Source organism: Hirundo rustica, chromosome 7 (genome assembly GCF_015227805.2).
Source record: "Hirundo rustica isolate bHirRus1 chromosome 7, bHirRus1.pri.v3, whole genome shotgun sequence".
NCBI lineage: Eukaryota > Metazoa > Chordata > Aves > Passeriformes > Hirundinidae > Hirundo > Hirundo rustica.
In genome coordinates, this window is record NC_053456.1 from 37,668,356 (window position 1) to 37,809,316 (window position 140,961).

The 140,961-nt window shown below is 48.3% G+C and overlaps 3 protein-coding genes and 1 long non-coding RNA gene across 8 annotated transcripts in view; 1 reads left to right on the forward strand and 3 right to left on the reverse strand.

The window, feature by feature from the left end:
• Positions 1-587: 587 nt before the first annotated feature.
• Positions 588-79,789, reverse strand: ABCA12 (ATP binding cassette subfamily A member 12). The gene is made up of 54 exons (XM_040070191.1): positions 79,721-79,789; positions 75,958-76,051; positions 64,067-64,214; positions 61,706-61,788; positions 60,563-60,672; positions 59,689-59,874; positions 58,674-58,852; positions 55,649-55,761; positions 54,468-54,564; positions 50,215-54,339; positions 49,488-49,603; positions 48,744-48,850; positions 47,059-47,312; positions 46,836-46,948; positions 46,318-46,442; positions 45,379-45,552; positions 44,308-44,472; positions 43,075-43,276; positions 42,348-42,487; positions 41,673-41,792; positions 40,477-40,567; positions 38,993-39,172; positions 37,448-37,754; positions 35,290-35,404; positions 33,642-33,971; positions 32,704-32,773; positions 32,467-32,601; positions 31,645-31,800; positions 30,729-30,906; positions 29,020-29,238; positions 28,179-28,375; positions 27,423-27,583; positions 26,462-26,686; positions 25,514-25,652; positions 23,976-24,228; positions 22,731-22,817; positions 21,849-21,942; positions 20,265-20,392; positions 19,338-19,425; positions 18,771-18,876; positions 15,361-15,415; positions 14,487-14,664; positions 12,010-12,125; positions 11,104-11,263; positions 9,596-9,864; positions 8,787-8,997; positions 7,147-7,256; positions 6,451-6,595; positions 6,188-6,322; positions 5,267-5,370; positions 4,933-5,025; positions 4,380-4,485; positions 3,619-3,756; positions 588-2,431 (listed from the first exon to the last, which is right to left on the reverse strand). The coding sequence occupies exons 1-54, from the start codon at positions 79,787-79,789 to the stop codon at positions 2,312-2,314; spliced, it is 11,919 nt and encodes a 3,972-aa protein (XP_039926125.1). The 3' UTR covers positions 588-2,311.
• A 16,815-nt stretch (positions 79,790-96,604) lies between these two features.
• Positions 96,605-102,961, reverse strand: LOC120755367 (uncharacterized). Of its 2 annotated transcripts, none has more exons than XR_005701744.2 (3): positions 102,852-102,961; positions 102,610-102,697; positions 96,605-97,513 (listed from the first exon to the last, which is right to left on the reverse strand). It is a non-coding gene; the product is annotated as an uncharacterized LOC120755367 (long non-coding RNA). The 2 variants fall into 2 exon arrangements; XR_009208054.1 differs by lacking the exon at positions 96,605-97,513 and adding an exon at positions 99,069-99,520.
• A 100-nt stretch (positions 102,962-103,061) lies between these two features.
• ATIC (5-aminoimidazole-4-carboxamide ribonucleotide formyltransferase/IMP cyclohydrolase) lies at positions 103,062-122,749 on the forward strand. Its single transcript, XM_040069856.1, has 16 exons — positions 103,062-103,173; positions 103,626-103,752; positions 104,866-104,942; positions 105,945-106,011; positions 108,300-108,388; positions 109,638-109,789; positions 109,906-110,062; positions 111,284-111,409; positions 111,513-111,620; positions 112,864-112,949; positions 114,159-114,248; positions 115,202-115,330; positions 116,183-116,275; positions 120,762-120,944; positions 121,828-121,983; positions 122,427-122,749. The coding sequence occupies exons 1-16, from the start codon at positions 103,152-103,154 to the stop codon at positions 122,544-122,546; spliced, it is 1,782 nt and encodes a 593-aa protein (XP_039925790.1). The 5' UTR covers positions 103,062-103,151; the 3' UTR covers positions 122,547-122,749.
• Positions 122,750-126,267: 3,518 nt separating this feature from the next.
• Positions 126,268-140,961, reverse strand: part of FN1 (fibronectin 1) — a 50,905-nt gene continuing 36,211 nt past the window's right edge. For 2 of the 4 annotated variants that reach the window (XM_040070202.2, XM_040070199.2), the window contains 16 exons: positions 140,560-140,715; positions 139,692-139,805; positions 137,778-138,047; positions 135,832-136,019; positions 134,701-134,788; positions 134,355-134,531; positions 134,033-134,122; positions 133,645-133,824; positions 133,004-133,093; positions 131,730-132,196; positions 131,087-131,225; positions 130,036-130,200; positions 128,850-128,975; positions 128,186-128,292; positions 127,475-127,585; positions 126,268-127,147 (listed from right to left, as the gene is read on the reverse strand). In XM_040070202.2, coding sequence (XP_039926136.1) covers positions 127,073-127,147; positions 127,475-127,585; positions 128,186-128,292; positions 128,850-128,975; positions 130,036-130,200; positions 131,087-131,225; positions 131,730-132,196; positions 133,004-133,093; positions 133,645-133,824; positions 134,033-134,122; positions 134,355-134,531; positions 134,701-134,788; positions 135,832-136,019; positions 137,778-138,047; positions 139,692-139,805; positions 140,560-140,715 — 2,543 coding nt within the window. In that variant the 3' untranslated portion in view covers positions 126,268-127,072. The remainder of the gene's footprint in view (positions 127,148-127,474; positions 127,586-128,185; positions 128,293-128,849; positions 128,976-130,035; positions 130,201-131,086; positions 131,226-131,729; positions 132,197-133,003; positions 133,094-133,644; positions 133,825-134,032; positions 134,123-134,354; positions 134,532-134,700; positions 134,789-135,831; positions 136,020-137,777; positions 138,048-139,691; positions 139,806-140,559; positions 140,716-140,961) is intronic. The other 2 variants (XM_040070203.2, XM_040070200.2) reach the window with 1 other exon arrangement.

The following is a 140,961-nucleotide window of genomic DNA, read 5'->3' on the forward strand; positions in this document are numbered from 1 at the left end:
ACGGCCGTGACACATTTCACATGGAGCAGATGTTTCTATTAATGCCAGAACTGGGTGGAAATTCAAAGGATGCTTTTTGCTTCTTTTTCTTCCCCCTCAAAACTCTGTTTAACACAATTAAATTGCAACTTTCTGAAGTATTCCAATGAATCACTTCCTTTTTTTTTTTTTTTTTTCTTGTTTGATTAGTAGGCTCCAAAGGGACAAAAGAATAGTTTTGTATCAGTCTCCCTCAATTACATGTAAAGTACATCTGGACAGAGTCTGAAGATCCATCTTTTGCTGGCAGTTGCAAAGCCACCAACGTAATAAAATAATGCTCTGATTGGTATTACAAGGCTGCATTTAAATCATTGGCATTCATGCTCCGAGTCCTTTGCAGGGAGCACAAGCCCTCCATTAGAGAAAAGCTTAATTTTATACTGTGATCTGTGTAAGATGTGCAATGAAAATTAGAAAAAAAGAGCTTTTGCAGAGCCAGAGACATAATAATAGAAGCTACAATGGATGTCTGGGCAGCTTTTTCAGTTACTTATAAACTGCAGGTGTCAAATGCATTCTGGAAAGAAGCTGAGTCCCAGTTTTAATTACAGTCAGCAGGTTGAGGCATAATTCAAAGCTTCATAGTACTTTCAATCCATAATAAAACTCCTCCTGCTATCAGTAAGAAGTTTACACCAAGACCAGGGAAAAGATGTCACCTCCTTGCAGCAGCTAAACCTTGAACTCCAGCATCCCACTGCATATCAAGGCTGCTTGGGATTTTACAAAGTACCTACTCTTAGCACAATTATCACGGCAAAGCTTGGCATCACATAGGAGCTGAACTAGTCAGACTCACCGTGAGGGTAACAAAGATATGCTGCTGCAGCTTTCATCAAAGGTTCCTTTGACTCAGATTAGTTTGGGGGAAGGAAAAAAAGAAAAAAAAAAAAAGGTAAAAGAAACCACCTGGCTGGAATTATGCGGGTGAAGCCAGGTAAGTTGTATGGGCCACCCCAGGCCTCCCAAGGTAAGGCTTTATCTGCAATCTGTTTTACCAGCAACTGCAAGTTTATTGAGCTCAGAGTTTAAGTTCATTTTGTGCTTGAAGGTACATCAATGCCCTGACCCAAACCAGAGTCCTTGGGGCCTTATGCTGATACAATATAATAAAGAATCGTATTAACTATGCTATGAATCATTCAGGGGGAAGAGAGCAGGATGTGTGTGGTGGTGTGCTGAACTCAGCTGCTGGGGGCTGCTCTCAGAAGTGGGCAGAGCACTCCCTTAAAGGCAGCAGGCAGAGTCTTTGAAGCAGGAGCTAATGATGCCTTATTATGTGGGAAAACGCAGCTCCAGAGTCAGGGGCAGCCAGCACGTGGGGTTGAGGAGGAAAATCACTGGAGAGGACACAGAGAGGCAAAGCTGCTGGAGATGGAGGCTTTAGGAGCAAGGGGAATGCTCCTTGCTTCTGCTGTGCTCAGGGAAATACAATCTTATGAAGAAAAGAGCTTCCTCCTGTCAGAGCATTCAGCCAAGAGAGCTGCCCTGTACCGCTGCTTGGCTATAGCAGAGCAGCCCTGAACTCCAGGCAGAAGCAGAAAGGGGCTCGTGGGGGAATCATCTTTCACTGGGGACCAAGAGCCAGGAACTGCCTGGGGCTGGAGGACTCACTCAAGGAATTACACACAGCTGGAATAAACTACAGGAAGAAACCAAAACCACCGGAAGCACTAACTGATAAAATAGTTATATTTGTGCTGACATAACCAGATAAGCTCTGTGTCATCACCAAAGATGGCCCCAGCAGTGGCCTTGGTGACTGTCAGTACGAAACACCGGCAGCCTCACAACCCCCCGAGAGGAGGGGCAAGGCCACCAGCCCCATGTCCGCTGTCAAACCTGAGCCACTTCCACTCAGTCACCCAGGAACTGTGCTGCTGAGCAGGGAGGGGAGCCTGGGCTTTCCTCTGTGGCCGTGGGGCTGCCTTGTGATCAAACACCCTGCACTGCCCACAGCTCCTCTGCTCCATCACGGCACGAGCAGCAGGTGATGCTGTCTAAATCCTCACAGCCATTGCAGTGATCGTAAAACAAGAACTGGGGGGGAGAGGGGGAAAGAACCTGCGGAAATCTGATTTGTAACCAAGTGCCAGTGTCAAACACCTACCACGCTCCTAGTGACGTTAATTAAGTGCACATCAGAAAACAAACTACTTTAAGAAAATGGGACTGCTTATCCCCATCACCCTAAAATCACTGAAAACAGGGTTGGAGGGGCTGTCAGGTCTTTTCCCCAGCTTCTATGATGCTGTGTGGGTGGATCCCTTCAATAGATGGAGCCGATGGTGCTGGCTTGGCTGCTCGTGTCAGAGCTGTCCAGCGCTGCGTCAGGACCCGCGTCCGCGCCGTCAGGATCTGCTTGGTCTTTAGCAAAGTTGATGAAAACCTGGAAGTTTAAAGGAAAACGCTCGGTATGTGGCAGCATAAATAATTTATGATGGGAATGAATATATAAAAGGCATGGCTGTTCATTTGACTGTGAGCCTGGAGATGGATTCATGCTGAATTTGAGAACTGCAAATGCTTCTGTGGGCTCATGTAAATAAATGGAGGTGCACTCCCGTACTGCAGAATCCACAGCGGGGATCCAAAGGCAGGCATCCCTGCATGGAACCTCCCTGTCCTGCAGCTCAGGTTCCCGAAGCAGCAGCGAGGCAACGCCCGTGCAGTGGTGCATTTCGATGGCACTGTCACACCGTGCCATTATCGCTTCAGAAACCCATCTGTCTCTGTGTAATTGACATCTGTGCACGCACAACCACGGAGTGTAGAGAGAGCTGTGTAAAATCCCACCTAACAGCCTTCCTTTCAACAGCAGCTAATGAATACAGAAAGGACTCTTACCACAACACTCCCTGCAAGCACATTTGCATATTCACAATTCCAGGCTGTCCTCCCACAGAACTGGAGCTGGGGCTTCCTGCGCTTTGCCTGCCTGTTTCTCTCACAGCCACTGGAACTCCACTCTCTCACAGTGAGAAACTCCACTCCCAGACTGCTGTGTCACAGTCCACAGCACTGCAGGGCTGCAGCTCTGTCCTCTCTCTGGGACAAACCTAACATGCTGATGCTCAACAGGGTGACTTCCTCTGGACAGTGCTCATGGCAATCCCTTCAGCTGATGTGCTCCCTACGAGATTCTGTTGCCACTGGGAATGTTCTTCCAAGAGAAAATGGAACGAACCCCAAAGCTAAGTTTGGAGTAACGCTAAATGAACTTCCAACCCCAAAAGTGAAATTAAGCGTATTTTCAGTACCGGTGGAAAGCCTAGCCCTGGACTTGAGGGTGATTCATAGTCCTGCCCTTCACCCACACCCACGAGGCTCCTGAAATCAGCAGTGACAGAGGGAAGAACAGATCCTTTATGCTCCAGGCAGCTTTCTGTGTGTTTCCCCAGCTCCAGCAGTGGTACCTGGAGGCAGCAGTGCTGATAAAGTACCCCCAGGAGGAATATAGATGGAAATCCCTTTCAAACCGTAGTCTATTGTGTGCAGCAGTCCATTATGTGTAACCATCAGTCTGCTCCCCTGTTAGCAGTTTTAAATGGATGGCCTCACATTTTAATTCCTTACCTCCTCCAACGTTGTCTGACTCACAGAGAAGTGCCTGATGTTGAAGGCTGCTTTGTTGCCTTCCAGGAGATCAAATATGTTGGCCACCCCTCCCGCAGAGACTGGGACATGGTACTCCACCATCTTGAAATGCCGATCCTGTGGGGACAGGGGTGGTGGGGGAGAGCCAGGAGCCAGCAGATCCAACAGCTGGACCTTGGCAGGATGAAGGGGCAGGGGCTGTGGTGTCTTCTGAACGTTACTGTCTGGTAGGGAGCGGTGTTTTCCCACTGGGAGTTCTTGTGGGGTTTGTCACCGGGGGAGCACAACTAAACTGCAAGGCTGGAAGCTCCAGGGTGGCCACAGCATTCTCCAGCTCCAGGTGTGCAGTTTTGATTCATGCAGAGATGGGGTTACAGACAATGGATGGGATTTGTGACTGAGAGATTTGCTCTGTTGTTACAATCACTCAGTTACTGGAAGTACCTCATTACCCACTGAACCTAAAGGGGGTTTCCACCCATTCCCGGCTTCAGTGGGAAGGGCATTCCCAGGGCAGAGGGTCACCTGCCTTACAGGGGCACTGCTGCTGTTTGGCTGATGTTACTTCAGCCCCCAGGGACTGGAGTGCTCCAGCCCTCGGACAATGTAGCTGAAAGCAGTGACAAGTGTGACTCTGAGAGCTCAGACCTGTGTGCACAAGATGTGCACCTTGCAAGGATCCTCTTGGTCAGTTTGACGGGATTTTTAAGGCCCCTGCTGAAAGCGTCGTCCCTGCTTACCTTCAGGCACGTGTTTGGGAAGTGAGACTTCATGAACTCTGTCAGCGTCTCAGTGCAAACTGTGCTGCTGTTTAAGTGCATCTTCACAGTGAATCCTCTTCCAAATCTAGGGGATAAAGAAAATCACAATTAACACTGTAGAAGAGAGAAAAACAGATGAAGAAACTCCTTTGGGAGTGCTGCACAGCCTCGTTGGGGAAATCTAATCCAGGCACGGTGCAGCTTGAATGGGGTCAGCGTTGTTAACCTGCAGTGAAACTTAGTAAGGAGCCAAGCTATTGTTATTACTAATAGAACCTAAGCTCAACCCTAATATGCATTTCTCACTTGCAGCAGTGAACAGATTACTTTGGGGGACACGTTCTGGGAAGAGAGGCTGTGAGGGAGTAGAAAGTGCATTAGTTAACGTAGAATTTCAGTGGTGTCTAAGGGACATGAACCAGGTAAAGTCATTGTTTTGATAAGACAGGTCTCATGTTATGAGCACTCAGAGCTGTAGGTCAGTAACTCACGAGGCTGCTCAGTAAAAGTGAAATAGGTTCATTTTACTGACCTGCTCTTGATGTGCTGCAAAGAGCCAATGCATTGGAAACTCCCGTTCACCATGATGGCCAGCCTGGTACAGAGGGCTTCACACTCCTCCATGCTGCAAAGCCAACCAAGAAACTCCAGTAACTCATTGAGAAGGTATAAAAACATGGTTAAGTACCTGGAGAACATCACTGATCTTCCCTAAAGTGTTGTGGGTCTCTGTGCCACAACGAACGCCCAAGCCTGTCACAGCTCGGTGCCCTGAAATGGTTCCAGGACCAGAGAGGAGTGTGAGGGATGGGTCTCTGCACACCTCTGCTGACCCCAAAAAGGGAGGCAGGGCAGCCCAGCCCTACCTGTGGGATGTGAGTATCACCGAGCATTTGTTCTGCACTTCCTCACTGATGATTTTCCAAAGGTGGCGTTTGGCGTTCGGGTCCATTCCAGAGCTCGGCTCGTCCTGTTGGGAAAGACAGGACTGAATGGAAATGTGCACTCCAAAAGTAAACAAGCCTGGGCTCAGGCAGCAATGAGAACAGAGGGAATTCCTCCCTCCTTCTATTTTTATTGAGATTGTTTTGTATTGGGATTTTTGATCAAAGCACCGAGAGCACTGGCAGGTGGTCAGAAGTAAAGGCAGCAGTGCTGGGCTTGACAGAAGCTGGGACAAGGGATATTTATGTCCACCAGGTATCCAGCTTAATGTTGGGAATCCTGCTCACAGAGCTCTGCACACATACAGTACACAGCAAGGGGGAAAACTGCACAAAAAGGTGTTTTAGCAATGGGGAAAGCCCGTGGAAGAACTAGAAATTCAGAGTGAAAGACAAGACAGGAAGCCAAACCTAGAAAAGCAGAAAACCTAGAAAATGACGTTCTAATCCTGAGGGAAGTGGCTACTCTGCTCTCCTACAGTTTTGGCGCCTTGGATGCTGCTTTTCTTGCAAGGCTGTGCAGGTTAAGTCGATAGAAATACAAAACAAGATAAAGCTGGGAAGTAGCAGAGTTTAACTGGCAAATATACGGTCTATTTTTGACCTCTGGAAGATGCTGCCAGAGAAACTGAAAGACTTGCCACTCTCTTACACCCTCAAAGAAACTGTGGGTGTTTGCTGGAACCTGAATTTTCCTGTGGTGGTTTCTGTTGCCAGGCCAAGCACGGGCACATGGGGAGTGTCCCTTAAGCTGTGACCGAGGAGGTTTTGTGAGACTGTCCAGGTTCTCCTGCCAGCCCAAGGACCTGCTCCTCTTCCCCCAACCAGACCCCCATTTCTCACCAGCAGCAGGATGGATGGATTGCCAATGAGAGCCAGAGCAGTTGACAATTTCCTGTTGGTGCCATAGCTGCACATAGAGGTGACTCTGTCCTTGTAGGCCATCAGGTTCAGCCGGTGGAGGAGCTGGAGTACAACCTAGGGAGCGAGAGTTCTGCTTCCACAACACGTCCAGGCCATGGATTACCACACATGCACCTACTGGAAGACTGATTTACAGGCTCCAAATGACAGAAATGCTGCGAGTCCAACCCCTTGTTACTCACTCCCTTGATGTCCCCCTCCGGGATGCCGTGCAGCCGAGCGTAGTAGTACATGTGCTCTTCCACGGTCAGCAGATCATCCAAGGCATCTTCTTGAGGACAATAGCCAAAGAGTGACCAGTGGGCCTCGCTGATGTCATTCAAGGACCTGTGGGAGGAGGTTGGCACATCACTGTGAGCACACTGAACTGCCATCGCACTTTGGAATTGAATGGGAGGGAGAAAACCCCTGTCTCCTACTCCCTACCCCCTTCCCCAACCCTTGAAGGAAAATCTGCAGAGCTCCAGCTTTCAGGTCTCCAGTTCTGCAGAGGCTGTGTTTCCAGTACGTAGCTCTCCAGCTACTGCCAGCACCTCAGGTGGCGCAGCTGCCACCAAGCCTACACCTCCTAAAGAAAGCTTTGAGGTGAGCCCTACTGGTCTCCAGGTCTGGCTTAGAAGTGGGATCACACTGCTGAGGATCTGAGCCTGATCCCATTTGCAATGGACTGAAGTGGAACAAACAAACACCTGAGCAGCCAAATGCAACCCCCTAGGAAGCAACCACGCCACCTTCAAAGGATGAATTCCCCGCCTTATTTATTTTTGCTCTTGTTTGAATGTTTTATTTCAGACTTTTACATTTCTTTTCTTTTGCCACCCAGCCTTAAAAACTGCTCTCAGGTTGATTTGCTACCCCAGAAATCATATCCTCCATACCCAGAATGATCCTGGACCCGCAGCCTTCCGCTGGACGCTCCGATGTCCCCTGTCAGCATCTTAAAGATTGTTGTCTTTCCAGCCCCGTTCACACCCAGCAAGCCAAAGCACTGGGAAAGGAAAGCCAAGATGTAAGCGTGCTGTATTTGGAATGCAGAAATATTGCTCCCAGATGGGTGCTCAGTGCACCTTGCCCCTCTTTCTCCGGCCCCTTGAGCAGGATGAATTCCCAGAGGAGCTAAGAGCATCCCAGTGTTCTAATGGGTTTGTTATGGTGCAATATAATCCAGCTTGTGTTAGGACGTTTTGTTTAACATGGCAAAGAACCACGGATGTGTCTCCAGTAGGAGACACTTTTCCTGTGAGGAATCTTTTTCTGATTCCTTTTCCTGCAAGGTGCATTTCTGCAGGAGCTCAGGCCAAACCCACGTGGACTCATTTGTGCAAAGCCTCCCCTTGGCAGAGACAGAGCTGCTCAAGGGAATGGGGTGAGTGAGGTTTGGGCTGGCACTGGTTAAAACCTCGATCAACACAAGGGTTTTGTCACACAGTGTCACCAAAGCACTGCCTTAATAAGATGAAGAACTGTCTCCCTGCAGTGTAGCTCCCGTATCTCATGGCAAAACCCACATTGTATTGCTCAGGCTGGAGACGGGCAGTCGTGTGTTGCATCAGCCATCACCATTGTACTGAAAATTACTGTTATTTTGCCATCATTAGCACAGAGCAGCTGATGTGAAAGTCCTTCTGTGCTGGGGATGCACAGCAATCCATGGCTCTTCCCCACCCTGATCTGTAGAGGAACAGGAGCTGTGCACAGCCTGCAGTGCAGGGCCACAGCTTTTGCTGACGGGTGGGGAACAGTGCCCAAAATCCCACCAGCATCATGTGAATTTTACTAAAAGTCAGAGAACTCAATGCCAGTCCTGGCTTAGAAAAAATCCTCTGCCATAAGGAGTAGCACAGTGTCCATGTGGGGATACTGTCCTCTCATCTCAGAGGGACCCAGGCAATTAAAATAAACCCGGTGCCAAGGATTAATTCCAAGCTTCCCCACAGGTCGGGTGCACAGCCTGAGAATCTGGTCTCCAGTTTCCTCTGGATCTCAGAGGTGCTCTGTGTACCCCTGTCTTTTCACTTCTCAGGGAGGCAACTGCACTGACATGACCACAGGACGTTTTTTTCTTTGGAGTTAATTTTAGACCCTGATTCATGAAACTGTGTGTTCAGCTGAAGTGATTTGTCTTCCCCTGATGGGGAAACACAAGCAGATAAGCCTGACTCACCATCTCCCACACAGTTCAGGTGAGTAATTTCAGCAGGACACGTTCTGCTGTCGCCGTCTTCATTTACCACCTCGTGATCCCCAGTGACCCCCCCGCCCCAAGACTGCATGATACAAACAGAGCATGCATATTTTGCTCTGAATAGAGCTCCATCAATTCCCAGCCACTTTGCCTCTTTCTAGGCCCTTCAAACTGTCATTTGATGCCCCAAATCTACCAGGAGCCTTTTGTCACTGCTGTAACCCCAAGAATCAATAAATGAGGCAAAGAAAGGAGGAGGCCAGAGCAGAACAAACCATTATGGAAGGTGACAGTGACACGGCAAGGTGCCCACAGCCTTCTCTCTTCACTCACCTCCCCAGCAGGGATCCCAAGGCTGATGTTTTTCACAGCTGTGATGCGTTTGTGAGGGAGGTGGTAGATCTTGGTGAGGTTCTGGAGCTGCACCACGTCGAAGTCAGCTTTGCCAGACTCCACCCGGCTCCTCTCTGCCTGGACATCGCCGTCCTCCACGGCTGCAGGTGGCAGAAGGGAGGCTTTGCCATGGACTCTGTCAAACAGGAACCTGGGCAGGGCAGAGAGGGAATTACCCTCCAGCAACAGCCACAGTGGGGACAGATCCCAGGGAGCCTCCTTGAGATCCCAGGGCATGCACACAACGCTCAGATACGCAGCTTCTATTCTCTCCCGACATTTGCTCCACCCAGTGTTCTCTTCCTGTCTGGCTTTTCCCACTGTTTTTCAGCAAATAATCTGGGCTGGAGCTGGTCCTGCCTTGTGGACACACTCCTAATGCAGGTGACAGGAATGTTCTCACTCCTCTCTGTGTGCACCCAGGGCAGAGGAGATGGGGAGAGGAGACAGAGGAGGCTCCCAGTGGAGTTACCGCCCTCACCAAGAGCTGAGCATCCACCCACCCAACGCCGAGGCCAGGGCTGCAGTGCCAGCCAGCACCGACGACCAGGGCACTCTGTAAACTGCACCTCCGCTAGATAAAACTCTAATTACCGGGACTTGGGCCAGACAAAACTTACTCCACGTTCCCAAACTGTCCTGGAAATTTATGGGCTTCATAATTGACACTGCTGGGGCGGGAGCCCAGGTTGAAACTGCGGAGCTGCGGCCGGGGCCGTTCCCAGCGCGAGGCTCCAGCTGTCACTTACTCCAGCACATTGTTCCAGACTCTCTGAACCATCCTGTCGTGAACCGTGAGACGAATGGCGAAGAACACGGTGCCCTGGATGAACATGGCCAGCAGCTTGGACGTGGTCTTGTCCAGCTCAAAGGTTTTGTCAGGATAGTCCACTCCATAGGCTTTTAAGAAGCCCAGCAGCGCCTGATCCTGTGACAGTTCAATCAAGCCATAGCCAAAGCAAAATTGTGGGAACAGAAGGAACACGTGCCTTAAATTTTCAGCAAGATCGTGCAAGCCCTGGAAAAAAACCAAAGAGCAGCACAGTCAGTCACTGCTTTTATCCACAGAATAAATTCATAGGTTTTACTGTGGGACTGAAGTGTAACAATTACACTGGGATTTGCCTGTGTCTCAGAGCTGAGATAAATTGAGAGCAAAGAGCTCTGCAGACAGCTCGTTTCACAGGCACAAGGTCATAAAAGTCAACAGGCAGCTTGGAGGTTGTGATCACCCAGAGTGAACAGCAGCCAGTTCCCAGGATGGTCCCTGCTGCTGCTCCAGCACCCAGAGCCCGCCCATGAGCCAGAGCTCAGTCCTGCCACTGTGCCCCCCTAATCTGTCCAGCACAGCCTGCTCCCCTGGAGCACTGCCCTGTCTGTTTTCCTTGGACAAACATCTCCACAAAACAAAAGATTTGGCTTTTCTAGACATAGAAGAGCTTTTCCAGCTAATTCGCAGCAGAGCTGCCCAGTGCAGTCTCACAGTAAGGAGCTCTGGTACATTTCTAGCAGAAGAAAGGATTAGTGCACAAAGCAAACTGGAGAGGCACTAAATTAGCATGGAAGGGAACTGACTCCCTGCCACTGGGGCACAGAGAGATGAAAGGTGATCATAATTGCATATCCCTAAAATCCAAGGGGTTGCTGAATAAACTCTGTCCAGACAGAGAGAAGAATCCAACCCAGCTATTGTCCTTTCCCCCCATAAAAATAGAAATCTAAGTGTAAGGTGTGCATTCTATCCCAGCCAGTCCCAGGGAGATCTCAGAGGGCTTTACTTTAGGGAATCATCACTGTCTCTGGGTTGTTTTTCATCCTCGCAGGGATGAAAATTACGGACTGAAATGACAGACAGCTGGTGCTGGGTTCGCTGCAGCACGTGCCAGACTCAGGGCAGTGACATGCAGCTGTCACTCCCCATAGCTCATTCTGTGAGAACTCAGGAACGGTTTGAAGTCCATCAAGCATCTCCAGCCACCTCCTGCCCTCCATCTTCCATCACCAGGGTGGTTCTAAAGAGAATCCTCATTTTTCTCCCCCACTTTTCACATTCTCCCTCTGTCACCATCACTTCCTTGTCTGCTGGGAGCGCAGATTTACAGACAAGCAAGATCCTCATGTGACTGTGTCCTGTCTGTAGGGAAGCCCGTGAGATCCTGGGACTGCGTCCAGCTGCTATGGACCCGATCAAAGGCACCAAGGCCACAAGAAGCCTCCAGCTGTGTCACCACAGGCTCAGGACTCGTGGGGCTCCTACCTGGTCCGTGGCCTTTTCCTGGGAGAGCAGGAACACAACCGAGTGAGTGATGATGGTGTTGATGCCGAAGAACAAGTTGACACAGACGTAAACGATGAAGGCCATGCCTGTTTCCTTGAAAAACCCAGCCAGCAGGTACATCCAAGAGAATGATGCATAGCTACAAATACCAACAGCGCAGAGAAAACCATGGTAACTCAAAGGCTACTTTGAAAACAAACCACTGAAGACATCAGACGACGCAGAATCGTTGGATGGCTTGAGTTGGAAGAGAGCTTAAAGCCCATCCAGTTGCACCCCCTGCCATGGGCAGGGACACCTGCCACTACATCAGGTTGCTCCGAGCCCTGTCCAAGCTGGCTTTGAACACTTCCAGAGTGGGAACACAACGGTTCTGTTCTGGCATGTAACTACATTTCCACATTACAGAGCTTAAAGAAAGGAAAAATGCCTTTGTGTCTGTCAGAATTTGGAGGAAAGGTTTATGATACATACTTTGAACATGGAACCCCACCTGAAAACAAACAGGCCAGGCCTGGAGGGTTCAAAGCCAGGAAGAGTTTGTCTAAGTTTTCCAGAATCGTGCTGCTGCTGTTTATTTTGCTCTCTGATATTAAAACGCTCTTGAACTTTGCAAGAGGTCAGCAAGCATTTGCTTACGGCTTGGGCTGTTGCTGAGACCTTGAATATTTCCATATCCTCACGTAGGGTTTGCTTTGAATAAAGCAGGAATGACAACAGTCCTTCACATCCCTGCTGCTGGAAGGAGCAACTTAAGTCATGTGAAGGGCACGCTGAAGAGAAAAGCACACGTATTCCCCCCCTGGATCTCAGACTGCTGCAGCCTGCAAGATCCAGTTCCTTACCCTGTGCAGTGATATTTAAATAACAAAGCTCCACACTTACCCAAACAGTAACAGCAGAAGAAATACTGCCACTAAGTTACTGTTGTTGCAGAAAGCTGGGATCTGGAAGGCTGAAATAACTCCTACGGAGAGTCCAATGGGGACCATAAAAAGTACCTGCAAAATGATATTAAAAAGATGTTACTAGGACAACAGTTCTGAAACACCTTCCTACAGCAATACAGAAGAAACAATGCCAGGACTGAATCTGGTCCTACAAATGCAGCTTGGTTTTTCTCAAGGGAAACCAAACACAGGTGGGCTCTCAGCTCCCCCCAGATGAATTCCCACAAAGCTTCTTCGAATAGGCAAAGCCTCAGCATTGAGGACTGTGGGCAGAAAGTACCTTAAAAAAGGTTGTGAATGAAAAATACCCCTCTGGGTTTTCTGCTAGCCTTGCAGTCAGACCACTTCATTGTGCCCTGTAAATCTAGTCTTTACAGTGTTGAGTCGAGCCAGAGACCTCCCAAACGTCTGCCTGGAAAGCTTCCTCTCTTCCCCAGCTTTGGGATTCAGCAGAATTTACTGCCAGGGACACACTGAGAAATATCAAGTTGCCGAGAGCTCTGGATTAGTTTCAGCCCGCTGAATACCGACTGTGCAGGGACTCTGGGGATTTTTCCTCAGGCTGATTTACAAATATGCAGTGCTGGAGAGAGGGCAGGCAGGCACAGGTCTGCTGCACCCTCCCTGCTGTGCTGCAGCTCGGGCTGCACTGCCGAGCCAGCCTGGGGCCACGCTGCCTTGGGATGATCCCCGCTCCTGCAGGGCAGGGATCCTTGTGCTGCTGCCTTGGCATCCTTTCTCCTGCAGGGCAGGGATCCTTGTGCTGCTGCCTTGGTGTGATCCCTCCTCCTGCAGGGCAGGGATCCTTGTGCTGCTGCCTTGGTGTGATCCCTCCTCCTGCAGGGCAGGGATCCTTGTGCTGCTACCTTGGTGTGATCCCTCCTCCTGCAGGGCAGGGATCCTTGTGCTGCTGCCTTTGTGTGATCCCTCCTCCTGCAGGGCAGGGATCCTTGTGCTGCTGCCTTTGTGTGATCCCTCCTCCTGCAGGGCAGGGATCCTTGTGCTGCTGCTTTGGGATGATCCCCGCTCCTGCAGGGCAGGGATCCTTGTGCTGCTGCCTTGGTGTGATCCCTTCTCCTGCAGGGCAGGGATCCTTGTGCTGCTGCCTTTGTGTGATCCCTCCTCCTGCAGGGCAGGGATCCTTGTGCTGCTGCCTTGGGATGATCCCTCCTCCTGCAGGGCAGGGATCCTTGTGCTGCTGCCTTGGGATGATCCCTCCTCCTGCAGGGCAGGGATCCTTGTGCTGCTGCTTTGGGATCCTTTCTCCTGCAGGGCAGGGATCCTTGTGCTGCTGCCTTGGCATCCTTTCTCCTGCAGGGCAGGGATCCTTGTGCTGCTACCTTGGCATCCTTTCTCCTGCAGGGCAGGGATCCTTGTGCTGCTGCCTTGGTGTGATCCCTCCTCCTGCAGGGCAGGGATCCTTGTGCTGCTGCCTGCACTCATCAGCCCCTCCTGCCAGGCACTTCTGGTTCACATTCCCCACGGGATCGCAGCCCTTAGTCCTCCCTGCACCACAGAGGTCAGCCAAATGCCCTTGAAGATTTCCTGTCTTCAGGAACAGATGGAATCCCTGGGATTTTAGGCACCTGCTAAATCTGTATCAACAGAACTTTGCGGGCTAGGTGGAGCTGGTCAGCCCAGCTGGCAGAGCCCAGGCTCAGGAGCTGATCTTAGCTGCACTGCCCATTCCCTGTGTGAGGGTCTGACACCCTGCACCACAGGGAATGCAGAAGACACAAAACACTTCAGCCCACAGACACTCCAAACATTTTTCCTCTTGGCCCAGCAATGCTTTCCACCAGTGCCATTAACCCCCTGCACCTGCACACCTGTGCCAGGGAATGCAGCACAGTGCTGGGAGCTCAGCAAGGTACATCAGTGCAGCACTGGGAAAAGGAACTGCTCAGGCCCTGCATTTGTAACTTTCCTTGGCTTAAAAACTTTATAACACAGACAGCACTCAAGCCAGAGATGGGTTTTTGCCCAGCAGGGTTGTGTCAGCCGTGGGATGCCTGCTGCTGTCCCAGCCAGGGCTCCCAGACTGGCTGTAGCCTCGAGCTCCAAAGCCTCACCCCAGATCTGTGGGTGGCAGCAGATCCAGCCCTGCAAGCTGTCAGAGGAGCAGCTGGCTGCAGGAATGGAGCTCAAGCTGCAGCCTGCTCCGTGCTGCTCCTGTATAAAAGTGCCGGGTGTTTTACACACGCTCCAGAGAGCAGGAATGCCTTTGCTGAGCAGAATCCAGTGCTGCAGTTCACGTTCCATCATCCCCAATGCCTTGGAGAACAATTACTACACGACACTCTTGGTAGCAATAAGAGGAAGTCTAGGCAACCAGCTTTAAATAAAGAACTTCTTTCCCCCCGTGCTGTGTAATGCTTCCCCTGGTACATTTAAGCGATGTGAATTATTCACCAGATCATAAACGAAGTTGGTCACCCAGTAGGTTGTCATCCCAATGCCTGAAATGTGCTGCAGCTGCTTGGCTTTGGTCTGGTGCTCTTTCACCATGTAGAGCACAAAGCTTGCTGTGGTGATGGAGTAGCCCACCAAAACAGACATGGACACTATGATGTCCAGTAAGCTGTTGAGCCTGGGAGAAAAGGGAGAAAGATGCATTTGGTGAGTGAATGAAATAGCAGATTTCCCTCCCTGTGAGCCTTGGCCAGAGCTCAGAAGCAGTAAGGCCCTGGTTCTGGGACAGCAGCTTTTATAATCCTGGAATGGTTTGGGGCTGGAAGGGACCTCAAAGCCCATCCCATTCCACCCCCTGCCATGGACAGGGACACCTTCCACTATCCCAGGCTGCTCCAAGCCCCATCCAATCTGGCCTTGGACACTGCCAGGGATCCAGGGCTCACCACCCTCACAGAGGAGAATTTCCTCCTTTCTTTGCTCCCTTTGCCATGATGCCCAGCAAAAGGGACTCACAGCACTGAGCTGTAGTGCTGGACCCCAGCAGGGAGTGGAAGGGCCAAAAGGAAAATCATGTTATTGCTGTTGTTGTAATTACTATTATTATGATGCCCAAGCACACAAATGTGTGAGGCTGTAACTGTGACCTCCAGATCTCCATGAGATCCTGCAAAAAAGGCCCCTCACAGGAATCCCCAGCTCTGGTGGCAAGTAGGACACCATTCAAGCAGAGAGGCAGTGAACACAAGCAGGAACAGTTTCATCACATAGAGAAAGATACCCAGTAATTTAGGGTGGGTTATGGTTTCCAATAAGTTGGTTTGCCCCTTTTAAAGCTAAAAAATTCAGGCATCAGCCAAATGAATCTTCTTACATTACTTGTTCTTGACTCTGTCCTCCAGGATATGGGTGAGCTGATAAGAAAATACCTATGGGGAAAAAAAAATAAATTTAAAATGTCTCCAAATTAAAGCTTCCTTCACCAGCTCCTAATATTGACAATAATATAGAAAATTGAGAGAGAAGAAAAGCAGATCAAAAGTGTGTTTCTGTTCTGTCATCTCTGTGTGATCTTGGGCAGAATTTTGAGCATTTTGTTTTTTCCCAGGAATTCACTTGGCAGCACAGCAGCTCTGAAATTCAATCCCTAGGCCTGGTTCCTCCATCTGTCTGGCTGCCTGCACCATTCCCTTCCCACTCCTCAAATCAGGCACGTGCCTGTGGGTCCCTGCATGCCAGCTGACATTCCTCCCCACTGACACCTTCCAAACTGAGGAATATGTTCAGTTTAGTGATCCCACCTCGTTCCATTTGTTCTTTTACCACCAGGAACAAATCCTTCCCTGCTGCCCTTCCTCACAACTGCTACCTGCCTGTGGTAAATGTCTTCCTCCATATGGGATCTGTGGAGGTGGGAGCAGAAACCCAGGTAAGCTACAGGACACTTCTGCCCCCCATGTGGCACTGAGTTAATTCTGAACTATTCTGTCTTAAGAAGCTAGAGAAAAAACAAACAAACAAACAAACAACCTTTTGCTCAAAGTTACTAGCAAAAATCTAATTACCACACTGGTAAGTCCCCTGTGATGTTAAAAAAAAAAAAAAAAAATCCATTAAAATGGGTTTGTATCAGGCCCAAACTGCAACTGAGAAATTCCCTGCTTATGTGCAGGTATCTTCAGATGTGGTTTTAGCACTCCTTCTCCAAGGAGAACACCCAGCCCAAAATACACTGGTGCTGCTCACCACAGTGCTGTTGCCATGTCTGGAGGCAATTTGTGCCCACAAAAGCAAAAGGAAGAACACAGAGGTGCTCTGGTGGGCCAGTTCCAACCTCCAGTGCAGGTCTCTGCCTCGGCCCCACCAGGATGACTCTAAGACTCCAGAGCTTGAGAAAGGGCTCCCATCTTTATGTGCCTAAAAATGAGGCTCTCAATTTGTACTCTGACACCTAAGTAAATGCCTCAGGGGGTGCTGGGCGACCTCCAGCTGCTCTTAAATCCAGACATTTTCTAGACCACGCCACCTGTGGAATTTAAACTCCTCACAGCCAGGTGCCAGGCCTTAGGAATGATGTGATTAAGAGCTATTCTGGGTAATTTTCCCTAGGAATGGGCAGTCTGACAGGGGGACCAGAAGGGAGGAGCCTCAGGGTTTAGCTGACCAAATGCCATACAGAGCAAGTGGATTTGAAAGGGAGGATTTAATCAGAAATTAATTTTGGAGAAAAAAACCCCAAAAAAACCAACCAAACCTCAGTCTTGTCATTAGTGAGAGAAATGGGATTAAACTCTTGGACTGCTGATAAAGCCATACAAGCAGCCAGGGAATGTTTCCCTTCTCCAAAAGGGAGAGAGAGAAAGATAGATACCGTCTGTCTAATCTGTTAATACTTCACTATAAAGCCATTTTCCTTTACTGGAGCTTAGGCTAGAAGTCAAAATTTCCATTTCAATGCTTCCTCCTTTTTTGTTAGCTGGGATTGAGAGGAGAGAAAGCACAATATACGTAAGTCAAAAGCTATTATGACTTGCTTAGTGACAGGGTAAAAAGCTTTTTATGTATCTTTTTAGAATACATACTCAGTCTAAGTCAAACCTCTGAAGCAGGACTGGCACCTCTTTCTGACTGCTGAAGTGACAACACCCTTTTATCTGGCCATTTCAATGGTTCTTAAACCGTCATTTATTTGTCACAACAACAACTCGAGGAGCTGCCAGGAGCGTGCCCCACGGAACGTGCCTCCTGTCGTATTTCAGCCTGCATTTACTCTGCCTCAGGGGAACCAGCCTCATCCATTCATTTCATTTCTGCCCTCCTCTGGCTTGGACCATTAGTGGGAAGCAGTGAATTGTCTGTCTGGTCGTTTGCTACTAAGCATTTCTTTCCAAAAACACATAAGCAGTGGGACAGATGGAACAAAACCTGCTGCTGTTTCCCCCAGAAAATTGCTCTTTTGCTGGTATAAAACTTTCCCTGTGAAAACTTTCAGGTTGCTCACAAGAGCTCGCTGCCTTTGCTCTTGCTACAGCACGTGTTGGGAATTCAGACACAGAGCACAACTGAGCCGCTCTGGGATGTTCCTGCTGCTGGAAGAGCCTGGCTGGGTGTTCCCTCTGGGCACCTCGGTGACGTGGGAGCCGAGGGCACACTGCAAACCCCAGAGGGGACAGCCAGGGCCTGTGGGAGGGGTGGCCAGGACAAGGCTCTGGTGTGAGCTGAGCTGCCTGCGAGGGAGCCTCGGTGCAGTGGTGTGGGATGGGAAGCAGCACACGCCGGGGCCGCTGTGACCAGCTCCTGCTGCTGCTGGAACTCAGGCTGTCACACTCAAAGCTACAGGCCAGGTGCCTGCTCCCATTAGAGCTCCGTTCAGACATGTCCTGTGAGCCAAGAGACGCTGCCAGCTGTGTCTGTGTCGCCAGGGACAGCAGCTAGGCCTGGCCAGGACACGGCTGCAAGGGCACAGCCTGTCCAAGGAAGTCAGCCAGGAGGGTGTTCCCACACACACTTGCTGCTCTTGGCAGAACAGAGCCCAGAAATCTCCCTGGAAGATTTCTCAACAGAAATCCCTCCCTTGTCTCTGCACCCTGGCCCTCTCTGGAGGCAGACACCCCTACAGACAGGTTTGTGCCCACACCGCTCTGCAAGGGGTTGAACTGCCAAGGGAAAGGCAGGGTGCCCTGGTTTACCAGCGGGAATTTGGGCTGCCGCGGTGTGTTATCCAGGAGAAGCTATGAGGAGCCCAAATGGGCCATCAGCACTCCCTGGATCTGTGTGTGTCAGTGTCAGAGGAAGAACACAGCTGAAAATGATGTTTCATTTCATCCCAGCCTCCCCGCTGTCACTCAAACCCAGACACACAGATGCAGACACAGCCTGGGCTGCTCTCAGCAGAAGGGTGACATTAAAATTTCCTAATCTAACCTACCCCTGGAGATGACCTAGAGGAGCTTTTCTCTGCATAACTAACGGGCACCAGCAAGAGACAGCCCTTCCAGTGCCACGTGAGAGGCGAGAAATCAAAGAGCAACCGCTGGCATTTCTCACATGAAGCCTCTCACGAAGGAGCTGGGGTCCTCCCTGTCCAGCTCCCCTCAGCCTCTGACTAAGACAAATCAACTTGGTGATTTATTCATGCTTTTCTATTCTGTTTTGAAAGGAATTGCAGAACAGTGAATAAAGAGGTGGCCTCATTGAAGTCAAGGTAAGTGTTGTTGAATTCAGCAGAACCTGGATACCCCTCCCAAGGGGAGAAGTTATCTGCTCATGTAAAGGGACACTTACCATATCTGGAAGTCTCATTTTTTGGCAAGTTGGCTCGAAGAATGAAGTTGTTCAAGCTGTTGAGGTAGGCTGGGAGGCTGTGATAACCCTCAGGATTGTACCACACCTGCACACAATTGAGAAATTGAAACAATTTGGGAGGTTTTCCTGACAACATGTTGCTTTGTCCTGCTTCACTTGCGCTAACTACCTCAGATTTCATCCCTGCTGCTTTACAGCATTTTCACTGAGCTGAGCCAGAGAAATGGGCATATCAGAATGCACCAGCCAGCCCTCGTTATGGTACATACATCCCCTCATGAGATAAAGGTGCTACTAATTGATCTTTTCACCTCTGTATAATAAAATTATGACAGCAGAAAAATTGGCTCCTGCTAGCAAGAGAAGTGAGACCAATAAAGAAGAATGGGGAGAGGAAAGAAAATGAACTGCAAGCCATCTTTGTCATGCCAAGCTGCAGATTTCAGGGGGTTTTGCTCTCCTTTTTTGGAATATCCACGAACTAGCCATCACTTCTCCCGAGTCCCACGCTTCCCATGGCAGGATGAGCAGGTGGAGGTTGGTTACCTTAGTCAGTGTTCTGTTGGGGGGCACGGGCCTGATGTCAAACTGCAGATCTGCTGTCAAAGGCAGCCCAAAGCTCCAGCCACCATACCTGAGTGAAAACCAGAGGGAAATGCATTGCTGCCCTCATCCATGCTCTGATCCCTTGGAGGGGCCGTGCCAACATGCCCACCCAGGCAATTCCAGCCTGACTTCAGAGAGCTTATCCTAGCGTGGGGACAAGCCACCTCTCCTGTGGGAGCCTTTCTTTGGGTGGGAAAAATCCCCAGAAGCTTGGCAACATTGTCACGAAGCTGCTGAAAGCCTCCATTGAAGGAAGACCCTGGAGCAGTGTGCCTGCCGCTCCGGGGGTGATGCTGCTTCCCACCCAGGAGATGAGCAGCTCAGTTTGTCAGTGCCACACGGACACATTTCCTGCCAGCCTTAGGGGCAGGTGACCTCTGCCCCGAGCCCAGGCTGGCAGAGCCCAGCCCCAGCTCCCAGAGCCCCATGGCACAGGGAAAGGCTCAGACTCTGCCCTCCCTGGAAGGGATGTGCTCCTTCAAGGGGAGAGCACACCGAGACTCTTCAGAGAATCAAACCTGGAGGAAAATCTCTCCCTGGGGCTCACTTCATGACAGGATGTGTCAGATTTTCTTCTTTTTAAAGATTTCTGTGTCAGACAAAGGCTTGTCTGCAGATCCAGCCCCAACATGCCGGGTGATTGACACGTTATCCCCGGGCTGTGATCTGCTATCATCAGGCAGAGCACTTGCATGAGCCTTTATCTTTTATCCACGATTGCAGCCCACTCCAGCTCCTTTCACCGGATTCTAAATCCCTACTGCACCTCCCCTCTTCAGGCAGAGGGGAGGTGACACGTGTGGGATGTGTGGGATGTCCTGCCTCGCTCCCAGCGCCGTTCAGAGCAGAGGGAGGGGAGTTTGTTACCGTTTCTGCAGGAAGTCCTTGGTGGTTGCCAGGATGTAGGTCTCCACGTTGTGTCCAGTCAGGTTGTAAAGTGTCCGTGTGGAGAAGGTCCTTCTGTGAGGGGGAGTGTAGTTCGTCTGTGGACATGTCTGAGGGGAGACCAACGAAGAAAAACTTCAGTGTTTCTGTTTTAACTAAAAACTACCACATTAGGACAAGATGGAGAGCCTGCCATGGCAGCATTCTGGTCCTGAGGCTCATTCCTGCCTCCTTCCCAAGCCAGGGTGCAGGGACACACAGCACATATCCCTGCACACTGTCCCCAGCACATTCAGGGACGTGCTTAACAACCTCTGCTTAAATCTACCCTTCAGTTCTACTGGCGTCAGTGGGACCTTGAAATGTGCTTCATGCCACGTAGGAAGATTTTGGCTGAATTAAGGCTGATCCTACTTAGCAGAGTGACTGCAGAGGGCAAAACAACTCACAGAGCAGAAAACTCCGTGGTGGCCTCAAACTCTCATCTTCCATTTCACAGCAGCCACGCTCAACATTTCTGCTTTACTGTCAGTCACCGGGAATGTTTTCCTGGGCTTTGGAGAAACCTTGAATTAGTCCTGAATATATAATTTAACATGCTGAGGGCCAAAGTCACATCAGAGTTTCATGAGGTTGAAGTGTCCTCCTAGACAGCATGTTGGCTGCTTCCTTCAGCTCATCCCTAACAAAAGCCCTGAACTCCCCCACCGTGCATCTGTTCATCTGAATATACAAAATAGTTTCCTCCATGCTGAGGAACACCTGCCTGTGCCTACTAAAGGTGAGAGTCAGCTTTGAACATTATCCCATGGAGAAATCATGCCAATACTTTTAATGATGTGAAATTAAGTGTATGTCCAGAAAACCGCACAAAGTAGCTGCATTTTAGAGAATGACTGGAAACGTTCAGCTAAGTACAACCTTTATGTTAAAAGGCATCACATCGTGCCATGAGTTTATGTGCTATGGAAAAAAAGCTGAGGACAGGTGAAGAGCACTGGAGGGAGGAGAGCTGAACCCCAAACTGAACTGGAAAACTGTAACACCCTTGGGGCAGAATCTGCCTTTTCCCCACGTGCACGCAGATCCCGGCAGCGCCCAGATCTGGCTCTGTAGGTACCACTGTAACGCAAACAGTTCATATTATTAATCATTACTATTTAGAACAAGGAGCAGATCTAGACTTTGCACAGAGTTAAATTCTGAAGAGCAAGCAGCAAAGGTAGCTGTGATTTTACATAGTGACAGTGCTTGTATAAGATGAAATCTTCCTCTTGAACACCTCTGTCAAAAGGGACAATCACAAAACACTCAAAAACACCATTAAACCTTTTCCCACCGTGGGGAGCAAGGCAGGGATGTCAGGGTGTGACTCTTCTGAGGATGCTGTTTCCTTCCCTGTCCCCAAACTGGTGCAGACAGTGGTTATCCAGTGTACAAATTCAACAAGGCCAGAGAGAGGCGTGAGTCCCCCTGAGCACCATGCCAGCCCATAAAACCACTCCCAACAAACAAAGCCTCCAATTATCCCCCAAGCCCCCTCACTTCTGGGATTATCCAAGTTACCTGGATGCCATCTGTGCAGTTGCAGGCAGAATACTTAGTTCTCTGGTTTCCACTGGTAATCCACTGGCCAAGCATGTCCTCTGTTAAACACTGCCTGAAAAGGAACACATTTTCCTCTGAGGCTCTCTGTGCTCAGGTGTGCAAACGAAGCTAATTGCTGTCATGTTTAATGACGGCAAGGCTGGCAGTTGAGCAGCTCCAGCAGGAAAGCAGAGCTTCTTGTCAGCTCTGGGTGGTTCAGGGAATCCCCAGCCTCCTGCTGCCTCCCGTGCCCCTTGGCAGAGAGCCCTCCCTGCTGCTCCCCACATTCAGCTATCAGATGGAATCCTGGCACCACTGCATTCCTACAGCAGACAGTGCAAGGAATTGGCACTCAGAGGCCAAAAGCACCTGAAACTAGCCCAGAACTAAGGGTTATTGTTGTGGCAATCCCTGGGCACTCCTGTGATGGGCTGTATTGCCTGGGCAGTCACTGCAAACACCCAGGGTAAATATTTGCCTGCACGAGCATTCAGGTCTGCCCAGGATTTTATCACCCTGAGAATTCACCTGCAAAGCCCAAAACGAACCAGCCCTCGTGGCACAGCTTGTAGACAGAGGTAACAAACGCTGTGCTGAGAACCCACAGTGTGGGCTGACGTTATAATTGGAATCACTGGGGCGGCAAGGAGCGCTTCCCAGAGAGGAGAATTGCTCGTTTTCATCCTGGCGTCCTGCCACCACCAAAGCTGCTTCCTTATCACTCCTAATAACACAGGAGTCCAGTGCATGAGAACTCTGTCCATGATCAGAGGTGGTTAGTGAGGTCTCATGGCCAATAGTGTCGTGCCAATTCTCTTGCAGGTTTGGAGTTTAAGTGGAAAGACCTCAAGAACTACTTACGAATTGCTTTCGTTCATGCACGTGTTATCCGTCCCAGGGAAAGCCAGCATCGAAGAAACTAAAGCGGCTGTGGTTTCATTGAAATTCCTAAGAATTAATGAAGAAAAACAGAAAAGAGGAAAAGGTTCAAAGAGCTTCCACAACCACTGTGCAGAGGAAAACTGTTTGCATGAAACGGGATTTAAGATGCTGAATAATTGAGTATTTGTGGAAGCAGCACTGAAGGACACGCGGTACGTGAGGACAGCCACGCAGGTTCAAAAGGAGCCCTCATCACCTCGGCTACTCCAGGGATTTGCTGCCTCCACATCCAAACAAGATACTTTTGGGCAGTCAAGATGCTCTTTAGGGGAAAAAGAATCTACTGCAATTTTCAGGCAGTGCTTGCAGCCCTGTCTCAATCAAGTCTCTCATCCGTGACATCCACTTGGTTTTGACCATTCGGGGAGATTGGTTCTGCCCCAGCTCTCCAGCAATGAACCACCAGGAGAAGCAGGGAACATTAGGAACAGAGAACCTGGACATGCAGCTCCGGCTCATTCCCCCATCCAGCAGGACTGAAATGGAATGGTATGAGGAATCCTGGGAAGAACAGCTAGAGCAGATGGCTTTAGAGCTAAATTTTATATTTCTGTCTTAGAGCTGAGAATTACTGGAGAAAGAAAGAAGTTCACAACATGAAAACCGAGCTATACCAATTCTAGTTGTTCTGGTAACAGGATTTTTAAGGAGAATGAAGTAATTCAGTGGTGACATCCTAATGACCCTGGAAAAGCACACGCTCTTCCAGTTGCCTGTGTGCCTTGGATCAGCAGGGCCTGGCCAGGAAAGCACGTCCTGTACTAACAGAGAGGGGGGCAATGCTCACAAGATAGCTAGAATTTGATCCCAGAATTGTAATGTTGGAGGCAACTGATGTGGATACCTCATTTCACACTGGGGGAGGAGCATATACGTATATATTAAGAAAATCCCTACGGCTGTTACAGGGCTGAAGGACTCCACTGGGAAACACCACGAACATTCCTCAGGCATTTCACAGTTAAATCCCACCGAGAGGTTGCTTTTCTGGAGCTTTCTGGTCTGAGCCAAGCCTTCTCCTCAGAGATCCCTCGTGAACGGGGTCTGTCTGTGCCGTCTGCACAACACAGCTGCGTGTGCTGTGTGCAGGACTCTGGCTGTGCTCAGAAATAGCCCAGAAGGGCTCACTCCAAACCCAGGGCGGTCGTGAGGAGCAGCACTCACCCAAAGAAGTCTGCCTGGTCGGCCGTGCCGTACAGCGAGGGGGACAGCAGCAGCTCGGGGTACTCGGTCTCCTTGGTCCTCAGAGTCCCCAGCCCCATGGCAGCCATCACGAAGAGCACGGGGAGGATGACCTGGGCGATGAAGCCGCGGACGTCGCGCCGGGTGTGGTGGAACCTCTTGATGAACAGGGCTGAGGTTCTCTTCAGCAGCAGCGGCAAACCCCGCAGGCTCTTGGACCTGATCAGGAGCTGGTCTGGGCACAAAGGACAAAGGCTCAGTGTCTGTGCAATGCAGGAAGTGACAGAGGGAGCACACTGGGAGGACATTTACAGATGGCAAATCCAAACCGCTAAGGTGGAACAAACACGGGAGCGGGCCTGGGACAGGACTCCAGTCATGAGCTCATGTAACACCAGTGCTTTGTTACATTTCAAACGTCTACGTGTAGTGACTTTCAGTGTGAGACCTTGCAAGATGAATGTCACATTCATTTCCAGATGCAATAAGTTATCTACATCCTACCTACCCGGCTGCAACTTACGGAGGAAACATTTTTCTTTTAGGTTTGCGAGCTGAAATTTTTCATAATTTAAAAAGCGGGTCCCCAGAAAAATAAATAACAAAATTAATCCTGAAATAAGAAAACAAGCAAAAGCCACCAGGCCTCTTGCTTGGACAGGTTTTGTGGTGTACTAAGAGCAGGGCCAAATCCTGTCCCAGCTCTTCTTCTTTATGAAATATTAACCTATATAATACACCATGAAGCAAACCCTTTTCAGCCTTTTTTTAGGGGTGAAACGAAACGCTTTCCTACACGAGTGACTGTTTACAGTAACATTTACAGTGCAGGTCAGCTTTGAAAAGTACAAAAATACCTCTGTGTTGTCCCGTGGTTGCCCCCCTAACTATAAATGGTGTAAGTACAAAACAATGTTTCTAACCCAAGAAAGCATGGCAGACAGGTATGTCTCATTTTTGGGTTGGGCCCAAAGGTCTCAAACCCCCAGGGATGGTGGTGTAGCTTGGTTCTCTTCTGAATTTATCCCACTGTCTGGTCCCTTGGGCTCCTTTACCAAACTGCAATGCCTGGGGCACAGCAAAAAGCAGCAAGGAGGACCCAGCTCTGAGCTGTGCTGCTGTTCCAACACACTAAGGGATTTCGATGAAGTTTCTTTCCAATTCTAATTATGGGGAGATAATCCTCTCCATCTATTATGGCAGTTACTTTCAGACCTACACATTTATTCTTTCACCCACATGCTGTATTTGATTAGATTAAAACCTGGATCAATTTACAGGAAGGCAGATGCAAACAAAACCCTTTCAGTAATTTATCCTGTGATCCAGACTATTCCAAAGCAGGGGATCTAAAAACACTGATAAGTGCTGTATTTCCAGTGATTTATAGGGTTTGTGATTCCTGGCTGGGTGAAATGTGGTTTTCAGCAAAGAAAGAAGACAGGGAGCTCAAATCAGTCCATCTGTCAGCATCTGCATCAGCAGTAAATCTGGAATAAACCCTGTAGGTGACTGAGTACCGTCTCTTTCTGTGAAGGTGTCTGTGCTCAGAGACATTTCGTCACCACCAGTGTGACCACTGACTCCAGGCAGCTGGTGGGGCAGCGCAGCATCCTCTTGCTGGTCCTTCACTAGCTCTTTTGTCAGGTTGAGGAACACCTATGGAGCAAGGAAATATGAAGGGATACTTGTCCAAATGACTCCATTTACCAAAACAATTACCAGAATCCACTCTGCTGCTTTGTAGCTGTAGTTGCTGCAGCAGTTATGTACAATAATCCCCCTTCTCTTCCCTTTGTGCTCCATGAGAGAAATTAACTTCATTTTCCGTATAAAATTGTTGTCCAGCCCCTTGTCATCTCCTGTCTTTGTTCTGCTGCAGCAATGAAAACTCAAACCTGTTTCCCTGGGATATTCACCCTCTAGCTCCTGACAATCCCACTGCCTCCACACTGGGAGTGCGCAGTCATGGCACAGGGGGGACATGATGTACAACTTATTCCCACTGCCTTAGGAAAACACCTTAAAGGAAAACAAAAAATTCTGAGCCAGGATGTAACAATCTCCCTCCCTCCCTCCCTCCCTCCCTCCCTCCCTCCCTTCTGCGAGACAAAGGTCATCACTGTTCATCATTTATTTTTTATTTCTGATGCAATTAAATGTGTTTGCTTGACCAGAGATTTCCCATGGGCAGAAAGGTGCCTGTGTTACTCTCTCCTCAGTCTACCTCCAGCACCTCGTTTTCTGGGTAAAACATCAAAAGGCTGCCAGCAAGGTGAGACAGTGCATTGGTATATGCATAGATTTATAGATGCATCTGCACACCCATGTGTGCTTAAGTGTAACTCCTTCCTCCCTGCCTGAAACCCTCACCTAATTCCTAGCATGCCCAGAGAGCAGAGCCACACAGTGCTGCAGAATTAACCTCCGTGACACTTCAGCAAATCCAGCAGCTCCTGAGCCCGTACCTCCTCCACAGTTGTGTTGGAAATCCCGTAGCAGCCCAAGTGGAGATCATTCAAGCTGCTGTCCAGGGCTCTGAGAAGGGCCTGGTAGGCCCCTGACACCGTGGACTTGAAGGGGGGAAGCACGTACACGAGCTCTCCACCAATATCCTCCTTGAGATAAGCCTCTGGGAGATAGGACTGGATCAAGGAGGTCACTGCTGTGGTGTCACATTCCTCTATCATGTTCTGAAAAAGGAGGAAAAAACTCTCTGGTCACTGAAAAGGTTGCAAGGTCAATGTTCCTCCTGCAGGACGAAGCCCAAGTCCTGTCCCCGGGTTTAACTGGTAAGTGATCTCAGTCCAATGTGTCAGGGTAAATGTCAAAAGCAGATCAAAGTGGGGTTTGGGCCCTGGAAAAAGGGACATGTGACACTCTCCCATCTTGGTCTATCCAAAACCTCACCAGGTTGGGCTGAATCAACCACTTTGCACAGCTAGAGGTTTGTAGCACAAGAGACAAAAAACAGCCTGGCCACCGGAGAGCTTAACGTGGCTGTCAGCACAAACTCACTCTTTTTGCCATGAAAATGGGGCTTGCTCATGGGTCTTTTTTCTTTTTCTCTGTCTCCAGTGCCAGCAGTCTGGAAGAGAGGCTGGTCTCTCGTGGTATCTGTGTGCTGGGGCTACCAACAGCACTGTAATAAATGCTAGCAAGAGCAGAGTTCCCTACTCTGCCCCAGGCCAGACACTATGGATGGGTTCTTTCCATCTGCTTTATTCCTCTGAACTCCAGAGTCCACATTCTGCATCCAGCCTTGCCTTTAACCTTCAGGGAGACCTTGTTCTTTCTCAGCAAAGCAGAACAATGACATTCCTGTTTTCAAAGAGATCACTCAGCTCCTGCCAATACATCCCTCAACCAGCCCTGAGGATTCCCTTGGAGACAGAGCTGCCAGGAGCTAGGAGCGGCTGAGACACAAACCTTCTTTTTGGTGAGTGTCAGGTGGTAGCCATCCCCAAAGGTTTCCTTGAGGTAGAAAGGTGAGCCACAACATTTGAGCCCTCCATGCTCTAGGAAGGCGATCCGGTCGCTCAGAACCTCTGCTTCGTCCAGGTGATGTGTGGAGAGAATGATGGTTCTGCCTGGAAAACACAATCACCACACAATAAACACCCGGTTTTTATGGCAAAACTGGATTTTAGAAGGGTTTGGGCTGTTTTCTTTCCTTTCTCAAAAACTTCTGTATTTCCCTACACAATGATATCATCAATATAATTGCAGGGGTTCCAGAGCTTTCCCCTTGTTCTGAATCAGTCCATGGCAAAAAGGTCCACATTGTTAAACCAATGCAAGGAATGTTTCTAAGCATTTTCCTTTATCACATTCTGGTCAGATCTGTCCTTATCTCAACACCGAAACGGGTGAATGAGGGGACATGGAGTATCAGGTGAAAATCAACTGCATTTTTTGGTAATCACTAGTGAAATTGGATGAAAGGCAACAAGAGAGATGAATTTTACAGTATTGTAAGCTGTGTTCTGTGGTGAAGTTATTTTTTAAATGACACTGTGAATTTACTGAAACCAGGATGCCTCCTCCAGAACTGCAAAATCCCAGTCTCCTAAAAATTTTTCTCTCTGGCCTCCAAAAGTCACAATTCAAAGCCACTGGTGCCATCTTTGTAAAGTGACACAAATCACCTTTGTCTCTGGGCAACACCTCCTCTGATCACAGTACCTTTCTTATTCTTGGAGATGATTTCCCAGATACTCCTCCGGGAGCAGGGATCCACCCCCGTGGTTGGTTCATCCAGGATCACCACCCTGGATCCCCCCAGCAGAGCGATAGCTATGGACAACTTCCTCTTCATCCCCCCGGACAGGGTGCCAGCCAGCTTGTGACGGTGGCTGTACAGCCCAGTCTCCTTCAAAGTCCTGGAAAACAGAGGGAAAACAACCCCCCAAAGTTGTCTTTCAAGCATCTTTTCCAAGCAGGGCATCTGAAAGTACCTGAAAAAGAACTGTAACTGCAAATGAAAAGCTGCTCAAGTATGGAGTGCTCTGCAGAGTGGTCATAGTGTAGAGTCACCCTGCAGCTCAGTCATCGGGATTTTAATTTAAAACATTTTTGAGGATGTTTTCAACGTTTTCATCTGACAAGTCAAGGTTAAAGGCTCAACCCCATCAACTGAGACACCAAGATCCAAACTCCCTGGGATGTTCTGGCTGCTTCATTTCTCCACAGAACCAATAAAGCCAACATCATCTTTCTGACTGGTTGATTAAATCTCTTCCCAGGGAAAACTGTACAGCAGCGAGGAGTAAACCCATAGGCCTATAAATTCATCTCCAAATAATTGCCACAGCAGACTGCAAACCCCCTGGAGGAGAGAGATTGTTTTCTTACAGCATAGGTATCAATATATTCCTCTAGTCAGAGCAAGGCACCATTTGAATTCTAAGCTGGAGCTGCAACAAGACCTCCAATCCATGATTTCGAGCACTGCAGGGGCACTGGCACCACCACACAACAACTCTGACAGTCCTCTCTCCCTTCTCCCACCCTGCTACTTTTATACCTCTTCACTTCTTGGTAGAGCTCTTGTTTGCTGCAGTGAGGGACTTTGATGTAGCCATAGAGCAGCAGGTGCTCCTTGGTGGTGAGGTAGTTGAAGAGCACGTTGTGCTGCATGCACACCCCCATGTTCTTCCTGATCACCTCCTGGTCAGTCCTGATGTCTTTGCCGTACACAAAGATCGTGCCTGAGGACGTGGGGAACAACCCAGTCAAAATAGATCTGAAGGAAAAGGAAATAGGAAGGGGAAGTTAGAGAAAGGAGGCAGCCATGGGTAATTTTTTTCATGTGGCCCATGTAGCTGTCAGCACTTCCAAGGTTTCCTTGTTCCCCCCTCGCACTCCTTCCAGCCAGACACCACTGCCCACCGTGTGTCCTGCTGTCCTGCTGCTCTGGCCAATTAACATCCATGGGCATCCTCAGCCCCCTCTGGGGGATTGCAAGGGCAAGCTCCACGCTCACCCTGGCTATTGCTCACCTCTGCTTTTCCCTGCTTCGGCCTCCCTCATCCTAAGTCAGACCACTGCACATCCCACACGCTCAGGAATGCCCTTGACTTCCAGTTAATTTCTGGGAATTCATATAATGCAGTCACTCTTTATTCTCTGAGGTTTGCCCGGAGTGTCCAGACAGCCTCGTACTGCAACCACAGCTGAGACTGAAAACCACCTCCTCGTCTGACTAATCACAGCAGAGCGCGGAAACCTGATTTCACTGCCATTATTCATGAGACATGGGAGAGGACCTCTGGATGAGGCACCTCACAGTGGGCAGCACTTTCATCTAGTTCAAGCAAATAATCACCCACCAAGCAAGAGCGGAGTCAAACTCCCTCTGCTCAGAGTAACTGCTTGCACGTTACAGCTCATTTTTGGTGCTGTCCTGCAGGGACTAAAGGGAGAAGACGCATCGCCGTCCATCCTTCACCTTCGCAGAGTTTTTCGCTCTCCTGGGACTTTTAACCATCATTAAAAAGCAGCAACTTGCGACCTTACTCAGGATTTGAAGCCTGTGCTAAGTTTCAGGAAGGTTTTATACTTTTCTGCATATCACCTTTGCTACACTTTGCAAACAGAATATGAGGCGAATTGATAATAAGCTGAGGTGAAGCACACATCTGTCTTAACTGGTTTTGGCTCTTCTGAGGCTCCTATTTATCAGCTTAACGTTGCTTTCAGAGATATGCACATATATATCAGTGGAGAAATCAAGTTCCACAGCTCTGTTTTAGTGCTGTTATCTAGCAAGTCAAATAATAATTTATAAACAGGCTGAAAGGCCAATGCATTAATCCCCTGCTATTCCAGCCCAGCCAACACATGACTGTACAGCTGAAGTGTGTCTTTATTAAGTCTCCTTGCTAGTACCACTTCAGCTCTGGGGTGTGCACGAGCTCCCCACAGCTTCCAGAACAACCTGACCCCAGGCCATGGAACAGAACACCCGAACAGCTGCTGTGCTGTGTATCCCAGGTATGCCACCAGATTTAAAAGCACGCTCCTAAGCAGAAAAGGACCTTTAGAAACCTAAAGAATTCTAACAGATGAAGGAACTCCTGAGGTCATCCATGGACAAGATGAAACTACACGAGGGATGTGGCCTAGTGAAGGACCTTCCTCAGCCTCCCACTGATGCACAGCCCCACTTGCCCTCTGGCTCACCCAACCACACCCCACAGGATAAAAAAAAGAGCTGCTTCAAAGGATACACACATGGTTGTAGTTTTTCCAGCTCCATTGTGTCCCAGCAGGGAAGTGATGTTCCCTTCATAAAAGTTGAGGCTGAGGTTGTCCACTGCAGCTTTGGATCCGTAAACCTTTGTTATGCCGTGGAGGGAGACTCCCAAGGTGAGGTCAGTGGGCTCCGGCTCCACGTGAGGGTGGGGAGCACCTTTGACACCAAAGAGAAGGGTCAGGGACAGTTACTGCAGGGCAGCAGGGGTTGTGCTACTTCTCTCATCTCAGAGAACACCAAAGAACAGCAAAGGCAGGTGCCTTTCAGCCAGCAATATTGAGAACATGTCACCAGATCTGTATCATTTTGAGCTCTCTGGGATTTTTCCTTTTAACTTCTGAAGCTTCTAATAACTCCTGACAACATGCATTAATCACTTCTGAAAAGGTCTCATATTTAGGCATTTCAGAGCACCTAACTTTATTTCTACTAAACAAGCACAGAAACTTAGAGGACATGAAGCAAAACTCCACAGTTATTTTCAGCAAGCTTTGATGTGTGATCTCAATTTTTTACAGGCTAAATATTCAGAGATAAGCAAAGAAGCACACTGCCCTTTGCCAAGTGGACACCTGTATTTGCTTGCCCCAAGAAAAGTGTATTTCTACACCTTTACCTTTCATGTCAGAGAGACTGGCACGGAAGGTAACTGCCCGACTACAGCACACACGAACATGAGTGTGAAAATCAGTGCTGACTCTCCACAACAAACAGGAAGAACAAACATAATTTAAGACCCAAATCTCCATTCATGTGAGTACCAGCTTTCAATCTTTCCCGTGCTTCAAAGTAACAATCGATGGTGTTCTCTGAATATGGTGCCCCCTTTACAAATTTGGCTTCCTTTACCCAAAATATAAATTATTATTGCTCCCCCACCTAGTATCCACATACATATCTTATTGGGGAGGGTGACTTCTTTCCTTAGCATCAGCTTGGAGAAGAACAGGCCTCTTTGTTTCTCGTTCCAGAAGGGCAGGTAGCTGTTGTACTCGATCCAGTAAGATGGAAGCAGCGGGAAGTACCAGGGAGCAGCCATGCCATATCTACCTGCAGGAACAGGAGGCTCCTTCAGGTATCTGTTCCTCAGCAATGCCAAAAAAGCATTTTGGTGCACTCAAAATAGCAAAAATTAGCTTCACAGAGATTTCTTGATATGCTCATGCACTACCAGGACTTGATGGAGACTTTTTCTGATTGGCACAAAGGAAGCACTCACTAATTTGTTATTCCGAGTAACTCCATAGCTGGAGGGCAGGAGAACTTTACATTTTCCACTGGGTGGATTTCCGTATGCCAGCGGACTGCTTCATTAGGTGGGGAAGTAAAGAAAAAGACAAATGTGCTGGCTCTTGCCCAGGGCAGGAATTACTTTCTGAAACCAAATGTTGTAAGTAACGCAGCTCAAAATCACTCAGCTGACAAATGCAGTCTAACACGCTCCACTCTCACCCACCAGGCTGCAATCACACCCTCCTGTGTCCTTGGCTTCAGCTCCTTCAGGAGAGCCACCTACCCACGTGACAGGCTGAGAAACACAAATTGTCCCTTGCTCTGCTCTCTCCCAGTGCCATTAATAGGCTCAGGCACCCACAAAGTCGCGCTCCCTTTGGTCTGGGACAGTGTGTGCACTGTCTCACTGCCTCAGCCAGCTCTGTGTTCACTGCTCTCCAAAAGAGATGCTCCAGCACCACCCTCAATGCTTTGCATGCTTACCTGGGAAAACATTCCTTATGTACCACCCCAGGATGAAGTAAATGAAGGAGTCTATCAGAATGAGCCAGCACATCCAGCCAAAGGAAGTGTTGTCTCCAATCATGGGGGACTTGTACATGTTGTCCCACTGCAGTCCTGCAGAGAGCAGTTGAGAAACACAATCAGAGCCCATCTCAGGCAGTGAAATATCACCCCCAGGAGAGCTCAAAGCCTGGCTTTTGTCTGCCACAAACTCACCTATGCCCTGTGCCTCGTAGCGAGCAATGTATTGACTCGCATAACTGAAGGCAGTTGGAGACAACAGGCTCTGGGGAAAACAAAAGCGAAAACAAGAAACACATGAATTAGTCTCAAAGAGAAGGCAGGTCAGTCAACCAGTCAGGTGCCTCACTGGGTTGAGTGAGCCCAAAAAGCCAGAGAAATGAGCGTTGGGTTTGTTCTTTCCCCAGCAGTCACAAGGAGCGCTGGACCAGGCCTGTGGTGGGAAGTGCTACCCGGTGACATGCTGAAATGTCTCCTCAGAGCTTGACTTTTGCTTCCACACCCAGGACACCACTTCCTCCCTCATACAGGCCTTTATTTTAGGCTTTTGAAATACAGCAGAGCTTGAGAATCACCTCATGGAACCACGTGGTTAATTCTTTTACCACTTGCATTAATAGATGTCATTTCCTGAATTCGGTGACTCAAAGAAAACGAGCCTGGCTTCTGGAACCTATCACCTACGTACTCTGGCGCTTGGCAAGAAACAAGGCTTGACATCTACTCCCCTGGGTAGGAATTTGAGACACAGGAAGCCAAAGGAGGCAGCAATGGGCAGAGCCAGCCCTGCTACCCAAACCCCTTGCTGAGACAGCCTGGTTTTTCAGAGTGGGTGAAAGCAGCCCATTTCCCTTGGCAATTCCAAAGGGGAAAGTACGCAGCTCAAACTACTGTGATTCAGCTGGCAGGTGGGAACTCACTAAAATTCCACAAGTAGTGCCCTCAGGCACAGGACACAGCTAATTCCAGCTGGCCACGGCCAGCTTTCCTGGCGTGCCTGTCAACACCCACGGACGGAATCGGGAAAGGCACCCAACCCCCGTGTGTTGGGATAGGAGGTGCAGGAAGGGCTGCAGCGTACTGAGGCCCCTGCCTCCACACAATGCCTGGAAATGTGGAGAAGCAGAGCTCACCAGGAGGCTCTTGACAGAGAAGCTCAAGTGGTTCTCGATGACGAGCAGCACGATGAAGGGGAAGAAGGTGAGGATGTACACGAGGCTGCCCACCAAGGCCGCGATGTTGGTGTTGTTGAAGAAAACACTGATGAAGTAGCTCATGGCGATGATGGACAGGCTGTAGTCCATCAGGTAGAGGAACAGGAGTGCCGTGTCTGTTTTGGGAAGGATCTCACCCACTTTCAGAACGACAATGAGGAAGGTGACAGTAATCAGGAGGAAGATGGCACACTCGATGAACCAGGCGATGAAATGGCTGCTGGCATTGACACCCATCATCTTCATGTACTGCAGAGAGGAAGGTAAAAATAACAATCACAAGTGGCATTCGAGAGAAATGAAGAGATCTTTCTGCTGATATTGGATGATTCCTTTTCCAGCTCCTGGACAGGGCCTGCAACCAGACCCTGTTTGTTCTCTGCAGGGACAAACCATGCGCTCCCACTGTAGGAATGCCCGAGGTTTGCAAAGCAGTCTTTTGGAAAACAACAGCCCAAACACGATCTGCAAGGATCAAGTGCCACAGCCCACAAGCTCCAAAGCAGCTTCTGGCCTTAGATTTGTAAGTTTTCTAAAGCCTTTTGGTTATTTTTAAAAATAATGATAGTTGATCTAGTGGCTTAAGCTTAAAAGCTCTCAAATGTCTGTGAAACCAGAGCTTTCTCACACAACCCCAAGACAACAAATAACAGCTAAATTACTATGGTTACAAGGAAGAGATATTCATTTATATCAGCTGACAATTCATTCCCCGAACTTGCATAAAACTGCAAATTGTATTGATAAATCCAGAAGAAACAACAGGTGCTGGTGTCTTCTTGTGGATTATTACACAGCTAAAAAGATTAGTGATGCCCTGGTCCTTGGAGACAGTGAAAATGGTTCCCTAAATTAGAGTAGGGGGCTGCCAGGGAGCACACATGGGGGTTCATTCATTTTCCACCTCATCACAGGTCAGTGTGTCCTTTCTTGCAAGTGTTTTTGGTGAATCAGTATTTGTTTCCATGGTGTTGGATCAAAAACAAATCTGCTCAAAGCTTTTCTTGCTTGCTGAAGCTTAGTTTGACAAAAGTTCTTTGCTGTTCATCTCTGTTGACAGTGATCACACTGAAAACCTGAATTAATTTAATAAATTCCTAATGTCTCAATGTCATTTCTTTTCCAACAGGCAACCTGAATGAAGAACTTCATTTCAGAGGAGCTGATGTAATATGTAGCACCTTCTGAAATATTAAGTATAATAACTTCAAGGATAGGAAATAAGTCACTTTTCATGTCTTTGTCCCCAGTAGGTATGACTCAAAGTCAATTTTTAGAGAGCTCTAAATCTTCAAAAACCCTGTAATTTTGTGAGGTGCCCATGTTTCCCTTGTTCAGCACTGCAAAGCAATATTCCCTACACTTGAAGGGCAAACACCCTGCATTTCCACAGCTTCGAGCTTGGTTGTAATGTCAGAATTCACACGCTGCAGGTCAAACAATAGGCATGTGGAATATTTTCCTTAATGCTTGTTTTGCTCCATTTAACATTGAACATCAGACACGCTAACCACAAATAAGGAAAATCTGTTTATAATTCTGCACGCCCCAGAAAGTTTCCCCGTACCTCATAAAGCCTCAGATCTTTCTCCTGAACGAGTGTTTTAACAAAATCAGCTATAAACAGCACCCAGGCAGCCATCAGAGCAAATGGAAGAGAGTAGGTCACACTGGTTAAGAACCTGTAAAAGGCAAAAGCAGGCTTTAGCTGAATACGAAATGTTCTGGGGATTAAGGCTTTATACAAGAATATATTTTTCAGAACAATGCTCTGGCACAGGAAAAGGCACGCTTATATTTCAAAATGTGGAGTAAAATTAATAGTTACCAAAAAAAAAAATACTCTTTTGCCATTGCACTGGATTTTCTATTCATCAGACTCCTGACTGCTCAGAATCTCTTGATTTATTTTTTTATTTAAGTTGCAGAGGGATTTCCTTGCTCAGCAGCACCACTGGCAGGAGCAGGAAGCGCCATGGGCAGTAGCATCTCCTGGCTCTCTGATGGGCTGCATTCCCTTTGGAAACATCCCAGCAATCAGCCATGATTCCCAGCTCTGTGCACAGATATAATGGCCAAATTTCATGGTCAGGCATACTTCCTGGTATTAAGGTTCATTAAGATACATTAATGATACAAATGTAAGTTGGAGTCTGGAAGTGGGTGCTTTCCTACAGATTGTCTGTCCTACCACCCCACAGGACAGGCAGACCCAGGGCACATTTCTGGGTTCCTCATTTTCATTAAAACTTCTCCCAGGGCCAAATGTGTCAAGAAAAAAAAAAAAACCAAAATGATGGCCAACAATAAATTTCTCCTTTTGCAACGGAAAGCAAGTTTTTATAGCAAGAGATCCCCTTCATTGCATCTGCAGGGCTTATGCTTTCCTCCTTAATTTCTAAACCTGGCTTAAAACCCATAATCAGTGTCATTCCTGGAATAATGTACAACAACAGTGAGAAACAAACATTACATTTGTTTTTCTTTTTTTTTTTTTACCTGCAAAGTTGAAAATTTCCTATAAACCAGCATTTTAGTAAATGCTCCCATGCAAATGAAACCTTATTTATAAAGAACCAGGAAAGGCTCTTAAAAATTCAGCACAGCCCAATAACACTTTTTGTGCACTGGTTTATATATGTATATATAAACCTTTTCTCTACAGGATGATAACTGTGCAACACCAATCCATAAGCAGGTATTTTGTGATGACTTCTGCTGGATGCAAATCCAGAGCCTGGAGGCATTTTAATAATTGAGCAAACACGTCCCTCTGACCCCGGGCTGGGGAGGGAAACACAAAGGGGAGTGCTTTTCCCAGCAGCTCAAGAACAAAGAGGAGCAGACAGCACTGGAGTCAGTGCTTCCAGCAGCCAGTTAATCACTGTACAAAACTCTCTCTCAGCAATAACCCAGGGATTTGCTGCAGAACTGGGTTTGGATGCTTCCTGCCTGTGTCCTGGCTGGCAAGTGACATGCTGCTGCCCTGAGGAGAGGTTGTAGGTCCCCAGCTCTCTTCAGTGACAGCTGATACAGGAGATTAACAGGTCTGCTGTGGCTCCTAAATGATATCTTATAGCTCCCAAAAAATCTTTTGGCCCATGGAGGTTTTTGCAGGTCCAGCCTATCCTTTTGCTCCAAGGGAGACCCTCAGTCAGGGCACAGTGACCTTCACATCTCCCAATACTTCTTGCTGAACATCCTCCCGTGCTCCCTGATGGACACTGAAATCCCTTCCCTGTGTGTTTTGCACTCGGTTTGGCCGCTGTAATGCTCATAAACCCAGGCACCCTTTTTTCCCCAATAAATCCATTTTCTAAGTTCTGCTGCATGGGCTGCATGTGAACATCTGTAGAACAAGCCAAGACTCAAATTTAAGTGTCACAAGACAGATTTAACCCAAGTTCTGCCAACTCTCCACCCCACTATGTGTAGCAAAACAGGGACAGGGAGTTTTACCTGCTGTAAGACCTACAAGTTACCACCACAACCCGGGTAAGAAGAGCACTGAAAACAAAAGATTAGGCAAACTAAACAAACCACCTTAGAGCCAAGAATTCCCTCTTTTGCTCAATCCCTTGAGAAAACACCCCAACTGAACACAATTAAATTACTTTTTTGCTACGTGAGCTCGGTATTAAGGGAACCAGCACAGCTGGTGAACTCCACCGGTCACGCAAGAGGAGTTGACCCAAAACACGAAAGCAGAAGCCACCCAAACTTACATATCCTTGTTGTAGCAGGGGTAGGGCATGGCCTGGACCTGAACAGCGATGTCCTCTGGTTTCTTGCCAGTCTGCAGTTGGATGATGGCCCTTTCGATGCTGTCCTGGATGTAGATGAAGGCCCGGCTGTAGATCTGGCTCTGGGAGGTGGAGTTGTGCGGGCCCACGGTCCAGATGCGCTCCCGGATCCTGTTGGTGGTTTGGGTTATCCTGCTGCTCATCCTGATGGTGTAGTTGAGCACGGGAGGGAGGGACAGGCCCCCACGGACGGGGTGCCCAGGGCTTGAAGGCAGCTTGAAAATGATACCTGGGGAAAAAAAGGGAAAAGTCTTTCCTTTGGAGTCGACAGCTCAGGAGCAGCACACGCAGATACAGAGCAACTCCTCGGTTTTACACGGCTTCCTCACAGAATTTCTACCCTGAACGTTTTTTTCCTGATTATTCCACATATAAAACACACGACAGAATGGAGGACAGAGAAGAAAACTGCCTCTGTGGGAAGGACAAATATTACCAGGGTTTGAAGTTCCAAGAGAAGCAGAAGTTTCTGTCTGCTCCTCAGTTATGAAGTATAAAACCAAACAGGTCACATGATTTATGAGCAACTCCTAATCCAGGGCCTTCTTTAAATATTAGGATACATTAATGATACAAAGTTCCTATTTCCTGCTCCCTCCACCCCTCTCTGCAGTGTGATCCCACAATCCATTCCCACAAACACAAAAAGTGTGACTGGGACGAGCCAGCACACGGTTATGGTGCTTGGCTGGAATAGCTTGAGTGATTTATGACCTTCTAATAAATTGAATTGTCTCATATTTGGACTTGAGGATCTTAAAGGTCTTTTCCAACCTGAATGATTCTGTGATACCTTTCTTGATTAAAGCACCTTTTCCCCTGGGAGCTTGAAAGAAAGTGGCCGCACAAAGATCACCTTGGGGCAGTGGGATTTCATTCAAACTGAGAATTAACCAAGAGAAATCACCAGCTGACCACAGACAGCGGAGGTGTAATGTCAGATTATTCCTTTTTTCTGACCTAGAGATGGGGCTCCTGGGAGGCGTTTTAAAGACTTTTACTCCATCTTCAGTCTCATGAGAAGGGTGGGACAGTACAGATGTTACAGTTCCCACCAGCAAAATCAGAAGCTAAACTATTTCTTAATTACAATCCACTACAAACGTTTCTTGACCTGTCAGCTTTTGCCACACAATGCTGCTAATGCCTTTTGAGCCAATCACCTAAATACGCCCCTCGTGGGTCCTACTACAATGCACTTTTCATCGTTCTATTTCTCCAAAAGATCTAGTCTATTTGCAAGGTCATCATCCGAAACTTGTTTCTAGTTTGATTTCTCTCTCAACAATGCCTGCCCAATTCCATATCCAGTGTGCAGGTCCCACACACACTTGCTCCAAACCGACTGCAGCGTGGTGAGAGCTGCGACCACAACAGTTGCCGGTGAAAAGCCAAATATTTGATGCTGCATTCCCACACTCTACCAGGTGAATTTAATTGACAGGGGGATTTGGGACTGTCACATACTTGCAAACAGCTCATTCTTCAGGAAGAGCTCCTTGGCCACAGCTTCCATCTCCTCCAAGTCCTGCACTGCCTGGACGCGGTTGAAGGAGACGCAGGAGGACACGTTCACGGCCAGGGCGGCCAAAGCGTTCAGCTGATCGACAATGTCAGCGTTGTTCTGCAATTCCAGCCGGATATCATCTAGGAAAAAACCCCACAAACAAACCCTGCAGCATCACTACGCCCAGCAGAAAATGCACTGCATCATCCCACTCCTTCACACGGGTGATGACACCAGAAAGGAGGAAGGAAAACAATCCCAAACCCTTCACACTAAACATGAAGTGTGAAATACATTTCTGCACCCAGCAATGCAATGAAGGCATGCTGTTGACCCAGTTTTTATGTTAATCATTTGTAATACGCTGATGAGTTTGCCTTTGGGAGGATGCCAGCGGTGGGATGTGACAGCCATCCCAAATGACAAGTCCCCACTGACCTGCTGAGGCTTTAGACCCGCACGTGGTGCTCACCGTTCCTTCCACACCCTCTGGTTTAGGATGGAACCACTCGCTCGGGGGAGGACGTGCCTTGTCCCAGCACACCAAGGCAGAGCTGTGCGTGCTGTGCCCATGTGGGGACTGCACCTGATGCTGCAGTTAATGAAGCTGCTGCTGTTTGCTGGCAGGTTTCAAAGGTGGCTGCACAATGCAAGGTAGCTAACATGGAACAGCTGCTGCAGGCACTGCAGCCTTATGGGGAGTTAAGGCAGGAGCTGCTGCTGATGAATAACACAGGGGTCATCACCAATTGGATGTAAATGACTGCAACAGACCATAATCACTCTTGGCTGCTGCTGGGCTCTGCTGGCACGGCCCAGGTTGATGGTGACGTGCCTGGCCACTCACTGCAAAGGCAGGTGGGGACGGCGATCCCCGGGCTGTGCACTCACGGGGATGCACCCACCACCACTGTTACTGGTGACTCTCAGAGTGCACAGCACCAGAGGTCACCTTGAAGGGCCTTGCAAGCCCACCAGAGAACACCAAACTGCAGCAGAGCATCCCCTGCATTGTTGGCTCTGGCTCCATCAGCCCGGGTACATTAATCTGACCCCTGGCCTCGCTGCTCCAGAGAACTTTTCATCTGAACCTCGCTGCCATGCAAGGGAGCTCTCCTCAGCACTTTGCAGCAGTCCCAGGTAGCTCATTTGAAGTCATAATTACAGCTAAACAGTGTCCTCCAGTGGCCACGCACTGTGGAAAAGCCTCCCATCCCTCCACCCCTTAACACCCAGGAGAAACATCTCCTCACACCAGCACTTTGCTCTCTAAGAGTCTTTTCCCTGGAAGATTTCTGGATCACAGCTGGGATTGCCTTGCCCTGGAGCCTCCAACACGGGCCAGAGAAGAGCAGACATGGGGATGGCTGCAGCTGGCTGACTCTGGAGCTCCCAGACCTGGAGTACAAGGAGGGAAGAGGGCGGCACATCTGGACACACTTACCCAGTTCATTTATCTGACTCAGGAGCTCAGCTGCGTCCAAATCCACCATCAGCTTGATAAAAACCTGCACGAAGGGATTCTGCAGGGCATTCTATCACCAAGCAGAGAAAGACAAAGCATCAGTTTAACCAAAAGCCTCCTGAGCTCACTCACTGTGTACTTCTAAACTACAACAGAGCCTTCACTCTCTACCAGGATGGGGAAATGCCAGAAATGAGAATGTCTCAGCTCCCTGGATGTCTCAGCTCTATGAGTCCAAGTCAGTGCTTCTCTGAGTCAAGAAAGGATGCCTGCTGAGTCTCCACCAGGCATTAGAGCCCCATCAATTAAAAAAAATTATAATTTTAGTTATTCTAGAAGTAAATTTCCCTTGTGTCTGTTTTAATTCCCGTGAACACAGCCAGTGCACAACATGTAGGCAACCAAAACTTAACTTGGAGATCAGCACAGGTTTTTTTTGTTTGGCTAGTGAATATTTCACTATTTCACCAATGACTGCAATCAGCAGAGAATATTTAACTTCACGTTTGCATATTCCACTCTGGATTTTCTCTTGGTGCCATGGAAATTAGAATTAATTCCAGCCCCTAAAATAAACTGCTAATGCTTTTGGGTTCCAGGGATCTCATTTTTGTAAGAAAAGGAGACAATTTTTACTACAGAGAATGGGAAACAAGTGTGTGTAACATTACAGTCTATTGATTTCTGTATCCAAGCAAGGCTAGGCTCCTTAGGAGGGTGAAAAAGAAATTTTATTTACTTTCACTAAGGTACAAAACATCTCCTGGCTCTTATGTGCGCACCCAGAACTACATGCTTATTATAGATACTGCTTCATTTTCTGAAAAAGTCATTTCTTGCCTGGTCTTGGCTGGCTGGATCACTCCATCAAGCAGAAAGTTAATTTACAAACTGAAGAGTGTTCCCTGCTCATCCCAGGCCTCCAGCAGGCCCCAGCATGGCCAGGGTCAGGGGGGATAGTTCATTTGAGAGAGAGAATTTGCAGGGAAAGGTGAGCCAGGAGCATCTCTATTAAGGGAATGGGCAGGCACAGAAACTGTGAAGTCCAGGACGTCCTGAGAGGGGTCCCCCCAGCTGACCTAAGACATCCTTGGAACCCCAGCTCACTTCAGTGAACAAATCCATCCTCCCAGTTCCCTCCTGGCAGGAAACAGAGGGGAGGCAGGCAGTCATACCTTGATCATTGGAACTGTCTGGTTTAACTTGGTCAGTGAATTCATGATGACAGGAGACTGGTCCAGCCACTCCTGGGACTTCAGGGCTAACTCAGCCATCTGCTCCAGGGTTGCATTCGACTGCAAAAGAAGCCCCCAGCATATAAGGATTCATTTATTCGTTACCTTACTGATTTTGACCAATAAATAAACCAATAAAACAGATGAGACCAAATTTGTTTTCCTTAGGCTTTTTCCTAGCATCCTCTCATTGTTTGGCAAAATGCCCCTTGACACACTGAATTTATGCAAGTACTTAAAAATATTATATTTAGAGCATGTCTTGAATATCTGCTCTCCTTCTACCATGGGTCTGCCCGAGAACGGGCACTGGTTACAGCATTTGTCCTGGGAGACACATCTCTCCTACTGCCTGAAAATATGAAACTTCAGAAATTGAAGGCCTCAAGTAATTGTCCTATAAATATTAGACCAACAGCAGCTTCTGGAGGGAAGATTCAATCAAAGACAAAAGACGACTCATAGGGCCAGCAAGGCAATTAGGAGAAAATAATTTGATTAATACTCCAAAGAGAGAGAAAGCAGCCCTCTGCTTCCCAGGGAAACAAGCCTGTGCTAGATAAATGACAGCCCTTTGGAGTGGCTATATCCTGATGTTCTGGAACACAGCCATACCTTTCCCATGATTGCTCGAGTTTCTGGGGTATCTGGTGTGAAAAGGATCTTCCCAAGCACCATTGGTTTTAAGAAAGACCAAATCAAAGCTCCGGTCGGGGTCTTGACCAGGTCCAGGTAAAAGGATAAGCAAAATGGGGCTGCAAGGGGAGAAAAACAAACAAATTGCACAGAGAACAACGAGACCAGACACAAGAAAGATACCGGTGTGTTTCTTCTCCCTCTGCCCAGTTTGTGGCTGTGGCCAGTGAATGACTTCAGGGCCCCCTTCACTGATTGATCTAATGCACCCTGACAAAAGCAGTCCACCCCCAAGATCTCCTGTTGCTGAACTCAGGACAACGAGAGTCTCGCTGATCGAGCCAATGTTATCTGCTTGAAGGTTAAACGGAGTCTTGTGAAGTCAGAGGAGCTAATAATGTCAGTACAGTCAGAAAAACTACACATCAAGAAGAAGTAGTGACCTGTCGAGCCCTGGGACCAGATCATCAACAAATGGGAGACAGTGCAGTGTCAAGCACTGCTCAGCTGCACAGGCAGTGCTCCCTTTGAACGTTTATGGAAATAAACCACCAATAATTAGGGCAGTGCAGATCTTCAGCTACCATAAATAATGAGCACTTACAGCCCTCAGAGACATATGGAGAACAGCTCAGCACTAGATCTGTCTGGAAATAGCAGAGTTCAGCTCTGAAACGTTTATGCCCTAGGGAAAAGCCAGACTTACTGGAATCCTGAGGAATCCCATATTTCCTCATCAACTGCTGGACATGGACATCCTCTGCATGAGAACTGTTGCTTACAGGGTCTCCAAAGTCTGGAAGCAAAGACTCAAAAAACAGGGGTGTGATCTCCTGGTTGCAGAGGACTTTTGACATGGATTTAAAAGTGCCATGCGTTATCCCGAAGTTGTTTGGTTTAAATAACGTCTGCAGAAAAGACAAAACACAAATAAATCCTGCAGGCTGAAAGCACCCCACTCGGAGAGAAATAACAGAATGGGAAGGAAAGGACAGAACATTTTTCCACAGCTTTCTTATGAGAAGCTTGTCTTTATAAAAATAGGAACTTTCCACAGAAACCAAGCATTTTTTGATTATGACAGAGGTGGCACACGTATTTACAGGTATGACAGCCCATGTGGGAAGTGCCTACAATGTGTGCAGAGAAATTCCCTGTAATGTGTGCCTGGTGCCATTCACACACCTGGGTTACAACACAGATTTGTCACATGGATGTGCACATCACTGTCCCCATCTAGTCCACGGCTGCACGTGGCTCTGCAACGTGCAGGCAGAATGAGAGCCAGGAAGGATTCCTGTCACTTGTGCTCTCCTGGACTATGGATCAGAGATGGATTGGACACCGTGCTGGATGAAGGCAGTGCACCCTGGAGTTACTGCAGCTGTCAGAGCAGTAATGGGTTTGTACCGAATGTCTGGGGCAGTCTCGAGGCTTTCGGTGTGATCTAATGCACACTAAAGCTGAGGCAGTTTTTCTCTGCTGACTTTGGTGGATTTGCCTTTAGTGGCAAGTTCTCCAGCTGTTTTCACCAGCTGATGCTTCCAGTATTTTGCTGGAAGTCCTCCCTCCTTCAAGACAGGCTTGCTCCAAGTGTTTCTCCCACAGCATGTGTTCCCCACTCATGAGCACGGGATGGTCCCACTGCTCCAAACCAAAACTCTCCCAGGAACTCAACACAGAAGGACAGAATGGTTTGGGTTGGAAGGGACCATAAAGCTCATCTTATTCCCATGGGCAGGGACACCTTCCAGAAGCCCCAGCCAGCCTGGCCATGACCACTTCCAGAGATAAGTTTGATAGAGCATTTTCTCAGAACACCGTTGCTTTGAAACAGAATCCATGGTTTAATGCACCTAATGGCATTCAGGGTAGGAAATTACAGTGGAAATAATTTCAGGTGTATTTTGCCTCAAAAGCACATGCAGACTACACATACCTTAGTCAGTGGCATTTTCCTGGATTGTCGGAACTTTTTCAGGGAATGAATAGCTTGTAGCAATGGATCAATGCCAGATTCAACCTGGTGCCTGAAATACTTCATTTTTGTCAGAAGGCCTAACATCTTGTCCATGGGTTTCTGAAGTTCCTTGGGGAAAAACATCTGCAAGAGGCAGGGAGGAAATCAATTATGATGAGCAGGAATCTGTGTGCACAGGCATGCACACGCCCATAATAGATTAACTCAAACATAAGCACTGTGGGATTTTCAAAACTGTCTGAAGGCTTTACAGAGGGGGTGCCCCATGGGAAATGAATGGGATCTGTACTCCTAAATCCCCAAGCACTTTTGCAAGCCATTCCCCTGAACATTACATAATCCAACAGTGTGTTTCCAAACACCTACAGTTGGGAAATACGTGTCACGTACTGGCTGGGCTATGATCAAATCTCTCATTTCACACAGCACAGGTGTCAAACTCTGCGAGTGACTTTTGACCTCAGCCCAAATTCATTTGCATTGTAATTTAACAGCTTTTTTTTCCCGGGGTCACTCCTGTATTTTTAAATACATGTTCACTATTCACTTCTCGGTGAATGTTTTCTTAGATGCTGTTCCTAGAGTTGGGGGGGGGGAGGGGGGGGTGTGAAATTTGAATCATTTAATAACTTTGTAGTTCCAAATAGATAGAGAAAAGATATTTTACAGGACTTTTCCCAGGGCTTCCCTTTCAAGAAATCAAAAAAAATCAGCTCTGTGCCTTCTTTTTGGGTCAGCTGGGAGTGTTCAAGAGGTTGTGACAGCACATAAAGGATACTAGCAGATAGGGAGGCATTTAGAGTAGGTCCAGTGCCTTTAAATGAGGTTTTCTGCTTTACACCAGCTGGGATTCTCATTTATATCCACTCTGTCACAGCATGGATATGCAATAAAAAGTGCCGCGTGAGCAAAGCCTCATGTTGGCTTGTGTAAGTCAGTGTAGCTTCTGGCCACTGCGATGATATTTTATAACCTTCCAGCCACGGCGTGCATCAAAGACTGAAGAAACCACTCCAAAAATGCACTAACCTTGTATAAGAAATTGTAAACGTCCAAGTGTCTCAGCAGGGTGACCCCAAGGAGGTAGGTCCTGCGAGTCCTCTCTGGCAGAGGGAGGCTGCACAGCTCCTGCAGCACCGCTTGCAGCTGCGGGTCAGCGGGATGGGCGCTGCAGGACTCCAGCTGCAGCACCTGAGAGATGAGCTGGGTGTGCACAAAGGGAAAGGAGGATTGTCAGGGGTGCACCGCACGCTCCAGCACGCGTGGATGAATCTGGCCTGGCTGTCGTTCCTTCCACGGTGCCGTATTTCAATATTTCAACCGCCCAAGAACCAGAAAATGCCTGCCCATTACCCCTGCTCCCAGGGACAAACCCTAAGGACTGTGCTTTACTACCCAGCTTGCACAGTAGCAGAGGTTTTTGTGGCTTCAATTTTTCACTGACTGATGCATGTGAGGTTTGGAAAAGAGCACACTCTTGGGGGCCCAAGATGGCTGGGAAGAGGAAAAGCTCTGGAGCTCTGCTTTCAGGAGCAGGAGGCTGAGGAAGGAGAGCTCATCTCCCGCTCTGGGAGGGTGTTTTTGGACTCTGAGTGCTCTCACACCTTGTGGTTACAAATGTACTTTTCCACCTGGACTGGGACACTTCTCATAGCCCAGGACCTGACTGAAGACCCTGCTCAGCCCCCGTCAGTGTGTCCCAGAGAGCTGTGCCCTGCTCTGGATCAGAGCCATCCCTCTCCTGGCAGTGCCAGCTGCTGGGCCAGCTCCTGGTGACAGCCAAAGGGACCGGTGGCTGGGCTGACCGCAGTGATGCTCCTACTGCATTCCTGGTGGCTATTCCAATCCTCTGCTGTCTATCCCTGTGGGGTCATCTGTGCTTAGCTGCATTCAATAACAAATTATAGCTTTAATGGTCTGAGCAGTAGAAAGCAACAAGATCTCCCAAAAGGATAACAGCAAACTTACCTGACTGCTGTTTTCTGGGGAAGATACTTCCAGAAGAGCATCAATGCTGGCTGTGGACATTCTTGTTGCATTTCTGAGGTCCTCTTTGAGCTGGTCCACATTTTTAAACACATCTCTTAACTTTTCTGGAATGAACAGTCAAAGAAGAATTGATGGAACAGCTTTCTCCAGACACACAGCAAATCTCAAGCCCACAGAGAAGACCTATGTGAAGTATGGAAGTGTGGTACCTCACTGCTGATAAGGAAAAAAAAAAACCAACCAAAACAACTTGGGACATACAGTCATTACTTCCTATGTTTTGCAGTCTGGTTTGTGGGCTGAAGTTATCATGTCTCAGGAGAGAAAAGTTTGCTCAGATGGAAAGACTTGGTGCTTTCTTTTTAAACAAATGGTGCATGGTTATTTCAGTAATGCCACCTCTGACTGGCAGCTAGGCAATTCTTGGGATTTACAGCAGAAAGTGTGGGACCAGTGGTGATGTTCACCAACATTGTAAAGAAAATACTGAAGAGTACCTTGCTTGCTGGAGTCTGTTAAACCCTCAGTGATGTTCAACATGGAATTCAAAGTAGCCATATACTGAGGAATCTCTTGAAAGAAAGCAATTTCTGGTACATTTTCTTGAAGCCTGTATTGGAAAAACAAAACAACAAACAAAACTGAGAATATAAAGAGAAGGCAAGAAGTCATTTCATAAACAGAATACTAAAACAGTCTAGCTCAGAGGGAGAGCCTCACCACTTCAGCTGTGCCTGGATGTCAGTGGCATCCCCAATGAGTACATTCTGGAGCTCCTGGGAGATCCTCCTGTGACTGAGGACGTCGGTCACAAGTTGGCTGCTCAGCTCAGCAGCACGAAGGAGCTGCTCCTGAGACTGGCCTCGCTGACACAGCTCCCCAAAGGGAACCTCAGGGAGCTGGCAGAGCTGCTGGATGGACTGAAAGCTCTCAGAGTCACACAGAAGAGCTGTCAGATCCTGGAGGCGAGAGATCTTCAAAGGACGTTTTGAAAAAAGGAAGACAAATCCACAAACACCAGTTAGATGACAGAATTATAAAAGGCAAGCTTTAAAGCATCTAGCTGTCCCTTTCTGTCTCCCCTTAGGACTAAGATTTTAATATATATATATATATATTTAGTTCATCCAAAAGGTCCCCAATAGAACAGCTTGTGACAATCATCGTGTGAGCTTCTGGCAGACCTGGCTAGACCTAATAAACCTTGCAAACCTTAACATTTCCCCTGCTCAACACACTTCGACAGCAATACTCCATTGGAGTTGCCTGTTTACTAATTAATCTTCTCAGAGACCAAATAAATCCACCTTGCACAACAGGTTTAGCCTTTCAGATACCACCTGGTCATCTACTGCAGCACAGGAAAGAGACTTGGCCAGAAGTCAGAGCTTCCTCATCTGCCAACCCGTGTAAAATTATAGTCCTTTGCTGTTACGGGCTTCCCTCTTGTCTGACATCATTATTTACATTATCAGCTCTTATGGGAAGAATTATTTTCAGGTTTATGCCTTTAAGTACCTGTCACACTGAGGCTCATCATATTATTGCTACAGATGTATTACACAGCAACAACATTGCATTTTTTTTAAAGGACTTTTAACCGCTATTTCTCATAGGCAGCAATAGACTAAAGTGCATGCATGCTATTAGGGCAGTCGTGAATGCATGGGCTAAGAAGGATTTTATTCAAATGAGGCATTGCCAAACCCAAAGCTGGTGAGAGAACTCCATGAATCAATACTGGTGCTTAATCTCAGAAGCCATTCTGGTGTTGTGAGACATCTGGGGCCAGAGGAGCGTGTGGGGACTTGACTCCAGCCACGCTGGTGTTGGTGCAGCTCCTTAGGCACAGCAGTAACCCAGTTAGTCATGCTTCTAAGTGCCAATTAGGAGTGCACAATTCCATGGATTTTCAGTAGGGCAGAGGCACCTAATCCCTATCTGTGCCTTCGAGAACTCTTCCCTACCTCCTCCTCGAGTGAAGCTGACGCAACCCAGAACGATCTCAGCTCTGCACGAGGCTTCAGTAAGTCTCAATATACTGAACTTTAAAACTAGTGGCGCACTGAGGAAAATGCTGCCACTGGCCATCTCTGCAGTGCTCATCCTTCTGGGATGGATGGTGGAAAACAGAGTCGTCCTATCCAGCACATGGGAGGACAGGAACACCTCTACCTTCCCTGAAAAACGGGTAGGGACTCTCTGTAGGGCCAGATAAAAGAACAACCAGTTCACAGGTGACCTTCACATACAGGCAGCAGGCAGAACACAGAGTTTCATTCCTAGTTTTTATCAGCTGCTCTCTTAAGAAAACTTTTTTCCATATGCTGTTTTTCAGAGCCACCATTGCACATTCATGTATCACTGCGGGATGTCCTTCAAGTCAGCATTTTAAGCAGACTCACTTTTAGCTTCAGGAGCTCTGGTATGGATGAATGTTTCTCAGAGGTATTATTTTGCATAAAAGAGTTCTTTTTCAGATGTGTTTGCTTCAAGAGCAGTGTGATGTTTTCTGTGTAGGGAAAAAAAACAACAAAACAATAGTTACTCCAGACAAAAATGCCAGAAACTTCACAGATGGGAATATCAGCACTTTTATTCTCAGGCCAACTGAGCATTGTTATTTTCCACCAAACTCCCATGGCCGAGGACCTCTGAAATCACAGAGCAAGGCCTAAATTGTAATCTGGGTTATAATGAGTTCATTGAGCTGCTCTGTTCCTAGTGAAACCCGCCCCATCCTGGTACCAGTGCACAGGTGAAACCTCTCAGGTGTTACAATAACCTAAAATGATGAGTATCTATGTGAAATACCATGTTAACTCTCAGAAACAGCTGCTGTCGTATTACAGCTACATAAAGCTGTGAAGGGAAAGAGGTTTCTATTTGTAAGATTGCTTTGTCTGAGTGTCAGCAACCTGTCATCACACCGAGAAGAGGAGATGTGCCTTCTGGAGAGACTGGGATGGAAACTCACAATTGCAATGTGACATAACTCTAACAAAACCCGAGTGTGGCTTCTCCGGGTCTCACAGCTCCCATTAACTGCCAGCAGATAAAACCATGTAGCCCCATTCCTTCCATTAGACAAAACACAGGCAGGACACGTTCCAGCTGAGGCCCCTGAGCATTAATGAAATCATGATCACCTGTCAATTCCCCGTCTTCGGCTTCTGCAGCATTTATTAAACACATCAGGTAAGGGTTATAGCTGTCATTCACTGTCACCTGCAAGATGGTGTTTTGAAATTCTAAAAACAGAAATCTGAAAAATAAGACAGGAATTTAAATCAGCTTCTCTTTCAAAAACAAAGTATATATTAGTGAGCAACCTCTCAGCTGTGGATGCTGTTCCTGGGCAGAGTAAATAAGAATTCCAGATAAAAGCCATCTCTCCTAAGTGGGTACCCTCCCAGTGTTATTCCATCAGTTCTTTTTGCTGTTATTTCCCAAAGCTGTCATTCACTCTCAAAATAAGAAAACATACTTGAAAAGTTCACATCTATGTGATGGATGCATTATACAGGCACACCTAAGGGAGGCTAAGGATCAAAAATTAGAGTGTCATCCCACAAAGGAAGGTTTTCCACAGTGCCTACTGCTGGTGGTGAGACTCCTTCAGGACTCTGTCCCACTGTGCATTGATACGTGCCAACACACAAAATTTTTTGTGAGTCTGACTTTTAGTTGTACATTCAGCTCAAAGAGAAGTTTCCCCTTCTTCAATTCAACCCACTTTATACCTTGTGTCCTAAATGACAGTGATTGCAGGCTTGGGTTGTTCCACTGGAAGAAAATTCCATACTTGTCATGCTGGAATGAGAATGGTGGTCACAACCCATCCATGGAATCACAACACCCAAGAGCCAAACTCACCGTGTGATCAAGCTGGTTGGGGACAGGGTGTGGTCACTCAGAGTCCAAGGCAGGGTCTTGTTGTAAAGGGTTTCTGCCACGACAGTGAAGTGATGAGCAACGATATCAATCACGCTGTCAAAAGTGGTTTTGTTGGAGAGAAAAGCTGAGCTGGAACTTATATCAAATTCGTTTAGCAGGCCAGAGATGTTCAGCCCCTCAAGAATGTAGAGGGTGGCTTCTGTGATTTCTAGAGCTGAGAGATTGCTGGCAGAGTCACTTGCCACTGCTTCCAAAAGCCTTGCAAGGGAAGCTCCTTCAGCTGGCTTCCTTTTGGTGCTGAGGAAGCTCTCAAACACATCCCAGACACTTGTGTAGTAATTGCCTTCAGTGAGGTTGAAGGTGCCCTGGAGCCTCTGCAGCAGGCTGTGGAGCTCATCCTGTGCCACAGTGGAGAGTGTGGTCAGATCCTTCCAGTCTGCTGAGCTGCCAGAGGAATTCAGGGAGCTCAGCACTGTTCCATTCAGCAGGGCAGGAAGGAGCACGTTCAAAAGCTGCGATGGGGACACATCACCCACATCCTGGGCTGGGATGGGGCACGAGGCGTCCCCCTGCACCAGCCCCTCCGTGGCTGCGCTCACAGCTCTCGCCTTCTCCTGGAGCCAGGAGTTGCCCAGCTCAGAGAAAAGGTTTAACCTGGAAAGAAAACTCAGAGAGAAACGCAGAGCTCGGGTGAGGCACGACAGCTCCTTGAAAAAGTGCTCCCTGCTGCTGCTGTAGGCAGCAGCAAACTCTGGGGATGCTTTCAGGTTGCTTATGGCCAGCTGGAACACCCTGGTAAAGGTGCCATTGCTCCCTGTCCCACCCTCCACGCCCAAGGAATCCAAGAGGGGCTTGCAGGGGCTCCTGGCTGAGGACTCCCCTAGAGTGACATTTTCAAACAGCACCTCAAGGGCTACGTCGAGCAGATCTTCAAAGGAGCAGCTCTGGAGCATCCTATAGCCATTGCTGCTGCTCTCAAGGAAAGGAGCCAAGGCTAATCGCAAGAACTCCCAAATTTTTGCCTGTAGCGAGGTATTGTGCTGTGAGGGAGACTGGCTGAACTCCTCCAGCAGCAAATGTGAGAAATTGTAGACAAGGTCCATTTTTTCCTCAGATGTTTTGTTTAAGTTGATGTCGTGAAGAACTTTCATTCCTGCTCTCCACATTTCCATCAGTGTCTGGGTGTAGTTACTGTAAGAATCAAGTAACAGGGTGATGGATTCAAGCTTGCTGATGTTATACTTTCTCTGCAAACCTTTCAAAGTTAAGATACCCCTCTGCATGGCCTGCAAGTACATGGACATGTTGGCTCCCCTGGAGTCGCCTTCATCATACAGCTCAAAGATGGAGGATGCAAAGTTTAGCAGCTGCTTCAGTTCCTCGCTGAAAGGAAGACTGGAGTCATATTCCATCATATTTAGCAGATCTTGCAGCACGTCTAGAAGTGGCTGGGCAATGAGACTGTCTGTACTATTCCAGTTCAATGACCGGAGACCTTCAGCAATGTGCCAGAAAGCACCAAGTTCATTTTCCTGCCTGCCAGGAGGGAGTTTCTGCATTAGCTTAGACAACGAAGAGATCAGCAGATAATGATCACTGCTATTCACCTCTGCCATGGCACCAAGAAGCTGCTCAAGGGACAAAACGTGTTCTGCAACATTTTCAGAAGTTCCAGGGGTCAACAAGAAGTCAGAAAATAATGATGACACTTTTTCATTTGTGCTGAGATAATTTTCAATATCTTCAAGAGAGATTGCATCGAGTGCAATCATTTTGATAACCTCCCATGCATTCTCTGTATTAAAATGAGTCCTGTTTAAAATTATCTCATTCCAGATCACTGCAGCCATAGTCAGAACATCTCGATTTTCTTTTCCATAGGGATTAGAGTAGAACAATCCTTCACCACCCCCTTCATACAGAGGAAGTATTTCTTGAAATATTCTTTCAAAGTCCAGTGTGCTGTCTGTGGCAGAAGTTGAACTGAAAAAGAGTTTTAATGAACTATACAAATCACTCAGATCTGAGGATTTAATTGCTTCAGTAGAATTATGAAAGATCCGATGCACCAATGCTTTTCCAGGAGCTACCCCGAAGTCCACGAGGATCAGAGCTTTCCTCATAATTTGCAGGAGTTCCACATATTCACCCACTTCTGTCAGGCTCCATTTAGAGGTCAGCAGGCTGCCAGTGGCATGCCACAGCCGGGAGAAGTGTCCCCACTCGGGCTGGCTGGAAGCAGCTCTGCCCATCTGCAGCAGCTCGTAGAGACTGCTGTTCCTCATGGAAGCAGGTGCTGACAGACGGGAAAACACAGGCAGCCCATCCCAGTCTGCTGAGCTGCCAGAGGAATTCAGGGAGCTCAGCACTGTTCCATTCAGCAGGGCAGGAAGGAGCACGTTCAAAAGCTGCGATGGGGACACATCACCCACATCCTGGGCTGGGATGGGGCACGAGGCGTCCCCCTGCGCCAGCCCCTCCGTGGCTGCGCTCACAGCTCTCGCCTTCTCCTGGAGCCAGGAGTTGCCCAGCTCAGAGAAAAGGTTTAACCTGGAAAGAAAACTCAGAGAGAAACGCAGAGCTCGGGTGAGGCACGACAGCTCCTTGAAAAAGTGCTCCCTGCTGCTGCTGTAGGCAGCAGCAAACTCTGGGGATGCTTTCAGGTTGCTTATGGCCAGCTGGAACACCCTGGTAAAGGTGCCATTGCTCCCTGTCCCACCCTCCATGCCCAAGGAATCCAAGAGGGGCTTGCAGGGGCTCCTGGCTGAGGACTCCCCTAGAGTGACATTTTCAAACAGCACCTCAAGGGCTACGTCGAGCAGATCTTCAAAGGAGCAGCTCTGGAGCGTCCTATAGCCATTGCTGCTGCTCTCAAGGAAAGGAGCCAAGGCTAATCGCAAGAACTCCCAAATTTTTGCCTGCTGTGAGGGAGACTGTCTGAACTCCTGCAGTAGAAGATGTGTTAAATTATAGATGGTGTTAATTATGTCTTCAATGGAACCTTCACTGGCACTTGTATAATGAAGGATTTTCATTCCTGTTCTCAGAAGCTCAGACAAGCTCTCCAAGGTTTTATTGTTAAAATTAAAGAACAGATCTATAGATTTTAATGTACTGACATTGTAATTCAGCTGTAAGTCTTTTAATATGTACAACGTCTTTTGGATGGCTTGAGTGACTTGTGAGATATTGGCTACTCCAGAGCTTTCCCCAAACTCTTTAAACACTGCCGTTATAAATTCTGACAGCTGATCCAATTCTTCACTGAAGACACCACTTGATTTATTATTCAGCTTTTGCAAATGGCTGTTTAACACCTCCAAAAACTGCCCATAGGCAATGATGGCTGAGTTATTCCACCTCACGGATCTCAGCTTCTCCCCAGTGCGCCAGTAGACGTTCAACTCATCCCACCAGGCCTCACCCATGGACTTCTCTACAGCCCTCATCAGCTCAAACACAGGCAGCAGGAGGTACTGATAACCTACACTTGTGCCTGTCATTCTGAAAAACATCTTCTGGAGAGCTAGGAGCTGCTCTGGGAAGTTTCTGTAGGACTCAGGCTCAAGCAGATCATCAGAAAACACAGATGGGATTTCTTGCATTCCACTCAAATGGTCTCTGAGACCTTCCAGAAGTGATGGCATGCTTGTGGAGAGCAATGTTTTGAGAGCATCCTTAGTTTGCAATGTACTAAAATTAGAGTTATTTAGGAGAGCTGGGTTCCAAAGCATTGCAGCTAATTTTAAAGCCCTCTGAATTTCTTTCCACTGGGTCATTGTATTGAAAATGGAAGTCCCATTAAAGTCGCTCTGTAATTGCAGTGATGTGAAGTTAAAGATTTCATCAATTATTTCCTTATTATACGGCTCCTTTAATTTATAATCATGATGTGGATTCATTCCCAGTTCAAGAAATGCATACAATTTCTCTAATGTTTCATTCTTCAAATTTCTGAATAGATTTAAGCTTTTAAATTCACTTCTATTCATTTTTTCCTCAAAGCCTTTTAAACGATGTAGATGCTTTTGTAGGGCTTCTAAATCATCTGAATTAATGGACCTCTTGGAGCGCTTTCCACCAATCTCTGGTGACTTTATTTTTCTGGAGGGGAACAAAAAAGTGTTTTAGTGAATATGAAATCAATGCAAGTGGAAATGTAAGGTGATTTAGAGCGAAGATTGTAGATCTGAATTGCACTGTTAGTAATATCCCTTTAGCTAATGTCTCACCTTAGAACTTCCTCCAATTCAGATACTAAAGTGTGATTGTCTTTCCAGTGAACAAAGGAATTACAAATAGATCTGGTCACCCAACTTCTTTCTTTATCTACAACAAAAATGTGAAGAGTGTATTAGTAAAGATAATGTAATTCTGGAACCTGAGAAGTGCTATAATGGCAAATCTATCCAGGATAACATGCACATATGAAGTTAGGCTCCTACCACAAGCCACAATATCCTGGTTAAAAATCTGAGTGTTCTCTTGGGGTGTAACTCTTCCTGGCTTTTCAAGGGAAGTGAGGATGCTGCCCGGCATCCTAGAAATGCCTTTCCATGCTGAAATAATTCAGGAACAATTCAATGCTCCTGTGATCTGGATGCTAACAGAGGTCTCCTCCTGCCTGAGGAGCACTTTGCTGTCAGTAATGCACAGTAAAGTGGCCAAGTATTTATTATGGTTTCTTTCCCTTCATTTAGGGTTGCTTTTTTTACTGCTCACACATAAGCTGTCTGCAGCATCATTTATGTCTCCCACAGCCATCTGCACTCACCTTGATATCCCCATGTGTTCAAAACCTCCCACCAGCCACTTTCCACGACTTCCCTACTCGCACACCTCAACTTTCCTCTTACCCACCTCAACTTCCACAATTTCCACGGAACAAGTAGAGAAGGGACAGCAACGCCCATCTGGCCCTTGCAGCATTTAGTTGCTGTTCCTTTCCCTTGCCTGTTCAGATGCCCCGTTAGTGGGGGATATCCAGGACTCTCTGCTGGAAGGGACAGGGGTTTAAAGGAATGGCTCATGTGGGATGTAAACAGCTCATTGTGCAGCCCAGCCCCAGCCCCTGCCTTGGTACGTGGAGCTGAGTCTGACAGAATCCACAACGAGAGGCAGACATTGACATCACCCCCCAAAAAAGCGAATCAAGGTAAAATATTACTGCTCCTCACTTCCACTGAGGCTGCAAACTCATGTTAATTCATTGGCTACTGACAAATCCAAGCCTTTTTGCTTTTCCATTCAAAATGAGGCATTTTATTCACATTTGTAAAAAGCTGAAGGAAGAATCCATTATGCTGAGCCCTGAACAGTGTGCAATCTGTATGGTTACTTATTAGCCTGCAGTTTGTTTCTCCTCAGCACCACAGGTTTTCAGCAGAGATATGACTCAGTGGAGGAGTCTTACCTTGCTCCAAGCAGTTCAGGGAACGTGGAAAATCTGTAACCCCATTCTGAACAGTTTTGGATCTATCATCACTCACAAGAGATGCAGAGACATTCTGAGCTGCCAGCACAGCACTAAAGGGGAAGGGAAAGGAAAATAAATTGTGGTTACAGGTTTGTGAGAAGAGATAAAACAAATTTTCTAACAGGAAACAGCTGGAGTACAGCCTACCACTCTTAAAATGCCTGACAGGCAGGACATCACCCCCACTTTTAATTATTTGTTCGATCATGCACAAGATACAGACACCAGGGGCTTCGATGAGAGAGCCATGGTGGTGTATAAGCACAAACACACCTGTGGCACTCATCAGGTGCACTTTTTCAGAGGATTCTGTAAAATCTACAGGCCACTAAAATCCAGCCAGCAGGTCTCAGAAAACACCCAGGTGACACACCAGCCATGTGATACACTGCTGCAGGCGAATTTCCTCCTAAAAAACCCAAGAACCAAGGAGACAAGGCTCCAGAATGAGCAGGGATCCCAGGGGGAAAAACATCTGTGGAAGGAAGAAGCAATCACAAATAACTGTTGCCGTTTCCAATTCTCCCTCTTTCCTTTTTTATGCTGTAATAGCCAGGCTGACAGGGAAGCAAGGAATGTTCTTCAGTCTTAGGAAGGAGCAAGCTGATAATCAGGCATATCGTATCACAGAGGAACTCATCTAAAGGACTGCCTGCTCAGGTGTGCAGGTTACTGAAAACTTCACTGATTATTAGTTCCCTTTTCTTGTCCTGTGTAAAGAATAGCCTTCACTGTAGGTGTGGGGTCACTGAAATGCTCCACCTCTCTCTCACCTGCGTGAAGTTCTGCAGGTGATACACAAAGAACCTGGCTGGGCTGCTGCCAGTGGCAGGAATAAATACATGCTCATCTGTGGGAACAGGCTGCTACTGAGCACAGAGCACCGGGGATTCTTCTCTCCTGATTTAACATAATGTCTCCATGCAGGCTTCGTGGGCTCGGTGCTCGTCATTTTCATTCTGCAGATGTGCTTGTAAGAGTCTTAGAGGGGAAGAAACTCAGTTATAAGTGATGTATTAACTGAGCAGTGGCAGAGCCAAGGAGGAGGCAGGCACAGGCTTGCCAAAAACGGATGCATATCACGCAGATCAGAAGGCAGCAAACATGGGAACAAGTGTTGTTGCTGCCCTTTTATTTCAGTCTTGCAGGGCTTCTACAGACTTTGGCTGTGAAGAAAAAGCTCAGCTTACGTGCTCAGCTGAAAAACTATCTACAGCAACAAACAGGAACATTTGTAAAATCAGTCTGCAAAACAGGATTTTGTGGGTAATAAAAGTTGCTGCTGAACTTTCTGCAGGATTCATGACTTGGAAGTTACTGTTTCACACTGGTGGTGTTTATCACTTGGTTCATACAGATGCCACAATGAGCAAAAGTTCTTTTCTTACTACCTCCATATTTCTACCACAGAGAAAAAAAATCCCTTTACAGCACTTCTTTAGGAGTTCAGTCCTGCCTGAGCAAGAGACGTGGCCAGGCTCGCTAAGATGTGCTTTTGTAAGCATCATTAAAAGTACTATTTGTGCAATCTCTTTGCAATAACTCTTTACTCATGCATTTACAGTGCCAGATGCCAGGCATAAAAGCACTGCACCGTTCTGGTGATGAAATTCTATGTGCCTCTTTGTCGTGCCTATGATAGCCTGGCCCAGCTCTGCAGCTGTAGAGCAAAGCAGAGCAGCACAGTAAATATTAATTCTCCCTGGCACTCCAACAGGGCTGCTTCTCAGGCTGGGTTCTGCAAGCCAGTAAAGGCAAACAAATGTAATAATCCCGTGACTGAAACAGCAGCATGAACAAAACGCTTCGGAACAAAATTACAATTCTTGCCACACTGCTCCTGACTCCTTTAAGGATAAGGATATTGCAGCTTACACATGGGTCTCACAATGCAGCATGGAAAATGACCTTGATATTAAATGTACAGGTTTTTTAAGTGCCTTGGCAACACACCAGGGATCAGAAGTGAGTCCCTCTAAGCCTGAGTGCAATCAAAGTGGCAAAGCTTCTACAACTTCTTTTGACATCCTAACCCAACTACTCAAGTATGCAAGATAGAAACAAAAAGCAGTCTGAAGACACTCAGTTTCTTGGTGTCCTCCATCTACTGTAACAACTGCACCGTCCAGAATATTTTATAGCAGGGTCAGTCACACGTCCAGAAGATGATTTGGAACAGAATCCCTTTATCTTGAGTAACTCAGGTCTTCTGGAGATCAGGGAGAGTTTAGCCAAACTACAGCCCAGGAAAGGGATTTCAAGGCTAAACCCATTTTAGAAATTTGTATTGTCCTAGGTGCGAACGGCATCAAATATTTCAGTACAGTTAAATAATGCAGTCAAGCCAGCTCTGTTTTCCTCATAACCACTGAGCAAGTACATAACTGGCACCTTCCTCTTCAAGTCAGAAGTGTTAAAGCCCACATGGCAGAAAACCAGGCTCCCTCTGCTCTCTGCTTTCATGGGACCAGTCTTGAAAGATTAAACCAGCAGTAGATTAAGTAATCAGTTTTAAAAAACAACATTATGGCTCCCCTACAAGTGCTTGAGGTGTTCTAAAGCAACCTGAACTTGGCTCTGTGCTTTTCTGGGAAGGAGCAGTAGGCTGCTTTCTTTGTCCAGCCATGAGGGTTTTTCTTCCACCAAAGGCAGTGGCTGTGACTCACCAACTTTGCTATCTGCAGAAGGGCATGACAGTGCCTCTAAGTAGGCTGGGAGAAAACTCAGGAGTTTATATCAAGTTCCCATTAAAAGAATGACACAAGAGCCACTGAAAAACAACACACTGCTCACAGTCCACAGACACCTTCAGAGATGCATTAGCACGGAGCCGCATCATTCCTCAAACAAATCATGCTTTTAAGGTAACACCCTTCTTTCAAGGGGAGAGGTGATGACCTGAGAGATCAGTGCACAAACCCACCAGCCTTAAGTGCTTCTCCAGCCTTTTTCTCTGCTTTACCTGCTTGGATCCTGAAGGAAATCAATTATGTCTTGCAGCTGCACGTTGTCCTGAAAGACATCTGGGGCCAGAAGGAGCAGGTGCCACAGGGAGGTGTCATTCTGCACTTGGGAGATGAGCGTCAGAAACGAGACCATTTCGCTGACAAAGGTCTCCTGGTACTGTGGGTTGTGCTGCACCTTAACAAATAAAAATGTAAGAAACTGTTTAAGAGCCAGAAGAAATTATTTAATAACCAGAAGCCTTGTTGCTGGGGGCGTCGTTTTATGTTTTTCAGCTGGCCCTGCACTTGCATTCAAGTCTCCAAACAATACATTCAAAGGACAGGCAATGACTGAGAGTGTGACTGTGTTTTACCTTCACACCCCAGCTTGTACAATAAATTCTCTGTTCAGACAAGCCCTACGATTCACAGTGTCCTAAAGAGTCCAAAGACAAGGAATACAAGAAAATTAATATCAATCTTAACCTTGGGGGAAAAAAAAAAAAAAAAGAAAAAAAAAAAGAAAAGAGCTTTATCTTCAAAGGATTAATTTGCTTTAATTATATTGCTTTCCCAAAGACAAGTACCGCTTCAATCATGAATTGCTGGATCAGATGCAGGAGTCACTGGATGAAGTTATACTGCTGAGGTAATACACAGTTAAATTTATTGCCTTCCCAAGGTTTAAACATTCTTATTTACATGACATCCTCACTCTGTTCTACTGACCTGCCATGCAGTAGGGCAAACAAAGAGGAGAAGCAAGGTCCAGGTGTGGTGAGAGCCCTTAGTGGCCATAAGCTGACAGCTGGATGACCCCTGGCTTTCCAAGCCATGTACTCAGCTTGGAGGCGTTTGGGCTAACCCCATGCACAAGAATTAACTCAGCCTCACTGTGCCCTACCTGCACTTAGGCAGAGAGATGAGTAACTCCTGCCCACGAGGGGTGTTGTAGCTCCCAAACGCTGCCTGACGTGTGCGAACTGCCACAGCTCCCAGCTGCAGGCCCCAGGGAAGGCCCCAGGCACTCACCTGGGAGAGCTGGGTCCTGAACTCCCGGGCAAACGACTCCAGAAGCGAGGAGTTGGTGAAGCAGAAGGTGTGGTGGATGTTGGCTGCCATGCTCCCTCCCGCGGCACCGGGATGTGCCAGGTACCGCGACAAGACCTGGCACAGCAGGGCCCTGAGGTTCCCTGCAGTGGAGTACTGGGGCTGGTTCTGAAAGAACAACAAAACACTCAGGGTAGCTGTACATCAACATTGCATTTGGGATGGTTCTAAATGCAGTGATGGGACTTTTTTTAAGGGGTAACAGTAACGTCTGAAAAGCATTAGACAGAATTCTACCAGCTGAGCGACGTCACTAAAACCCTCAGATCCCTCATCTACTACAAAGAGAAATGTGTTTGTAAGTGTTTGTAGGCCTTGACACCAAAACACAAAAGCAGTGTCCATTACATTGTAACAAATTTCTATTGCAAAGGAATAGAAGCTGTAAATGTTAATACCTATACAATAAACACACAGCGCCTCTGATGCCGCTGCAGGACTACCATGGGCAAATAAATACTTGAATGTCAAAGCCTGTGACATCGTATCTTTAATTTCATAAGAAAGAAAATATACTGAACAAAGTATCTCAGTGTATTTACTGTGTGTGACTATATTTTGTATTTCATGGTCTTACATCTCAAGGTTTGCCTGGTTTCTGCCTAGAGCATAAAACCTCACCACAAAGCTTAAAAACCCACCCACAATCACCGTGTTTCCAAAATAAAGCTTGTTCACACAATAGGGGAGACCCTGAAGCAATAAAAGCTGTATGATGGTACTTTGAGCTTCTGGTTCTTTAAATATGAGGATACACAAGTGTTCACACTCAGTTATTATGCAAAAACAGACTTACCTTCCCAAAACTGAGGATCTTGTTGAACATGTGGGTGCTGGAAGTCAAGTTGGGTGGTGATGAAATATTCCGAAGGTTTTTCTCTCCATGAGATACCAAATCCCCAAATGCTGCAATAACAGTTTGAAACACTCACTGTATTTTACTTATGTCTTTTAAAACCTCTTTGCTACATAAAACCAGGACCTACAGCTACCGACAGCATTGGGTGCATTATCAGTCTGTTTCCAAAGGTACGGTCAATGGCATCCTGTCAGTACTTTAGGGGTTTTTCTGATATAATTAAATTCTGGATGACACTGTAACTTGTTATATGGGGTCATGACCTATCATTTAAATTTTTTTTTAATAATAAAATGTAGAATTGAGTTCCTCGCTGATCATCAACATGAGTCAATAGTTCCCATAACTGTTCATTGATTTACCTTTCCCCTCCCCACGCCTCTGCACTTGGTCCCTTTTGCACTCTGCCTCTTTCTGTCTGTGCACCATGGAGGGTGCTGGCAGGAATGCTAATTGGAACAGTGAATGGCTGGAGCAGAACAGGCAAATGCAAATCTGTAATCATTAATTTCATCGTGAGCCCCCTGCAGAAAGGACGATCCATCACGATGGCCTGCAGATTGTACCAGCCATTACCATCAATAAATAATAATTGTAATGATTTTATGGAAACTTTCAGACTGAAAGTTCCTTCAGGAAAGAGAATCACATCAGAGAAGAACATCACCAACAATAAATACCCACTCTGGCACAGAAGACAACTTACTTGCTGGATAAACTGTGGATAAAAACCCATTTGAAAAGAAAATCATAAGCCGTTTATGGAGAATTTGTGGGTAGCAAAAGGGCAATATTCCATAAATAGCCAGGTCTCTAATTAATGTCCAGCCAATCTGTGATCTTGCACTGCTCCTGTGAAGCGCAACCACTTAATCCTGTTTTTTTGGTCAAAATCCAAAGCCTCCCCTACAGTTATTTGTACTTGCTCCCAAGAATTTACACTGTCATGGCCGTGGTCACGTGCCTCTATGAAACACATAAATCATTTCAGCAGCGCTCTGAGAACTGCAGCTCCGGCCAGAGATCTTCAAAAGATCAGCCTTCAAAGAGCAGAACCTTCCAGAGCAGGGAGTAACCTACCCAGTGAAGCATTCCTGCTTTCAGGAACCTCTGCACTCCACGGTGATGGCTGCCTGTCCTTGGCTACACTTTTCTTGTGCTTGCTGGGGGAAAGAAGAAAAGAAAAAAGGAAAAAAAAGAAGACACTTGTAACAGCTGCCAGAATTTCTTTTAATTAACTCACTGCCTGAACTCAGAATGTGCCTATGGCTGGATTTCATGGCAGGTGCGCTGAAATCTGGGTGATGCAAAAGTCTGGCTCTTTCTGGAGGCCTGGCACGTATCTTGGGGAAGCAAAAATACAGAACTCTATGGCTATAAAGTGCATGGCCTTACCAAGAAATCCTTCCAGACAACAGGACCTTACTCACCCTTCCCAAACATTCCACTGCAGGAGAAAAGGGTGGAAGAAGTTGTTGTTGAGCTTGGCTTTTGGACTCGGTTCCCTTTTATTAAGAGAAATTTCAAGCAACCAAACCATGCACATCTTGGTAAATGCCTCTAAGAAACAGAACCAAAGGTGAGAACCTTGCCCATTTTCTCTGCTGACCTCTGGTTATACATAGTTTTAGGGCAAATTATAAAACAGTTTAACAAGAGCTTCAGTGAGTTGCACAATGGGAGAGGAGAAAACCAGCCTGGATTAGCTGAATATTACAAAACAATATACCCAGGTAGTGAAGGGCCACAGCTCAAACACTTCATGACAAACTCACCAATGAGGACCCTGCACCTGAGGCAGAGCTGCACCTATTCATATGGAGCCTTCCCCTTCCCAAGGAATCTTTTCCTGAGGTTTTAGACTCTGCTGCATCCTGCTAGCTTTGCTGTGGTTACTCAATAGTTGGTGTTTTTCCTTGTAGAACACACCAAGGCTGACACTGACCGTACAAGGGTAGGTATGGCCACATATCCATAATGACACTTCCCACAGACAACCTCGAGCAACAAGAGTGGTCAAGGTGCTGGTTAATGACTCATGTTCTTGATATAAAATTTGGCCAAGTCCTTTGATTTTCATTTGGCAGGAAAATCCACTTATTTCCAAAACAGCTTTTCAGAATCCAAAAGCAGAAAGCAAGGAGGATTTGCAGCTATTGAAACCCATGGAAGACCTCCAGCTTTGGCACTAGAAGCTCCCATTTCTTCATTTCAATACCCCAAATGAACCATTGTTTAACATGCCCAGGGAAAAACAATGACACTGAGGAACAGAGCTGTGAATCCAGGCATCCAGCCCCCATGTGGCTTTGCCTTCTCTCCTCTCTTCTGCTGCATGACCTTGAATTTGATTAAGATTCATCCAGTGCAACTTCAGTTGCCCACATCCTTAGTCATCCTTGCCACCCTCGGAGAGACTCTGACCACTGACTTGGCCTGGGAAATGACTCCCTCTGCACTAAGGAGGATCCTTAGGGAGCCACCAACCCCAGCACTGCCTGATGTGCTGCTCTCTGGTGGGGCCCATTTTAGCTCTTCAGACTCTCAAGCTCCGGCCAAGGGGGATTTTGAGACTCTGACTATGGAGCAGCCTCTCACCTGAAAGCAAAGATGAGCAACCAGGGCCATTGAGAGATGCCCAGATTTTCAGCTCTCCGTGAACCAGCCAGGCCTCAGCGTGGCATGTTCCCCAGGGGTCTGTCAGAACTGGGAAGCCAAGATGTAGAAACCACCTTGGCTGGCATGCCTCAAAATGAACGCTACTTGACTTCAACTGGAACATCAAGAAACTGAAACGGTCCCACTGAACATTTCCATTTCAGCAAACTGACATTCCAAAAAAAAAACCCAAAAAAACCCCACGCCCAGCCAGCTCCACGCTGCAAATATCTGTGCCTTCTTGGGCAAAAATAGTTTCTGCATTTTCATGTGTTTGATGGCCTGCAGAGAGGACACCCGTTCTGGCACCTCGAAGATCTGCTCAAAGAGCAGTTGCTCCAGAACTAACATCCAAACTTCCAGCCAAAGCATCCTGAGCTGATCCCTCTCAGTGGCAGATCAGCATTCTGAGCTGCTCTGGGGGCAAGTCTGACCAGTGACCTGACCCACAGACATGCAAAAAATGTTCCCTTGCTTTGATCTGGGAGAGCTGAAGAGTTTTTCTCAGGCAGCACAATTCCCTTCAGTAGAAGGCTCAAGCCTGAATCAGTGGACACACTCCTGAGAGCTGTCCCTAATGTGATTGTTTCTGAAGTGTCCAGCTGCAGCTGATATTCTGATATTCTCTTTTCTAAGTGTCAGATGTGTTAGAACAGGTAGCTGAGGTTTATCTGTAGTGGACAAACTTGTACATACACACAGACGTACATGAACACTCCCTCCCCGTCAAACCAGGCTTTGTTTTACACCCCCTAACACCTGGCAATACTCAGATTCCCTTACAGTCTGAGGGATGAGATGTCATTAAGTCTCGGCAGCAGATCTTCTGGGGTGTAGGGCGTGCCCTTACACCTGGCATCAGAATCGCACAGCACTGTTTGCAGGAACGGGAAGAAGCCTGCGCTGGGAAGGTTTCGGGGTGCAAGATAACCTGGAGGAAGAAAGAGAGAAAATGCCGTTATGATGATGAGGACATGCACTTTTTGGCCATATGTTTCTGTCAGGATGGGCTACTTTCCCTTCCTAAACAACAGGACGGAGTCTCAGTTTCACTGAGGCTCCTTTCACTGACTCCACCCTGGCAGTATCATCTGCCAAATTCCACTACAAGCACCTCCTCAACACTGACAAAGCCATCTATTTAATCATAGAATGGTTTGGCTTGGAAGATACCTTGAAAATTGTCCAGTTCCAACATGAGCAGGGACAGCTCCCACTAGACCCAGCTGCTCAGGGTCCCAGTTAATAGGAAGAAGAGCCAAGCTATTTGTTCACAGGATACCTGTCGGTCCTGAAGCAACTGCAGATTTCCCCCCTTCACTCCAAAATCCAAGAACAGGCAAGAAATTACTAAAATCCCCTTGGGTTAAGATATTCTAATTCTGCCTTTAAAAAATCAAGTAAAAGCAGGCACATGGCCAGAGTAACCTGAAGCAGCCATGCGGACATATTCTTCAAGACTTGCTGGATCGGTTTCTACGCAACAAGATAATCTTTATTTCCAAGCCAGGCTGTTAAAACAGGGCTTTGTCTCAGCTTTTACCACAGGAAGGGGCAATGAATCCAGGAGCAACAAGCATCCTTTGCCTCTAGTGCAGAGCTGCACCATGAAGGCAGAGGAGCAATCCATCACCACCACCCCAAGTGTCCTCCCAGCTCGGAGCAGCTCCAGCACCATCTGCCTGGTGACCTGGGATGCTGGCAGGCAGCGCTGAGGGATGAGATCCGTGTCCCTGTCTCCTGTTTCTCCAGACACAGAGTGGACCTGAGCAACGAGACACCCGAGTAATATATGTGCCACTTGCCCCGTGCTGCGTTCTGCCAGCCCGCAGAGTTCGCGGCTGCTCTTCCTCTCAGAGACAAACGCTCTCATAAATCCCCAAACTCTTTGCTGGATCACGGCAACATATTATTTAAAATAATCATTTGGAAAATTACCTGGCAAAGGACTTGCTATTATTTCTGCTATGGAAAGGAGCCAGACTTGCTGAAGGCCTGCGGGCAGGTTTGTGGTAATTGATTACCTTGCTCTTTAGTCTTCAAAGATGACCTGAGACTCTCACTCAGGCACAGCTTTTTATCTCACCCTTCCAACAAGGACAAGGTACGACATTTGTACAACATTTGCTCATTAGAGCACTGGTCAACCCCCAGATGCTCCCAGAGGGCTTGGCAGGGGTAGGTGGAATCCACAGCTGTTGGTCTCCTTGATGGAGACTGGATTTTCCTGAGCTTTCCTCAGCACAGTCGGTCACTGCATTTTTGGGTCAGAACACAAGAGCTTGTGGTTTAGCATGGGAGTTCCCGCTGCTTTGGACAAAACAGCAATGAGCACAGAGGCCTCTGAGACCTGCAGAGGTACAGGCACCCACTCTGATGGTGGTGTGATTCTCTTGTACACCTCAGTGAAGAGTTAGGAGCACAAGAGAAAATTAAAGGACATGGATACCTGCCAGAGGAGAAGGCTCCCTGCTGTGGGAAGCTTCCCCCAAAGCTCCATGCACCCCTTAGGAGTTAGACCCCTCCCTCCTTCCTTCCCTCAGGAGTTACACAGCTGGCTGAACCAGCTCCCCGTAACCACGGAGCACCAAGGGCAGCCAAAGAGCTCTCTTACCCCTACAGGCAGAACTTCTGGTGTTGGGGCCACAGGACCAAGCATCCACCACTCCGGAGGCGTTGTAGGGTAATTAATCAGCTGGCCATGAGGGAAACTTTAGAGCAGGGCACTTTAATCTGGAAGCATCCTGGTGTGAATATCCCTGCCGTGTCTGTGGTGTTTGCCCTTTGGGATCGTCAATTACAACCCTGCACAGCGTCCTGCACACTCAGGCATTTTCCTCTCATCTTCCTTCTGATCTCCCACACCCTCACTCCCATGCAGGGCATTGGCTTGCACGCCAATCCAAAAATGCACACCACAGACCTCATGGGATCGGTGTTCCTACCAAAAACGAAGCTTCAAAGATGTGGGAAGCCACGAGCCTGGGATGGAGGGCATAGCCAAAATGATGTGTAGGAGCTCCACCTTTCACTGCCCTCCACATATGCCAACAAGCACAGGGCCAGGAGCTAAGCTCATGTCTCTTAGTAGAGCAGGAGCAGCTAAAGCTGTGCAACTCCTCAGGACAAGGCTGAATGGGGGACACAAGGATGGCTCTGGGGAGCACTGGTCTTCTCCAGAGACATGTGAGATGTTTACAGAGGTGAGTAAGCAAGAGATCCTGATGAATCCAGATCAGAGGAAGACCCTTCCTTGAGGTACAAGTAGCAATAATAAATTCCAGAATTGGACTCAAAGGTGGCACACCTTGAACTAAGCGGGCAATTAAACAATCAGCTGCTTTATCACAAGTGAAGTGTTCAGCATCAGAACACAGCAACTGTATAATTTCTTTCTTTTCTTTTGAAGCAGCAACCCCAAATATAAAGAGCCAGGAATTTGTGACCTGTAGTTTGGAAGCGCTGCCAGTCATGCTGGCCCATGAGGCTGAGGCACTCGGTGAGGCTCTGCCAACTCTCAGCAGATGCTGAGCAGTTTGCTGGCAGCTGGATGCAGCCATGGGCCTGATCCATCCCTGAGTCACTGCAGGTGTCAACCAGGGCTACCCCACGATGCTCTTGGCACAGGAGCAGTGGCAATGCCAGGGAGGACTCTTCTGGAAGAGGCCTAACCTCTGACAGCAGTTAGAAAATTAAGGAAGTTTTTTGAGAAAGATTGTGACAGAAAAATCCAAAATGTCTGGACCAGATTCCTGTGTGATGCAAGTTAGAGCCACGCTGGTTCTCAGCCCTGCATCCTGCAAAGGAAGGAATTTATTCATGCCAAGGTGAGTCATGAGATGAATGCTCTCCCTGCTCTGTCCTCCCGCCCTCCATCCCTTTGCTCGTGGTGAGGAAACGTGACCCCCTGGAGCCACACGGGCTGTCCTGCCCACACAGCTGAATGCCCTGCTGGCCCTGTAACCACGGCATGGATGGCCAGGGAGGAAGCTGCTTCAGGAGACCTCCGTAATGCCCTGTCCCTGCCTCGGATGAGGTTTATTCAGCACACCGCTGACATCGGTGCACAACGTAAGCACCAGCTAGGAAATGTGACAGAAGGAGAGGGGTACCTGCTCTGCAAATTTTAAAGGGCAGTCTTTCTATGGAGATAGCTTCCCAATCTGAAGTGTAACACCCCCACTAGAGACTTCTGCAGTATTTCTACTGTTGGGAATCCCTTAGTCTTCCACAGGCAGCCCCTTCTCCTGCTCAAACCTACAGCAATGCTATATCCAAGCCCCAGCTTCGTGATCCCACATCACACACTAGAGCAGATCCACAACACGTGACAAATTTTTTTTCTCTCAATCTCCCCACTGCCTTTAGCTTTAAACCTCTTAATTTGCTAAAACTACAATTTCCCTTGAAGGGTCCCACTGCCAGGGGGAGAGATCACTGCACCCACTGCTGCCATATGTCTGAGCTGAGAGCTCACCCTCTCATATTTCTGGCCAAATTGATGCCTCTGCAACCAAAACCCAAGCCCAGATCCTGTTAGCAAAGACTGACTTTGCTCTGCCAGCAGCAGAACTCCAAGCACAGAGGCTCTTACTGTTGTCTCCCCACAGAGAGTTTTGATTTTCTACCCCCACCGAGAGTAGGGCTCAAAACTGAGGGAGAGAGGCATCCCGAAGGGCAGAGGAGGCCAAGGGCTCAGTGCTGCATGGGCTGGTTCTCCCTGTTCTGTAGCATCTAAGCAGGCCAACCACATCTCCAAGAGCTGGAAAGAGACAAGGCATGCAGACCAGCAAAAATAAACATAAGACACCAATCAATGCAAGCATGCCACTGGAAATTCTGGATTCTCCCTATTTGCTCTCATTCAGAATAAAAAAGAGAAAATTAATTTCTCCTGTTTTTCTGAATGTTGTAAATTCCAGCACACCCCCCTTCAACACAAGCAAAAAACATTTTGTTTTCTTCAGGTAAAGGTGCTTCATGTAACAACAATGAGAAATGTCAGGGTGGTTCTAAATGTCATACAAGAGGGATGATAATGACTATTTCGCTATGGTCTATAAGATTAATTGAAATTGATCCAAATGTTTAAACCTAAATGGACCATGTTTCACGTTGCCACATTGATTTTGCTGCTTCCACCGCACTGAGGTTTGTGGCATTTGCATTACAGCTGAGTCCAGCCATTTGCTGATCCAGCCAGGAATTCAGCAGATCAGAGGCACAGCACCACGAACACAGCAGCCCCCAGCTGAGTTTTTCTGGTCTCTACACACCCCTAGTTTAGTGTCATACCTCAACCTCTCCTTGGACAAGAAAAAATTCTCCTGCCTTCAGATTTCACACGCTCTGACCCTTCCTATGCTCCAAGTCCTTCCAAATTCCTCCCATAGTTCATAAAAAAACCCATACAAACCTCAACTGGGCCACCGGTGAATTGGAGGCACTAATGAGCAAATGGCTTCATTAGGAAGTATTGTGTTTAATTGAAAATGCATTCAATCATTGCCAGATCATATGAGGCGACATCATAACTGGGACTTTTCAGCTAGGGAAAAGGTGCCCAAAAAGTGGTTTGATAAAGAAATAAATAAAGTTAGGGATCAGTGATTAAAAGGGTGAAAAAACAGTCGCCCCTCACATCACAGAGACAGCAAAACAGAGTGAGATCAGGACATAGCCAGCAAACAGGGCAGAAATACCTTTTTGTAACAAATATCAAAGTGTTGTAGAACTTACTGCCATGGGATAAAGCAGACATTGATTTCAAAAGAATTAGACAAATTCACAAAACTAGATTTGTCAGCGGCTACTAAATATGATCACATGGATTAAACCCCTTCAGCTTCTGACTGAAGAAACCTAAAACCTTCCAGGATTTCTGTAGTAGAGGGAAAACACAAAAAAACTTCAAGTGAGAATATTTCCTGCTCTGGTGACCTCCTCCCAACTTTCTGTGCCAAATGTTTGGCTGGGTTTGTGCACACACAACCTTCTACCTTCCCTTCTAGTCCTTCTCATTGACACACAGCATCACTTTAAACTTTATTCCTCTGCTGTTTTCAACAGCCAAAAAGATAAAAGTACTTGTTTCATGACATGACAAAGATCCTGTTCCCCTCAACCACAAGAAACTGCCCATTTCCAGTTTTGTTCACATCTATTTGTCAGTAACAACTTAAGCTGCCTTTTGCTGTTGGTGTGGTGGTTTTTTTTTTTTTTTTTTTTTTTTTTTTTTTTTTTTTAAACAAAGCTTTATGCTAATGCCAGGAATTTGATTCTCTCTCCAAAAACTAAACCAAATCATCAAATCTGTGAGATGAGATTAATTTTTAAGCAGGGTACTTTTTACACATGAATACCCAGCTGGCTTACGCCTTACCTATTAAAAGAGAATATTTAATTGCCCTGGCACTTCCATTGCTGTGACATTTCTGCCATTTTTTTTCTACTGTCTAATTTGACCCTCCCCTAGCATAATTTAAGGCTGTTTCCTCTCATCTTTTCACTAGAGACATTGTAGAACAGACTGATCCCCACCTCACTACAGCCTCCTTTTGCATCTCCTGATTTTTGAAATGAAAGCTCAGCAGGACCCCAGATAAATCCATTCAAGTCCCCCAGACACCCAGTGTGGCTGGCTGAGATTCAAAACCTTGCATTTTTTTATCTTTACAGCAACAGGATCCTTGTTTTCTCATGATGTCCTCAGCTGCCTGCCTATGACACTGCAATCAAAGCAACAGACAACTCAGAGCCAGACTCCTCCCTCCTCTGTGGCCTCCACTGAAGAAACATTTCATTTAATTGCCCAATTCTCCCCCCAAGCACTTCAGGCTCTGCAATAAGACCAGCCCAGAGCAGACAGCATCTACTTCCACGCTTATTAAGACCGGGCAAGCTGGTTTTGCTTGCCCACAGACCTTCCACTTCCACCTCCTTATTTAATAAATTAAAAACCAGCACTTGGATCTGATCACATCGGGTTCATGGCCCGATCAGGGAGAACATAAAGAGCAGAGAGCATAAAAATCACAAAGGAGCCGAAGAGCAGCAGGTGTAAAGGGAGGAGAAAGAACCTCCAAACCAAAGACAGGAACAAAGGAGAGGAGGTGGAACCTGGAACCCTTCAAAGAAGTATTGCAAACTCAGGGCAAGGTGGGGAAATGACACAGGTGCTGTCTGCACCACGGGGCAGAGCTGAGGAGGTTGGCAGTGCTAGGAAGGGATGCTCCACTGCCTGAAGCACAAACACACCAGGAGAATGCAGTACCTGCTCACAAGCCCTTTTCCTACAGGGCATTTTAAAAGCAATATTTAATGCAGACAAGGTTAACCTGGTCTTGTAACGCAGCCAGGTTGATCTTGTCCGTCTGAGCAGCAGGGCACTACCCAAACAGGACCTAAGAAGAGAGCCATGCACTTCCCAGCAAGAAACTGGAACCCAAAAGCTCAAACCCATATCTAGACTCTTGCAAAAACACCTGCACAGAAACTGTGTTTATCCAACCAACATCTTTCCATGCTGAGCGCCTCCAGAGCCCAGGTTTAGATTCTTTAAACAAAAGTAACCTCCTTTCCAGAAACACAGGCATCAACAACTGCTAATTTCAGTCTCAGCCAAACTGCTCAGCACCTCTGGAAAAATACTTCTGCCCTTTTAGATCCCAACACCTAGAGTGAGATGTTTCAGAAAGTTGATTAGAATTAAGTGACCGCCCCAAGACCCTGCTTCAATGGGGAAGGAAAAATCACAAGTGGTAAATCAGGAGTCCCCAGCTCCAACTCTGAACATCCTTCAGTCACACCCCAGAAAGAGGAAGAGTCTGTGGAAAGAAAGGGAAGTGTGGAGATTTATGACAAGGGAGGCATTACAAACATCTCCGTGCTCTCTTTAATTGGTCTCCAGGCTAAGGGGAAGACAAGGAACTGTATGGCCGGGCACTGCTTCTACCTGCAATTTGTATAGAAATCAATGTATATGCCTATTCCAGCAACTGTGGGGTTAATTAATATGAACCATACACCCTTCAGGTCTGGTTTAATGGAACAGAGGGTTATATGGCACTCTGTTCCCTAGCACAACAGAATAAAACAAAACATTCAAACCAAAGCCAGAAACCTGAGGAGGCATTTTGCGCATCACTGCAGATGAGCACAGACAAAAATCTGGTGTGTAGAAAAGGGGGGAATACTGACAGAAAGGAAAGGGGGGAAAAGGAAGCAGTGTAAAGGAACACAAGGAGTGGGGCTGCTCCACCACAGGCAAGTGGTGAAGGAGAGCCTGGAGTCTCCTGTGTGCTTGTCTGCGTGCAGAACAGGCCAAAGCCTGGGGGTGGATTATGACTTGCATAAATACCCACAACTTATCTGAATGAATGGAGTGGCCTGTGCAGCTGGGCCATCGTCCCAGCTCCCTGTAATTAGCATGGGAACCTATTAATTTTTCCACATTACTGGGAAAAGAGATGAGTACAGGTGCCTCCAACTATGAGGTAAATTCCTGTAAAATACAGCATATTTTCAGAGTTTTCTCACCTCCAGGTGCGATATCTTCTAAGGCATCGGAGATCTCTGCCCAGGGGCTCGTACTGATTTTTCCAGCCAGCTCTGGACCTGTTCAAATCCCAGCTACCCATCACAGTAAGACCAAATGGGATGTAGCTCAGGGAGAGCTTCTCCCAGGAGCACTGGAGCCAAGAATAAGAGCAGAGTATCTGTTCCTACGCAGTGTTGTGCCCCACAGCTCTGGCTCTAAGCTGGACCCAAACACCTGTGCTGGCACTGACCAATTCTGACGGTATTTCCCCAAAATATTGGCTGCAAAGAGCAGCCTCGTGGAGGACTCTGCTGCTGAGTCCCTCTCTGACAAACATCTCAGAGTGAACGCAATGCACCCTTGCAGGCATCTCCTCAACGCTGGGGAAAGCTGGGTGGAAATTCTGGGCAGAGGTGAAGGGTAGGAAGTGTTTCACCGGGAAAAGTTCTGCCAGCGAATCCCCTGGCCGAATTTGGGGGGGGTTTAAGAGCAGAGCCAAGAGCACAGCTACTTTCCATGAAGAAGAGCTGCGTGTGAATGGGGCACGGGTTTCACAGCCCAGCTGGCCCTGGGAGCGCTGTGGAGAGGAGCCGGGGTCTAACAGGAGCGAGGTTTGTCCCACATCCTGCCCAGAGCCCAGCCGAGCAGGGTTCCGAGCCGGGGCACGGGTAACCACACCCAGGAGAGCTCCTGCCGGGAATACCGAGGAGGTGCAACCCGCAGCAGGGGAGAGGAGGCCAGCAGGAAAAGAAGGAATCGGGCGGGGAGGGTGTGACAGGGTGTGACAGGGCTCGTTAAAGCAAGGAGCGTAATTGGGCTCCTCTGCAGACTGAGTGGGCTGAGCCCCGAGGGACAGATTGTATCTGGAGCGCATTCCCATACCTTGCTAAAACCTGGAGGACGGAAAGGGCCTTCTGTCCCTGCTCTAGAAAACAGGCGGTACAGGCACAAGAGTCTGGATCAAAGCCAGTGGCTTTCACCTACAGGTTACCACTCCAGAGTTTCCTATTCCACGCTTACACATCCTAATGCCTCCTAGCAAAGACAAGGGCTGAAATAAAAAGGTCAAAAGTCACAACTGCAGTGTGAATAGCAAGTTGGATAGGGATTTTGTTAGTGAGACTCTGGGATCATCACAGAAACTGGGTATGCAGACAGTGAAATCTCTTTTTCATTTCTCCTGACAACAATCTCTGCTGACCTGGAAACACACCATCAAACAGAATCCCTGAATACAGAAGAGATGAATATATATATATTTTTTTTTTACCTCCCAAATACAAGATGCTTTAGTTGTGAAGAAAATTCTTTATCAGACTTCAGCTCCTTGTTTTCCTCAGTTCTTAGTTCTCCTATGAGCAGCTCTTGAGTGGTGACATTTATTTGGCATGTCATTTCCCTCTGAAGCTCAGCCTGGCACAAGCTCCATTTGCATTAAGTGCTACACAATATAATTCAGCACAAGCAACTTGCTCCTGCAGGAAACCCTTGTCATTTGTTCACCCTTGACTGATATTTGCCAGGTAATTTCTCTACATAATCCTCCATCTATTCATTGTGTATTAGCTGTCCTTCAGAAGAAATTACATCTCAAATTTGAGCTGTTTTAATTGAAAAATAAATAATAGATTTCATGATATTTCTGTGGCCTGGAATACATGAGATAAGATAAACTTACAGAGTGGGATTTTCTGTGGGGTTATCTCTAAGGCTCCAAACCTCGACACCTGAGCAGATTATTCCATCTCTGTGCCATTGACTCTATGCTTCCTGACTTTTGTCTACCTGCAATAATCTCTTGACAGCAGAACTGGAAACAGCTTCTTGTCACTACTTAACGATTCTGTCTTAAAGCAGGGACTGGAACTCAGCTTAAGGTGAATTTTATGAATAAAATGAATAAAATCCCCTCTCATAATAGTTTTCCTAGATGCATCCACTCCTGCCTGCTTTTCTATCAAAAAAGGAAAGTTCCCAAGTAATTTATCTTTTACTTTTCAAGCAAAAAGTTTGATATATTTTTTCCAGCTGTCAAAAAAAGGGAAAAAAAAAAAAAGGGGAAAAAAAAAAAAAAGAGCAATTTTCAAGCAACTGATCTTATTTAACCATAATCGCAGCAGAAACTGGCTGTTTGATGATGTGGTTAGCACCCTTCTCTACTCCCTCAGGATTCTTAGATGGTCTCTAAACATCTGGATCACAAGAATACACCAAAACCATTATTTTCCAGCAAAGACCTCTCTCAGTTCCTATCATCCACTTCTAAGAGAGAAAGATGCCTACTCACATCCTTACTGAGACTTGTACTAAAAGAAAATTAATCTACAGAAAGAAAGGGAACTCGTCCAAAGATGCTGCCCAACCTTCCCCTTTCCTGCACAGGACAACTGATGGGGCAACTTGCAGTTCATGAGATTATTCCTGTTAATTCATTAAGGCAGGGATGTGATCACCCAGAGCAAAACCGCTCCAAATAAACATTGATTCAAACTAATAACCGTGTCAAATAAAAGAATAAATATTTACCCATCCAGATGGCTCTCTTGACATCCAACTTATCTGGATTATTGGGGACAGGAAGTACAACTGATGGGGCAGCGTGGGAGGTCTGCTATTTCCACACTTGGCAAAATCCAGGGTTTTCACAAAGAACAACGTGTTCTGTCTTGCCTGCTCCAGCTGGTTCAAGGGAATTTGGGAGAATTTGGAATATATAACGTGCCTAAAGAGATCTTTTGTGACAGCAGATGGGCTTGGGGTTAAAAAAATATCCCAACACATCAAGAATATTCTTTCCCATTAAAGAATCCTGATGACACTTTCAGGAAGAACTTGCTCTGGCTCTCCATCCCTGCCTACAGCAGGAGGCACACAATGCTTCACTGGGATTAGGCTGTAAACTCTCTGCAGCAAGGAGTATCCTAATTGCATGTCTGATACTCGTCACAGTGCGGTCCTTTCTCACACCTCACAGAGGAGTGAGAGATTTCCAACCAGACAATCACACCTGCCACTGACCAGGTGAACATTCCCAGTGTTCAGAGGCAGATCCCTCCCAGCCACATCTCACACATGGGATGGCTGCAAACCTTGAGAGCCAGCTGCTTGTCTCCTCTGCTGCCAGGCGCTTCCTCCTCACCTCCTGCATCAGTCTCCCTCCCCCAAACACAAACCCCCAGCCCTGCCATGCCACGGCTTTGCTCCTGCCAGGCCCGTGACAGCCCACGTGCCTCTTCCATGGTGCTGTCTCTGCTATCAGACGTTGAAAATCTTTAAGTTCCCTTCCAAGCCAAACCATTCTATGGCTCTATCATTTGATTCAATTCAAAACTAACACTGTGGAAGATAAAAAAAGCTCCCAGCTGGATGAACTCCTTGCTCTGCTTCACTCTCCAACTTCCTGAACAAATGTGCCCAGGGCTGGGACACGCTTCTGGTGGCGCTAAGGACTCACTGATCACAGAAGTGCTTTGGAGCAGACCCGAGTGCATCCTTGCTCTGTGATGGACGCTTCCTGACCCAAGGGGCGAGGCTTGCAAGCGAGAGCCCGCTTGTGCAAACTCTCACCTCTTTGTCCCCTCAAGAGCTACCCAAGGAGCTGCTGTTTTTATTACCAGGGGCTCACACGCACCATCAGGTCGCAGGAGCCAAGCAAGCTGTCGCTCTCAGCTGAGCCTTAGCAGCGAGATACTTTAATGTGCACGTGTTGCCTGTGGCATGCACAAGGTAAAACCTCTCACGGTGACCAATCTCATGCTGGCCACCTCACCTCTGTAATCACACTTGCAGCCTGTGCCCTCACTCCTTTTACTGAGCAAGCTCTCTCCCAGCTGCCCTCTTCTCCCTCAGTTTATCCTGGGAATTTATATTGCTGTATACACATCAATATCCAAATAAATCTTGATGAGGCAGTTCTTTAAGGTTTTCTAATTATAAAGCTAATTTGGAAAAAAAAACCAAAACAACCTCAGAGGAGCACACACACTTTATTTACAGCATGTTGCATCCCAGGAAATCTCCATTGGAAACTACACGGAGCCAAATTTGTAAAAGTAACAAAACACATCAAATGAACACATCAGCCACCGAAATGAGAACTAAACCCCACAGACATAGAAACAAACCAGTTACTTACAGTTTTGCTGTGGTTCTGGAGGGAATTTGAGACGGATAATGGCCAAGATTATGAAAACAACCACAGGCCAGGAAATTAAAACAAACGACCATACCTATAAAAGAGCAATGAAAATATATCGGTTATGTTTGTCACACTGATGTTACCCAGAGCCTGTCTGGAATGTACAAGCAGTGCCCTAAGTGAGTTACAAGGTGCATTGTAAATCACACCTGTCTTGGCACCCGGACAACTAAAATCCAAGCATTATCTATTCAGGAAGAAAAACTACCGGAGATTTTAAGAGCAAACAACAAGGCTGAAAGCAGCACAAGGTTTCAGTTTGATAATTACGGGGGACAGTGTTTACCCAGCTTTGAGACACTGCTGTGTCACAGTAAAGGCACGCTGGGAAGCACCAACCAAAAGATAAAGCAGCTGCAGTGTGAAAGCTTGGCTTCACTTTCAGTGAAATTATGGGTAAATAGGACTTGGATTGAACTATACCCCAAAATTAAGGTGCCTGACAAGCCGACAGCATTTTTCCCCTCAAAGTTTAGCTGTTTTTCACAACCAGTGGATCCTCATGGTGGAGCTGGAAGGAAGGATTTTCACAGTGGTCGTTCACAAGCTTTGGAGCTCAAGCACGGTAAAGGAAGGGCTTTGTGGAGTTGTGCAGCCAGCCTATAGAACGCACATCTGAGCACCCATCATCAAGAAAAAAACCCTTATAAGAGCTTCTGACCCCAGCAGTCCAAATCTCTGGCACCTTTCCATCTCCAGACTGTAGCAGTCTGTACAGATGAGCTGAAATGACTGCCAGAATGGTTTTGGTTAAAGGGACCTTAAAGCCCATCCAGCCCCACCCCTGCCATGGGCAGGGACACCTTCCACTATCCCAGGGTGCCCCAAGCCCCATCCAACCTGGCCTTGGACACTTCCAGAGATGGGGAAACCAAAGCTTCTCTAGGCACCCTGTGCCAGGGCCTCAGCACCCTCACAGGGAACAGTTTCTTCCTAATATATAACTTAAGGTGGAAGAGAAATCATGTAATATTGCCCTAGTGTGTTGAAAAACACACAAACATGTATAGGACCCCTGTCTCTGATATGAGGGCTGCCCCTGCCAATGGACAAGAATTCAGAAAATACTAGACCTAATCTTCTAATACAGTAAACCAATCTAGGGAGGATGCCCAAAATCTTAAAATACAAACCTTGGAATTTTGCGAGCTAGGAAATTGTAATTATTCAAATAATCCCCTGCTTTTGCACTAGCTGGCTCCCATGCTTACTGGATTAAGAGTTTTCCATCCATCGGTAGTTAAGCTGAAACTATTCTGCGCTACAAGATTGCTGTTCTATCTCCATGCCAATTTTTGGGACTGCAAAGATGTCTTTCTTCAAAACAATCCCTTTTTTCATCATTGTGTTGCTATTTTTTTTCAGATGAGCACATATTACCCAAAGCTGCTTTTCCAAAGTACTTCCAAGCCCATAATCATGTTTCCCTTTCCTATAACACTCACCGGAACATAAAGCCAAACAGACAGACAAACAAACCCTGGAGAGCAATTCAGCTTAAAGATGGTTGTTGTACAGCAACTCGTCCCTATCGTCCCTGATGAGGTGACTCAGGCTTGAAAGTAGGAGCAAATTCATGGCCCAAAATAGGCAAATGACAGACATCAAACCACAAGGCACCTCCCCACACACCCCTTCAGAGGGTGCTCCTGTCATTTCAGCATTCAGACACATTTTAGCTTAGACAGACGGTACCCTTCCTGCTTTTTACGTATACACTGCCAACTTGTAACAAGATCCATCACTGACACTGACATATTTTAGTTAATTTTTTTATATCAGGTGCTTTCCCTATAATCAGTCCCCAAACACGCAGTTTAACTGTGATTAATTCTCATGCAAATGGTATTATTAATGTGCCCTCCTTGTTTAGCACCACACAGGCTAAAGTAAAATTATGGGGTAAGAGCACAGAAACTGATATTAGTCAGAAGCTGCCTAAAGGAAGGGCCGGACATCTGTCACATTCCTGGGACAATAAATGAATACTGATTGTTCCTACACAGGAAAATCGTTGTCCCTCCCCATTTTGAGCTACCATGGTGCTTATCCTCCCCACTTTCCAGACATGTCTTCTCTCAGTATCTCTGCCCTGTGACTTAATTGCATTTAATGGTAGCTGGGCACATCAGTTGCAACATCACGGCATTCCCACTGTCCCAGGCATTTCTAGTGAACAAAAACAAGACAACCACCCTGGCCAAACTGCTTGCAGGTGGAACATGTTGACGAACAGAACCACAACCAACCTCAACCTGGCTCTTGGGACATTAAGAACTGTGATGTAGGTTGCATAATCCCTTAGTTGCTGGATTATTTCACTGCTAAAAGTTGATTTAATCTCTTGGATCTTACTTAGGATCTCTTGGGTGAGTGCACATTTTCTCTCCCCTTCCTGCCTCTGTTTAAATAATGAAGTACCACATGCAAGAGGCACCCATATCTCCAGTTGCCTTTGGCACTCAGGCCCAACTCTGCTCCCAAAAAGAGTCTGAGTTTACCCCCCCTCACACCCTCCTCAGTCTGGGCAAGCTCCCTAATTTGGAGCAAGAGAGGGAAATTAAGGAGGGTTGCGAGGCATGCCTGCCATAAAATAGTCAGCAGTGACCAGATTTTTATTTTAATTGACATTTCAGTTCTACAGAGTTGATATTTCAACTCCACAGGAAACCAGAATTACAGCAAATCAGGCTGTGGTCAGAAGCACAGGTAGGGCTTAGGTGACATTTACTCTGGGTACACAAGAGCTGAAAGGGACCCAAGCCTTCTGCTTTTAACGAGGCTGTTACAATTTCTCTTGAGAAATTAGAGGTAATTTATTGGGATTCTTCTGCATCTCAGGAAAAGTGTATTTTGCAGCAGTGAAGAACGCTCTAAGGCACACAGCATATCCACAGGAGTCAGAGGTGCTCAGCATCTCCCTGAATCCAGCTCCACAACAAAGAGATAGGGCTGGGCAGGCTGGAGCAGACCTTGCAGAAGCACACAGTCACACAAGGCCTTTCACTTCACCCTCACATCACACCCTCCGTGGACATTTCTCTTCCGTCAGCACTTCCTGTGCCTGCCAAGGTTTCCGTTCCACCAAGGCAAGTTTAAACCCCCACCATGTTTGGGTCACAGTAGCATTTGTTCCCTGATGCCACTGAAGCTCAGATCACACTCTGGACATTGCTGGCAATAGTTTATCTTTTGAAAAGAAAGATCTTTGGGCTGTTTGATTTGCAGCACACTGGATACACTGGGAACCTGTCCTAGCTGCATCTCTCAGAGTTACTTTTTTCACTATCCATCCTTTACAAATGGCTCTGTGTAAGGGCAGCCCCATCCCCCCCAAATCCCAGGGGCTCCTCAGAGGCTGTACACCAGCCACAGGGCCTGCTCACACAGCAGCAGGTGCAGAACTGCAGCCTTAACTCGGCTCTGCCCACGAGCCTGTGTGTGGTTTTGTTTGCACAGATGTTGTCCCAAGGGAAAAAGAGGGGCATCTGTGGCACTCAGTCTGGACTCCTGAGCCCTCATACATGAGCTTCATGCAAGACCCACCTTCACTTCCATGCTGTTCCCTTCCTTCCTTCTGCTCCCACCACCACCCTCCCATCCTAACAGCACAGCCCTCCTCTCCATGGTGCCCCCCTCGCTCCTCAGCTCCCGCTGTTTCCAGGTTTCTCCTCCTGCATTCCTCTGTTCCCACACTCACCAGCTGCCTCTTGACACTCAGCCAGTTCTTCCAGAGCAGGATCCTGAGGTGCTGGGAGAGCGCAGCCATCCTTGGCTCACCCGACCGAAAGCAAGGGTGCTGCGTGTTCCTCCTCCCCGCGCTTAGGAGGCAAAAGTGGAGGCTCTAACCCAAAAGGGCACCCAGTGTCCGAAATCCAGGCCTCTGCCTCTTCCCCTCAGCATAGCTCTGAAGCAGCTACTCCATCCACTTGTGGCTGCTGTAGTCCCAGGAACTGTGGCTCTTGTCCTCACAGCAATAGCTCCTAGCAAATTCAACAGGTTCTTCCTCTCCGGGCGGGCGGGCAGATGCAGCAGCCTGCCTCCACTTGTGTTAATTACAATATCCAGCCTCTCCTGGATGCTCCCTGTCCAAGCCCTAACCGATAAAATGGATAGCATTCCAAAAAGATGCTTCTGCTTAAACAAAAGGTGATGCATGCCTCCTCCTCCCCATGATGAAACTCCCTGTCTGCCCACACACACCTTCTGCTGGAGAGGTGTCAGCAGCAGCAGCAGCAGAGTTTAGGCCACTTGCCAGGCCAGTCTGACTTCCCCGAGTTCACAGGGAATGGCTGGGAAGAAAGCATCCACAGCCACAGCATGTGTCTTCCTGCCCTTGCTGATTTGGGATTGGGGGGGGGGGGGGGCTGGAACACTTCTGAATGTCTCAAGTACACCTACCCAGAGTAAATTAGATGAAAAAGGTGAAATATACTTATGAGTCAAAATCTCAGGGACTGACCTAACTGCTTGGCTTCCTGCAACTTCCCTTTCCTCCAGGAAATCAGTCCTGGGGCTCTCATTGACTGCTTTCCATAAAATGTACCAAATCCCCTGAGAATGGATCAGATTTCACAAGATTTCAGAGCACTAGTGTGGCCTGAATACTCATTATTCAACTACTCATTGAATTTCCCAAGCTAGTGGTACCTAAAAAGAAGAGCCAGTGATGACGGGAAAGAGAAAAGGCAGATACAGAGTGAAGCAATGACAGCACAGGGAACTGCTCATTGCACAAAGGGACCAGCAACAGATCTGAAGCACAGATTTGGTCGATGGGCTCTGGTCAGCTGGAAGAACTCTGGTTCCCCTGAGGTATCTGGTGACACCGAGACCATCCTTGAAGCACTTGGCAAGCAATGGAAGACATCACCATTCTCAGCGTATCCCACAAAAGACACCCAGAACCATTCCTGCACCTGGCATTTCTTTCAGCCACAAACTAAAAAAAATGAAAACCATCTTGAAGGAGTCCTTCCAAACCCCACCCAGGGACCAGAGTGGAGGCGGCAGCAGAGGAGTTTTGATCCAAGGGTTGCTGAAAGCACCGAGAGGAAGAGAGGAGAGGAAGAGAGAGATGTGAAGGGAAACAGCTTCCCTGGATTGGTGAGGGAGCACTGCAAAGGCGGGAATGGCAACAGATCCAGAGCAGTCCCTGCCTCACATAGCTTCAGTCTAAATAGATTGGACATTCCAATGGTGGGAGTGAAGCAGGAGCTAAAATTAACCTAAAAGGCTTCCCTGGTATAGCTTTAATAGCAGTGGGAAGAAACCTAAATGTCTGACCTTCCAGCTCTACATTCCTTGGTTTTTTTTCTCTACTAAATATCCTTAGGAGGGAGAGGGATCTCATTTAGGTCTGGCAGTTGAGAACAAGCACTGCTCCTTGGGACCCTGTTCTAGTTCAGCTCCATGTAGGATGCACAGCCAGATTCACCGCATTTGGTCCAAATGTGATTTGCAAACTTCATTCACTTCCTCTCTGGGGCCGAAAAAAGAAATCCAAATATAGATAATTCTGCTCTGAGGGGGCAAGAGAGAAGAAATTTATAATTTCACCATTCATTGCCTTGCCAAGGTCTTCTAAGGCAAGTGTCTGATTGCTTCTTTTTAATATTCAGTCAAACAACTGTTTCAAAAGAGCACCATGATTTGGATAATAATTTTCCCAAGCAAATGCACATCCTAACTTCCTTTGTGAACTGAGTCAACAAACATTCCCCTTGGGAAGTACCCAAAGGATAATTTGTTTGAGATCACCGCTGTAAAATCAGAATAACTCAACGTCAGTTGGCTCTCAGAGCACCTGCATTCAACTCCCCAAACACCACAGCATTCCCGTTCCAGAAGACAAGATGAGGACTTTATTAAACCATTTTACTCTTCTACTTTCAGTTCCTTTACTTAGTAATTCCTGCATTCCTTACTTATTAATTCCATAGGAAGCTGTGGACAAAGTGACCAGAGCAGGAACACGTCCCAGTGAGCCAATGGGCAAATAGCCCGAGGGGGAAAGGAGGGAAAGGCCAAATTCTTCCCTCTCCTAATACATCCTCAGTTGGTTTATTCCTCTAGTTGAACAACTAGGGCTCTTCTGGGCTGAAGGGCAAAACCACTGAGGGGTGGTTCAGATCATTCAGATCACTGAGAAGAAAAGCAGCATCTGTTTCTGCGCCCATGGAGCCGAGGAAGCTCTCAGGGGAGCTCTGAACTGTGATTTTATCCAGTGCAAATGATTAGAGCCGTGATTCATCCCCTGGACTGCAGCAACTCACATCAGCCTGTGGGGGCTGCAGCTTCCAGGGGAGGAAGACTCACCTCACACTGCCAGGACTCACAAACACACCTTCCCCTGGGATGCTCTTTCAGGGAGTTTCTATTTCAGTAGCAATGAATGCATTTGTGCTTCCCAAGTGTGCCCAGTTACCTCTGCATGAGAAATGAAAACCGAGGCAGGTGATGCAAGACAGAATAAAGCCCATGAGTGAATGATCTGCAGGAGTGCTGGAAACATTCCTGCAGGAGGACATGTCCTTACGGGTCCCTACCTGCCAGGGCTGGCAGCTGCAGCCACAGGCAGCAGCAAGGCAGGGATCCATGAACAGAGAAAAGTGCTGGAGGAGCTGCTGCACAGGGTCACTCTGGGGGTGCTGGGGGCTCTCTCCACCCCTAACACAGCGGGGGGATGAGAAGAAATGGCCACACTTATCATCCATATTTCACTGGTTTCTTGGCCAAAATCACAGGTCTGCACAGCAGCACCATGAAATGCAGCTATCTGCTCATGAGCACTCCTGGCTTGGCTGTGGAATACAAGGAGAGCTGGATCAAACCTGACAGGGCAGCATATTTACCCCCTTGAAGTTAGTGCCAGTCTCCGTCCCTGGAAGTGCTGGAAATTACACGTGGATGTGGCATTTGGGGATGTGGCTGTGAGGTGAACGTGGTGGTGGCTGCATAGATGTTCAGACTTTGAGGTCTTTTCCAACCTCACCAATTCCATGATTTTAACATCACACGCCCTTGCAGCACCAAGGAAGGTAAAATTTAAAAGTCTATAACCAATTTAAAGCCCTGCCTCCCTCACAGGTAGAGCAGTAGTTGCCTGAGGACTTGCCAGCATTAGGCAACACAGTGCACAGCACTGGATGATGCTGCAGTGGTGTAAGACAAAGTGAAACACCACTTGGGAAATGGTAAAAAGAGGCTTTGGTTGAGCAGCCCACAGCATTTCCCAGCAGAGGCTGTACATACTCACTGGGAATTGCTCCTAGTCCCTTCCAGTGGCATGGCAGGAGCCTGGAAATGCAAATTCCAACACATTTCCTGGGTGCCTAAATTCAGGCACAAGACAGGGTTTCAAGAGAGATGCTCACTCAGCATTTTTAAAAAACATCCAGAACACTCAGAAAAACGAAAATGGGCAGCACTATTTCTAGTCACTATGGAACTACAAGTTGATACGGCTCCACCACCATAACACTGCCACCAAACACATTTCCACTATTTATTGGTGATTTTTTTCCCCCCCCTGTTAAAATGCTTTTACAAAGCAGCCCCTCCTGGAAGGAGTTTTCCCTCAAGTAGTCTGTCACTGTCAGGACATATACATATACATATACATATACATATACATATACATATACATATACAAGGATTATATCACACAGGGCCTGCTCCAAAAAGGTCAGGGAGAACTGTGCAACTGATTTTTGGCTCAAAGTTCTTTGATACTAACTCCTTATTCCTGCAAAGCAGCCTTGTTTCCAGGAACAAGCCCACAGACCAAGCAGGGCTTTGGGATACTCTGATATCAGAGCAGATAAGCACAAAAGGAGATTTTATTTTAGCCCAAGACCGAGCTTCCTGCAAATGAATTAGAGGCATGACAAGCTGAAACATTTGGGATTTGCAGAAGAGCTCATCATTGGGGTTTCTCCTCTTACATCAACAACGCTCTGCTGGAGCAGATGTAGGACAGGGCAGGGAAATGCAACTTTTGGTTTTAAAGCCATGGTGCCTCTGTTCAGAAGTGCCCCCTTCCCAGCCAGTCTTTCACCCTCCTCCTTTGCTCCCAAGGTCACCTTCAGCCACATCTGGTCCTAGCAAACCTACAGGTGCGTGAATCATTTCCCACCACGCCCAGCACTGCGGGCTGGATTTGTGAGGCTCCCACACGCACACCTACCTTGCCACAGGGATGCTTGCAGGCTCACACTCCCCCTTTTCCAGGTTACAAACTCCTGTGAGCCCATTGGCGTGCAACACTGGATCAGGATTAAAAGTTAGTCAGTGAAGACTTTTGGGCATAAAACGAGCAGAGAAAGGCGGCTGCTGCTGGTAGATCCTGGCAGAGATCAACAACCCCAGTTTAGCGTCTCCCTGGCAGAACAGAAGGTCTCCAGTAGAGCCACTCCCCACTCTATTCCTGCTCATCAAATAAACTCAGCAATGTACAGTTCTTCAGAGTATGCAATGAAGCCACTAACTCGGGCTCTGGGGTGCTCACACAGTTATGGGTGGGGCCTGCTTCATTAAAACCCTTTCTCAAAACCCTTATTCTTGGGGCCGGGGCCCAACTCCCAGTCAACACAAACCCACCGAATCCCAAGGCAGGAGCTCCCTCAGGATGCCCTTAAACCCTTCCTTCAGATCATTAGCAATGTTAAACCCAGATCGGGTGCCAACAAGAGATGGCTACCAGTGTCCAAATCCTGACATTTCTCATTTATCATTTTGTGCTTTCAGCTGGTTTCCAACCTGCCAGCAACGCTCCTGTCCCATCACGTGAGCCTGGACAGCTGACAGACGGACTAATTAGGGAACACACTATTCATGGCAAGGCTGATAACAAGGTCAGAGCAAGGTCACTGTGAAAAATAGACACTACTTTGCAAAGAACAATTGGTGTTTCCAAAGCTGGGCACAACTTGTGCTTTCCAAAGCAGAGTGTCAGCAAAGCTGCCCAAAAAAAAACTCCAACAAAACAGCTTGCAAGTCAAGAGGCCTAGGAACAGACTGTAAGGATAAGGAGACACAGAGGCAGGATGTGCTTGGGACAACAGCTGTATCATGGGTGGGCTCCTCTGTGTGCAATGGAAACATATTTCCTGAAAGATTAAAATTGTATCAAAAAATTAACTGTACTTGCACATCAAAGGAAGTTAAATCCTCAGTCATATGGATTTAGTAAAGGTTTTTTCTCTATGTTCCATAATGCAGTGGTTTGACCCAATATACATAATCATGCAAAAAACAGGAAAAAACATAATTTTTAATGATATTATGGGATAATAAAACACCTATTAAAGGGCTGCTCAGATTTGGCAACAGAGCTGTGAGCAATGTTTGTTCCCCCCCTAGCTGGCGTGCATTCCCACATGGACTTTCTAAAACAAGCACAGGGCTCCCAGCTCAGGCACTTATATTCTTTCTCTAATACCTGGTTGCATGTTCCAGTGAAGAACCTACAGATCTGTGGGATTTACCCACCAGCAGGCTTGGAAGCTGTGGGGAAGGGCAGACAGGCAACCCCACAAGCTCCACATCCAGAAGCAAACAGCAATCTGAGAGCACAGTCTAAGGACATGGAGCCACCACACTCCTGCTTAATAGGTTTCTAGGGTGACTATCCATCACCAAGTCACCTGGGTGTTATTACAAAATCAGCTAATTAAAACCACACCCTGAGATCTAAACGAGCATAGGGAGTGCTGATGAGTAATGGCAAGTTACACAAGGCCTGTCAGCCTCCTGGAGCTGGGAACTGCTAGCTGCGGAGAAAAATATGTGTTGTAATGATCCCTCACAAGCACCACAGGGATGGAGGAGCGCAGACAGGAGCGCAGAAGGGCTTACTTACCTACAGAATATTTCTAAGAGCTCCTTCATTCCTAGCAAAGGAAAGGTTAAAGATCTCTTTCCCCTCTTCAGGTCATTGATAAAAGGCAGCTGTCCCAAAGAGGGTTTGATTCTCTGACTCCCAGGGTGGAGATGGGCAAGGAAGATGGCTCTGCAATCAGCCTGGGAGAGAGTGCTCACCCCTCCTTTCCCCAATGACTGCAGCAGCAGGCACCCTTCCCGGGAGGAACCAGCCTGGCCCTTCAGGAAGTGCCGTGCACAGGAGAAGGGCTCGCTATGAGGCATGCCCTGAGTTTATGGCCTGCCTTCCAAAACCCGTGTGTGCCTGAGCACAAGGCACGGATCCTCAGAGAGCCGGCGGAGACACGTGCTGGGAGAGGCAGCTCCTTGGGAGGGGCTGTAGGATGTGCTGGAAGATGTGCTGCCACCCACCCGGGCCTCACCTGCGCACCCTGAGTCTGCAGCCCGCCTCTCCCTGCCACCTGCACGCCCTCGCTGGGGCTGCCACGATGTGTCCTCACCTTGGGAGGTTTCCTGTGAGATGCACAGCCTTGGATGTCCGAGCAGACAGACCCCGCTCTAGATTCACACCTCAGAGAGCTGGCTTATGCTGCAGTTTCATTTTTCAAACAGAAATGACAGCAGGGTGAAGTCGTGAGTTGATGTTGGGACTTTGCTGTCACATGGAAGTTATCTTGGGCACGGAACAGAGAAAGAGGAGAAATTACACTCCAGTTCTGCTGGATGGATTGGCACAGCAAGTCCAGCAGCTTCTGGATAGCCACAGATGGTCAATCACACCCAAACCAAGCTTGGTGGGCACAGGGTGATGCAGGACCTCCTCAGCAGGTCAGACAGGTCCTGTTTGTGCTGGTCCCACTCCGCGTGCACTGTAAAGCTGAAAGGCAAGTTATCTACAGCCACAATTCCAGGACCTCTGAATGTCTGGCAGGCCTGGCAGACCCCTCTGACTATTAGCAAGGTTGTTTGGTCACTGTATTCAGGACTCCTTGGTCTGAAGTCCAAGATATCCCAAATATACTCCTGGGTTTTGCAACTTCTAGCCAGAATTCCCCTCACTGCCAATCTGGATGTTTGAAAAATCTCCAAAAAGTGACATTGTTCGTTACTTCTTGGTTTCTTTTCCTTGCCTCTCAAAAACTTCCGTCCAGAAAAAGTTTTACCTTATAAAAACCCCTTATAAAATATCCCTCAGACCCATCCCAAAGGGTGAACGTCCTTTTGGCTGCCATTACAACTACCACAATCAGAAATGTGCGCAGCAGGACCAGTGATAAGAGAGGAGCACAGGACAGACACTGAGTGAAGATGAACACCTTTGGGCAGGAAGTTACAGCCTGTCTACAAAGGGCCCCAAAGAGCTTTATTATTTATGGATAATTATCATAATTTAGAGTCCAAAGGTCTGCCCATTTTCTCCAGCTTGTTTCAACAAAGATCAAAGGAAAATTCACCAGTGTCTTCTTCTGCATTGCCAGAAGGTAGTAGTAACAACAGTAATTGGGGCTCTTTACAGTCAAAATGCTTATAAAAAGACTTTTCTAATTATTTAATAATGACACACTTGATGATGCACAGGAAGCAACGTTCACTGCCTCTCAGAAAACAGAAGTCTGCTTGAGTTAAAAATGCCATGGAAGAGGGTGCCCTCTGTAGACACTAATCCATGTAACCCCCGGGAAGGAGCTAACTGACACCTGCCCTTCCAAAACTAATTCCAGGACAGACTGTGATAGATGAATATCTGTATCTCACTAGAAGTGGGTGAGCAAGGCTCAGTTTTGCCATCCTGACGACTGAAAGACAACCTTAAGGACTCCTGAGGGCAAATGGGATTGTGTATTTATCTGGGATACAACTTCTTCCTAGAAGCTAAACCAGAGGATAAATGTGGAGGTAATATCCAGCATCATATGACACGGCAAGGCATGAACCTCCTCACCAGTTCAGGCTGTTTGACTTGTGTGAAGAGACCTGAAGTGCACAAATAACCTAACATGTAATAGCAGAATTCAGCAAACAACAGATAATTATCTCCTTTTGGAAACATTTTTCCTCTCAGCCCATGAACAGCAAATGGGGGGCTCCGTGATACCTAGACATGGTCTTCGTTTGACTAGTCCAGCTATTGCGGAATCAACAATTTATCTCCTGCATTCACATGAAGCAAATTAGGCACAGATTAATTTGGAACAAGGGTGGGCGAGCAATGGGACAAAATACTGCAAGCAATTCTGTGCTGCAGGACTGTTTTCAGGTTGCTTTGGGGAGCTCATCACGTGGAGACAGGCAGGAGCCTGGGGCTGCATCAATGTAAAACGCTGCCTTCCTACGCCACTGGTATTTATGGAATGTCCTCCAGTACCACATGTTAATGCCATTTGGAAACAATTGGATATTTTGTGACAGTGATCTTAAATTCCACAGGAAAGCTGATGAAAACCAGAATTTAAAACATCCTTATCAAGCATTGGTTAAACAGTGGGTTTGGGAAGGGAGAGAGATTTTGGAAAAAAAGCTCTCCTGCATGTAAGAACGTGGAATAACTCACACAGAGCTACACACCGTGGTGTGAGAGCACGGGAAGTTTCAGCATCTCCTTGCCTTGAGTCCTGAAGAGTGCCGGTATTTGCTTCGATTCTTCAAGGCATAGAGAGCTGTGGCTGCAGTGCTTGGAGCTCACCATGAGCTGAGCTGGAACGGGGTGTCAGCTACCCATGGACACATTTCCACATTTCCTCAGTTTTCCTTGGAGTATGAGCAGGGCAAACTCAAATCTACCTGCAAAATCCCTGAAAGAAACCATCTTAAAATTCAAAGCCCTTACAGAACCCAAAGTTTAAATAACCCCACTTCTACAATCATTTACACATGTGCTTATCTCCACAGACAGCTGAAAAGTGGAAGAGCTCCCCACAAACAGGAAGAAAAGCCTGTGGAAAAAATGCCCACAGGACTGGGGCACCAGCCTGTGAGAGCCAGAGGCCTCGCCTGGATGGCAGGAAGGCTCTTGGCAAGCTGCAGGTGCAAAGCACCACCAAAGTCAAACCTGAACATAAACATTGGTTAGAAGTATTTCATTATGCAGATCCCAGTGAAGCTGGGGAGTCAAACATCTCCTTTTTTACAGGAGAAAATGTGAAAATCCCACACTGCCTTTTTCCTGGACTGGATGCTGGGAACATCCAGACAAGACCCTGTATTTGTGCATTGGCTTTGAGACTTTTTGTTTCTCAATTTCTAGAATCACAGAATCATAGAATGGCCTGGGTTGGAAGGGATCTTAAAGATCATCTCACTCTAAGTCCCTGCCAAGGGCAGGGACAACTTTACCAGTTCCCCTAAATCAGGTTGTTCAGAGGATGCACAAGAAGCATCTCTTGCAGTTACTTTTTTTTCCACAGGCAACAATCAACAGCTCCAAACCCAGTTCCAAATGCAGCTTGGTTCAAGCTTCAAAAATCTCATGTTCTGCGTGTCTGTGGGTGTGCCCATTTTCCTTTAGCGTGGCTACAGCACTGCATTTGCAGGGGCTACACTTATTTTTTTCTTTTTTAATCTCCAAGGCAGTTATCTCTGACAGTGAGTGTGTCACAGCAAAGCATTCTTTGCAGGGATTGCACAAATAAGCCTCCAGCCTCTTGCCTTAACAAGCTATGCGACCCAGGGATGTTCAGCATGGCACTCCTTGTGTTTTATTGCTGCCTGCCAAGGTTTGTTTTGAGCCTCTTTCAGTGCCAAAGGTCTTTATTGCTAAACAGCCCTTGCTGTTGGGAAATATGTGAATTTAATGTACTCATACTGGAATGCCAGCTTGGAAGGTTGTGGAAATTCAACTTAAAACTGCAATCATCTCTTTCTCCCTCTCTCCTTCGTTCTGTCTCTGAGTTTTCTCTTTGCTGTTTGTAAACTACTTCCTGAGTTGGTGTAGCAGCTCTTAATGAAGCAGGCAGTCACCTCAGTGCTGCTCAGGCAGATGAAAGGGGTGATCCGGAGGAGGAAGGGGCAGTGGCAAGTCTCATAAAAGCAGCATCCTGCTTGTGCTGCTTTGACAAGACGTGAACTAGTTCCATTCATCCTGAGCATTTTATTCATAATCAAAATCCATCCACAGAAGAAAGCAGTGCTAGCAACACTTTCCTTGGCTGTTTGGCAAGATGCCTGTGGGGAGGACGTGGAAGAATCTTATGAAGAAGAGCACCAAAGCCCAATCTGGGCTATTTCATACCTGGAAGAGGTCAAGGAAGGTTTCTGGAGGGCCGGTCTTTGGAGAAGAATAGAAATCAGGCTTTTGAACATTCTGCATCAAAGCTCTCTTGCCTGCACCACTGCTGCCTCTGTACCTTTTGCTAGGAAACAAAAAGCTTCCATGACAGCTACCAGCAGTTACATGAGTGGAGCTCTCTTACTATACTGGGAGAAGTTCTAAGTATGAAAATGTGTCTGTGACTTTTTAAACAAGTCTGGCACCTTTCATATTGCTTTTCAGCATGCACTCTCTGCCTCCAGCAGGAGCCTTGACAGTTTACTGGGAGCAAATCCTGCGCTGTATTCTGAAAGTACATTTGCAGTTTTATGCAATCAGGTATTTAGTTTTCCTGCCTGATGTTTCTGATGTTGGGATCTGGGATATAAGTGAGAGTACTTCTTTACTTGAAGCAAAAGATTATTTTTCAGCTCTCACAACTGAAAAGAAAAGCTGAAAACCACAGACTCTAAAAAGACACGGTAATCAGGAAGGCCACCACAATTTTTGAGCGGTTTGGGGTAGTGCAACTTTAATTGGGGCTGTCTCTCTGATTGTTGCACATGAGAAATCAAAGAGTTACGCTCCCGTGCTCAGGGAAGAGAAGCACATGAAGTAGTTAAGCTATCCAGTTAATGCTCCAAATCTGATCACAAATATTGCATAAGCTGCTCTCAAACAAGCTACAGATTCAGTATTGTCTGCAGAAATAATAACAACCAGCATTTGGCAGCCTCTGAGAAACCTGCTATTTTCTAATGGGCTGTTCACGGTGACCCCAAATAGACAAAATTAATCTAATAAGGTGTTCATTATGTATCATTTACCAGCTTGTGCAAGTGTCAGCCCAGAACTCGGGACCACACCTGCCCTTTTATTAGATACGTTTTTCTAACCACCCCTTTCTAGCAGGCTGTGCTGTAAAGCAGCTTAGCTTTTATCCCGGTGACTGGTCGAAGGATCCCTCCTGCCCTCCAGCATCCCACTCCATTAATGCCCCACAACTCTTATCACACCTCCTCACTCCTGCTCCTGCCATGATGAGGGGCAGGAGGGCCACTGTGCCTGCCGGGCCCTCTCAGAACAGCTCTATTGCAGGCACAGGCCATTAGAAACGGAACAGAAAAGCACCAGCACGGCGGCAGCGGGGAGGTGAGAGGAGGTGGTGTCTCCAGCAGGTCAGGGGTGCTGGGATGGCCTGTCCACGTCAGAGCCCCGGGACCAGCGTGGAACATCCCCCAGGTCAGGGCCTGACTCACAGGCACTGACGCAAACCAGCGCAGCTGTTAAAATGTCACTGCCTGTCCTGCCCCTGCGGCCCAGCTGACACCGGGCAGGGAAGGGCAGCAGCCCCCGTGCCAGCACACCCGGGGCACCCCACACGCAGCAGGAGCTGGGAATGCCGGGATGAGTTCCCTGCTACAATGAGAGTCACCCCTTGGGATGCTTTGTCAGCAGCTGCGACTCCTCAGCCCGCTCGGGGGCGCTTCCACGGTGCAGTGAGTTCCAGATGCTTCAACACCATCGGAACTACCCTCACCAGCACAAGGGCTTTGCGAATGGACGAGTGGCACACCAGTTTCCTATGAAAATAATCATCACACTGCCGGGAACACTGGCTCCTGAGCCAGGGCAGCAGAGCATGAAGCCATAACTTAAGTTCGCAGATACCCGGCAGCCCCAAATATCTTGGGGCCTGTTCACAGCTACTGCATGTGGTTTAAGCTCCTCTCTTAAGGCTTTGAGGGGGTGCTCAAAGTATCTTCCCCAGTGTGGAGGAAGAGAGAGCTGTGTGCTCCAGTCTGCTGGGACCCCACCTGCAGAGCTGCCTCCAGCCCTGGGGCCCAGCACAGGAAGGACATGGAGCTGCTGGAGCCAGTCCAGAGGGAGCACCAGAAGGATGGAGCACCTCTGCTGAGGGGAAAGGCTGGGAGAAGTGGGATTGCTCAGCCTGGAGGAGAGAAGGCTAACTGTGACCTTCCAGTGCCTGAAGGAGGAGACAACAAAAATGAAGAGACTCTTTACAAGGGCCTGGAGAGACTGGGCAAGGGAGAATGGCTTCCCACTAACAGAGAGTAGGTTTAGATCAGGTGTTAGGAAGAAATTCTTCTTCCCTGTGAGGGTGCTGAGGCCCTGGCACAGGGTGCCCAGAGAAGCTGTGGCTGCCCCTGGATCCCTGGAAGTATCCAAGGCCAGGTTGGATGAGGCTTGGAACAACCTGGGACTGTGGAAGGTGTCCCTGCCCATGGCAGGGGGTGGAACAGGATGAACTTTCAGGTCCCTTCCAGCCCAAACCATTCCATGATTCTATCTCAAAGCCAGGGCAAAGCTAGAGCCATTCATCTGAAGCGATGCTACGCGGTGCTCCCATCACCTCTTTTGAACTCCATGGTCTCCTGCATCACCTTTCCAGGGTTCTCCCTGGCCCTGTGTGTCTGCCTTTCCCTTGGCTGCTCTAGGAGGTGACAGTCAGCTCATTCCTGAGCGTGCTAACCAAGAGAGTCACAGAATCATAACCAGCTCTATCTGTGGCACATCAAAGACAAATCCCCCCCAACACAGGCTGGGGGATTCTTACTATGGAAGGACCTTTCCTTTGGGGTACAGTTTCCTCCTTGAATCAATGATCATTTGTTACATTAATTCAGAGACAGATATCAGCTACACTGCATTCATGCTCTCTAATTGTCCAGCCGGAAAAATCAATGCTTTTATTGAATTAGCCAGTTGCCACAGCAAGTTTTCTTTGATTTCTATGGTTCCCATGAATCAATAGGAGTCTGTCATTGCCTAAGTGGAGCAAAGGCAGGCCCCAAGTCACGTGGCTGGATGACAACATAAATCTTCCCGCAGAGTTCTGTGCATTCGTGGATTCGGGACTGCTCGGCAGTTTGCCTAAAAAGTATCTCCAATGATTTCCTCCCCTGCCTCAGCGACTGCTCCCAGCTCCTAACTCCACCCCTGCTTATCAATTATCATCTCTTACACTTCGTATCCTCTGTTTTCCTGCTTCCTTACCAGGATTTTCTGTGCCGTAGGCAGGACCTCCTGCTGCTGTCTCTGTATTAGGTGCAGGTGTCTCTGCCAGAAACATGTTTCCCTGATAAACCCAAATGCCTCCCCAGGACTCCCTTCCTTGTGCTGCTGGCAGTAAGTCATCTTTAATCAAACTGCTGATCCAAATATTTCGTACGGTTTGGGTTGGGATGCATTTTTTTTATTTTCACAAAGGTAATTTAATTGCTCTTTTCCAGCTTTCCATAAAAGTGGCCATTTTTTATCAGCACAGCTGGCGGGGAAGCATGACTCACACATAAATTACCTTTTTTACTGCCTTCCTTCCCTTTGTCAGCCCCTCTGCTGTCAGCTACATGGGACAGCGCCATTATTCTTCAGTGTTTAACAAACGCCCTACACATAATGGGCGATACTGTAAACAAATGAAAATCAGAGCAGAAATCAAATGCAAGCTGACTGACAGGACTTTTGTGAAGCCCTCTGAGCTGTGCTGCTCCCTTACAGGGCTCTCTCAATGGCTCTGCCTTACTGCCAAGCTTAGGCAGGATCCCAGGGGGATGGCCACGGAAATCAAGTCTTTTACTTTAGCTCTGTTACTCGCGGCACGCTCAGCCTGATTAAGAACGACTGGTGCCTTCCAGGCTGAGAAGAACCGTGTGACTTGTGACTGGCATGGGATGATGGATGGCCCAGCACTTATTGCCTAATCAGAATTTCTTCCAGGGAAGTCGGGGGAAGCGATAGAAATTAATGCTAAGGAACGGCAGGCTGCAGGAGATGTCAAAACTGATGGGGGAAAACTTCCTGAGACAAGTTGGCCCTTTTTGAGTGAGGGCAGAAGCTCATAAAAATCCTGAGCAAACAAATTTTGGTCATGCTGTAGAGAAGAGAACACAGGGAAAGGCAAGGATTGTAAAGATGACTAAGTTCTAATCTGAGCATGAGTGAAAATCAGGGGGAAACAGGAAAGCAAGTTCAGAGGGCTGCAGTATTTCAGCTGTACAAGAACTGAGCAGCAAAACTGCTGCATGGCACGACACAGCTCAAACTGGGGCATCAAACCATTATGAATAGTATTACATGGTATTATTTGTAGAAGAAACAGCAATGCTTTCACAGTGCCAGCAGCGAGAAGCTCGTGAATATACATGCGTTGGAAGTGGATATTGTTTGTGTGGTGTTGCCTACCCCAAACGCTCATAACTTTCAAGTTAGGCTCAGGAAGCTGTGAAAGCGGCTTGAAAATTGATGGGTTTATAAAAACTCTCCATACATCCTAAATGTCTCTCTTCTAGTTTTCAACCTTCATGGTTTATTTCTGTTGTGCAGTCTGCTCCGAGGGTCTGCAACAGAGGCAGACTTCCCACAGCCCTGTCGTTTATCCCTGCTTGGGAATAAAAGGAACCCCATGGAATTCAGCATTCAGGGTCTTCCCAAGATGCTTAGAAGAGGATCTCTTTCGCCTAAAATATCTGTGAAGAAAAGAGCCACTCTCTTGCCATGTGGGATGATGCTGATAACCCAGTAAAACTATGAACAGTGGGTCAGCAAAGGGAAATGTCAAACCTGAACAAAAATACAGGATGTGAAGAATTAACCATCCTTTCCCCAAACCATAACATGAGACTCGAATCTCTAACATTAATTCAGGAGTAAAACCCCTTTCACACGATTCAATCATGTTCTTAATCCCTACTCTCAGTGCGCTCCTTGCCATGGAGAAATTGGAATTACGGCATCAGTGGAATTTGATGCTGCCTAACACAAGGGATTTCAGCCCCTTGCAGGTGTTAATCTATAAAATAAGAACTTCCCATATTCTGTTTGAAGGATTTTTATCTGACCCACTGGATTAAGCTGCCTCTTGCCTGGAGAAATAGCTCTTCTCCCCATGTGATTGTTATGATGCTGATGTGCGCTTGTGAGATGAGTTAAAAGGAGTCTGTTCCCAGGTCTGACAAGGTGTGTATTTATGTGGAAAACAGTGTAAATAAAACCAGCCAACCAAAAAGTCCTACTTCCCAGCTCTCCAGAAAGAGCTAAATGTTGCATATTGTCAGCAGAATTTTATGTGTTGGGAGTTCTGTCCCCAGCATGTTTGCTTCTTTTCATCCAGGCAATAAAACACAGCAACACAAACAGAAGTGTGACCCTGTCCTAATTTGTCACCCAAGTCTTAACAGAGAATGAGATGAGGTCATAATTATGTGATTGATGATAGTATCATGAATTAAAAAGCAAGGCTGGAGAAGACATTAGTTAGGCAAATTGAAGAAAGTCAATTGCAAGTCTGTAGCTGTGTTTTGCAGGAAGTCCCATTAAATTCCCTCTGGCCCTGCTGCCTTGGCCTGAGTCTCGGGCTCAGTTTTTACCAGCAAACTCATCCAAGGCTGAAATTGTCACCCCCCGTGTGTCTGCTAATTTAGCTCAGGAAAACAGCTCCACACAATTCAAGCTCCAGTGGCTCCAGAGCCACTGAGCACAGATGGGCACAGGGACACAGTTTCCAGGCCTGAAATGCATGGAGACGGGGGGAGGAAAAGGTGCAGGAAAGCTGCCCCAAGGAGAGCCAATGCTGATCCTGCCCTCGGCCCAAGGGAGTCAGAAATCCTCAGGGCACCAGCAGCCCCACTGCGCCTCCAGGTTAATCAGGCCCTCCCTCAGCTCTGCCTAATGAGGGGTGCTGTTCGGCATCCCCATCCTGAAGGCTCCCTGCTGCTTCCAGGTGCATTTGCCACGTGAACACAGGCACTCTGTGCCCAGGATTGATGGAACTCGGTCCTGCCCAGGGCTTTTCACCAAGAGATTTCAACTGTGAACAGGCTTTCCCCCCTGTTCCATGCAGGGAAACACCAACACCCCTCACTGAATTCTCACAGGCTTATCATAGCCTCACATTTCCCAGATCCAGAGCTGTACGAAGCTAGTTCAAAATGACAATGACATTGTTTATTCTAGAACCTGGAAATGTTCATTTTAAGGCCTCCTGAACAACTTCAAATACTTGGTTTTTAATGAAAAGATTAAAAACTTGGCTTTGATTGAGGTGAAAAATGAAAAGCCTTGATTTAATAATGTTGGGGTGGTTTTTTTTTTTTGGGGGGGGGGCGGCGGAGGGGGAACCTTCTTTTTCTAGCCATAAAACATCAGGAAGATAATTTTGAAAAGCCAGATTTTGTCCTGTTGTGAGTCAAGACTCTGAGCAAGGAAGCTCAGAAGAGGGAACCAGAACTGATTATCAATGCAGGGCATACAAGATAACAGAATTTTCAGAAAGCACAAGAAAATCCCAGAGAATCCAAAGCCATTGGGTTTTGAACACAGAAAAGAGACATTTATTTTCAATTCTTTGTCCCCACAGTTCTTTACTAAAATGTTATCCATGTTTCTAAGGCCAAAATACAACTATCTAGCGCAGTTACTTGGGAGGGGGGGGAAAAAAAAGGAAAGGAACGAGCGATTTGTGAAAAAACGTCTCACTCTTTCCTTCTGTTATTAAAATTAGACTGTGTAAAATCAGCAAAATCTGAAAATGGATGATTTGCTGCAAGTAAACCCATCTGCCAGAAGAGACTGCTCCAAGCCTCGCTGGCTGTGGCACTGCCCGCTGTGTGATGCTGGCAATGCCTCTTCACACAACCCCGTCTCTTCCGTGCTCCTGTTTAGCCATGATTTCTATTCAGCTCACAGGGGCTTGCGGCAAGTCCTGTCTTTATCCCGGCTCCCCGGGCTCTGGATCTCAGTTAGCTCTAATGTAACAGATAAATAACCACGTATGGCTCTCTTTCCAGGAGAGCCTCCTCGTGCCACCCTTGGCAAGCCGCTGCTTTTCCAGGCATTTCGGGGAAATGGCAGCTCTGCCTGCGTTTGCCGTGGCTCTCCTGCGAGCCTGGGAGCGCTCCCGTGGTCCCCAGAGCGCTGGAACTGAACGCAGCTGGCAGCATTTCCTTCCCGGTAAGCCAGCTCCTGGATGTCAGACGGAAAGATGAGTCCCATGGAGTGACGGGGTTTGCGCCTCAACCCTTCAGAGCCAACGCGGGCTCCTCTCCCACCCAGGGAAATCACTGCTTCCTCCCTGCCTGGAGTCCCTCTCTTCTCTGGAGAAGTGTGTCGAGGGTTTTGACAACCAGAGATGAGCGGGGCTGGATTGTTATGTAAAGTCACTCTGTTCCTTCTTAATCTGTTGCAGGCTCTCTCACCAGGCTTCACCGATTTCCAGATGCTTCTCAACTACCGGAGCCACGACTCTGTTTGCATTTTGTACTAAGAAAAGCTCCTCATTTAGGACTTTTGCTCTGCTTTCCGCCTTTGCTTTGCTTTTTGCTGTAGATCCAGAGGAGATGGTGCCTGGTGGACAGTAAAACTGTGTCACCTATCGCTCCAGGCTCTCGCTGGGACACAGGAGAACACCCCGCCCATTTCATCACCTCCCGGATCCTGCTGGAGCAAATTCCAGCTATCTGGGGAACCACAATGAATTAACATGCAAATTGAAACCTAAGCCAAGATTCATGTCACTGTCATCTTTATGTATTAGGTCGTAGATCATGAAAGGAATTATGCTCCAGCTGGCTAATTAAGTAAACACGAAGCAAACGAGGGTAGCAGACAGGGCTCTAAGAGCCTGGGTGGAGGCAGGGAATTCTCCTGTGAAGATGGGCAAGTTGTGAGGGGTGGTCTCAAAATGCACAAATGACAACAGCAGACCAGCGATGGGATTTCGAGGTGGACTCCTGTCCATGTCCAAGTACTGCACACATTTCCACCTCCTCTGCCTTACAGAGCAGCAAAGGCACTGTGAGATGAGACAGGGCTTGAGGACAGAGCCTCTCCCTGCCCTCTGTCCAGGCCAGGGTCTTCCAACAGGTTTTGGCCAGCCCTTGTCCCAGCCCAAACCTCAGTGCTCTAAGGCAGCCACAGCTGGCTTTGCTGCACACCCATCCAGGGAAAGGGTACTCAAAAATGGGGAACTTAGCCAGAATCCCTGCCGGAAAACAAGAGCGCCGTTCCCTACACAGGCATCTTTGATGGCTCCACCCTGATGCCAGCAGAAAAGCAGCTCCATTTGAACTGTCCTAGCGCGCTCTAGTGGGAGCCGGTTCCCTGCACGTTGGGGATCCCGGCAGGATCCCGGCAGGATCCCGGCAGCTGCCCTCTCACCCAGGGACACAAACAGCGGTGTCCAAAGAGCTCGGGGCAGAGGGAGACACCGATGAATCCACGATTTCAGCTTCCCAGAAAAGCTGTGGCTGCCCCATCCCTGGAAGTGTTCCCGGCCAGGTTGGACGGGGCTTGGAGCAACCCGGGATAGTGGAAGCTGCCTCTGCGTGTAGCAGAGGAGTGGAAGAAGAGCTTTAAGGTCCCTTCCAACCCAAACCATTCTGGGATTCCATGGTGCTGTGAAAAGGTAGAGCAGCCTGTTATTTGTGGATAAAGTAATTTCTTCGCACACCCAGCAAAAATACCCAAACAAAATATTCCCTCCTCTTTTCTTTCCTCTGGGAATTCTTCCTTTCACACAAATAGCCTGACAAGGCAAGGAACCTCAAAGTGAATGGATTTTTTTTTGTTTTTTACTGCAGACCCCATATTTGCAATCGCAAACACCTGTTCAGCCACAGCCTACATGTGGGGTTCAGATCCTGGAGTAGGCACTGAGTTGCCAACAAGAGAAACTATTTCTTATTTTTTGGTATTATTTTTTCTTCTATGCTTGGATAGGAAGCAGCCTCTGGGAGGAAAGGAATGGGAGCGTTCAGAAAATAAATCGTCCTTCAGTTTATGCACCTTTGGGTCTCATTCATAACCCAGAGCATTAGGAGAATAACTCAGGCTGAAATCTGCAATATTTATTCTATTACAAGGAAATTGGTTCTTTTGCAGGAAAAGCATTAGACATTGGTATCACAGGTTTGGGAAAACCATCCACTGGTGTTGGGGAGTGAAGAGGGGATGTAACCTTCACAGCCCAGGTCAAATTGAACGTGCAGAGCTCTTTGGTGTCTCTGAACTTCAGCTCAAGGCTCACTGTCACCTCAGCAGCTCCGTGGGACCCTGAGCAGGGATTTACAATGACAGCTGACAGCCCGCACACCACGGATGTGATTTAACTGGGACCCCAAGGAGCACAGTAAAACAAAAGCTGCTCCGAGCTGATAAGGGCTGAAAAAGAATCTCAAAATGCATCAGGGCTCTTGAGCCTCTCTGTCACTGTGAACACTCCTGGCCAGGCTGTTCGTCAGCTCGGTGCTGAAGCGACCTCAGAGTTAACTAACGCACCGTGAGTGGCACAGGTGGTGCGATGCAGCTCTTGAACAAGGTTCAACACAGCAGGGTTTAGCAGCTCTTTTTCTCCTGGAATACACCAAGAAGATTTTACCCTGACGTTCTCATGAACCCCCAGAGCAAAAGGCAAAGCAAAAGCCTGCATAGAGCAGTAACCCGTGAGAAGCAGCCCGGATTCAATTCCACTCTCGCCTCTGCTGTTGTGCAGCATCTGAGACAGGGCACTTGAAGCCTCCAGGAGACCTTTGCAGTAAAGCAATCCCATAACATTGAGTAGGGAGCAGGGATAAGTGCTTGCAAGACTCTGGGCTCTGGGAGACTGGAGAAATTGAGGCCCAATGCCTGGCAAACAGCATCCTCAAGGGAGATAACAGATATCAGAATACACTTCCTTGCTTCCCACGTAAATAGCTGCCAGGGCAGAAAACGGGAGTAGGACTGAGATGTATTTGTCTTACATCTGTCTGAATACCACAACCTTTGCTTGAGTGCAACACGGAGCACAGCAGAGGCAAGGGGTTGTTGAGGAAAGGCATGGGGTGGGATGTAAATGAAAGCAGGGCCTGGTTAAGGAAGATAAGCTTGGTGTGATGGGGAATTTCAAAGCTGAGGCCTGTGTTCATACAAGGCAGAGATGCCCACAATAACATGTTTTTCCAAAGCAGCCTTGTGATGAGGAGACATCTTTCCTGGAGCAGGACAGATCCAGATCAGACCACTGGTGTAATGCTCACCCCTTGTGACATTTCACCTCTGAAGCCCCAAACCTGGTCAGCTATGGACATCCACACTGAATGGAGTCCTGCTTTTTGGCTGGGAATTCCTTGTCCTCTCTGCTAGCCCACAAATCCTACCTTGTCTGCTTCCTACCCTAACAAATTAACCAACAGCCAAACTGACCTGTTTTTCTACACTCTTCTTGGTCTGCTACGTGAAAAAAAACAACCCAACAATAGAAAACAGACTCACAGCAGAGACTCAGAGCCAAGCTAAAAGGCATTGCTTGCTCCCTACAGCCTAAAGAGAAGGGAATCTAGGGTATTGTCCTAACACAGCAACACCATCCCTTTTGTATGCCTCTGTTCAGCTTCATCCTCTTTTTACTTCTCCTTATTAACACAGCAGAGCACAGTGCTTATTAAGCCTGATTTTTCTTTCTTGGATGTGGGCCCTAGAATGATTTAGAAATAACCTTAATGTGGTATTTGCAATTCTAGCATTTACCTCTTCTCATTATTTCCAATATGATGTTACTGCATTCTTGGCTCAGGACGAGCTTCTGTAATGCTTTAAAACACCAGGAAAAAGCTCCAATGAGACCTCATTCCTATTGAATAAATGATGGGACATGAGCAGGGCACAGGATATTTGAATATTCTTTAAACATCACCAAAACAAATTAAAATTAAGCTCTATAAAGCACAACTAAACCCCAGGAGGAGGCAGACTGTCTGATTTTCCTGCAATGCCATCCCCAAACCATGGCATATCAATCACATCTAAATCCAGACACCCCTCTAGCACACAGCCAGAACGTCCCTCCTCAGATGCAGAATCACAGAATGCTTTGGGTTGGAAAGGACCTTAAAGATCATCCAGTTCCAACCCCTTGTCATGGTCAGGGACACCTTGCACTATCCCAGGCTGCTCCAAGCCCCATCCAGCCTGGCCTTGGGCACTGCCAGGGATCCAGGGGCAGCCACAGCTTCTCTGGGCACCCTGTGCCAGGGTATCACTGCCCTCACAGGGAAGCATTTTTTCCCAATATCCGGTCTAACCCTGCTCTCTTTCAGTCTGACCACATCTCCCATTGTCCCGTCACTCCAGGCCCTTATAAAGAGTCTCTCTTCATCTTTCTTGTCAGCTCCTTCAGGTGCTGGAAGGACACAATGAGGTCACCCCAAAGCCTTCTCTTCTCCAGGCTGAGCAATCCCAATTCTCCCAGCCTTTCCCCACAGCAGAGCTGCTCCATCTCTCTGATCATGTCGGTGACCTCCTCTGAACTTGCTCCAACAACTCCATGTCCTTCCTGTGCTGGGACAGGGACTAAGCCCAAACCACCCCCTGCCACTCCTGCGCAAACAGAAACCTCACCTCAGGTGCCAAGGGACAACGAACTGCTGGACAGACAACAGAGCCAACGCCATTACTGACCCTGATAGCGTCCCTCCCACTGTTTGTCTGGAGGCAGCAGCGTCCCCGTCCTCGTGCACAGGCTGCCAGGGCCACCAGGCACCCTGCTGGAACACACAGTCGCTCTCTGACATTGGATAAAAATGCAGCGCTCTGTCAAATCGTTCATTTGCTCAGACATTCATCATCACCAAAGCCCGCCTCAGCTGTACTCTTTGCACAACTTCTATTCTCTCCAAGGTGTGTATTTTCATAATGACAGTGCTCGTGTACCACTTAACAGTATATTTTCATTTGGCCCCAGCCACCCTCCTGAGCAGTAATTTATTACTGCTTGTCACCAGCTGCTACTGAGAGTAATACACACACTGGGTTTATTACGTATGTTTGGTATTTCTGGCCTGACTCTTCCTCACACAGACAATACTGCCCAAGCCCAGAGACTCACAAATCAGAACAGCCAAGTGTCTGGGCCTCCCAGCTGCACTGGCGTTGTACTTCCCACCTCTCTTCCTGCAAGAGCTAAAATCTTACATTTATTCCTTCTTTTTTTAATGCAAGTGGAGCGCCTAATGCAGTCTGAGTGCCCTGGGAGCTGCAGGTGTACAGCGAACACCTGTGTGGTCGATGAAAATGTGACAGAAGTAGGCAGGGATGCCTCAGGGGCCTGCCCGTGCTGACATTACTGCTGATTCAATATTACCAGGTGGGGCCAGGGCTTGTGCTGCATATTAACTGCAGAGAGCTCTACCTGCAAAGCACTGCTGTCCCAGTGCTGCAGCTAAACCCTGCGGCGGTGTACAGGGGCACAGCACAGATTTTAACCTGTTAAAGCCAACACATTCGGTCAGTGTCACCTGTGAACCACAGGCTAGCAGGAAAACAAGCAAAGCTCCTTCGCAAGGAGTATCAGGAAATTTGGCCTACAGAGGGAAAAAAGCTCCCCCTGACAGCTCCCCTTAGGCAGACAAATAAAAAATAAATAAGGAAAAGCATCGTTTTACTGTTTGCAAATGATTTTTTACCTCAGACTTGGTAAATTAATGTTTTGCCTCTGCCCGCGTGGAAGCTCTGCGAGAGGACTTTCCACAGACGAAACTCCCCTCAGTACTCCTGGAACAAAAATGAACGGTCCTTACTGCACCACCTTCCACTGCGAAGAGGCATTGCCTCACCCGCACCCCGTTTTTCACCCGTGTACTAAGCTGGGCTTCCCACCACCGACACGTCTGTATGTATCTATGTGTGTGTGCGCGCATACACGAACCTCGTGCGCACCCGTGTCAATGCACACATAAACATATACGCGTGTATGAGTGTGTGCGTTTGGTGCACCCACGTCGTGCACACTGAGCGACATGTGCAGAAGGAACACGCGACCACGGGACATCCTCACCCCCGGGACACCCGCGTGTCCCAAAAAAACACGTGCCCGCCACTCCCCACACTGCCCGCCCCGTCCGGGCCGCCCCCTCCGGCTCCCGCCCCCGTGCGCCCAAATCCCGCCGGGCCGCCGCCGCTCGCCCTTTCCGTGCCTCCGCGCCCTCCTGCACCCACCGACGGCGCCATGGCCGCGCGGCAGCAGCTCGGTAACGCGGGGCGGGCGATGGCCGCGGGAGGGGGGCCCTGAGGGGAGGGGGTGCCCCGCCGCCGCCGCGCCCGCAATGGCCGCCGCTTCGCCTGGCGGGGCGGCCCCGGAAGGCGCCTTAGCGCCGCTTCCCGCGCGGGGCGCCCGGGGCGGGCAGGCGCTGCTGGTGCCCCCCGGGCCGGCTGTCCCTCGCTCCCGGGCCGGGCTCGGCCGGCGGGAAGGCGCCGAGGCCGTCGGGCCCGCGCTGGGCGCCCTGCGGCCGTGGCCTCGCCTGAGGGGCGGCTTCCTTCCCCTGGGGAGGACCGCGAGGCTCTGGTGCTCCCCTTCCCTTCCCCAGGCGCCGCGTACGCTCCTAAACCACGCAACTTATAAAAAAGCTTCGCTCGCTTAATCCTGTCCTTTTCTGTGTTCCGCTGTTAAAACCCAAACACTCGTGCTCTTCCCGCCTGCCAGCTTTACTCAGCGTCTCTGACAAGACCAACCTGGTGGAGTTTGCGAAGAGCCTGAATGCGCTTGGCCTGGGTTTAATTGCCTCCGGAGGAACCGCCAAGTCCCTGAGGGATGCTGGCTTGCCTGTCAGGTACACACGCTCCCCTGTACATCACCACCAAAAATGCTCTTTTGGGCCCTGAAGTTGCTTAAAGTGTGAACAAAAATGAGTAGAAACTGGTTTGAAAGCAAGTCTTCCCTTTAAAAAAAAAAAAGAAAACTCTGTCCCAAAGCAAACTTCAGAACCTTTTGGTCCAGGGGACCGTTAGCTGAGGCTAAGGAGCGTTAGTGTGAGGAGAAGTGCTGGAGTTTTTTATTGGGATTCCTCGTCTGCCTCGAGCCAGCTTTGTTTCCATGGGACAATCTGTTACCTTGATGTTCATAATCTGCCCTTAGTGCTGCTCCTCACAGCCAGGTGGATGCTGATCTTCGCCTGGTCCTGGGACAGCACTGATGTGTCAGGAACATCTTGATGCTCGCTGGAGTTTGTTGGTCACAGATAATTTTCCCACCGCAATCACTTAATGCAGATGGAGCCTTTAAGTGTTGTGCATCCACTGCTGGAAAAAGGTCATGTGCAATTGCTGGCTCTTTTAGCCCATGATTCTGGGGAAATTTGTTCTGGTTTCTTCCATGCTGTGATTAAAACAAACAGCTCTGGCCAAATAAAAATGAGTTTCAGTGCAGTGGTGAAAAAATGTCAATTATTTGGTGGGACAGGTGACTGTGACTCTGTTTTTACTCCCCGTGAGCACAGTGGTTGGTCCCTGGGACACATCAGCACGAATCTGCTCACTGATTATCCAGCACTTAGTTGTGTCTCTCCAACTTATTTCCTGGCCTGTGCTGTCAGTGAAGCCTGGAGCAAAGGCTGCTCCCATTTCCATGTCCCTCATAATTGTTATTACCACTCTGAACAGTCTCAAGGAATGGTGAAACTAGGCTGGGAAGAAGAGCACCTCCACATGGCCTTCCATTCAATCTCTTAACCGTTTTGACTTGGGGTTTGCTTATCCTGTTTATTCCAGTGTGTTCGATAAATAGCTGTACTGCTTATTTCCATTCATGGGAGAAGCAGTTGTTGCCCCTTTGGCATGGGGGGGTTTGTAGTGAAATCTGTACACTTTCTTTGGTTTGGGCCATTCAAGCTCTAGACAAAGTCAGTACGGCACATCTGTTACCGTGCTGTTTTCTTCTTGGGCAGAGATGTTTCGGACCTGACAGGCTTCCCCGAGATGCTGGGTGGACGTGTGAAAACCCTTCATCCTGCAGTCCATGCTGGTATGTTCCTGCTCATGCAGCTTTCATCTAAAACAGGGCAGGGAGTGGGAAGAGGAGGAGTTGGCAGATGCCTTTTTCAAGGGTTGTGTGGAAGAACCGAGTAATGAGAACAGATTTGCTCCAGGAACAGAAGGAGAGGTAAAAAGCCACGGGGTGAAGTGCAGGGTGGCTAAATTACCTCCTTGTTGCTATGCTGCCATCTCTGCAGTTAGCAGAGCTCTCTCCCAGGGCTGTAAGTAACAGAGCTCTGTAAATGCCTTTGCAGAGTCAGCTGCAGACGTGCTGGGCAGGGAGCTCCACGAGGTTTAACCTGTGGGTGGGTCTGGTGTGCACCACAAGGAACACAACAGTGGGGGCTTTAGGGATGATTTCTGCATGCTCTGATGTTCTCTGACTCCTCTTCAGCAGGGAGGATCTCTGATAACTGGTCTGCCTGCGCAATAATCCATCTGCTCTTCCACCTTCTGTTGCTGTGCTTGAGGTACCTCAGGTGGAACCTGTTGCCCATCCTGCGTGAGGGCTGGAGACAATCTCCCGTGACCCTGAATGCAGGGCTGTGCTGTTCCTCACACCCATGTCACCCTCATGTTTCTCCGAGTTCCTGGACCCCACCAGCCACCTACACTGCTCATTCTCTCTTGCTTCCCTTGTCTCTTAGGGCAGGTGCCCTTCTTCTCTCCCATGAGGATGGTTTCAGTGTTTTAAGGGTAGCAACCGAGTGCTTAGAACGTACATTGCTGAGGTTGCTGGTCAGTGTTTGGAATACTCTAGGATTTAGCATTTGGGGGAAGAACGCCTGTTAGCGTGGAATTTGAACAGCCAAAGACCCTGTAAAGTGGAATAAAGGAGCCAAGGCTGAGGGTGCTGTCTGAACTAAAATGAAAAATTTAAGGTGGAAAGGCTCTGAGGACAAAAGCACGGTGTGAAGGGAGGTGTTGAATTAAAAACCTGTGGGTGATTTAGTTCTTTTTTTAATGAAGTTGCACTGTTTTTGGTAACTAGGCATCTTGGCTCGCAATATTCCAGAGGACAATGCTGATATGAAGAAGCAGGATTTCAGCCTTGTAAGGTAAATGTTGGGGGGTGTGATGCAATCCATCAGTAATCAAAAACCAACAGCAGAGCCCAGTCAACACCAAGGAAGGGGAGCAGTAGGGACTGTAACCCCTGCTCACCAGCAGATCTGCAGTCTCCTTTCTTTGCCCTGGCAGGACATAGTATGTATTTAAAAACATCATTTTCTACAGGAGCCTCTTCAGCACTTGTAGCAAGAGAAAACTGAAACAGGAAAGTTAGGTTGTGGTTCGCACGGGGAACTCAGACTGGATTCCTTCTGGTTCCCTGGGAGTTCTGACACGTTACACACAGCGTAGGGCCACGTTACACGTGTTGCAGAGTTGAGCTCAGAACTTCCGAAGCTGGCTCGTCTTCCCTCAGGTTGGTTCCATGTGTCTGATGGGATGGCAATTCCCGATTTTGAAATGCTTGCTTAGTAAATATACCCTTTGATATTTGCATAATGTTTACTGAGTTTCAACACATAAATAAAGAATAGGCATGGAAAATGGGTCAGGAACACGGTGTTTGTTCAGACAGAAAACACACAGATAAGAGACAGAAAACTTAAACTTTGAGAGCCGTCTTGGGAGCAAGTGAGCTTCATCCAGAAGCTGAAGTAACAAAGTTTGTGCACGAGTGTACCAAAATTTGGGGGGTTATTTCAGTTTTTGTTAGAATGTGTTTGCTTCGTTCAGTCACACAGGGCAGCTGGGGGCTGTGTGTAACTAACTGGTGTTAACATCCATCTGCTGCTTGTACATCAGGGAGTAGCTCCTGGTTCAGAAACAAATGGCTGAGCCGGACACAGCAAATTGTAGGTGTAGCCAGGGTGGGAGGTACAGTACCACTGTGGGCCAGAATGCATCTGGAGTTTTAAAATTACTTTTAGAAGCTGATGGATGGATTTCTGGGCTGAATTTGAAAACCTGAAATTTAAAACCACAGGAATCCTCTTAGATGGCTCAGCAGTGGTGGCTCTTCAGAGCGTGCTGCACATTAAAGCACAGGCTCTGCTGAATTGCAGGGGGAATAACGTGCCCTCACATCAGTGACTTGCGGTGCACTTGCATCCAGACTGGTAATTTGGATTCAGGTTCTCTTGCAGAAAGCAGAAGTAGCTGATCCTCAGCAGGACTGCCTTTGCATAGTTGCATAAAATTTGCATATCCAAGTCGGTGAAGGAAAGCCTGATCCTGATTGTCTTGGTTTGCACAGATAAAAGCATTAGCAATGTTAAAGTCCTCAGATTCCTGATGGTTTGCAACAGGCCAGGAGCATGAATGGATCGGGGTGGGGGAAGGGGGCATTAGAAACAGAAGAGACAATGAAAGACATTGTAGGAAATTTAGGGACACAGCGGGGTGGTGGTTCTGAAAGCCATCCTGGAAGCTTGTCATCCCTTCTGCTGGAGTTCACATGGAGTGGGAACAAAGGAATATTCCAAGTTGGACACAAGGGTACTCATCACAGCAGTTCTGTGTCGTACTGAGCACACCTTGGAGTTCGATGCCTTCATGTACTCAGGTTGAGAGAGTAAATTAATGCTCTTGAATGAAAAACCCTGTTTGAGAAGGTCAGAACAATCCCTCCTTGCACTGCAGTTCCTGTGGCTCTGTTAGGATGGGGCAGGCATGTTATTACATCGTGCTTGCTGGAATACAGATCTGCTTCTAGATCACATGGAAAAAACTAATTCCAGATGTCTTAGCTTGAGAGACGAAAGTCGTTTTCTCCCCTGCTTTCATATGCTGCAGAGGCTTTATGGCATTTGGGCTGCACACTCAGGTTTCATATGTGGTTGGTATTTTAAAAGTCCAGAAGGTGACATGTAGATCATTTTCTGCTTTTGGAAAAGTTGTGGAAGATTAATTGATTGTACTTTGTTTGCAATGGACCTTTCTGGGGTGATCACTCTCTTTTGAGAGTGGGTGGGTGCCCATTTTCAGCATTGCTGAGAGCCCACTTTGGAGTCCTTTGAGATGGCTCAGGCTGTGCACCAAATCACTAAACATTTATATTCAGGCACATGTATTTAAAGCAGCTCTTCCTTTAGTCTGGTTGCTGTAGACTGTGGTTCTGACGTTGTTTGATGCACAGAGACATTCAGCTGAATGTCGTAATGCACTCTACCATCACTTGCCCCTGGGCTGAGCACCACTCTTGGCCACAGGATTTTCTGCTGGTCCCTGATCTGAGAGACCAGACCACAAAATCACCGGTGATATCTTGTGCCTGCCAAGCCCAGTTTAGCGTTTTTCTTTCTTGCTGAATAACCCAGCTTTCCCCCTCAATTCTCAGAGTTGTAGTGTGCAACCTGTACCCCTTTGTGAAGACCGTGTCTTCTCCTGGTGTGACTGTAGAGGATGCAGTGGAAAAGATTGATATTGGTAAGTTAAAGGGAGAGCAGATCTGCTTTCCAGACAGACTCTATGCTTCTGAACTCTGAGTGGTCTCAGTTCTTTTCTCTTTGCACACCTGTAAAGGAAGTCTGCTAAAGAGCTCAGGAGCTGCAAGGAGCAGGCTGAAGGCATAGTTGGGTAAGCTTAGTTGCTTTTGAGCAATTAAAATGGCAGTAACAGTCTGGCAAGGCATGCTGCATGGGGGCAAGTCGTGCACTGCCCTGAAGAAGGAGCCTGAGGGCTGTCCTGGGAAAGGCCAGGTGGACCATGCTTCCTGCTGAAACACGGAGAGCAAAACTAAACCTCTTTTTCAGCCTGACTGTGTAATAGAAATTTAAAAAAACATGAGCTTTGGAGAGCAGAGCTGAGCCACTGAAAGCGCTCTGAGAATGGGTGAGAATTTCCCTGCAGGAAGCCATGAGGAGAAAAGAGGTTGGTCTTGAATATATGGGAGAGTACTCAGGGTACTGAGGTGGGAAGCATGGACACCTGCATTAGCTTGTTTTCTCTTGCTGTTAGTTATTAACCCCAGAGGCTTGCTGTGCCTTCACTGCAGCATCTCTGCTTGGCAGCCTGTGAACAGCAGAGGCACAGTTCTGTGCCATGTGGTTGGGTTGGGATTGGATTTTCTTGCAGTAGTTTAGTCCAAATGATACCCAGCAGAGCTCTCTATTAAGTGTTTTATGGAGTAATACTTGCTCTGCATGAAGCAGTGCCAGCCTCTGCTTTTCCTTTGCAGCAGCCTAGTGTCTTGTATGATTTAAAGAGTTGCAATAGCAGTGCAGTCAGACTGAAGGGAGAAGTGTGGCATTTTATCTCACACACAGGACCTGGGCAAGATTCATTGTTATTTGCAGACATCTGGGAACCTCTGTTGTGTGACAGGGCGAAGGTAAATCTTTCTGCAGACCCAGCGTGCAGAGGATGGTGGTTAAGATCTGTGTGGGGATGGCCATATTTGGGATGTGGCTGTGCTGTTGGGAGATGTTCTTGCCTCAGTTGTTCCCTCGCCCCTGCTGAGCCCCGTCAGCTTGCACCTTCACCGGCAGATTGAGTCAAACTCACCAGCCTTGAGCATTCTGAAGAGCATCTCAGCGCTCCCTGTGCCGGAGGGAGGAGACACATTCATCTGGCACAAAGGCTCGGTGCTGCACGTCCCTCCCCGGCCCGAGCCGTGCCTCCTGGTTGTGCTGTGTCCAGGAGGGAAGCGCTCCATGCCCGTGCCCCTCTCTTGCAGGGGGGGTGGCCTTGCTGCGGGCAGCTGCCAAGAACCACGCCCGTGTGACGGTGGTGTGTGACCCTGCGGACTACGCTGCGGTGGCCAAAGAGATGGCAGCATCGAGGGACAAAGACACTGCCATGGAAACCCGGCGGCTGCTGGCACTCAAGGTGGGTCACACGCTGCCATGAAGGGCTGGGCCAGGCTCGTGTTTAGTAGAGGTTCTTGGCCTCTTTAAACACCAAATCCTTCCTAATTTGCCAAGCGTCCCCCATTGCGTCCCCAGGCCTTCACCCACACTGCTCAGTACGACGCTGCCATCTCTGACTACTTCAGGAAGGAGTACAGCAGGGGAGTGTCGCAGCTGCCCCTGCGGTACGGCATGAACCCTCACCAGAGTCCTGCACAGCTCTACACCACGAGACCCACGCTGCCCCTGACAGGTGAGGCCTCGCCCGTGCTGGCCAGGAGGGAGCTCTGGCATCCTGGGGATGGAGGTGCTTGGACGTGTCTTTGAAACAAAGAGCGTCTTGCACCTCAGCCCAGGGGATGTCTTCAGAGCTGCTCTATTACTGAGTGGCACTAACTTTGCAGGTAAAAGTTGAGCTGTATGAGACAGCAAAGCTGCTTTGTTGAGCCCCGCAGGACCGATTGCAGCTCCGTGTTCTCTGCTGCTGTAGGATTGTGTGTCTGAGGCGCTTTGAACAGATTTATGTGGTGTACTTTCTGCTTGACATTAGATCCAGATTTTGCAAAGGAAAACCTCGTCATCCTTTTAAGATGCTTTTCTACTTGCCATTTTCCTTGTTCAGTATCTTCCCCTTTTTTTTTGTTTTGTTTTGTTTTGTATCACTATTTACTCTGCCTAGAAACCAAGCTGGTTTTCTTTAGGTCTGAATTGGTTTTGTTCTTTTTTTTGTCTTTCTTTCTTCGATGGATTTGAGCAGGGAGTTAATACTTTGGGTTTGTAGGATGCTGCTTCTGCTTATGGTGGTGGCAGGAAGGGATAGTAGCCCCACTTGGAAAGGATAGTAGCCCCACTTGGAAATTTGGGACAGGTCTGGTGTGTTTCTCTTCCATCTTACATCTTGCCACAGCATTGCTGTAGTGAGGGAAAGCCCTGTTTTGGAGGGAAAGTCTGGCTGCTCTTGTTCTTGGGGCTGCTTTCAATGTGTGCAGGCATTGTCCTGCTGAATAAGCAGTGAAGCTTTGTGTTGCGGCATTTTCCCCATTTCAGCTGTGGGATCTCTTAGGAAGCTTTCCCATTCCTGCACTAGGGGTTGCTTTGCTTGCAGGTCTGCCTTCCAGCATGGCAGCAGAACAGCGCTGTGCTCGCTCCTGGATGTGGGTTATGTTTAAGATGATCTTTTCTCCTCCGGTCTCCTGAAATGCTCACATTTCACAAATGACCTTGCTGCCACGTCAGTATGAGCGGTTCTTCCTTCAGGGCCAGAGCAAAACGTTTTCAGAGCAGACTTTTGAATGGCCTTTACTCTCGGTGTGGATTTCTGGGCACTCCACCAGTTGCTGAGGAGCCAGGGTCATTGAACAAGAACAGTCTGTAGTGATTTGAGCGCTCTTGGGAGAAATCCTCTGTGCTGGCTCTCCGGGCTCCGGGGAGGGGGATCCGCCTGCTTTGACGTGTCCCTGTGCTGTGTTTGCAGTGGTGAACGGCTCTCCCGGGTTCATCAACCTCTGCGATGCCCTCAATGCCTGGCAGCTGGTGAAGGAGCTGAAGCAGGCGCTGGGCGTTCCGGCCGCAGCCTCCTTCAAGCACGTCAGTCCCGCAGGTAGGGTGGGACGCGCCCGTGCCCCCTCTCCGGGCCGTGTGCTCCCGGCTCCCCGCTCCCGGGGCGGGCGGCAGCGGCTGCCCTGTGCCGTGTTTCCCGCTAGGTGCTGCTGTTGGAGTTCCGCTCAGCGAGGAGGAGGCCCAAGTGTGCATGGTGCACGACCTCCACAAGAGCCTGACGCCCTTGGCCGCTGCCTACGCCCGGAGCAGAGGTGAGGGCTCCGGGTGACCACAGCAAGCCGGCCTGTCCAAAGAGCTGAGCTGAGCTCGGGGCTCAGCACCTGAGCAGCATCCTCAGCTCTTCCCCTGCTCCTCCCTTCGCACCACGCTCCTCCCCCAGAGGGGTTTTCTCCAGAAGGATCTTCCTGATTGCCTGTTGGGAGTTGCTTTCCAAGAGAGCAGCCCTTGTGTACGGTTTCAAAGAGCTAAAACCACTTTGGATTCCGTTCTTTGGTGAATCTAGAAGACCTGTAAGATGATATATTTTTAAATGTAAATTTGTATGTACACACACACACACACACACACACATATATGTATATAGGGCTTTGACTAAAGGATCTGGCTAAACAGGTGGCAAGCACACTCAGCATTGGGGTGCTCAGGAGTATTTAACTTGAGTAGAGATGTTTCTGTCTGGTATTTGATGGGGTTTGTTTTAATGCTTTGTTGCAGAGCTCACAAAAAAAGCTAAAGAAAGCAAACAAAACTAACTTCCTCTGCTTAGCTGAGATGCCTTGCTGTGTCTCTCATTTTCCATGGCATTCCTAGAAAATCTGCACAGATTACAAAAATCAAGGCAGACTTGATAAAGAGCACATTGGCTTGGGTTCACTTTTCACAGACCACCTTTGAATGTTGCTCTCACAAAACCATTGCATGATTGCTAGAAAAATAAACCCTTAGAATGGCAGGGACAGAAGAATTGACCTTGCTGAGTAGTGGAGCATTTGTGATGGGAATTGATTTCACATTAGCTATGCCATTAAATAGAAAACACTTATTTTAAAGCAGAGGAAGAAAAAGGTTGCTACATTTCTGGGTGTGGTTTCTTGCAGGAAAAGCCAGGTGGGAGCATAGCCATCTCAAAGCTTTCCTCTTTTTCCAACTGTCTCCCATCTAAAATCTTTCTGTGTGATCCTTGCCTCTCCTTGTCCTCTTGCCGCCAAGGGTACAGCTGAGCTGCTTGCAGTGCTGGAGGTAGTCATTACACAGTTAGAGCTTTGACAGAGGCAGTGAAGAAGGAAGAATATCTGAACTATGGGAATATATAAAGGTCCATATGTTTGAGGTAGGATTTTTCATCCTTGTTGCTTTTATGGCTTTTTTTTTTTTTTTTTTTGCCATGGGATTAAATTCTTTGCTCTCACAGCAATTGACTGCACTGTAGAAGCGAAGAATTTTCTTTGTCTGATGCTGTATTTTGATAAATGAGTAAAATTTAGGGTTTTTCAGGTGCTGATCGGATGTCCTCCTTTGGTGACTTCATTGCCCTGTCCGATATCTGCGACGTGCCTACTGCCAAGATCATCTCCAGAGAGGTCAGTGACAGCAGCAAATCATTCCAGGTTATCAGGGAGAATCATTTCAGATGCAGCCATGGGTTTGTAACAGCCTTTTTGTTGGAAATTGCCCTGTTTTACCAGGAAGACTTTTACTGGGCCATTTGTGTAATCCTCTGATGTGAGGTACAGCATTCACACCAGTCTTTTGATGTTTTGGGTTTTTTTTTTCCCTACCAATTAACACCTGGCTGTGTGCTGGAGCCTGTGAAATAGCAGAGCTGCAGTGCTGCTTTCTACAGGATGGTTGCAAACCCCTGGAAAGGAGCCCTGGTTAGGCTGGCACAGGTGTCTGGTGGAGCAGCTGCCATGGGAGATGTGAGGGACTGGAATGCTGATGGGCAGCCCCTTGCCCAAGGCAGGAGTTTGGAAATAGGCTGCTACCTGCCACTTACATGTAGGCTCAGCCACTTCCCAGGCTATGAATTTATCTGATCACTCAGAATGCGTCCATAAAACATTTTAGTGCCACTGCTGAACTGAGCTGTGGTAGCACCAGGCTGTGCTTTTTCCTCAGAATCACAGTATCTTTTGGGTTTGGAGCAACCCAGTCTAGTGGGAGGTGTCCTTGTCCACAACAGGAGGATGGGCTGAGGTGGCCTTTTCCAAACCATTCTGTGATTTTATGATGTCAGACAAAGGAAGGAGCACATTCAGCTGGTTTGCGAGGGTAACGTTTGGTACGGTGCTGCTGGAAATGGAAAGAGCCTCCCCCACACTGTAAGGCACAACTGTGAAAGTTGTCTATCACTTCATGGCACTGATGAATGTAAACTCTCAGTTTCCGAGCTCCTAACAGCTCTTTTTCCGTGTTTTTGCCTCCTCAGGAGCGTCACTGTCAAAATGAGGATTTATTGGATTTCAAGCCATGTTTACTGTTGGGGCTGAGAAGTGGGGATGCCATGGTCAAGCTGTTTCCCCCTGGAGGAGGATATTAGTTATTAGTTCCATTCTGATTAGAGGGATGTGGGTTGCTTTTTACTAACTTCTGCCCAGCGCTCACAGTGCTCTGCTGGTGTTTGTTTCCAGGACTGAAACCCGTACTGTGACAGTGCTTTTGCTGTTGTAGGATACAGGCAGACCCCAGGAGAGGCGTGTCTTCAGTGCCAAAAATGGCTGGGGGAGCTCTCAGGCTTAGCCCCCGTTTCATTTTCCTCCTGTGGAAGCTGAAATCCCTGTGTGTTGCAGGTGTCTGATGGTGTGGTGGCTCCTGGCTATGAGGAAGAAGCTCTCAAAATCCTTTCCAAAAAGAAGAACGGTGCTTACTGTGTCCTGCAGGTCTGTACCCCTGCTCCAGTCAGGGATGGGGCTGGCAGCACAGACACTTTGCACCTGAGATGGTGCTGCAGCCAGCATGCTGGTCAGGCACTGTTGATACTGTGTGCTCGAGCCAGTGTCAGTCACCTTCCTGGTTCCTGCAGTGATTGTTGGAACTCCAGAATCACCCAGTTTTGGTGAACGTGGCTCGTGGGTCACAGGTTGCTGTCAGGTCCTATTTCTGCTCCCTCTGAGAGACAAATGAGCAGAGAGCTTCACTATAGCATCACAAAAAGAAAATCCGAGGCTTAGCTGAAGTTGCAATTGTAGTGTAGCTGCCAGGGGAGCTGGAGAAGATGGCTTAGGAGCTTCAGGCAAGAAAGAATGAAATTACAGACAGTCCTGGCAGCTGATTACCTCCTGGAATTCAATTAACTTTGCAGGGATGGGGTCATATTGGTGAAGGCTGTGTCTTCAGGGCTGAATGCAGAGCAATGCTAAGGAAAGTTGGTCTAAAACATTTCAGTGGGTTAGGAAAAGCACATAAAGCGTGTGCACACTCCTGTTTTGAGCTGGTCACCTTAGTCTGGCTTGTTTCCTGTCTGAAACCTTAGCTAGGTCTCCTAAAATTCTGAATAGGGCCATGCATGGGTGACACTGAGTGCAGTGTCACAGTTCCAGTTAACCTGATCCCTGTGCTGGTGTAAATTAATTGTGCCTCCAGCTTGGAGGGAGATGTGCCCCAAGAGTGCAGCTCTGGGAAGAATTCTGGGAAGAATCCCATTCACTGTTCCTCGAATGCCACAGAGGGCTGGGAGTTGTAAGCTTGATGCTTGTAGGAAGCAGCTCCAAATATCCCTGCCTTCCTCTGGAAGGCTCCGTGTGTGTGTGCATATTTTCCCCCTTTGTGTGGCTACTGGAAGAGTGCAGGCTTTGGTCTCAGGGTGTTTTCTTGGCCTGTCTGTGGCTCCCAGATGGATCCCCGCTACGAGCCCGATGACCTGGAGGTCCGAACGCTCTATGGCCTGAACCTGATGCAGAAGAGGAACAACGCGGTCATCGACCGCTCGCTCTTCAAGAACATCGTCACCAAGAACAAGAACGTGAGTGTGGGAGATGAGCGGGCTGAAAGGCGCGTGGAATGAATGAACTGCTCTGCCTTCATCGAGGAATTGACCACTGGGCAATTTTAACAGCTCCCAAAATATTTTAACGAGGTTTAACTGGCTCTTACCAAACAATGCAGCGAACCTTCTGGGCCTAATGTACATGGGTAAATCAAGATAGCTTTCCTTTGTTTTGATGCCCTGGATAAATAAGAGGAGCTGTACCCTTCTCATTATCTCAGACTACCACAACATTTGTAAATACTCTTTGTAAACGTGTTATTTTATGGTGAGGCAGCCGTGTGGTAAGGAGGTGTCACATCTCCCTTCTGTGTGCATGAAGATGTGTAAACTCTGGCTGCTAGCAATTGGAGCCCACATCACCAGAAGGTTTTCAGTGATTTCTTTGTCTCTGATCTCGTTCTCATTAAAAAAACAGACATTAAGGAGCACATGATTAGTCACGGGCTCAGAAGCAAGTTCAGATATTGAGGTAATAAAAATCGTTTTCATAAATTAGGAATGGAACTTGAAAATAATACAGATTTTGGGAGCTGTTTTGATTGTTGTGATCCTGGGTTTTGCCTGTGAGCACAGCTGATGACGGTAAATGCGGAGGAGTTTTCAGGCTTAGGGCCAGTGATGGAGCCTGCTGAGATTGAGTCTTACCCTGAGATTTGGGAGATCAGCTGCCGAACCAATAATTTCTGGGGTTTCATCTAAACAGAATTTGCTGGTAATTGAGCAAAAGGGGGTGTTTTTGTCTTCCTTGTTTTCCCTGTGCGTGATTCAGTGTCTGTGCTGGCTGGGGGTGTTCAGGGTGTTGCTGACAGCGCTGCTCTGTTGCAGCTGCCCGAGGCCGCTGTGCGAGACCTGATCGTGGCCAGCATCGCTCTCAAGTACACCCAGTCCAACTCGGTCTGCTACGCCAAGGATGGGCAGGTGGGTAACTGCAGCAGGGCTTTCCCAGCCCTCTGCTCACAGGCAGGCCTGGAAAAGCCTCCAGCACACGGGGAGCTGCTGAACAGGGCTGCAGGAGCTGCCCTGCACAGTGCTGTGCACAACTTGTTTCTCAAGAGGCCGCTTCAGAGCCTTGCTGTCATTTTTTCATGGTGTTGGTGGGGTTGGAGAAGCTCTTCTGTGCTTCTGCACTGTGGCCTTGAGACATTTCTTTCTAACTGCCCTTCACATCGTTTTTCTCAGGGAGTCAGTGTAGAGCCTTAGGAAATTACAGTAAGTTTCTCAGCTGGATTCTGACTGTCCAAATGCTTCTTTATTTTCACTTTTTCCATAGAAAGATGGGATATGCCTTCTTCTTTTTCATCCATCTGGGGCAATAAAAATCTTCTGGTCCCCCTGATTATATTTTTTTAAAAAAGCTGATGATGGATGTTGGAATTTATAGGGACATTATGAAATGTGTAATTTAGATTATGAATCATATGGTCACACAGTGCTTTGGGGCTGGAAAGGATCTTAAAGCCCATCTCATTCCACCCCTGCTGTGGCAGAGACACCTTCCACTATCCCACGGTGCTCCAAGTCCCATCCAGCGTGGTCTGGAACAATTCCAGGGATCCAGGGGCAGCCACAACTTCTCTGGGCACCCTGTGCCAGAGCCTCCCCACCCTCACAGGGAAGAATTTCCAAAATCCAACCTAAACTTCGCCTCTTTCAGTCTGAATCTTGAATTTTAAAAAAGCCCATTCTTACCAAGTCGTCACCAGGTGTTCAGCCTAAATAATTTATCTACAAGTCGGTGTAAATGTGTGGAAAGCTGTATTGTTGCCCAGCAGATCATTCTTGTAATGGTGCTGTTTAGCTGGTTCTTTGCTCTCCATGGAGGTTTTTCAGCAGGCCTGTTACTTAAAAAAAAAACACAGAGGAAGATTACAGAGAATGTTTTTGAGCTTTGGTACATCTTGAATCAGCAAAATGGATCAAGGAGTGAACCCTGCAGGTGGAGACCGAGACCCAGCTGCCGTGCTTTCCTTGCATTGCACTGGTTTCTGTTTGTCAGGCTCTTGGTGCAGCCTGAAAACGCTGCAGTGCTGTCTCTCAGGGCTTCCTGGGGTCCTGTGCTCTGGGGTTCCTCAGGAGATGTCTCTGGAGATCCAGCATTTATCTTTTATTCTGCTTTGTGCTGGGTGTTTTTTGCTTTTAAATGGTTCTTGCAGAGCGTGTCTGGTGCTGGATGCTCCATATGGAAGGGAGAGGGCAGGAGGGAGCAGGGAAGGGCAGCCTGGGCAGTTCAGTGGCTGTTCTGCAGAGGTGGCCTGCAGATTTTCATGTGCAAAGCCCCTTCCACATGGCTACAGTTCCTCTGCTCTGCCTGGATCTCACCTGGCTTGGGTTACAGGAGCTCCAGCTTGCTTCCAGTCCCATTGCTTTTGGTTTTCCAGAGGTTATTTCAGCCTCCCAGCATCCCTAAGAAACGGGATGCCTGGGGAGACTCTGGTGTGTGAGACACGCAGAGTGTTCCCCGGCGTGGCAGCGCTGGGCTCAGCCCCTGCAGCGAGGTAGCTGTGCTGGTGCATTCCAGCAGAGTGGGAAGCGTTTCTGGACCTGAGTGTCACTTCATTTGCAGGAAGCCAGCTGCCACTAATTGCAGCAAACACTTCCACTTGTTCTGGCTGACTTTCAGCTTGTACCACGGTGATTTACGCTTGCTTTAATGACACCATCATGTTTTAAATTAGCAATTTAAAAATCATTCTTTCTTTATTCTCTGTACGGTAGCACAAAACAAACCTGTTAATTTACCTCACGCTTTCCCGGTGACTTTGGTGCTTTGTTTGTCTTCCCAGTGGTCAAGCCCTTCATTAGGTTTTTACATTTCCAGGTGTCTTTAGGGTTTTTGTTTTCATTCATTATCCAGGGTAAACCTGAGTAAACCCAGACCAGTCTGGATCATTTCGCAAGGTTCCTTTGGGCATTATCCATCTCATCCGCTCTGCTGTTGCACAGCATTCCAGCTATGGAGTGTGTTTGAGTCTCCTGTGAACCAAAGTGGTTTTAGTCAAGTAATTCTTAATTTTCACCCAATCTTCTTTCTATTGAGTGATAGACTTGGGGTTTTTTTCTGCTCACCCTGTGCTGCTGTCACCTTTCACTGCTCACACTTAATAGGCTCTGCTTAAGCACTTTTGGATTCCCAGGAGGTTAAGCTCTGAAAGAAACACAATTAATTTTTGTGTAGGGAAGGGGGGAATGGCTCCTTCGTGGAGGATTTTGAGGTTTTTGGCTGTGTTTTTGTGTGGGGGAAGGGCACCACGTGGGGCAAGGAGTGATGAGGTGTAGGGAGAAGGGTTTTATAAAGTGGGAAAGGCAGGGGAATAGGTACAGGCCGGTGTGAGGGGAGATGCAGGTGCAAGTCCAGAGGTGGTGTTATTGAGCAGAAGCTCAACCTACTGATACCTCTTCTTTAGACCAGAAATTCCAGGCTGGATTGAGGAGATCTTTCCCAGCAGTGTTCCATCAGAACCTGTGCTTTTTAAAAAGTCAAAACCACGGTTTGAACCAGTGTTAGAGATAAACCCCTGTAGATTTGGGGATGCTTGTGAAGAATTTACAGGCTGCATCCCTTTGATCGACTGAAGTGCAAAGTCCCTGCCGTTTTGGAGTTGTTGAATACAAGCCAAAATTTAGTTATTCATCTCTTGACAAAATTTGGGTCACAAAACATGTGAAATACTTGGAGTGTTTCACAGAGGGAAGGAAGAGGCTCTTCTAGAAAGGTTCTTGGGTGCTGACGGGGAGCAGAGCATCGCAGGAGTGCCGGGCCACAGCTCACAAGGACGTGGTGGAGGTTGAGACACTGTTCTGGCTGGGAAGGGACACGGGGCATCCCACATATTAGAAACTTGGGAATGTTCCATGGTATTTTGGCCCCTGCTAGCAGCAGTCACTCTGGGGTCCTCCCCAGCTGCAAACCCCTGCCTTAGCCTGGCCTTGCTGGTCACACTCAGAAGGGCTGGGGGGCAGCTCCTGCTGTGCTGTGGGACACAGCCAGCCCTCTCCTTCGTGCAGGGAGGGAGGACAGACCTCTGTGGAAGTGATAACACACCAGTGTGCAGCTGCTGTTGAGCTGCTTTGGGCTTCAGGGTCCCTGCAGGTTGCAGTGGGTGAGCTGAGAGCAGAGCTTGGACATCAGCAGTGCTTGTCAGGGGGAAGGTGCCACTAACCTGTAAAAAACCGTGTCTGTTCAGGGTTTGTGCTCCCACCAATATCCTTGTGGGTTTATTACACACCGATGACTTCAGTTATGGCTGAGCAGATGATATCTGATAGCAGCCCAGGCCAACCAGGCCTTTCATTTGCTCCTTGGGGGAGCAGGATCCAGCAGAACGTTTTATGCTTCTGGTAAGAGGTGAAGTCAGCGTGTCTCGATGAATGGGAAGACAAATGAGTCATTGCTTTGAGGGCAGCCCTTCACTTATGGCTTTACCATCTGTCCCAGCCCGAGCTGGGAACTCCGAGGCACTGGCCAGCACCTCGGGCCTCAGCACTGTGTCCCTGGAGAACAGTCTGGGGAACAGCTCAGCTGTGGCTGAGCAGGAAATGGTGGGGGAAACTTGTTTCCTGTCAGTTCTCTGGATTGAAATGGCAGGAGCTCTCAGTGGGAAGCGGGACCCACAGGATGGACAGAAGTTACCAGCCCAGGTCTGACATCCCTGGTGGCCGGCTCTGGCTGCAGCAGCTGAGCCAGTGCTGCTTCCTGAGATAGAACCACTGTGTGGATTTTGCTTCTGTTAGAGATCAAGCACAAGTGCTGTTAAACAGGGTTAGCAGCTGCTATTTCAAACAGCCTGGATTCTGGCAGATGGCAGCAGAGGAGACGTGTGGTAGCTCCAGGGCCCTGACAATTCATGGGATGTAAGGGTGCCTCTGAGCAGCATTCCTGGTGGGCAGTGGGTTCAGCCTTGCCAGACAGACTGCCCCTCTCAGCTGGTGTGCTTAAGCTGTGTGTGCCTGGCTCAGCAGAGAGCTGATGGTGTGTGGGTGACCTGGGCTCAGACATAAACGCTCTGACTGCAGTGCCCCTTTCCCAAAGAGGCAAGAAGCCGTAATTGTACCACTCTGCTGAGGTTGAGGGTTTGCCTCTGGCTGGGGCTGTGTTATTTAGAAGGGTGAAAGAACAGAAGTGTTTTGAGCCTGACTGTCAGCTCAAAAGAGCTGTAGAAGTCAGCACGGCAGACAGCCGGCCCTGTAACCGATGTAGAGGATCAGGAACGCAGGCAGTTCCCAAGTTGCCCCCACTAATTACCTGCACTTTCTCGGCTTGGGTGAGGAGCAGCTAAACTGGGGAGGTTTTTGCTGGCAGCATGTGGAGCGCAGCCCCTGTGGAGCGCAGCCCCTGTGGAGCACAGCGTGTGTGGAGCACGGCCATGGCCCTGATGGATGTGTGTGTGTCTCTCCTGTGCTGCAGGTGATCGGGATGGGCGCGGGGCAGCAGTCCCGGATCCACTGCACGCGCCTGGCCGGGGACAAGGCCAACAACTGGTGGCTGCGGCACCACCCGCGCGTGCTGGCCATGAGGTTCAAGGCGGGCGTGAAGAGGGCCGAGATCTCCAACGCCATCGACCAGTACGTCACTGACACCATCGGAGAGGTGAGGGCTGCACGGCTCCCCTGCAGCACGACTCCCCTGCAGCACAGCTCCCCTGCAGCACGGCTCCCCTGCAGCACAGCCCCTGCCAGAGCAGCTCCTGCTCTAGGACTTAGCATGTGTGTGTTGTCGTGGGGGACTGCAAAGAGCTGGGGCATTCTGGGCCAGGGATGGTGATCCCCCAAGGTCATTTACTGGAAAAGTGTCCTGGTTTAGGCCTCCCTTACTGCACCCATGGAGCTGGAGCCTGCCCTGTGCCTCATGAAGATCTTGGCTTCAGCTCCTGGTTCTCCCCAGCAGCGAGGACGGGTTAAAGCTCCAGCTGATGTTCCTGCTCTGTCCGTGGCACCTTCTCTCACAGAGCTGTTTGTTTGTGTGGCACTTTGGATTCTCAGAATCCCTCTGGCCTCCCCATTGCAGGCCACAGCGAGACAACAAAATAGTGTGTCCTTTTTCAGTATCAAAAGCCAAGAGCTGCATTAGGGAGCTTGTGATTCACCTTGTGAGCAGTTGCTTGTTTAAAGGGGCAAGAACTGGGTTGGTTGCTGTTTCAGAATGTGAATCATAAACTGAGCTGCCGTTGGTCATGGGTTAAGTCATCTACCAGATGCCTGCTGGCATTTATGGAGCAGCACGCTGCGGGCAGAGCATCTTGGAATTCGGGAGAGAAAGAAGGAATCCCTCAGGTCCTGTGCTGAGGAGAGGGAAGGATGCAGAAAGAGCTGGTGGTGGTGGTGTGTTCTAAACGCCCTGGTTTGAAGCTCCCAGCAGCAGTCACAGAGTAGAAAGCCCGGGATCAGAGGGAGGCCGTGGCTCATCCCCGTCAGGGAGCTGCCAGGAGCCGCGTGCTCTGGGGCTGAGCCGGCTTCTCGTGCCCCTTCTGCAGGGTGAGGACCTGGTGAAGTGGCAGGCCCTGTTCGAGGAGGTGCCCAAGCAGCTGACTGAAGCAGAGAAGAAGCAGTGGATTGCCAAGCTGTCTGCTGTGTCCCTGAGCTCTGATGCCTTCTTCCCTTTCAGGGATAACGTGGACAGAGCCAAGCGGGTAAGGGCAGGCTCGGGGGGCTGGGGTGGCTCCAGGGGAGTGGCTGTGCAGCCTGAGCTCTTCATTTTCAGTTTGTGTGTGCTGCTGAGCAAAATCCCTGCATTGGGATAGCAGGTCCTGGGAAGGATGTTCCTGTGGTTACTGCTCTCCCATGGACAGTAATTATCCAGTCACTGCTCAGTTTGTTGATTTGGGATGAATAGAGGATTAAAGTTTATTAAAAAATACGGGAGTACCAAGCCTAGGCCTGTTGCTTCCACAGGAACCCTTTTAGGGTTATTTCTGAGCAGCAGGGAGAGCTTCCTGCTCCCTTAAGGAGCAGCTTTGGGGGTGGAAGCCTTTGTTCAGTGGGGTGTGGATGAAGGACTGGGACTGCCAGCTCGTTCCGAGTTGGATTTTGGGTCTCCATCCCCTGATCCTTGCCCTCCTCCCCGTCTGCGCAGAGTGGAGTGCAGTTCATCGCTGCCCCGTCGGGCTCGGCTGCCGACGACGTCGTGATCGAGGCCTGCAACGAGCTGGGGATCACCCTGATCCACACCAACCTGCGTCTGTTCCACCACTGAGCCCTCCCCGGGCACAGCCTCGCCAGCAGCCAGGCCCGAATGTCACTGGTGTCACTGGGAGGCTCCTGCAGCCACTGCTTGGCGGGAGCTGCTCGCTCTGAAGAGCCTTTCCCCGTGGTCAGGGAGAAGGGAGTGGTACAAGTCAGCTTCTGGTGTAGAAAATCAGTGTCTTTTGCAAATAAACGTACAGTTGTTGGCTATGACCTCTGTGTGTGGTCCCTGTCACCCAAACTCTGTGTCTTCAGGAGAAAGGTTTGTTTTTCTGGCAGGTTTTATGGTCCAGACTACTAATTTATTAGATGGCCTGTGGAATGGTGTGAAAGCCTGGCTTCTCAGCTTCTTGTGGAACTGATAAAGATCTGCATTGTCCTGAACCAAGTTGGGTTGGTGGGGGGTTTTTTCAGTCAGCAGGTATTTGTAATCCATTATCCTCTTCCCTGGGAGGAGAGCGGGGAGCAGGTCCTTTGCAGGAGGCACTCTGGGGTTTGGTGCTCTGGCAGTGCTGTGCTGCTTTTCCAAGGCAGAAGAGCCATGGTCAGGCCTGTCCCCATGCTGGGAGCAGAGCAGAGTTCAGTAGGGGATTGTGGCTGGAGCCACTTCCCTTCTCGGCTGTCTGCAGTTTACATTGAAGCAGATTTGAACTTGGGTTTGTGAAAAAAGCAAAGTGAAAATCTGGAGCACAGTAAGAGAAGTGAAGGGTGAGCCCAGACACATTTCTGCTGGCAATCACTGTGCCTGTTCCAAGGGCATTTTCTCTTTTTGGTTCCAGTTTGTGAGATCTGTTCAGTTTTGCCCAGGAGCAGCCCAGAGTTCCTCAGTAAACACTTCTGTGGGCTCAGCTCTCAGCTGGTGCAGAGCAGGGAGCATGCACCTCTGCCCTTGGCTCAAGCAGGGCTGCCCAGGTGGGAGAGGGGAAATGTGGGGTGTGCCGCTGCCTTGCTGTGACTGTGGCTGTGTCATTTGTTTTACCTGATTGTCTCTTTGATCCAGACTGGTTCAAATGGAGCAAAGCAAAGAGGTGAGTTATTTAAGATGCCGTAACTCACACACTGACTTCCTTTAACACTCATTCCATCTGCCCCTGCTCCAGCCTGAAAGGGAGTGGACTCCTCTTTTCTGACCTCTACAGTGGATTATTTTGTCTTTTCTGACCTCTACAGTGGATCATTTTCAAGTGACTGGATTAGACAGGACAGGATCAAGAGCACTCTATTTTTTTGATATGGATTAAGACAGCAATCCAAAATAAAAATTGTCCATTTCTTCCTGGCTGGTCCCTTTGCTGTGCTAACCCAAACCCTGACTCTTTTCTGTGCTGTTGCTTCCCCTGAATTGTCATTGCCTGGAGCTTTACTGTAGAAGCTGGGGTCTGGGACTCTTCCACAGGGAATACTCCACAATGTTCCTTACGTGTCCTGTGTCCTGCTGTTGTGGCTGTAGCTGGCACAAAGCCTGCTGTGATGTCCTCTGGGGAAACTCTGTCCCTTCTTTACCTGCATCTCCTGCAGCACTGGCTCAAACAGAGACTGGCAGTGAGAAACTGGCAGCTCCTGTTCTGTGTATTCCCCATATCCTTTCTTTGCTGTCCCTGGGGCACTGCTTGTTTTCCTGAAGGAAGTTAATGGGTACTGATCTGCAGGAGGCAGGAAATGTCCACCTCAGCTGATGCCTCTCTGGGACCTGTCTGCTGTCTTACTGTGCTGCAGGACTCGTACCCAACATCTCAGCACCTGCAGGGGGACGGCTTTGCCTCCTGCTGTGCCTGTGGAAAGGTTAAAGGATAGGCAGGAGTTGTCAGAGGGGGGAAATTGGATTGTTTAATGTCCCAGAGTTCTTGATGATCCTGCCTCACTTGAGTGGATAAAGGTTGACAAAAATCTCTGGTCTGGTTCCAGGTGTGAGGTGACTTCACAGGAACGTTTCTGGGAATGCCTTGTCGCCTGGGCTGCAGTGACAATTTCAAATAGCCTGGAAGAAGCTTCCCCTGAAGCTGTGGGAGTGGGTGTAGGAAAGGCTGTGGTGGTCTCAAGGTGTCCCACCTGAAGCCTGCTGATCTCCTTCTCCCTTGGATGTTTGCAGGGATTGAAAGCAGACCGTGAGCTCTGCTCGGTGTCTGTTTCCCAGAAGGAAGGGAGCGTAGGGAATGTCGCTTCAGCTGCTGCAGGCTGGGATTTGCAGTGTCACCGTGTGGCCCCTTGCCCCTGGCAGGACAACAGCTCCCAAACCGTGGAATTGAACAGAGAGCAGGGAGGAATCATTCTGGGCCTTGGCAGGTAGTAACAGAGGGGTTTTATTTTTTCTTCAGCCACCAGATGACTTTTCCCACTTCTCCCTGGCGTAGAGAGCCCTGACTCTGGTTCTTCCTGGGCTCTACCCAAAGCTGAGCAGACAAGCCCTGTGGAGATGTGCCTCCTCTTCTGGAAAAGCTGCCAAGGGCTTAAATTCTGCAGGGCTTGGCACAGCTGTGAGCACCCTGTGCTTTAAGGCAGACAGACCTCTACAGGGGGCTCGGGGGAAAGTGCTGTTTAAATGATTTTATCTTGGAATGCCCCCTGAGGGCAGGGGAGGTGTTTGCTGCTGGTATAAGAGATGTGAGGAAGAAGAGGAGGTGAGCTACAACTCTTCAGTGTGTTGGTGAAGTGAATTACTTAGTGACAATGTGACTATGAAAGCATCGTTGCAGAGCTGTTCTCTGCTCCAAAATCTGTAGCCCTCACTTGGGAAAACCAATCTAGTTTAATGGGAAATTGCTCTTCTGTGCCTGTGTCTAGGCCAGTTTTAGTTCTCAGGTTTTTTAGGGACATGTTTGGCTTCTGAACACTGGTGGGGTAGAACTACCTGCTGCTGCAACCCCCACTCTCTGCAGAGGTTTTGGGTGCTCTGTTTATCTCTGTTGTTTATCATTTATCTGTGTTGTAGACAGCAACCCCTGACAGCAAGTGCCGCATGCCAAGAAGCCAGATGACGTTTTTGTGTGATGCTTTATTGGAGAATCCCAGAGACTGGAGCGGTACAGTGCGTGTGCAGCCGAGGGGAGGGGGCTGAGCAATCCTGGCAGGACCTTTGCAGAGGCTGTGGGGGTCCTGGCAGCGCAAGCAAAGGGACTCGCCGCCGGCTTGGTTCACTCTCATGGAGACTGGCTTTGTTTGCACAAGCGCTGGGAGCACTTTGTTCACCTCCCTCCCCACCGTGAGGTAGAAGCACAGGAGACAAGCGAGGGGCCCACACCTGGAAGCCCAGGCTCAGCCCCGGTGGTGCCCAGCTCCTGCTGCCTTTTGAAGCTTTGAACACGTTCAACTTCACAGGTTTGAACGCTAATTCTGGGGACTCAGCCCCTGGAAGCTTATTTAATCCTGGGTATGGAACCAGCACCAGCTCAGCTGATGTGCAAAGCAGGGGCTGTTTGCCTTCCCCTCCCTGCCCCTGGTGCCCCAAAGCAAGCCTGTGCCTCCTGCCCGTGCCGTACCTACCCACTGGCTGCGCTCTAGGGGGGCAGGGGTGCAGCTGGAAGCCTTGCATTAACAAACTGCTCTACCAACATTCTCTCCGGGTTTACTTCACTCTTCTGTGGGATGTTTTGTTCCATCTCGTGTCAAGGCAATGTTACTCCAGCTCTGAATCATCCCGCTCAGAATTATCCACCTCAGAATAATCCAGCTGAGAATAATCATCTTCATCCTAAATTCCACGGCAGCAAAGAGAATCCCTTAAACTATATGTCTGGTTTGTAAATCTTTTTATTAAAAGAGTTGGGGTTTTTTTTTCTTTTCCACAGTAGTAAAGCTTTGGCACTTACAGTATAAAAATAATCACTGATCATAATTACACCAAATTCCTCTTTTGTCAACTGCATACTAACTGTCTTCCATACATTTTATTCCCATATAAAAACACTTGAAGGTCAGGGGAACAAAACTGATAAATAACAGTATGAGATATAAAGATACAGCTAGAAAAATACTAGGATCGTCAAGAAAGAATTAGGACTGTGCATATTTTAAATATCACAGTGATTGGATTTGCTGTTCCTATCTTATTGCTGGCTGCATGCTTATGTGAAAGCAGAAGTGTTTGGTGGACTTTCCTATCCCTAAACCTCGGTACCGTTGTACTCAAATGTTCTTGCGTGGCACGGGAACCTTGAATTTACACACCCTCCCTCCCCTGTCGTATTTTGATCCCCCACCAAATTTGTGATTTGTCACCGCTCCCCCTTCTTTTTTTTTTTTTTTTTTTTTTTTTTCTTTTGGCCCCCTTCAAATTTGGGAATGTTGACTGGAACTCAGCACTTTGAGCAAAACCAAGACAATCGCTATCAATCATGAGAAAAGTCTGAAACACTCCAAGAGTGGCGCTTGGAGAAGCTGTGAGTTGAGCTTAAGCTGGGAAAATGGCTCCAGAGCAGGGGCCATTCTCTCTAGATGCAGTTTTGCTAGCATCACTCCAGTTTGGATGGCAATCGTGGCACACAGGGGTTTATGCTTTGGTTTGTCTGCTGCCATGGCCGCAAGAAGTCTCGCTCGATGTTACTTTCCCCGTGGCTGCTGTGTGTCTGCCTGTACATCTAGGGGCATGAAACACTCAATGGGGCAGTTGACGTTCTGTCGGGAGGGAAGGAAAGTTACAGTTAGCTCGGGCAGAGCTCCCGTCCTGGCCGCGGTTCGCGCCGGGAGCCGCCGGCGGCGCGCGGGGCCGGCTCCCGGAGCGAAGCGCGCCGCTGGGAACGGCCGCGTGCGCCGGCGCCTCGGAGCATGCATCGGGGCGCCGCCGGGCTGCGCGCGGGGGGCGAGCTGCAGTGGGCCTGTGCATGCTGGGGGCTGCCACGCGCTGCCGGGGAGCGCCGGGGAGCGCGGGCCCCGCGCAGACCCCGCCACGCGCGCTGGAACCGCGCCCGCACGGAGCCAACGAGGAGAGCGGTATTTACTCACCGTGTTGGTGGCCTGGTGGTACCTCTGCGTGAACTGCGTGTAGGTGTGGCCAGCAGAGCCCTCGGGGGCCACCTCCACGCTGGGCCTGCGGCAGTTGTCGCAGCGCCAGCCCTGCGGGGACAAAGCGAGCGCCTCAGTGCCACGGCCGAGCAGCCGCCAGGGCCCACAGAATCCCACGCTGGGCTGGGAGGGAGCCTAAAGCCCATCCCCTTCCACTCCCCTGCCACGGCCAGGACACCTTCCACCATCCCAGGGTGCCTAAAGCCCTGTCCAACCTGGCCTGGGACATTGCCAGAGACGGGGCAGTCACAGCTTCTCTGAGCAACCCGTGCCAGGGCCTCAGCACCCTCACAGGGAACAATTCCTTCCCAATATGCACTCTAAATCTAGCCTCCATCAGCTTATAGGCATTAATTCATGAGTCAGGGCCTCAGCACCCTCACAGGGAAGAATTCCTTCCTAATATCCACTCTAAATCTATCTTTCTTCAGCTTATAGCCATTAATTCATGAGAATTCATACGTGAGGCTAGAGCCAGCAGCACCAATGAGGCAGCTCCTGTGTTACACCACACAGGCACCAAAACAAGTACTTCAGCTCTCCTAATTACCTCTTACACGGGCTTGTTTTGGCCCCTTCCATGGCCCGAAACCCAGCAGTGTGAGAAGTGCAGGCCTCCCGTGTCCAACCCAACGCATCCCTCCTGCTCACCTGCTGTCCTCCGTAACAAGTGCAGGAGCAGATGGCCCCAAAGTACTCCTTCTGCCACTGCTCCCCAACGTGGTACATCTTCCCATCGTCATAGCACGTGGTCTCATCTGTGGAGGCACAGGCAGAGCTCAGCTGCGGGGCCTGGCTTGGCTTTAAGCATTCTCAAAGCAGCCTGGTGATCAGAAGGGGAGCCCCTGGGGAAGTGTGCTCCCCTTGTCTGACCAGAGGCTCCCTGACTGGCAGGGGAATATCAAACACGTTCACAGCTCTCCAGACACTTTAACCTACAACAGGGGGGTGTTTTCCTGACAAGAGCAATGCAGTTTAAGTCACAGGGTGAAGGCCAGAGGAGCTCGAGGCGACAGGCCCTGCAGGAAAGTCCAGCTGGGGTAAATCCACCCCTCTGAGAGCAGTGCCGTGTCCCTGGTGTGCAGCTCCAGGGCCAGAGGCACACAGGTGCTCAGCCTGCTGTCACCTGAGCTAACAAAAGCTTTTCTTCTTTCCAGGCTCAGGAATGTGAGAGTTACGCCTTCGTCTCTTGTGAGAAGAGACTGAAGCTGTCACCAGGCCAGCCTGAATCAGACACACCGATAATGTGCTTGTCCTGCTAGCAGGACGGAGCTGAGGTGCTGAGACCTCAGACTAACAGCAGCAAGGCACTTACGAGGTTCACACTTGAATTCTCCTTTTCCATTCCCGAGGCAGGTGCAGCTCATCATCTGGCCATTCTCCCCTTGCCTGTCCCACTTCTCCCCAATCTTGTAGTTAACTCCATTGTCATGGCACCACTCTGGAGAAGGCAGAGGAACAAGAAGCGGGAGTTATCACACGGGCAGCAGGAGGAAAACAGCTTGGCATTGTCTCAGGAAAGGCAGGAGAAAGAATCTTCTCAGCTCATCTAAGTCCCAAGAAGGAAATGGGTTCAGCTCCTGCAGTTTTTAACTGCTGAAAGCTGTTTCAGCTCTAGGAAACGTGTAGAGGCTCTTGGGAAAAAAGTAGGATGTGACAAAGGGTGGGGACAGGAGGTATGGTTCATACGAGATGAAAAGAAATGAAAAGGAATTTAATAGCTGTGGGGCAGGAAAGGAGAGAAAAATATTTAAAAGCTCTTTTTTTGTGCAAATACCCAGCATAAAATTTACCACAATCTCACAAAACACAATGGCTAAGCCATGTGTATCAAATAATGAAATACAAATATTTACCCTGTAAAATAAGCATCTTTTCTTGTAAAATTAAGCATCTTTACATAGACTCCTCTGAATCTATGCAAATTGCAGAAATACTCTCTTTGCTGGGCTTATTCCACAATTTAAAAGCCTAATTTCAATTAGCTGGGTATGTGTTGCGTTTAACTGCTCAATCATAGACTTTTGTTCCATTCCCTTATGTCAAGTTAGGTATTTTTCCATGTAAACCACAGTTCTGCAAAGAATAAAACTTAATGCCCTGGGCAGAAGTGTTAGAAAATTAGAAAACTGGTTTTGCAAGCTGCTTTGCAAAGGCTGCCTGTAATGCAAACCAGATTTATTGTAATACCAGCACTGGCTGCCAATACCCGCTGAAATCCACACTTTCCCCATATGACCCAGACATGTCTGGCAAGGTTAAAAAGTCTCTTATCGATACAATATCGATTGCTGCTGATAGCAGTTCTAGATTAGCTGCACAGCTCAGAGGCGACCCAAGTTTTCCATCACTTCTCCTCATGATGCAAAACATCGCTTCGGATTAAGGACTTCCCAACCTGCCTTCCTTTGCATCATGTTTGGACCAGGCCGATTCTGTCAAACATGGCACCGGTGCTGGGGCAGAGTGGGGATGGGGATGGTTAAGAGCAAGCTACTCACTAGAAGAGTCACATCTGAAATGGCCACTGCCAAAGCCTAAACACTGGCACCAGAGCTTAAAGCCAGTTTCAGATAAGCGCTCCCATTCCTCGCCAATGGAATAGAAGGAGCCAGTGTAAGTATCAAAGCAGGTGTCGTCAGCTGGCTGGTTTAATCCTTCAGACACTGGAACAAAAAAGAGAACAAACAGGCATCACACGCTGCAATGGGAACTGCTGAGAGACAGAATGATTTTCAGTGAGTACACGCTTTTCTCTTGCCATATCCTGGCAGTAATGGAACTGCCCCATGGGCATACACTTGATGGTTGTCAGCAGCCCAGCTCCCTGTGATTTATTTTCCATTTGCAAGTGTCAGAGCAGCTGAATGATAAAAAAACTGACATGAAGGCTATTTTCATTTTGATTTGCCAAGTTTCAAGCAAGTGTGAGTTTTTGCATTTGCTGCTGGTGAGCAACAACCTGACTCTGCCTGTTTTGAGGAGAAAATGTGCTGGAAGATGCTGAGGAGCAGCAGGGGGTTGGGAGCTGCATGTGCACTTTCTTGGGGTGCTGCAGGTTCTGTGCCACGACAGGGGGAAGGGAGAAGGAGAGCAGACCCTGTGGTTGGGCAGAGTGATTTGTCACCTGAGGTGTGTGCCTTGGCTGGTGGGTGCTTTACAACCACCAGCTCAGGGTGTGATGAGCAGGGTCAAGAGCTGATGGTCCAGTCTGGGACAGACACAAGGTACCAGTGATTCAGACTCCCTTAAAGCACAACAAATACCAGATCTCTCTTGGGGCCTTGGAGTGTGTCTGGAGCCTCAAAGCACATTCTCTGTGCTTGCACAGCAGCTCAGGACAGCTCCCATCCCACCATCAGTGTGTGTCAGTTATCCAAACCAGAGGACCTCACAAATCCCTTGTCCCAGTGTCCTGCTATGAACTGTCCTTGTCAGAAGTTTCCTTTCTGAAGTGCTGTCAGACTTGGGCACCAGGTAGGTAAACTTGAGCAAGGGGAACGAGGCAGGGGCTGCACAGGTTCAGCCAGACTCCCTAAGGCTATTCCTTACCAGTATTGCCAACTGTGACCACCTCCTCCAGCACCTTCTGTCTGCGGTGATCCTTCAGGGCTTCCACTATGATGTTGTAGGTGGCCCCTCTGGTAAGACCCTTGAGTGTGGCACTAGAGGAAGTGCCAGGAACCCTGAACTGCAACAAGAGACAATGCCAGGTCACCAGAAAGGTGGCAGGGAATCCCCTTTAGGTGTTACCTCTCTCACAGGAAAGACAGGGCGTGTAGGATGACCCCTATGCTCTGTATCATGATGGAGCCAGACCCTTAGATACTCTGAGAACCTCAAACTTCTAACTTCAAACCAAGTTAGACCTGGCTACCCCGCGCTATGGATCATGAGGGGTTAGTTTTGCCATTTCAAGGAAACCAAGGGAGACACAGGAAGAGTCTTGTAGCCTGGAGAACCTCTGAAACTCTCACTCAGTGTGCTGCTCCCTTCCCTGGTGAAATGTCACTGCTGACTGGTTTTGAAGTTTTATCCTGTAGCTTTTTCCATAAAGGAGATGAGGGAGGCTTTCATCCTTGCTGGTCTCAGCTGAACAGCCTCTTTAGGCTAATTCCTGCCCCTCCCTCGGCACAGCAAAGGGACCGGGGCCCCGAGAGACCGGGCCACCCCAGGCGCGGCTGGGCCCCATTACCTGCAGAGTGTCCTCGTCCTGGCTGACGGGCTGGCAGGAGATGATGTACTCGGAGCTCTCCAGCAGCGGCCTCCAGGAGATGGTGGTCTGGGACAGGGCCTCCTGCCCCGCGCTGTCGTTGCGCCGCGGCCCGCGCGAGTGCGGGAACGAGGGCTCCACCACGATGGGCGCCTGGTATCCCGGGATCTCGATGGCTTCGTCCACGCTGGGCAGCAGCCGGCGCGATCCCGGCCGCAGCGGAGCGGCCGTGGTGGGCCCGGGCCGCCTGTAGCCGTGCTCCTCGAAGAACACCTGCTGGCCCTGGTGTCCCACTGTCTGAGGGTGCCCAGAGGAGCCTGGAAGTTGGATACCGTTGCCATTGTCATACCTATTGTTCGTGAGGTAAGGGGTCCCCTCATCAATGGAAGGCACGTCCAGGATGTCGGGCTGGTTGGGGTGTGGTCTGCTAATCAACGTGGGAAGCTCATCTGGCCAAAGGAAGGTTAAGAGGCCATCAAGCAAAGCAACAATGGCAAATGGAGCAGCTGCATTACACCCCTCCAAGCGTCAAACGTTAGCAATCACCCCGAGATGCGACACACTTTTTATGACCTTGCAGCGAGCGAAAAGGTAATTTCCCTCTCCTCATCTTTCACACACAGGCCTAAGAAGTGTGTCGGTATGAAATTTTCATACAGCTGAGCGACGCTTTCGAGCACCGCAACCCAAAGAAGCCACCACCAGTGCTCCAACTGAGAAGAAATGATTACAAAAGACGGTTGCAGGTTATCATTTTAAGAGGGATCACTGGAGAGCAGCAGTTTGTTGCTCCTTGATCATATTTGGATGCCCAGCTGGTATTTCGCTTGCTATAGGTATCTCAATCTCGTACTGTGAAAGTTGCAAAGTGGAGTGCAACAGCCAACAAATTTAACTGATTCTGCATTCGATGCCATCCAGTGTTAGACAGTAATGTTAACCCTGATTTAATTATCCATGAGGTACCCAAGCAAGAATCCAGCACCAAGCACACAGTTCTGTTGCTAGTGTTCAAACACAAGTAAATGTGATTACTGTAAATCTGGAAGTGTACCTCCTGCATCCTTAGAAAGGAAAACCTCCTTACAAAGCCTATTTGACTCAAAGAAAAGGTGTGGCTGAGTGGTGTGAACAGTGTATTTTAAAAAACATTATTATTTCAGTCCTCCACAAGTGTCCTTCAATGTCTTTCACATTGCATTCCCCAAGTGGAAGACATCTCCTGTTGGCACGCAACAATCCGAAGCCTTGTTTACCTGTCCTTTTCCTGCCAACCAGCGGCTCACTCTTCTGGCTGTTCTTCACAGCAATGATGTAGATGATGTATTCAGTGCCAGGTTCCAAACCTAGGGAGGGAGGAAGGAAGGACACAGGACAATTTTAGACTTATGAGATGCCTTTCTTTATGATTACGTGTGAGAACTAAGGCAGAAGGAGAGGTGGGTAAGGCTACAGCATGGGGTATGTGCATTTCGCACCCCAGGTTTTCAGGACAGTGCAGAGAGTTCAGCCTCCTGTTCCTCAGAGCAAGTTTGTGATCTGAATGTGTCAGCTGGGATCATGGACCCAAACATAAGGGATCTTTAGCACGTGTGACTGGTGGGGTGCCAGAATCAAGGGGCTGTCCTTCCTTGGAAGGACAACAGTTGTGACAGTGAAAACAAGCTCTGGACTGCTCAAATGCCGTGGTTGCTCTGATCAGAGAAGTGGAATGTCTTTGTAGGACAGGGGCGCTTACAGGACCACTCCCTGCTACTGCAAACCACAATAAAGGAACACAATATTCTCTGTCTATTAGCTCATCATCAACGCATTTCATAATCAGGCCTTGCCCCCCTCCCTCTCTCTTGAAACTGAAGTGTTCCAGGTGAAGAGCTCCCAGGCAGAAGAGAGTTACCAGTAATGGTGGCCTCGGTGGTGCCGGGCCGGGGGCGAGGCAGGACCTCCTTGACTGGTGAGCCAGGTTTCTCATATCTGATGATGTAGCCGGTGATCTTGGCTCGGGGAGGCTGCCAGGTGGCCAGCAGGGAGTTGCTCGTGGTTGTAAGGAAGCGCAGGTTAGAAGGAGCATCGATAGCTGGGTGGAAACAGAAGGGTTTAACGAGTCAAATGCAGGAAAGATCAGCATATTCTTCACCTGAGCTACACCTGCTCGACACCCTTCTCAAACCTGCTGCTGTAAGTCACAGGGAATACCAAATGTGGTCAGATACAGACAACTCCTAGCTGGGCATATAGGATTACTGTGTGCCAACGTGAGCAAAAAAGTCAGACAAAATCATTACCAGTGGAGGCATCCAGTACCACTGGGGAGCTGCGTGCATTCTCGTTCAGAGTGTACAGGTAGATCTTGTAGTCAGTGCCAGGCTGCAAGCCTAAAATGAAGTTGAAACACAAATGTTAGCTGAGGAGAGGAAGCCACCTAAGATAGCCATCAGAAGGTCTTTCAATAACCTCTTCTTGGAGCCTAGTCTTGATGCCTCAGGTATTTTTTTCCCACCTTTTGTTCCTACAGTTATTTCTCATCAAAGACACTCAATTTCAAAACAGAACCCGGCGTTACTCCGCGATATGACCGTGCAGCTGCGGAAGGCCTCACTCACTCACCGGTGATGGTGTAACTCCTGAGTTCAGGGCTGATGGTTCTCTGAATGGGGGCCTGCCCGCCCGCGGGGACGGCCTCCACCAGGAAGCCAGTGATGGTCTCAGTCTTGGTCCTCCAGGTGATGGTGACGGTTGTCTCGGTGACATCCGTCACGCGGGGCCTGCGAGGGGGACTCACATCTGCACCACAAGGGAAAGGGGTCCTGTCAGCGCGGGGGGGGACTGGCAACCTCATCAGCCAAGCGTTGGACGGAGCTTTGGACAGAGCCCCACCTCGGAGACGGAGCAGGCACCCGGCCTCTGCCCGTGCACAGCACGCAGGGCTCATCTGGGGAGGGCCACCACTTACTTTCAAGGGTTGTGACCACCCCCTGGGCTGGTCTGCTGGTCAGGGAGTCCTTCAGGGCATACACGCTCACTTCATACTTGGTTGCTACCTAGAATGCACAGAGTTATATCATGTTATGAGGAGGAGCCAGCACGGGGGAGATGCTCCTGCCCTCAGTCAGCGTTGGGTGGAGCCACGTTTCTCAGTCACCACTTACTGAAATATAAAACCTTAAAATAAATTGGGGAAGGATTGATGGGATAATTCCAATTATTTCCAGCTGTAACAAAAGAGCAGACATGGACTCTGGCACATTGTGTGCACTCAGGAGCAGAAGAAATCCTGGAAGCAGCTTATTTACCACCCCTCATTTTAGAATCTGTGCTTCAAAGCTGATTCTTCAGAGGAACTCTCATTTCCCTCCTATTTTTCCCAGGGTTAATGGACGCCATTTGCTATGATAAGGAATAAAATAATGTGAAGAAAAGAGGATTGTGTAAGTAGCGGCATGGGGGGGTTTTGTCCTTGGCTGCATCAGACCATGGGTGCACCTAGATTAGAGTGTTTTTAAGGCTCATTTTTGAAAATGATTTATAAGACTCCTTAAAAACAGATCAGTAGCTTTTTAAGATCGCAGGAATCATAAAAAGCAGTTATTTTCAGCCTTCTCCTGTTCAGGAACTCCTGAAATGTTTCCAACGGAGAAGACAGCTATATAGCAAATGTAAGCCTATTCACAAAAGACTTGCATTTGTAACTTATATTTTGCATGTATCTTAAAAATAGGCAATAGACTGCCAGAGCTTCCATATCCCAGCTTGAAATCTCTGCATTAGATCACTTTATCTGACCTCTTTTGTGAAAGATGAGTAAAAACGTTTTGCTGGGTTACTTTTGATTGTGAACCTGGTAATTTGCATTTGATTAGGCATCCAGTCTCTCAGTGCTAGATGAGGAAGGGGGTAGAATGCAGCCTTCAGCAGGACAATTATTTGCCTTTTAAAAAAACGACAGTACTGAGTAGCTAGAGTCTGACTTGCCACCAGCCAGACCCTTAGGAGCTGTAATGATCTACTTCAACTGAAGCTCCTGACACAGGAATCTCAAATTTCTTCCAAAATCTCCTTCCCACAACACAAAGAAAAACGTTACCATCAAGCCAGACACGACTGCAGATGTGCTGTCTGGAGAAAGGTTGATTTCCTTCATGGGGCCAGTCTTTTCTTTGGGGTTCACTCTGACTCTGTAGCCAGTGAGGCGAACGTTGGGTGCATTCCAGTTGATGGTGAGACTGGTGGGAGTTACCTGAGTAAACTTCAGGTTTGTCGGAGGTGGAATTGCTGCAAAAATCCAGATTGGCACACAGTTACTTTAAAACAAGACAGTCTTGGATAAGACAATATTCTGAACACAAGGCAGGTTTAGGCCAGGAAAGTGGAGTGCCTTGTGCAAACACAGGCATAAAGCACCGTGGGAGGGGACACGTTATTCAGGAGGGGATTCTCGAATTTACAGCAACACTTTTCAGCAGAAATAAGGAGATATTGATGCTTCAGCCCTGAAGTGAAGTGACCAATGACATTTGCTGTGATATAAGGAAAAGGCTTGGGAAGGTGCTTAAATCTCTAGTGGGCCAGTCTGTTTTAATTATTCTACCAGTCTCTGCTTTTCATTACACAGCTCACGGTTTAGTCCTGTGCTCCACTTGCCCCTGTCTGCTCATTTCCAAAAATACAATGGGTGATTTACAAAAGTTAAGTAGGAAGCAGGCTCAGGAATTGCAGAGAAGTTACAAAAATACTGCAAATGGAAAGGGGAAGCATTTTACAGCCACTTACACAGCGAGCAAGGCAATGGAAAAGCAGAGCTGTGGTGGCCATGAGGCTCATCACACGAGAGCCTGCTCATGAGCTAGCACATCCACTGTCCTCACCAACAAATGCTTGCCTAGAAAAGGAGTGTCCACTGAAATACTTTCTTGCCTTACTGTTGGTAAGCCTGGGGCTGTAAACAGAGCAAAGATATACCTTACCATAGTGACCATTATGGCACCTCACTAGCAAAGCTTTCCAGATTTACGGAGTGGAAATACAGGATGATTCTTCCTTCTGGCTTTTCTCAGAGCTCAATCTAAAGCCCATGAGAGTCAATGGGAAGTCTTGAACGACTTCAAATCCACTTTTGAACAGCCACAAAGGGTGGGTTTGAAAAAGTATCATATTTGCATTTCTGGCAGGTAGTCAGCCAGCTGTTTCATCATTACATCACTTTGCTTCAGTTTAGCACAGCAGATCTGTACACTGGGATCCACTGAATTCATTCCACCCCTGGCATTAAAGTGCCAACTTTTCAGCCACAAATGAACAGGAGACCTTTATTACATAGGTGCTACCTGTCTTTGTAATAAAGTCACAACTGGTAACGCTGGAAGCCTGCAATGGATTCCACATTGCTGGAAACAATGTTGAGCTAATTCCTTGCAATAATTTTTCTTTTTCCTCAAGGGATTTTCAATGCATGGAATGGTAGCTGGATCAGCCGGGCACAGAAGGCACTCTCCCGTGGAGGTGATGAGGGTGCAGGGTGTGGGCATGCAGTGGGCTGCGGTCCCTAGGGCAGTGCTAGTGAGGGATCTGCAGGGCTCAGCAACCTCCCAGCCCTTCCTGCTGATCTTTGGCTCCAACAGCAAGGTCCCTGGGGCATGAAAGCGGCCTTCACATCTCTCTTGTTGGTCACTACCTTTGCTTTCAGATGTCCCATACCTTGAAGGCAAGACAAGAGCGTGGTGAGAGCGCTCACCATGGATCAGGCTCCGTGCCCAGGGACAGGACACCACTGGCCACCCCTCCCTCCTTTCTCTAGGATGTGCTCCTGCAATCCTGCTCTCTTGCCAGCCTTCCCTGCTGTGTATGCAGGCTGACTGCGCTGACAGGCAGCTCTCTGGCCCCAGCTAAGCCACCCCTCAGGAGCAATCCCATCCCCTGGGCTGCCCCTGGGGCTGTCCCGCTCGGAGCACCAGTTGCACATGGAAGCACACTTTACCCCTCGGGGCAGAAGCCGCTGCTGCCATGGCCTGCTGGGGGTGTTGGGAGCTGTACCTGTGGACTGGGTCCCAGTGAGGGGCAGGCTCTCCATGTCATCGTAAATGGCAACGATATTGATAGTGTACTCAGAACCTGGCCTGAGGCCATGCAGCTCAGCAGTGTCTTCTTCGCCACCTGGGGCCGGCAATAGCTCATGGATTCCATCCTCAGGGCTTGAGTAGGTCACCCTGTACCTGGTGACTTGCCCCTGAGGGCTTTCCCAAGCAATTTTGATGGAATCAACATCCACCTCAGTGAATGTTAGTCCTTTAGGGCGGTCAATGTCTGTTAGGCAAATTAACGGTAAGAGGTTAAGTGATAAAAAGCAGGTTTGTGGGTGAGGAAAATAAAAAGCATTTCGATTACATGCAAAGCAGTTTTCAGTTTGGCATGGCAAGGGGGCACTGGATTCTCCTCTGTGCTGCACCTTGCACACATGCTTACACCCCTAAGCCTGAGTTTGCAGGTGCCAGGCAGCAGGAAGCAATCTTGGCTTTGCTGAAACCAAAAGGACCCGCACTGCCACCTCCAAAGCAGCCCCGACACCGATTCTCACCGATCTTTGAGTCCTCTCAGCACCAAAACCCCTTTGCACAACTCTAGTAGCATTAAGCTGCCTTAAAAGTGGACAAGAGAAAGGAAGAAATGGGAATGTTAAGCCCCACTTCTCCCATGTAAATGGTTGCTAGTGCCACAGGCAGCCAGAGAACCCACCTGGCTCTGTAAGCTCGGGTTCATGCTGCACTTGCTGCTCACTACCGTGAGCTGCTGTGCAAAGTGCCAGTCCAAGGAGAATCCATCCCACTCTCATAAATTAATGTCCAATTAACACACTCATCAAGGAAGCAAAATTACTCAGCATATTATATTGTAAAATCAGTCAGAAACAAACTTTTCAGCTTTGTATTGAGTGCACAGGGAATATCCACAGGTGCAACTGGGTGATACGCACACCTCCCAGCTAAGCCACTTCATGGGATTTTCCTGGCAAGGTGGGAGATCAGAGCAGGGGAAGTGAGCCTTGTTCCTCAGAAGTCTGGAGTGGCTACCACAGAAACACACCCATCTGTTACACAGAATGGGAGGATCTGGCATGTAATTTTTATATTGGATCAAAAATCATGCTTTTCTAAAAAGTTTCATGTTTTTCATTTGCCATATTGTATTAGTCCTCAATTTTCTATCTTTTCTAGTTGGCAAAGGTGATTTTTGTCCAGGAATTTGTAGGTTTGAGTGTGGACTCTTCACTCATCTCTGCAAAGCTCTGGAGAAGCTCCTGTCTGTAGTTTTTGGAGCTGAGTCACGGCTTTGAGCACAAGCTTGGGCAGGGAAGTAAGAATCATGCAAATCCCTACCACAGAGGTATCCCTCAAAAGCACTTTACCTCAAACATACCCCTGAGTTACAAGGTCCCCCTTGCTGTGACCAGAGCAGGACTGCTGTTTTGTACACAGCACCTCAGTCCTGGAATTATTCTTGTTTTGCAGCACTTCACCCCAAGTTCTTGGTATAACCCATGCGGTTTCCCTCACTCCCTCACACAGGGTAAGTGCTCCCAAGCCCAGTCCAGTCCCTTGACAGCAATCACCTTTGCCACCTAGCTCCACACAAAGGAGATCTTGGCACATTTTATCCACTGATTGGCTGATGGCAAACGAAACCCCAAAAGACTTTGCAGCTTTAGTGAAAGAAAATGAGAAGCGCAGCACTTTGAGGGGGCGGGAAATTGCATTTTGGCAGTGTTCGAGGCAGAGGGACTGCGGTCTTGCCACCATCTGCAGTTTAGGAGCATGGTACTTCTCACAGGGCAGACCACTTCACCCTCTCTTGGAGACCAGGCCCCTGGCTTTTGCTTTCCCTGGGAATGTGGTGGTAGGTTCAGACATCAATAGAAAACACGTGTTTGTTCCCATGAAGTGAAATACGTACTGGTGACGGCTGTCTTAACCAAGGGCTGGCTCTCCCCGTTCTGATTCTGAGCAAAGACATTGACCGTGTACTCCACTGTGGGCTGCAGACCTTCAATAGTGACTTGAGTTTGATCTGGCAGGAAAGAACACCATCAGTCAGAAAGAACAGCACAAAGCTGCTGGGTGCTGGCCTTCAATGAATGGCCTGTCTAAGCCATGCCGTGAATAAGTGTCATTAAAACATGGTGGGACCGAGAAATTAAATTTGCCTTTAAATTGCACCATGCTTCTCTGGCAGTGCACAACTGTGGTTTGCACCTGCTCCAAGGCTCCACAGCTGAAAGGGCAGGTTAGCACAGTGGGCAGAACAAAGCACAGGGAGACCAGCTTTCATCGTTTTTTCAGGAGAAGGCTGACCATCAACTCAGCTGCATCACAAGCATCCCCAAGTGTTCTGCTGATCCCACAAAATGCAGTTTTCCTAGAGCTGACATAGCAGGTCCCACAGATACTACACTACAGACCTGTAGAGTATGTTACTGAATCCTGCTGTGACCAAGGGTCACGTTATGTGACTTCCAGAAGGATTTCAGAGCAAGTTCTACTGGATGCTAGAAAAACCAATGGTATTTCTTTATAGTGCAGGTGCTTTTCATGCACACTGAGGCTGCCAAGAACAAACTTCTGCAGTACAGTGGTATCAAAGAAATATGAAGCTTTTAAGGCAAAAATCTGCCCGAGCTCATGTGTCCTGGATGAGACAGAACTGAAAATCAGCAGGATGGCAAAGAAAGGTACAAGCAGCAGCAGGATTTCAGTGGTCACATTCTCTTGCATTAAGGTCTTGCATTCCTCATAGATGTGGTGAAGGATGACACGACTCTTACCTGCAGGGACATTTTTGGTTTTTGTGGGCCCGTGTCCGTTCTTGGGGACAGCAGTCACCCGATACCCTGTGACTGGGGATGAGGAAGGGAGCCATCTGACGCTGATACTGTTGTCCTGGACATCGGTGACTTGCATCTGGGATGGTGTGTCTATTTCTGAGCAGAGAAAATAATTTTTCTGAGTATGTTGGTACAGGAAACCCTCCCTCCACTGCTGTGTCCTGGCTGAATTTTATTTTGAACTGCTTGGAAGAGAAAACACATGTTGCTATTTATTCGTCTCTCATGCTAGCCCGGAGCAAAAAAGCCTTTACCATGATGTGTGGGTGAGTGATCTCGTATCAATGTTAGCTGAGGATTTTTGTTGTTTTAAAGGCTACTAAATGCCTTTATCTGCAGCTA

Excerpts from the sequence above, each read along its gene's own strand:
- ABCA12 (XM_040070191.1), bottom strand. The coding sequence starts at position 79,789 with ATGGCTGCGCTCTCCCAGCACCTCAGGATCCTGCTCTGGAAGAACTGG. Across the intron at positions 44,473-45,378 it reads TTTACAATTTCTTATACAAG|ATGTTTTTCCCCAAGGAACT; the intron begins GTTAGTGCATTT and ends TGCCTCTTGCAG. Across the intron at positions 6,596-7,146 it reads CGGGTCCAGGATCATTCTGG|GTCCTTGAATGACATCAGCG; the intron begins GTATGGAGGATA and ends CTCCTCCCACAG.
- ATIC (XM_040069856.1), top strand. The coding sequence starts at position 103,152 with ATGGCCGCGCGGCAGCAGCTCG. Across the intron at positions 109,790-109,905 it reads GGCGGCTGCTGGCACTCAAG|GCCTTCACCCACACTGCTCA; the intron begins GTGGGTCACACG and ends TTGCGTCCCCAG. Across the intron at positions 116,276-120,761 it reads GCTACGCCAAGGATGGGCAG|GTGATCGGGATGGGCGCGGG; the intron begins GTGGGTAACTGC and ends CCTGTGCTGCAG.